General features: G+C 44.8%; 1 protein-coding gene across 1 annotated transcript; it reads right to left on the reverse strand.

Annotated features, from left to right (window-relative positions):
• Window positions 1–1,711: 1,711 nt before the first annotated feature.
• On the reverse strand, window positions 1,712–115,477 carry DCHS1 (dachsous cadherin-related 1). The gene is made up of 21 exons (XM_089671636.1): window positions 114,928–115,477; window positions 109,590–111,346; window positions 57,491–57,667; window positions 48,047–48,278; window positions 39,288–39,524; window positions 37,661–38,641; window positions 37,337–37,524; window positions 37,045–37,141; window positions 35,773–35,930; window positions 34,850–35,690; window positions 32,313–32,552; window positions 30,143–30,268; window positions 29,842–30,051; window positions 28,810–29,679; window positions 26,725–26,838; window positions 26,352–26,563; window positions 23,309–23,463; window positions 22,920–23,050; window positions 21,845–22,131; window positions 16,316–16,457; window positions 1,712–8,413 (listed from the first exon to the last, which is right to left on the reverse strand). The coding sequence occupies exons 2-21, from the start codon at window positions 111,300–111,302 to the stop codon at window positions 5,820–5,822; spliced, it is 9,705 nt and encodes a 3,234-aa protein (XP_089527762.1). The 5' UTR covers window positions 111,303–111,346; window positions 114,928–115,477; the 3' UTR covers window positions 1,712–5,819.
• Between the last annotated feature and the right edge of the window lie 28,702 nt (window positions 115,478–144,179).

Consider the following 144,179-nt stretch of genomic DNA (forward strand, 5'->3'; position numbering starts at 1 on the left):
ATTGGCTTGGCACAACATGTACTGTATGTATCTTTCTTTTCTTTTATGATGCATTTGGTAAAATAAATTATATATTTACCTAAATTATAAATCTATCCTTACTAGGTTTTTAGTTTTACTATTTTTTATTTATTTATTTAAAAGATATTTTTACATAATTTTTTTGTGCGGACAAGGGGGTGGGGGGTTTCTTTGGAGAGACATCAGTCCCTCTCTCTGCAACCTGATCTGCACTGTAATGAATGAACTAGGAGTCTGTATAGTGACTCCTATTCATTCACAAACTGATATATAATAAACTCGCTATTGATCACTTTGTTCATTCAGGAAAGAAAACCCTGCTCCATCCTGATCGCAATTATTATTATTATTATACAGGATTTATATAGCGCCAACAGTTTGCGCAGCGCTTTACAAAATGAAGGTAGAATTACAGTTACAATACAATTTGGTACAAGAGGAAACAAAGGGCCCGGCTCTTACAATCTAGGAGGATCTGTCACCAACAGATCTCCTGAGTCGGGTGGGGAGAAAGCTGGCTATCTGATGGGGGTTCCCGGGGGGGGGGGGGAAGAAGTATTTAACACTTCAATTGCCGGTGGGAGTGGCAGTGGTAGGAAGTCAACAATTGCATGGGATTCATGAGGATCCATGCTGGAGAAGAGGGAAGCTGATGGGGGAGGATAAGAATTAGTGCTTGGGGGGGATTGGTGGTGGAGGCACGGACAGTGAGGGGGGGGGACATGTGACAGCTAGAGAGGCGGTGGCTGCATCACTGGGGGGGGTCATTTTAGGTGCATAGCTCTAATCAGTGGCAGCTAACCAGAGCTATTGCCTTGTTCAGCAAAGTCTGCTGAACATTTCTGCTATAAGTTCATGCTCACTGAAATGACCATGAGCTTATATTAGAGGAGGAATGTAGGTCAATACAGAGTATGGACCTGGCCTGCTAGAAGCAGTGCTGTAGGTCCATACACCATACAGACCTGGCAGGGAAAGGGTTAAAACATTCATTGTCCAGGTGCATTCCCATGAAAGAACATAAGATAAGATGTACTTCTAGGCATATAGCCAACACTGACCTTGAAAGTTAAGCTAGTAGACATTGAATCCTATTGTTGAAGGCAATAGATGTGATTTATTCTTATCTCATAGCTCTACAGTACTGTAAGTCGTTGTAGGTTTTTCAGTAGATGAGAGACCATTCTTGCAAAGTCTGATTCTCTCCCCGTGCACAGTATGGGAATATATATATATATATTTATTTATAGTATACACAGATCGCTTCTAACTTTATCAGATGTTATAGCTAGGGGTCCTTACACTAATTTGTGGCATTCTTCACATTACTTGTTACACTTCAGAATGGATAAACCACCAATGCAATATATAACCTTCATCCAGTATGCCATATTTACGCATAATCTTCATCCAGTATGTCCAATTTATGTATAACCTTCATCCAGTATATCAGATGTGCTACTCCTCTCTTGCATTTCTACATTTTGTACTGCCTGGTACTTTGCCTTGCGTGAATTAATACCTGAATAAAGTCAGTAAGTTTTGCCCATGGTGATACTTGGATAGGATAAGGAGCTAACCAATCTCACCAGCTATGCAATTGTGGGATGATGTTTAGGTACAGGTTATTCAGAAGAGATAGATAAAGCGACTCTCCGCCTTACACAACAAAACATCTGAGGCACTCCACAGAAGTCAATTCTCATTTATTTTTATTACAAAGAGATTTTGTTTTTTTTCCACAAGTTAAAAAGGAATTCTGTATAAAACTTGGCACTTGTGAACTGGTAGCACGGAGGGAGACATCGGGTACATAGCAGAGCCCCCGTCGTGCCCAATATCCACCCTGTATACAATAATCCTCACAAACAACCCTTCCCCCCACCCCAACCCCAAAATAGGCTTTTTAAATACATAAAGAATTAAGCAAGAATGCTGGTTTTCTGGATTACAATAAATAAGGGTGTGTAATACACAGAGAAGAGACATCGTCCATGACAGTCAATATGGTACGGAGGATAAAGCCAATATATTGTAAAATTCAATGTTCTTGTGTTAGCGTGACCATACTGTCACCACCGGAGCATTGTAGGAAGGGCGACATGCTGGGGACCAACCCATCCTGATAAGATGAGATTCAGGGATCATAATGATGGATGCTCTGAAACTTTGGTGGGAGAACTGTGACAATAAGAGGTCATCGGTACCACAAGGTGCTCTGTGTGAATAAGACAGACAGGGAGTTACAGAAATTTCTCCAGTGGGAAATAATACTGACATTACTAATAATGTTAGTCAACATTACACCCTCTGTTTGGAAAATACTGACACTGGAAGTTCTTTCTCTTCAAAAGATAATACTGACATCGTTAAGAGCAATCAGCAGCGTCTTCGTACAAAGTGCCTGCAAGGACGATCTTCTACGCTACGGATAACATTAAGGAGTGGCTTCGGCTACAAGTGCATTGTGAGATTGACAGCTGTGTCTTCTAATGCTGGTTGACAGAGATGCCACTAAAAGTGCTTTGTGGAGGATATTTTACACCTTGAATGTGAACGGTTTCATAACGACATCACAGTGCTTTGTGGCTGTTATACATCTTCTATTGCTAACTGGCAAGGAAAAACTTTTACAGGTAAATGTTCGAGGGGGAAAAAGAAGTGCGGTATGGCAGGGCTACCTTTTAAGTGATGACCCTACATATGCATTATGGGGATGGTACTGGAGTCCTGTACATAGAGCCTGTGATATGAGGGAAGGTTCCCTCAACGTCACCTTGTGAGAAAAATGGAATGAGTATTTGCAGCTGAAGTTCATCTGGAGATGAGAAGAGTGCAAGGGTTAGGCTTGGGAAAAAGGTAAGCTTTGGGATTGGAGACAGACATGTTTGGTTTAGGGTGTTTATTGGGGTATGGATCAGAAATCGGCTTAGCTTAGGAACAAGAATAAATGTTAGGATAGAAGCAAAGGTAACTATCAGAATTGTACTTAGGGTAAACGTTTGAACTGGAATGAGGTGTATGGAAAGTTCTTAAGGAAATTGTTGAGCTGGGGTTACAGCCGGAGCTGGGATGGGTAAGTTTTAGCATGGCAGCAAGGATAGGTTTAACAGTTGGAGATATGGGAAACACTAGGACTAAGTATAGGTTTAGGATAAAGGTACCTGTTTGCATAAGTGTTAGGATAGTAACTACGGTTGGAGTTGGAGTTTAGATATATTCAATAAGGAGAAGAGATATAAATATCAATGCACAAAAACAAACATGGAGCTTCAGAGGAGACACGAAGGACAGACACATAACGCATGTGACTTCTTGGGGAAGTGTTGCCCCAATTACTACACACAAAATCATCACACTCCAAACCAGGAGATAAGTACCGTATAAGATAAAATAGAGGAGGTATACCTCCCCCTATCTTCCCCCTTACAGAACACTACAGGAAAAGAGTAGAGCAGTATAGGGGTATGTCTACCTCCCCATGACCATAAGGAACCCCTGTACCATATGGAATAATTCTACAGAAATACAGACATGACCACACATCACACATATCACAAAATCTCATGGGGGGACTTATTGCTGAATGTGAGGGACCATCTTTACCTGCCTCACTGAATTTAGGAGGTATAGAGGTTCTGGGACAAGATCTTTGGCCCTTTGATATATTCATTTTAGTGTTATTCCCTTTTTCAAAGGAGAACTAAAGTTAATAATACAGTACATTAAACACTGCTGTTCAGCTTATCAGTGAGTTGGAGCTGCCAGGAAAGTTTTGTAAAAAGTTCTGAATTCAGCTAGTAGAGCAAAGCTATTTCCATGACACCAGAACAATAAAGTCTAATAACAGTTGTCAGCTTGAAGCTCTGTAGGTAGCCGGAAGTGGTAACAAATATAAATATGAAATATTTCTATTATATGTTAATTCTATGATAATGTTCAAAAAAATTGACATTGGGTGTGATATGGCTGGAACCGCCAGGATAACTGAGTAGAGTAGGATATTGCAACTCAGCTATTGCCTGAGACAAACAGAAGATAGAGAACCATTGGAGAGTGGACAATAAAATTATAATTGACACACAGTAGACAATAGTCAATTTTATGGAAACTCAAGTTCCCGGTATAAAACAGCTTTGTACATCTAGTATAGCCAAGTGTTGGTTACATCAAAATCAGAGCACTTGGCTGACTGGGCCTTATTTAAGAGGCACTATCTGGTGATCGGCTGTAATGGGTTGTACCACGTTAGATAGTAGCCATAAAGGGAACGTAGGTATTGCCTTTATTTTCTTTTCCCTGCTATGATCATCTTGTATGGACATGGATTGTTTTATTTTAGAGAAACGTTCATGTCCTGCTCCATTTATAACCAACTAATATGCATTAGTTTAGGTTGCTTCAGTTCTCCTTTAAAAAAAAATTGGGGGCCTCATTCTTGAATACATTATGGTCACAGGTTAAATCAAACATTTTCTATATTTTCACATATTCCATGGCAAACTACATGACTGGATCATGTATTATGGGGCAGTCTTGCAGACCGAATCACGAGGTCTATGGTTAACATCCAATATTCCATGTCAATATACCTACTACGTACAAAACTAGATTGTGGCCTTAATGATTACCTTTCTGACAAGGTCACCTCTTCTTTACTTTCCTTTCTAAAAAATCCAAATGTTCTGTGATTAACTTCCTACATAGACCACCTGTTCCTAATTATCTTACAACCAGGTCAAGTGTTCCATGATTAGCTGACTTGGTCACATGTTCCTAACTAAGTCATCAATGTGTTGGCTACTGTCTATTATATACTTTTTATGTTGTATGCCTCATGGCAGACTGAAGGTATTACAGATAGCTATCATGCACTGTAGTATAAATTGAATTTGTGCCAATTTTAGTTACATATTTCCCTTTTAGGGTCAGTTTTGTAATATGACACGTTTTATATAGGGAGGGTTCAGAACCTTTGTAACCCTCCATAACATGCTTTAATAACTGTATATAATTTTCTTCTAACATATAATTGACTATACCAACAATTGACCCAATAAAGACAACCTGCCTTCTCTCTCATCTAAACTTTCTTTCCATAAACATCATGCATATCATGATAACATGATGCCTGCTACATGGGGATGTTGTTAAATCGTCAGTCTTTATCAGCAGACATTCGTGAATCCGTTTGTTGGTTTGGTCACATGGGTCCTGCAGAAGAGCCCAGTCACATGATCCTGACATGGAAAGCTGCCTAGGAACATGATCCTGTACAGGAGCATGGTCTGGGGCACGTGATTCCCAAAAAGGGGCTTAGAAGTAGGCCTTAACCCTTTAGAGATTTCAGAAAGCTGGTGTGCAGGTCCTGCCTGGTATATAGGAAATGCTGTGGAAAAAAGTAGCTGCCGTACTGTGGGCAGGACTGCATGTAGATCACTTATTCAACTGAAAAATACATTAAAAGGAGCATTGTTCCCAAAATTGTCCATTTCTAATTGTCTCACTGGACTCTGCACCAATCATATAAGGCTACCTACCCCTGGTCAACAGAGGGGCAATTAAAGGAAGTCTCATAGAAGAAATACCCATTATTTCAGCCTCAGAAAACAGCTCTGGTCAGGGGGGGTGGTTTACCCAAACCCTCCTGAAAAATTGTCTTTTTTGGCTTCACAGCGGGTGTAGTTTATGGTTCTTAATGTTATTGCCTCTTAGAGACTTTCTTGCCATTTTCTGACAGGTTCATTCCAATTACTTTTCCTATGCGTGTCTTCATCCTCTATGTTCACCTGCGTCTATTAGATTCTTAGTTCTCCATCACCAGCAGGGTCAAGGTTGTGCTCTGTGCTAAGGACAGATGCCGAGGGGCCCTGGGAGATGCCAAATGGGGACACAACAGGAGAACGAGCTGCCAATGGAGACAGAGATGGGGAAAAGCTTGGCGGTATAGCTGAAGATAGAGAAGCTTCATTAATTATAGGAGAACGTCGAAGAGATGAGAAATTAGGGAAGGTTCTGGCCACAGCTGGTTTAGGAGGCACGGTCTTTGCACCTGGATGAGCCACAGATGTGATAAGGGGAGGAGGGTCAATGCGAGGTTGAGGAATGGCTTTGGGCTTTGGTTGAAAAGGTCTTCTCAGTGCCGACTCATCCTTTAGTCGAGCAATCTCCATGAAAACACTGGCCAGAGGCTGAAATTGTGGACACCAGTTAAGCAAGTAATCCCAGTTGTAGCTGCCACGCAATTCCTCATCACTAGCCACAATGGCTGTCAGAGAGCCTTCCACAGATGGCTTGCCATCTTCAGGGAAAGTGTAGTCCTTGTGGTGAGGCATGTTAAGTCCACATCCCACTCCCATGAAAGCACCTCCTCCCCCACCATCGTCACGATACTGACTGGAAGACTTTTTGTTCTTGAACCACTGTCCGCTGTCCATAGAGGGGTCACAGGAAATATCAGACAGTTGATCAGCATCTTGTTGGATGCCAGAATCTGGACCTCTTGCAGATATGTGTTCTTGCATAGAAGATGTAATGCTTGCCACACGTGGATACTCATTGATCATACGAATTTCATCATCTTCAGCAGCTTCAGCAGATCCACGTCCACTGGAATGTGAGGGGTCCAGAGACCCTCCTCTAGTGTAAGATCCATCTACAGTGGAAGAATCAATGGGGTAGCCTGGGAGAGTCTGGTGATAAATTCGATCTCCACTGCCAAGTGCTGATTTATCGTGTCCCATTCTTTGTAAAGTTCCGCCTTGTAAACTGTCCATTTGTGCATCACCTTCTTGGCCTTTCTTTTGAATTCCCCGAGACCTGCAGACCACTAGTATAATGGCAACTGCAGCCAGCACCACAACCACTGCCAATGAGGAAGCCACTGACACAATAAGGAGCAAATTCAGGTCAGGAGCCAAACCAAAAGATGTATGTGTAATGTCTACTGTAACCTGTGCTATGGCAACTCGAGAGGACGGCAAGGGACTGTGGGCATGAACATCCATTGTCATTTCCCTTGTCTCTCTCTTAGAACGTCCAGAACGATGCCTTTGACTGTCTACCTTCAAATAAATTTGCCCAGTGGTTTCATTGACTCCAAAGTATGGTGATGGTTTAGAAAAGGAGTAGAGAACTACCCCATCTGCCCCTTCATCTTCATCTGTAGCCTGGATGCGCCCAATAGTTTGACCTTTGGCAGCTCCTTCTGGCACCTCAAAATTGTAATATTGGGCTACAAATACAGGGTCATACTCATCCTCCCCAGTCACAAGTACTTGTACAGTGACTGTAGCAGAAAAATTACCAGCATCTGTTGCTTTTATTATCATGCTGAAGGCTTTACTGCGCTCATAGTCAAAACTCTGCCGAGAAAGTAGTTCCCCTGAGGTTCTGTTCACAGAGAATACGTCTTTTCCAGTCAGCATTCCAGGTTCTGCTGGTGGAAGTTCAATCACAGTGTACAGTAGATGGCCAAATATTCCTGTATCGAGGTCTATGGCATGAATGATTGTGAGCAGAGTGTTTGCTGGTTGGTTTTCTCTAATGCTGGTTGTCAGTATCTGTACTGGGAAGTAAGGTTTGTTATCATTGATATCGCGGACCTCCACAGTAACAGGAACAAGAGCAAAGTTGGCTGGTCCATTTTGGCCATCAAAAGCCAAGATTACAAGGGTGTGCATAGCCTGCCTTTCTCTGTCCAGTTGGCGGACTAGCCTTATTGCTCCAGTTGCCTCATTGATCTGGAAAAGGCGGCTCTCATCTCCGGATGTGATTCTATAATGCACCATACCATTGTCACCAGAATCTGAGTCCTGTGCCAAGACCCGAAGAACTTCAGAGCCGACAGGAGCAGCCTCACTGAGGAGAACACTATAATCCGGCCGTGGAAACACAGGAGGGTTGTCATTGACATCCAATATGGTGATTAGCACAGGAACAGAATGGCTACGTTGTGGGACACCTCGGTCAGATGCCCCCAAAGTCAAGTTATAGAAGTTAGTGGTCTCAAAATCTAAAGCATCAGTTAGGATGATTGAGCCAATGTGCTGAAAATGTCCATTCCACAAGCGCATTCCACTTTGCACCTGGAAAACGTTGCCAACATTTCCGCTCAAGATGGTGTAATCCAGTCCAGAATTTTCCAGACTCTGGTCAGCATCAGTGGCCTCTAGGATGAGGATCGTACTGCCCAGTGGAAGATCCTCAGGCACAGATGTGGTGTACTGCTGCTGTGGGAAGACTGGAGCATGGTCATTCACGTCCATCAAAATTATCTGCACAGTAACAACAGAAGCCAGACTTGGAGAGCCATTATCTCGAGCTTCAACTATGACATCCACTAGTGGCCCCTGTGTTTCCAGCTCCATGGCCTGAGTTGTGAAAAGCGTACCTGAAAGAAGGAAAAACATGTGGTTATCCATCAAGAAAACTGGTGGCCATAATGCAGCATTTTGTTGATTCAGTCTATTCTGTATGAATGAAAAACAATCGAACCGGGAGAGAGAATACCCTGATAACAATCCATTTTTCCCTTTCGACAAATTTAAAGTGGAAATTTAAGCAATATTGTCCTGATAGATCACTGGCAGCTTTTGCAGTATTTTCAATATGAAACCAAAATTAAGAACACAGGAACATGACCTCAAACTAACTGGAGGAAATTTCAAAACTAATCTCACATGTATTTAAGAATAATAAGCATTTTGTTTAAAATCATCCACGATCCCTTACTGCCAGCGTGTCTGCCGTTCAGCTGATGTGCCTGTCTTCCTTGGGTGCCGGGTGACGTCAAGGCTCCTCCCCTAATACATGTGAGTGTATATGGGCACACAATAAAGGTTTTTTATGTAAGGATAAGGCACTATGTTTATGTCTTCGTTATACTGAGGAATATTCTTGGGAGGAGATTAAGCGAGGAATTCCTGCGGTGGTGTGAATAAGAGAGGAGAGTCACGTTCCTGCAGCAATTGGGAGATACTCACCATTATTGTTATGACGCAATATATGATCCATAGTTCCAATAGGTGAACAAAAGCGAGTTTTGCCTTTTAGGAGGCAAAGGAGGTGAGCGCATATTGAGATCACAATAAGAAGTCACTTGGATTTAAGATTTGTTCACTTTTGAATTTTCCACGTTTGGACTGATCACTTTTGTAGTAGATTTCAATGGTCACTTATTATTTGGATATAATTTGTTTCACGTTAACACAAAGGACTATATCACTAATGTATATTTTTTGAAAGACTATTGTTTTATTATATGATATAATATTTTTAGGAGCGCGGCACTATTGTTTGGAAAAAAAAGAAAAGAAAAGAAATGGGCAGACTCGGTGGACCACTCGGTCTTTTTCTGCCGTCATTTTTCTACATTTTTGTAAAATCCAGTAATATGCTGTCTCACCCAGATCTGCACATGCTCAGTTGCTCTCTTTTTTCGTCACAATGCCGAAAATTTAGAGGCAGATCTGCTGACAGCCTAAAAATTTACTGCTGCTCAGGAGCTCTAGCTTTCAACAAAATGGCAGCCTCCAGCAAGAAGAAACAAGAACAATGCTGTAGGCAATTTACAGCACACACTAATTTTAGTAGCATAGTTATGAATGTGGAATGTATGTTCCTTGCTAAAGAACATTATTTTTCTCTTGCGTTCATTGACGGACAGAGTAGCTTCTTCTTTAACCTTAACGAAGCAGGGTTTTATAGCCCCACCTACAGGAGTAGGACACTAGGCAGAAAAAAGATTTGGCACCTCCTATGGGCAATCCTCTCTGCTATAGGTCTCCAGTCTTTTCTGCTTAGTGTCTTAGGAGGACGTGACTTGTGGTCCCACAACTTTTCCTTTTTCTTTTTTTTATGGACTTTTGTGTTCCTGCAGAGATCTTCTATCAACAATCGAGCTAGGCAACAGACTGGATAATCTAGATCCAGTGGTCACCCCAGTCTGACCAGCGAGCGCACACAGACCGCCAGCTCCACGCATTGTCAGCCGGGAATGTCCCACAGACCAGGGTGGCCAGTGAGTTAAATGCTTCGCGGAGACACATATGACCGGGTGCTTTTAGTCTGTGTCACAGTGTACCCTGGCCAACAGCCCCCCCACTTCGATTGAGAGGAAGATCTGTCAAGGGAGCTTCACCCGCATGCTACGCTGGATTGGTAAGTAGTGCCTCCACCCCTCCTGTCCAGGACGCTGTGCAGGGCATGGATGCTCCCTGGGGTGGTAGGTCCTGTGGGGTCCCCTCTCACCCAACACATCCCTCCCCCTTTCATGCACCAGCGCCCTGGAACAGGCATGGGCTTATCCCAGGTACCTCATTCCTGGCTGGACCCTGGTAGTGCAGGCTTCCTCTCCTTCCCTCTGTGGTCTGGGACTCATTTGGGGCTGTGGTGGGAGGTGTCCATTATGGTTTGCAGGCCTGCCTGGATTGGGGGGTGTGGGGTGTGCTACATGTGGCTGGAATGGCCAGCGGCCATGTTATTGTAGCTGCGGTGGTCATTTTCTTGGAGGTTTTTGGCCTCCGACCTTTAGTGCCAGACACGTGGGTTTTTTTCTGGAGATTTTTGGCCACCAACCATTTTTTGGGGGATCTGAGTGTCTATCAAGCAATGGAGGCTGGCTGGGAGAGGTCCTTGATGTCCATTCTCCCATAGCCCGTAGCGGGGATTCCCTCAGGCACTTCAGACTTGTGGAGGCAAGGCTCAACACACACACTGTGCGGGACAGATGGCGGGACACGTAGGCACCTTGGCAGCTCCTGGCGGTGGTAGTGAGTCCTCACTGGGGGTTTCTCTCACCCTCTCCTTTCTTTCTACTGGGTTAGTCTTCTGTACTGGAAATGTCTGGGTCCCCTTCTTGCGGCAGTGTCTAGCTGGTGGGACTGGTCCCATGGAAGCTCAGGAGCATGCTGCACCTCCGGGCCCCCTCTGGAGGCCCTGGGTCTCTCAGTCCCCCTAGACGTTCGTGTCCTGTGTGGAGGCGGCAGGTGGCCGCAAGGTGAGCAAGAAGCGCCCCCTGCCATCGCCCTCGTCCTTGGACAATTCTGACACTGAACCAGATCCCGCTGCTGTGGATTCTGCATTTACCTGATCCTGAGGATTCATCCTCTGCTTCCTCGGATGAGGAGGACGGGTCATCTGCCTCCGTTGCCGCAAAGGAGAAGACATTGGTAGCGGCACCTATTGATTCGGTGCGTGAAACGATAAAGATTGAGGACCCTGTGGGGTTAGCTGATGTGATACCTGTTCCTTTTGGTATGCACAAGCCAGCTCAGGCTACTAAGGTTTTTCCTTACCCTAAATATTTTGGCAGATTTGTTTATAAGGATTGGAGTAGGCCAAATCATTATTTTCTGTGCTTCCCAAATGCTTCACAGTGCATTATCCCTTTGAGGAGGCCCTGCTGAAGAAGTGGACATCTCTGCCGGTGGATGATCCTCCCATTTCCAGGTTTAACAAGACCACATTGATTCCTGTGGAGGAATTCCCCTTATTTAAGGACCCTGGGGACCGCAGGGCAGAGGCTGTGGCCCATTTGATGTTCACTGTCACCGGATCTGCCTTTGTTGGCCAATGTTGGCTACGGCCTTGGTCTCCCAGACACTGACGAAATAGGCCAAGGCTCTACGACAAGGTTTGACTTCTAGTCAATTTCCCCAAGCGTATGAGGAGCTGGAAGACCAGTTGGTCCAGGGCTTAAAGTATACTTGTGACGCCGCCCTTAATGCAGCTCCCTTTCTTTCCAAACTGTCCGTCTCGGGCGTTGTACGCCGGCGGGTCCTTTCGCTCAAGACCTTCAAGAAGGCTCTGGCGAACCTGCCCTTTCTGGGAGACCGACTTTTTGGTGCTACCCTGGATGACATCAGGAACCTTACTGGGGCAAGAGTACATTCCTCCCTCAGGCCAAGAAAGGGAAGGAACCTCGTCGAAAATTGGGGCCAAATTTTTGCCCCTCCGGCTCTGCAGCCAAGGGTTTCTGGTCCTTTAAGGCCCCTGCAGATGGCACCAAACGTCCCTGGCTCCAGAAGTTCTCCAAGCCTGCGGATAAGTCGCCTTCAGCATGAAGGATTTCCCCCACCCACTTCCAGGGCAGGGGGGAGTCTTTGCAGGTTTCTGGGCTTGTGGACCTCCCTCATTCATGACAAGTGGGTCCACGAGATCATTCTTTCACTATACAAGATAGAGTTTCATCCCCTTCCACCGGACTACACTCCGTGTAGTGGTCAGAGTACCCAATTCGGAGTGTTTTTGTGGCTTCTACTCCAGCCTGTGCACTGTTTCCAAGGTGGACAGGGTTTGCCTAATCCTGGACCTCAAGGCCCTGAATGTCTTCATGCAGGTTCACAAGTTCAAGATGAAATCTATTTGCTCAGTGGTGGCCTCTCTCTGCCAGGGAGATTTCCTGGCCTCCTTGGACATCAAGGGCACTCGTTTTGACATCGGGGATGCGCATTATCAATTCGTGGCGTTGCCCTTTGGTCTGGACTCCACACCTCATGTGTTTACCAAAGTCCAAGCCCCGGTCCTGGCCTTATTGAGACAACGGGGGATTGCAGTGATTGGCTACCTGGGCGATTTGATCCTGCATACAGAGACTCACTCCTCGCTATTAGTGTGGAGATCACCATGCGTTCTGTACGGGACTACAGGTGGATCCTGAACCTCAGAAAGTCGTTTTAGACTCCGTCCAGGCGCATAGGGGCTGATTCTCGATTCGGAGCAGGCCAAGGTGTTCCTTCCATCTGAGAAATTGTTGAAGCTCCAGTTGCCGGTTTGGCAACTCCTGCCTTGCGGCCCTCTCTGCGCCTTTGAATGCAGGTGTTAGGCTTGATAGTGACTACCTTCAAAGCGGTTCCATATGCCCAGTTTCATATGAGAATACTACAGAGGGCAATCTTATCGAACAGGGCTTCCGCTTTCTCTGACCTTTGGATTCACCTGGAATGGTCGGAGAGGGCCACCCTTTTTTGGTGGATGAGCTCCCCAGCTCTGCAGAATGGAAAATTTTTCCTCCCCATTCCCTGGACTGTGGTCACAACAAATGCCAGCCTGTTGGGCTGGGGAGGAGTCCTAGGAGCGGACTCTGCTCAGGGTCGATGGACTCCGGGGGAAGCTCACTTAACCATCAATATCCTGGAGCTTCGGGCAATCAGGTTGTCACTGATGCATTCGACAGACTGTCAGGTCTGCCGACCAGGATTCAGTCGGACAATATCCGTGGCAGTGGCGTATGTCAATCATAAGGGGGGCAAAAGAATTGCAGCAGCGGTGCTGGAGGCATCTCACATGCTGCAATGGGTGGAGAGGTTAGTTCTGGCTCTGTCCACCGTACACTTTCCAGGCGTCGAAAACTGGCAAGTGGATTATCTCATCCGTCAGATGCTGGATCAGGGCGAGTGGTTCCTACATCCTGAAGTGTTCCATCAGCTCTGCAATCACTGGGGGACTCCAGACCTGGAACTTCTGGCTTCTCGTCTCAATCGGAAGGTTCCACGGTTCGTGGCACAATTGTTGGATTGTTGGCAGATGCAGAGGATGAGCTGGTGGCGACATGGGATCAGTACACTATCATCTACGCCTTTCCACCCCTTTCGGTCTATTCCTTGTCTACTACGCAAGATAGAGGCCAAATGGATCCCAGTCATCCTCCTTGCTCTGGACTGGCCTCATTGTCGACGTGATGCGATTGGTGGCAGATACTCCCTGGAAGCTGCTTCTTCAGTGCCAGTCTTCCACCCTGCTTTACTGTTGCTGGCTTTGACAGTGTGGCTATTGAAGTCAGGTTCTGAAGGACAGGGGGTTGTCTGGCTCAGTGATTCTGACTATGTTGAAAGCCCATAAGTCTACAACCCGGAAAATTTATCATCACACCTGGAGAGCCTATATTGGTTGGTGTGAAACCTTGGGGTTCCATCCGCGTTCCTTCGTGGTGGCTTGGGTGTTGGCCTTCCTCCAACAGGGTGAAGATCAAAGCTTGCATTGAATACAGTCAAGGGTCAAATCTCTGCTCTGGCTATTTTCTTTCAGCGGCCGTTAGATACGGATTCTTTGGTCTGTACTTTCATTCAGGGGGTTCATCACGTGGTCCCTCCTGTGCGCTACCCTTTGTAACAGTGGGATTTGAATTTGGTGCTGTTGGCTCTTCAAAGGTCTCCATTTGAAACCATTTGGGAAATCCCCTTGCTTACGCTTTCGCAAAAGGTTGCCTTCCTTGTCGCTATAACAGGGTGTCGGAGTTGGCTGCTTTGTCCTGTAAGCCGCCTTATATGGTTTTACACGGTTTTACACAAGGACAAGGTGGTGATTCGGCTTTCCCCTTCCTTTCTCCCTAAAGAGGTGGCTCTGCATTCCCTGGATGTGGTCTGAGCAATTCCTGTGTACTTGTCTGTAACTGCTGCCTTTTGGAGGTCAGACTCTCTCTTCGTCCTGGATGGTCCTGGTGGCATCTTCTGCCACTATTTCTCGTTGGATTTGGCAGACAATTGTTGAGGCATATGCTGTTAAGGGCAAGAGCCTCTCTTCCCGGTTCGGCGCACTCCACTAGGGTGGTTAGCGCCTCCTGGGCATTCTGACATCAGGCGTCTGTTTCTCAGGTTTGCAAGGCGGCGACCTGGTTGTCTGTGCACATGTTTACGTAGTTTTATAAAGTTGATGTGTTGGCATCCTCTGATACTAGTTTTGGCCACAAAGTGTTGCAGGCAGATGTTTAGGACTCCTAGGCCTCCCCTTTTGGGGTCATTCGGACTGTTGGCTTGTTTCCCTGGGGTTTCTTTCTTTTTGCATTGTATGGTTGCCCTCCCCTCATTCTGGCACTTCTTAGGGACATTCTTGCTTTGTTAAGATTAAAGAAGAAGCCACTGTGTCTGTCAATGAACGTAAGAGAAAATGGGATTTTTTTGTACCCACCGTAAATTCCCTTTCTCTGAGTTCATCAACGGACACAGCCAATCAGTGATCATATGATCGGGACCCGTACGACGATCAGTGTTCCACTGTGTCCGAAGGACACAGCGGCACTGGATCGCGGTGCTGCACGCTCCCAGGGAGCGCGCACAGTCCAAAATGGCAGGCGCCATTTATGAACGGCAACCCGCCCCTGGACTACCACCGTCTGGCCGTTCATATACAGCGGCCGGACAGCAAGTGGTTAAAGAAGAAGCCGCTGTGTCCATTAATGAACTCAGATAAAGGGATTTTACGATGGGTACAAAAAAATCCAGTTTTTATCACGTTAGGGGTAAAGTTCCACTTTAATGCACATGACGTTTTAAAGAATGAACATCTCTGAAATTATGTTTATATAAATGCACCACTTTGCCTTCTAGTCATGCGATGTCCACACAACTCTTTTAAAGTTCATAGTGAACAGAGCAGAACTTGTAGTGATAACAATAAGTCCTACTAAGTGACATATCGGCATGTCACATATCGGTGTCTGTACAGTGACATATCGGCACTTCCTCAAACTCAATCTTTCCAAAACTTCCTCAAACTCAATCTTTCCAAAACTGAGCTCTTAGTATTCCCTCCAGCCCGTGCCCCCTCCACTGACTTCTCCATCAAGATCAATAACACAATCATCAGTCCCTCCCCTCATGCCAGGGTAGTAGGTGTAATCCTAGACTCCCATCTGTCCTTTCAGCTCCAAATCCAATCACTGTCCAAATCTTGTAGACTTCTCCTCCACAACATCTCCAAGATATGCCCGTTCCTAACCTCGGAAACCACTAAGCAACTTATTCCCTCCCTTGTTATCTCTCGCCTTGACTATTGTAACTCCCTCCTCATTGGCCTACCTAATCACAGGCTATCCCCTCTTCAGTCTATCATGAATGCTGCTGCCAGACTCATCCACCATACTAACCGTTCTGTATCTGCCACCCCTCTCTGCCAATCCCTCCACTGGCTTCCACTCAGTGTCCTCCACCCCTCTCTGCCAATCCTTCCACTGGCTTCCACTCAGTGTCCTCCACCCCTCTCTGCCAATCCCTCCACTGGCTTCCTGTTGCCCAACAGATAAAATTCAAAACACTAACAATAACGTATAAAGCCATTTATAACTCTGCCCCAAATTACATCACCGAACTTGTCTCTAAATATCACCCATACCGTACTCTCTGCTCCTTGCAAGACCTCCTACTCTCTAGCTCCCTTGTCTCCTCCCATGCTTGTCTCCAGGACTTCTCCAGAGCTTCCCCATCCTCTGGAACTCTCTACCCCAATTTATCAGACTATCGCCTACTCTGCTCACTTTTAGGCGATCTCTGAAATAGTCATGATAATGAGAACTTACCATTCTCTGGATGGATGTAGAATGCTCCACTTCCGGCTGACAGCACTGTGTAGGTGACTCTGCTGTTCTCCCCGGAGTCCCGATCTGTGGCTGAGATGGTGATAAGCGGAGTCCAGGCCTTCGTATGTTCTGTGATGGCCACCTAAGAGAACAAGACACATGCAGTCATTACAACAGCAATGTCAAAACATCAGCACTAGAGGGAGTGCTTTAACACACCACTCCACTGATGAGCCATGTAATAACTGCACCAAGGGATTTGTGTTACAGATTGGCAAAATAATTGCTTTTCATTTCTGCGTAGAGATGAACAGTGTAATTTCCTTTATAAACTTACTACTTCCCAGTTTTGCTCACTGAGCTGCTTGGACAAAATTTGCTTAAAGTGGGGCAGCACAGTGGCTAAATGGTTAGCACTTCTGCCTGGCAGTACTCGGGTCATTGGTTCGAATCCCAACCATGGCACCACCTGCCTGGAGTTTGCATGTTCTCCCTGTGCTTGCGTGGGTTTCCTCCGGGTACTCCAGTTTCCTCCCACACTCCAAAGACATGCTGGTAAGTGAATTGGCTCCTGTCTAAATTGGCCCTAGTATGTATGAATGTGAGTTAGGGACCTTAGATTGTACACCCCTTGAGGGTTAGGGACTGATGTGAATGTACAATATATATATAAAGCGCTGCGTAAATTGATGGCGCTATATAGGTACCTTAAATAAATAAAGTGGTATGAAACCCAGAAGCAAACATTTGTTATATTGGAGCTTACCAATTCTTAGATGTGATGGCTGCATTAGGTAACTTTTTTAAGCTTTCTTTCTCTTATCTTCACCTAGTAATCTAGCCAGTAGGTGTGTTGTTTTTCAACAGAACAAACTCTCTTCGAGATGTAGCAGTTAGAGGGTTGAGACAAAGCATTTACCACTGACAGGGGTGATTCTATTTATTTATGTAAAACCTTTATCAAAAAAGGAAAAAAACTGTTGGTCGTAACTGCCTAAAAAGTGTGAGCTGGAGTTTGGCTTCAATTTGTTAGTGTATCTAAATCTACTAGTCCGTCTAACATTTCCCTCCCCCCAGACTGACAATGCTGTTGTCTAAAGGTGCCCCCTGTACTTCATCATCCAGAGTGGGGATGCCCTAATAGAGGAGGTGTGTTACTGGCCAGATCACCAGGTGAAAACAGAGGGAAAAATAGTCTAAAAAAGAAAACTAATCCAGACACCTCATCTAATGATTGGAAAGCTACACTTTATAACATTTTTGGTTATGGATTTAATGTTGCTTTAAACAAAATTTACTACTTCTATGTTTATGGGATATATTTAGGAGAGTACAATTTATGTCTTTTTTTTTTTACCTTTTTTGTACGTATTTGATATTTGTGAGCTATTTTATGCAATGTGTAATTTTTTTCACTTGTCATTATTGAATATGTGAAACAATGACTAAATGGGGATTTTGTGGCACAAGAACAAGTCCAAGACAGATGACCCCCAGAAATCATTTAAAGCATTCAACCCACCAAAAAGAAAAACATTAAAGCTGAAGTTTAATCTGCTTAAATATGCCCTTCCCTAGTTCCTTCCTCCCCCTCATCAACATTATTAATTATTTTTTTTAAATACAGCCCTTCTGATTTTATTTCACATACCTCTCTATGCAATGCAGTCAGATCATGACTGGTGGGAGCGGCTGGCAGGGTACTGTACATAGCTGCCTGAAAACATCACAGCACCCTGTCTCATTACTCCTCTCAAGACTTGTCAGCTATGATACTGTAAGCCGTGTACCGGGGTGGGCTCCCCAGGATACAGTGAAGTCACGGACAAGGAAAGCAAACCCAACACCAGCTTTTGCCACAACAGATTTTTACTTAGATGTGGCAAATAAACACAACCACAAATGTTGGGAACATACAATAAATTTACATACACCCAGCCCAAAGGCTGAGACCCTTGTGCTGCACAGCACGGCGCCTTCTGATGGATGAAGGTAGAAAGTGTAGTAATTTACCTACTGGCGGGCACAACTAAGCTGCCACACCGTACCCGTTATTACCCTAAAAGAGCAGGAATCAGTGTATGGGTGTACGGTATTGGCTAGCCTGCGGTGCAGCACAACAGCTTACAATCTTACACAAATCTACAGTATTCCCCCTCCCATAACTGGTCCTGTAGCACGTGCCTGAGTATTCCTTCTGAGCAAAAACGCCAGTCTGGCTTGAGTTTGTGGGATTTTATCAGCTCTCCAATGTGAAATGTCGCTTTAAGTTATGAAGTCCTTCCAATGATCAGTAATAACACTTGTGGCCTGACACAAACAGAGACCCTAACTAACTTTAGGCTGGTCTCAGTCTCTAGGCGCCAACACTGATATAAGGTGCGTGCACGATATTACCGACCCGGGTCTGCTTTGCATCCGCTGGTGACACTGAACAGAACAAATGTCTCTCCAACGGTATCGCAGTGTATGTTGCTTTGTTCCTCTGCTCTCATCAGCATTCCTGGCAGCAATCTTCCTTTCTCTGAACAGGATCAGGGTCTTGGACACGATCAGCTTCACTTAGCTGCAGCTCTGGTTATTGAGGGATGCTCTCACACCTGGATGCCATCAGATTCTCTGCTCACCCGGCTCCTTCATTCACCATCCTCCAAACATGGCTCCTCTCTCTCACCTCTTCCTGTTCTCTAAACTCTGAGTGAAAACCATACCTCTTCATGAATATAGAAATATCTATGCAGTCTGAGGCTGTGTTAGGAAAACAGTGACATCTTGTGGCTAAACCGCAAAATGTCAGTCCAGAACATTTAATTTACTCCACACAAACAGTGTTCAAACAATGAGAGCTGTTTCCCCATCTCACAATACCAGCAATGGGTTGAAACTTGGAAAGAGTTACACAAATATTAAAATGCCTTGATGGCTGGGTGTCAGTCTGGAGGAGTGGACATTTCATAGACAGGCTGTATTCACATGCAAACCACCCTAGGTAATGCCCACTTGTTATACTGAACCTCCAAGATTGAAAGAACTGAAATCCAGTTAATGAAAGGGGCGGGCCAGAGACAATTAGGCTGGGGGAAAGGGCTTAGATCACGGATGTCAAGCTGGCGGCCCTCCAGCTATTGCCAAACTACAAGTCCCATGAGGCATTGCAAGATTGACAGTTACAAGCATGGCTCCCAAAGGCAGAGGCATGATGGGACTTAGTTTTGCAACAGTTGGAGGGCCACCAGTTTGACATCCCTGGATTAGATGATGCTATCTGACTTGCTGCAGCTTCCATGCACACTGGAAGATGCTGAGCTGTTGGATTAGGGAAGAGAGAGTGAACTGCCCATGCACGTCTTTAGAATCCTTTAAAATCAGGAAGCTTGCTAGCTCCTGTGATGCTGTGGAGAAGCATATGTGTGTTCCATTAAGGAGAAGGCCTACAGGTAAGTGTGTTACATTAAGGAGAAGGTCTATAGATATGTTTGTAGTGGCCTCCTTGGCAGCTAGGAGGAGCTTGATTTTAATTTGTAGATTAGGGCAGAGAAGCAGCTCAGGTGTAATAGTCAGAGTGTGGTCAAATTGTGGTTACAACTGAGAGGCTCTTCAGACCAGCACTCTGGGACTTCTCCCTGTTCTAGGATTTTGTAGAAGATTCTAGAAACGGAGGAGGTGAGGAGTGGCTTGTCTGCACTCTCAAGAGATCCTGGTCAATCCCCAACAGGAGGCTTGACGTGGGGCCAGGACAGCCCTTAAAAGTGGTTTGAGCCTGCTCAGAGGCAGGGAAAGTTCTGGTGGAAGATGGAGAAGTGAGCCTGGAGAGCAGGAGCCTGGGAAGAAGCCAAGATGGGAAGGGGCTCACCTACAGGCAGGGAAGCTTGGAATGAGGTAAGCTTGGGACTTCACTAGCCCCCAGTGTGAGAACCACCTGTACAGCAGGGAAAAAGCAGCCCAGCAGAAGGCCTGAAAGCAGCCACCGACCCAGCAGCTCATCGGGGGAGGACTGAGTGAATGGACCTACAATCCCTGGGCCGGTGAGGGGTAAGGAGCACTCTGGTAAGAAACTGGATCGGATGCTACCTGGGACTGTCTTACCCTTAAAGTGACAGGCACTGGATCCCCTGCCCAGGGATTCACTCAGAACAGCTGGATAGAGTAGTGTCTAGGGTTTTGGGTGGTACTACATGAGATGCTGGCTAGCTTGCCAGAAAATCTTTTGTCTGTGGACTTGTACATAGTTGCTAAGGAGTTGTCCTCAAGCTGCAGTTCCTTTGTGCATCCCATACACCCCGTACCCTATCCAGGTTTATATTCCCCTAATAGAATCCAAAAAACAAACTCAAGGACTACTTACTGTCTCCTGGGTGCAGGTCTGAATCAAGGATGCATTTTGCCTGGCTATGCAGGACTACAGGTGGACCCAAAGCTTGGCAACTTCTAAGGGAGTAGTGCTAAATGTGTGTTGCATTAAGAATAAGGTCTACAGATATGTGTGATCTATTAAGGAGAAGGCCTACAGGTATGTGTGTTCCATTAAGGAGGACCTACATTTATGTGTGTTCCATTAAAGAGAAGTTCTATAGGTGTGTGCGTTCCATTAAGGAGAAGGCCTACAGGTACATTTGTTCTATTAAGGAAAAGGCTTACAGGTACATGTATTGCATTTAGGAAAAGGCTTACAGGTATGTGTGTTGCGTTAAAGAGAAGGCCTACAGGTATGTGTGATGAACTGTGTTTTTGCACAATGTATTCTGAACTGCCAAGACCCCTTGTTTGCATGGACCAGTTTTCATAAAATATGAAGGTAGCCTTTAAGCCCCTTCCATACCTGAACAATTTGTCACATGTACTGTATTTAGGCATGAATATGAAAATGCTCAACATCAAAAATGCCATTCTTTTGTATTTGTCTCAGTCGCTCACAGTTCTAAATGGTACATGAGCTCGTTTTGAAGCTGTGCCCCACATTTTTGGCTTCATAGACTTTAATAGAAGCACCTGTAAACAATCAACACAATCGTTTTCACACATTTTTGCATTTGGACAATTGTTCTCCTCTGCTCTCCTCTTACCCAGATGACCCAGCTAAAATGAAGAAGCATTATACTGGATGTGAAAGCATTTATCTCTGTGGGTACACCCCGGTCTTTACAACCTCAGAGATAAGCATTGCAGGAGCAAGAGGCCAAAGTCCTGAGAGGACAGAGGGAAGCAGGTATACCCAGATTGGGGATCCTACTCAGTCACAGCAAGACAGCCACAGTAAGGCTCTGTCTGTAAGACTCTGTATGCATACCTTTCATTCATTCAAACAAGCCCGCTTCAAAAAATTCTTGCCTATGCTTCAAAATAACCTAAGAAACACTCAGCACAGGTGTGAATGGGGCAATTCTTGCCTTCAGCACACATGTGAGACCTAAATTGGAGGCCACGTTGTGACTGTTCAGGGGAGACCCTGATTAAGAGTCACCAAAATAGATGTCACGAGGAACGGTCAGGGGCCCATTTTATGGGGGTCATAGATTTTGTGACATCTACCTGGTACAGGCTCTGACGGAACTCTGGAGCATTATCGTTGACATCCTGCAGCAGGAGGCGAAGGTCTGCCCGGCTCTGGTGTTTTCCATCAGAAGTTTGAATGCTTAAAGTGTAAGATGTCCTCTCTTCATAGTCCAGTGGTTCTGTCAGCCATATGTGGCCACTATAGCGAAAGATGCTGAAGGCGCCTCCTGGGAACCCATCCACGGATAGCACGTACCATAATGGTGGCCCCGAGTCCACATCGTTTGCTGTCACCTGGGCAACCTCAGAGCCAATTACAGCATCTGGAATGCAAAGAAAATGGAGATAAGCCGATATATATTAATGGATAAAGTGATTCTGAACAGCTTTAACTATCAAAAGGTCTACCTTACTGCACAGCTTACACTAGTGACCCTGATATTCACTGATGGGATATTGAAGTTTTCTGTGTCACATGTCTGCTCGCAGGTCTGATTCAGAATCATCACATTACTGGTGTCCTCCATGTGTTCTTACCCCTCCTGTACTAGTATAATATAAAGCTATTTTTTATTAAGGTTTGGATAGTAGTTACTTTGTTGTTTATGTGTTTTAGGGGATATTCCACTTTGCGTCTTGGAGACACAATAGGAAGCGAGGGAAAACTCCTGTTAGACATTTGACTCCAGAACAGATGACCCCACTGGAAGATGTACCCACCAGGGGTGGACTGACCATTTGGAAACTCGGGAACTGCCCGAGGGCCCGGGGTCAGTAGGGGGCTCCATGAGATGCCCCTGGTACCTTTTTCATAGGCTTTTTTGAGTTTGGGCAAGGACACAGGGGCCCCATGATCCCCTATTGCCCGGGGGCCCCATGAGTTGTCAGTCCGCCCCTGGTACCCACTATTCCTGCTCTAGTGACAAATGTAGTTGGCTCTTGGCGAAACGCTCATGTGTGACTTCATGGTCCAAATAACCCAGTTTCCAGTTATGTGAACAGTTCTGACACAAACATCTGCCCCCATATACACAAGCCCTTAGGCTGCTGAGTTTCTGCATATTCTGGCCAGCATGAAATAATATTATTCTGGTGTTAATTGTACACCTACCTTCAGAAACACTCAGCTCCATCTGAATGGGGATGGTAGGACTGTTATCATTTACATCCATTACCACCAGGGTGAGGGTTGCCGACCCAGTCAGTGAAGGAGACCCCCGATCTGTCGCTGTCACCAACAACCTGAAATACAAAATAAAAAAGATGTGCTGATTGGACATACTCTAGTATGTGACATCTTCGGAACAGGAGCTACAAAGATCTTATGTAAATTGCCAGTTAGTGGAAGCAAAAGCAATGGAACATGGAGGGATTGCAGGACATTCAGTGTATACAGGGAAGATGTCAACATATAGAAAGAGTAGAGGAAGAGTTGAGGAAGAAAATAAACCAGAATATGGAGAGAAAAGAGACAGAAGACTGTATTAAGGCCATACTCACCGTGCCTCGGACCAGATCTCCCGGTCTAAAATGGCAGCTGTTGTGATGATACCTGTCTGGGCATCAATTCGAAATAGATCCTTCATGGGCTGTGATGGCCCAAAAGCGTAAATGACCTGACCATTCATGCCTTGGTCTGGATCTTCAGCGAGAACCTGGAGGACAAAAGAATACTCTTGTCACCCGTGTAGAAGCTGACAGTTACCTTATTCTGACCTCTAGAGCTCTGATCCCTAACTTTTGATTGGACAATCAACATCTGCCTTGACGCATTTCATGGTGATTTGGTTGAGGTGATTGTGCCACTAGAAATAAATGCTGGGGTATGATCCCTAGCTGATCTTCTTGGATGAAACACCTTTAAATTGTTACTTTACCCACAACAGGAAAATCAGTTTGTAGATGCAGTAAAGCATGCTTGTTATACTGTGGAACCTAAGGGGGTAATCTTCTGCATTGTGAAAAAAGGCTGTTTGATCCTGACTTTTCTGATCCTCTCCTTTTTCCAGCGTCCCCCTCTTAACTCCTGATAAGACATATCATGTGGTGTCACTCTGCACATGCTCAGTTTGGTGTGTATTGTTAGAGAGGTTTTTTTTCTTGAGAAAGTGCATGTGATCAGCACAGGACCAATCAGCGCTGTCCAGACAGAGGTCAGGGGTTCTGCATCCTCCAAGAGCAAAATGAAAACTCCTCCTACAAGCTTTACCATGTGCTCTGCTGGACACTGATAGAAGTCACAAGACTGATTTAACTACTGATGAGAAAAGGTATTTAGCAGTTTATATTTACTAAAATAATTGCACTTCCATATTCTGTGTACTGTGGGAGAGCAGATATAGTGAATGCAGGTTCCTGGGTTTAGTAACATTACTTTAACATTACAGAACAAGTCCAGCTACTACTAATTATACCTTGAACTGGATATATGAGAACCTTCACAGACTTATTCAGGAGGTTTATATAAAAATGTACTATTTGCCAATCTGAGGATCAGTTTTTTACTGGATGTCAGTGGATGCCAGTATCAGTAACGGTGCCGATACCGAGTACTTGCTCAAGTACTCGTACTCATGCAAATGCTCCTGATACTCGAAACTGATATCTTTGCAGTGGATTGAACCCATACAAAATGAATGGGCTCAAATCGCACTGCAAAGAATTGCATGCGATTTGAACAGGAATGTGGTGCCATTCCTGTCTGAATTGCATGTGGTTTCCCCCACAGATTCTGTGTGAACCCAAGATTTTCATTGTGACTTTGAGCCTGAGTTCGCACAGGAGTGGTGCAGGGAACCTCCCTGAATGAAGGGTTCCAGCAGCTCCAGCTCCCGATCTCACTGTGGATATCCTCGTGCCTCTCCCATGGCTCTCTTCCCCCAGTCTCTAGCGGCTCTCTCCCCACAGCCTTCAGCAGTTCCAGCCATCCACTGCACAGTGGGGGATTGGCAATCTGGTACAGTGGAACTGGGTGGATAGGAAAAGGTTCTAGTGGATGGCTGGAACCGCTGTAGGCTGGGGTGGGGGGGAGAGCCACTGGAGACTGAGAGGAGAGAGCCATGGGAAAGGCAGGTGGAGCCCAAACTGTGGCCGCTGATGTCCACAGTGGGATCAGGAGCCAGAGCTGCTGAAACCCATCATGCAGGGAGGTGTCCTGCACCATTATTGTATGAACCCAGGCTCAAAGTCACTATAGTAAGCCTGGTTCACGCAGGAGCTATGCGGGAAACCGCATGCGACTCGGACAGAAATCGCAGCACATTCCTGTTTAAATCACATGCGCTTCTATGCAGTGCGATTTGAGCCCATTCATTTTCTATGGGCTCAAATCGCACCACAAAGGTATCGGTACTTGGTATTGGTGAGTACTTGACTGAAAGCATCGGTAATCGTACTCTCCGGTAACTAAACGGCATCATTGCATCCCTAGATGTCACCATTCGCCTAAGACAATGCTCCCTCTCAACTGACAGTTTCCACATCTGGAACTTTTAAAGGATAAGTTCACCTTTGGGATCATGTTACATGTTCCACCTGTTTTTAGGGTGGAACATGTAACATTGTATAGACTGTATAGCGAGCGCTACCTAAATGTAACGTGTTCAAATGAACTGTAAAAGCCGCTAGAACACCAAAAAGGTAACCAACAGACCTTTCCAAAAGACTAAAGAGATAAAAGGTGCAGCGCTAGGAAATGCCTGCTTTAAAGGGGGACCCCTGATGTCTGTGATTGCTTGATGAATCTTGGAACCCTATCATTACGGGGAAGCAGAGGACGATGTGGAATGCAGCCTGACCAGAATGCTGATGACCTAGAGATTTGATGAGAAAGGAAACTTCTTTCATGCGTATTTAATACGCACTTCTGGTGAGTGCGCATTCTATTTATCTAACAGTCTTCACCTCTGGATTGTATATTATCACCACAGACAGGATCCTGCAAGATTTATGTGATATATACCTTGTGATCTGGATGTTTTACTTTATTGTGATTATCAATTATATTGCACACTGTGCCTTTCATAACAGTTTTGTATATTGCTCATAACATTTCAGTTGTCATTTGCACTATATTTCCTAGCGCTGCACCTTTTATCTATGTAACATGTTCCCATAGCTGCCCACCTATCCCCCTTCTTCTGACAGATAGTACGGGGAGAAGTATCTGTAAAATTTGAAAACAGCATGGCCGTGTGGGGCTCCGCCCACACGGCCGTGTCATTCATTCATAGACGTCCATGAATGAATGAACTGCAAGTCCCGCCAGCCATAAGCGGCTGTGGGCTTGTAGTTTTCAATGACCTGCCACGGCACTGTGGAGCTGCCATGGCAGTTTATTGAAGCTTCCTGTCAGAATTATGACAGGTCTGCAGGAGACCTGCATGGCATCAAGAATCTACTGATCGCTGCTGCAATGCTTTCCAGACTTCTGTAGACAAAAATAATAAATGTACATTTGTTTTACTTCAAAAAAGTGTGCATTTATTATTTTTGTCTAAAAGGTGAATTTATCCTTTAAAAAAATGTTGGGTTATAGGATTACCTGTATGATGCGGCTCCCATCAGCCTGGGCCTCCCAGATATGAACTGTGTATTGCGGGAGCTGAAAGCGTGGTGCGTTGTCATTGGCATCCTGCAGCAGGACATTCACAGCAGTGAAGGCATAATATTGGGTCGTCTCTGCCTGAACCACCAACTTGTGCCGTGGGCTGGATTCATAGTCCAACAGTGTTGGCTGCAGTACCGTAATCTGCCCTGTGGGGGAATTCAGAGTTAGTTATTTAAAGTCCAGCTGATAAATGGTATATTTTAAATATAAAATGTTCAGCACAGTTTTCCAATGCACATTTCCTTCTGTTCTGTTTCCTTAAAAACGTGAAGCTTTGCTTTTATAGAGAGTCCAGTGGTAAAGGTACCTGTGTTTGGGTTGATGTTAAAGGCACCATACTCATTTCCGCTGAGGAAGCTGTAGGTGATCTTCCCAGAAGAGCCTCCGTTGTGTGCCGCTCTCACCGCTCCAACCACATAGCCTGCAGAGGAGGAGAAACATATGGACAGTGCAAAAAAAGTAGGTGTAAACACAATCACTAAAATCTCACATAAGCTTTAACCTGTTAATGTAGGCCTTTACAATATTTTAACCCTTGCCTTGAAGGCCCTTTTTTAGGTGCATCCTGTAGTGTGACAATGCTCTGTACTTGTCTCTCCATTGTGCTCCTGCATTGTCACCCTGTCTAATGGGCTTTTGGTGGAAACTACAAATGGCTGCTTTGACACACATCACATAAGTATGTTCCACTGTTATTAGGAAAACCACCATGCAGCCATTGCTAAACTGCACGTAGTCAGGGAGTGAGTGCAAAGAGGGACTGGCAGCACCAGGGGCGGACTGACCATTTGGAAACTCAGGCACTGCCCGGGGTCAATAGGGGGCCCCATGAGATGCCCCTGGTACCTTTTTCATAGGCTTTTTTGAGTTTGGGCAAGGACACAGGGGCCCCATGAGTTGTCAGTCTGCCCCTGGGCAGCACTGAGATGAACAAAAGATGAAAACAGGTATTTTAACAAAATGTATGGCGATTCTTTTGATACACGGAGCCTTAGGAAACTAGAAGTCATTCAGTTACCAGTTATATGAATGCAGGAGTTTTTGTACCCTTTCAGAAAGTGCACCACACCTGTAGGTTATAATAGAAGTCTATGGCAAAGCACAGCTAACATAGAAAAGTGACAGATTCACTGTGTTGCACCCACGGTGCAGGTAAACCGCAGCACATCAGTGTGAAAGCAGTTTTATAGGGGGCTCAGAACAGTAAGGGTTCATTTACATTAGCAGTTTGAGGGGTGGTAAAATTCCATAGTTAAGATGTGTTTTTACCACTCCTGCCCCAACTGCACCCCCTTTAGCTGCAGTGGCCAGGGGTGTACACATGTTGTAGCCACAGCAGGAGTTATATGCCCTGTCATGGTTGGTGGGTGTAGCACCTGCCAAGCATGACCCATTCAAGTGAATGAGGCCGCTCTGCTTGTGCAGTACAGCAAACAAGGGGTTAAAGCAAGGAGCATTGTGCTGCTTTCTCACCACCTGCTTTAACACCTTGCCCTTTCTCTTGCACTTGCAGAGTGGTCCCATTTACTTGAATGGGTTGCAATTGGCAGGTGGTAGCACCCACCAAAAGCAACAGGAGGTTTAATTCCTGCTAGGGCCTATGTACACTTTTGGTTGCTGCCCCAACAGCCAAAGCAGGTAGGTGTCAGTAAAACTGCGGTTAAATTGGAGGGTTTTACCACCATCCCAACTTTATGTGTGAACAGTTCTCTAAGGGTGCCGCGGCCGATTGCAACTAAGGACTCATTCACAAGTGCAACAGGCACTGCTGCTCCTCTGAAAAGCGATTTGAGTATGTTTGACAGATGGTGAGGAGGAAACATTTATACCCATGATTGCCGTGCAATACATTGCGTGATTGCGACATGGTAGTACGGCAATTAAACAGTTTATATCAGGTGTCAGAAGACGACACTGGGCGCCAATGTGCCTGGTGATCTTTGACTTCTATGTTTTTCAGGTAGATCTCCACCTCTTTGAGGCTACCTACCTCTGTGCTAGTGTGAACCAAATGTAGGAACAAAGCAGCAATGTAGGAAAAAGGGATGCTGTTATATCAGACAGAGGGAGGTTAATTATAATACCTCTCAGGGGCAGAGAGCACACCACAGAGCATAAAAGTGATGGTATACCACAGAACGGGCCAGCTATTATATCAGAGGGACAGATGGAGGCTGTTGGACTCTTACAACACCCTTTTACATCTTTGATTTAATTAATCTGAATTATCTCAGCATTTCACCTATATGGATGGCTCATTGACCATTATCTAAGACAGAAGGCTTTCCTGTATTAATGGTTCTATAATGAGTTTGTGGGAGCTATGTGCTAATTGACTAATTATTGTACACACAATATTGAAGTCATAGGTCCAGTATGGCCCCACTCTCACCTTGCTGGCTGTTTTCTGACAAGCTGATGTCGGTGGAATCTTTCGGGAAACGAGGTCCTCGGGCTGCTTCCTCCCGTAGATGAATGATCAGCACAGCTGTAGTTGAAAGTGGAGGTTCTCCCAGATCTGAGGCTTGTACAAAGACTGTGCGATCTTTTGGACTCATCCCCTCCAGTGTCTCCAGCAAACGCACCTCCCCAGTGTAAGGGTCCACTGAAAACCCACCTTTTGTTGACTGTGGAGCCAACCTGTAGAGGATGGAAGCATTGGCACCTGCATCCTTGTCTTCTGCTCTCATTGCAGTCAGTGTCCTCTTGATGGGAGTGTTACGGGACAAGTTTAGGAGAAATGGGCTTCGCTGAAATGCTGGGGCATTGTCATTCACATCTCGGACTATAACTGTCACTGAAGCCTCTGCGCTACGTGGCCCTGAGGGATCTGAATCCATAACCCACGCTATGAATGTGTAAGCAGCTCGGCGTTCACGGTCAAGCTGAACTGCGGTTGTGATCTGTCCAGTTAATGGATCGACATGGAAGGCTCCCTGAGTACCATTAGATAGATGGTATGTTGTTTGACCATTGGGGCCATGGTCAGGGTCAATGGCTGTCAACTTCAGAACTAAACTGCCCACAGGGGCATCTTCTGAGATCTCTGCGTTGTAGGAGGCTGCTGAGAAGGTTGGAGTATTGTCATTAAGATCCAACACAGACACGGTGACAACTGTAGAAGCACTGAGAGATGGATTGCCACCATCTTGAACTAATACAGTCAGGCGGTAATCTGATACAGATTCTCGGTCCAAAGCCCGTGATGTAGAAAGGGCTCCAGATTTGGAGTCTAAATTAAAGTCAGTGGATGGATCACCATCTAATGAGAAGAAGAAGAGAAACACTAAGTATGACAGTAGGGTGTCCTCCAACACATCACTCTTCATAAAATCTTCCATTTACATAATTATAGCTCTACTTTTCCCTTTTTTTTACCCTTGGGTGATCTGTAAAAATGGAAGGAAACTTTAAAGCAACTCACCGATAAGCCGGTACTGGAGGCGTCCATTACTGCCGGCATCAGGGTCCCAGGCACGGAGAATACACAAGGTTGTGGGATCCTGATTTTCGGGTACTTCCAAGAACACATTGTCAATCTCAAATTTCGGAGCATTGTCATTCTCATCATGAAGGGTGATGTGCACCCTGGCCTCTGACACTCGCGGAGGGGAGCCTCCATCCTGCGCATAAACTGTAACACAGAGAGTATGACACACTTAGCAGTTATATAGACAATATGTCAGACTTGGGGGAAGAGGAATCATATACAACTAAACATTCACCTGTTAGCTTGTACACCTCCTTCATCTCTCGATCAAATTCCCGCTTGGTGGTCAGAATTCCAGTTTTTGGGTCAAGAGAAAAATCCTCCCCGGTCACCCCTCCATATGTGATCTTTCCACCAGGACCTGTGGAAACAAGAGACATATGAAGGTGTTATCACCTGAGTTAATATCACCTCCATATTGTGGAAACACCATACAAGATAAATTTATATAAAAAGTGGGGATTTTATTTAACAAATTCAATTTATAGGAAGATTCTCTAAAGAAGTGAGCCATCCCAAAGTTGTGGACTATTGGTTAGTGAGGTATTACATATCTAAATAACTAGGGATTGATCTGCACACCTGCGGTGCCCATTATGAGGGACTCCCACCATTCCTGTGTGGAGTTACTAGGTTTGTACACCTGCTGTGCTCATTATGAGGGCTTCCCACCATCCCTGTGCAGAGTTCCCGAGTCTGTATGCCTGTTGTGCCCTTCTTGGGAGTTCCCACCATCCCTGCAAAGCGTTCCGCATGTTTACATTTGCTGTGTCCATTATGTGGGGGTTCCTGCCATCCCTGTGCAGAGTTCCTAGGTCTGTACACCTGCTGTGCTCATTATGAGGGGTTCCCACCATCCCTGTGCAGAGTTCATGGGTCTCTACACCTGCTGTACCAGTATGAGGGGCTTCCACCATTCATGCACTGAGATCCGGGGACTCTAGACCTGCTGTATTGATTATGAGGGGCTTCCACTATCCATGCACTGAGTTCTCAGTTCTGCACACCCACTGTGCCCATTATGAGGCATTCTCACCATCCTTATGCTGAGTTCCTGACTCTGTACAACTGCTGTGCCCATAATGAGGGGCTTACACCATCCCTGCACTGAGATCCAGGGATTCTAGACCTGCTGTGTCCATTATTAGGAGTTTCCACTTTCCCTGTACTGAGTTCCCTGGTCTGCACAAGGACCAGTGGTGTTGGGAATTACTCATAATGGATCCATCAGGTGTACAGACCCAGGAACTCAGTTCAGGGATGGTGACAGAAGAAGCCATCAAGTGTTTAACTGTCCAGCATTTATCAGGAGATGGAATATTGGTTTTGGGTGGAATGACCATTAACCTGATGTTAGCACAAGAACATTACCACATGCATTACAAGAATAGTCTACCTTTCTAGTCATGTTTCTTGTCACATCCATATTTAGGGTATGACACAAAGCATGGTCACATTCATCAGTCTCCCAGACTTCACCCCTCCACACTTAAAGAGGATCTGTAAATGGAAGACTACCCACAAACTCATCAATCTTAATGTAATGCAAGTTCAGTGACAGTGTTTACCTCTTTCAGCCCCACAACCAAAGACCTGTACCTCCATACAGACCTGGAGCTGGGGCAAATAGTCTGCAGGAACCTGTGCATTGCACCCGAAATGCACTGAGAACGGTTGCAATGCTCTGCCAACGCCTATATAAAAATATTAATTAATGCACATTTTCTTTCATTAGTATGGGGTGCATTTATTCTTTTTTTATTTCAGGTACTTATATAGCGCCGTCAATTTACATAGCGCTATACATATATATTATACATTCACATCAGTCCCTAGCCCTCAAGGGGTGTACAATCTAAGGTCCCGAACTCACATTCATACATACACATACTAGGGACCATTTAGACAGGAGACAATTAACCTACCAGCATGTCTTTGGAGTGTGGGAGGAAACCGGAGTACCCAGAGGAAACCCACGCAGGCACAGGGAAAACATGCAAACGCCAGGCAGGTGGTGCCGTGGCTGGGATTTGAACCAACGACCCGAGTACTGCCAGGCGGAAGTGCTAACCATTTAGCCACTGTGCTTCTTTTATTCATTTTTTTTTCAAATTTAATAATCTAGTGTGTGCATGCCAGGTAAAAAGTACTGCCGTGCAAACGAAGCAAACACAGCCTCAGAATATACTATCCAGGGGTAGACTGACCATTTGGAAACTCGGCACTGCCCAAGGGCCCGGGGTCAGTAGGGGGCCCCACGAGATGCCCCTGGTACCTTTCTCATAGGCTTTTTTGAGTTTGGGCAAGGACACAGGGGCCCCATGATCCCCTATTGCCCGAGGGCCCCATGAGTCGTCAGTCCGCCTGATACAATCCTTTCTTCTAGCACAGTTGCCTTCACTCACCAAGATCTCTGTCTACAGCCCGCAATCTCATCACACTTGTGCCGGCGGATTGGTTCTCCAGCACCTTCCCTTCGTACTGGGTTTTCTCAAAGGTGGGTGTTTCATCATTTACATCAAGAATGGAGATGGAAAGCGTCTGCGTGCTGGACAGACGAGGCGAGCCATGATCTGTTGCCACTAAGGTTAGGTTATATACGGGTGTCTCCTCACGGTCTAGAGCTCTCACCACAGACAGGGCACCTAATCGGAAAGACATCAATGGTACAAACAGTTAGTAGAACAAACCAGCAAACATTTTGGTTAGTCATTCCTTATATTGTAAGCACAGCAAACCCAATGAGGGTGCTGAACCACAAGCTACTATAAGCCACTTGCATACTTAGGGTCTGGCCGGGTACCTGAGGCCTACCAGAGAAAATCAGAGTGGGGGTCCACTCCATCGGCCTGCAGTACAAATAATAGGTGTGTCTTACTGTGAATGGCATGGAAATATTAATTGTAAATATATTGTATATAGGAGAGCGCTGGTGATGACTATAGAGCAGCTAGCACGCAAGGTATAGGTAATAATCCCCACAAGTATATGTAGAAAAAAGGTGCAGCACTAAAATCACAATAAAAAATTAAATGTATCAAGTGGAACACATAAATATATAAAACTTGTGAATATAATGGACAGCAAGCAGTAAGGCAACTATGTCCGTGAGCAGAAGTGGTGATAGGTGCACTACAAGTGCAACTAAAATAATCAATAACTAGTAATATTACTGATATTCGTGGTGGCACATTGGTAATTCATGCAACATTAAAATTATAAGTCCATAAAAGAAACTCAGTTCAAACAGTGTCCATAGATTCATAAAGTGCAGCAATCTAAAGTGCAGGACGTGAACGTAAAATTAATCACACGGGCATCCACCACCTCGGTCAGATGTACACTCAGCAGAAGGTTAATGATAACAGGTATATAGGTATATCACATCTGGAGGTGAAGAGGCAGCCAGAGGGGTTGAACGAGCTGCTCCATCAGAGGCATAGGTGGAAGAGGAACCTTTGTCTCCCCTATCTCCCCTAGGACAAGGGTTTCTCTTCCACCTATGATGGAGCAGTTTGTTCAACCCCCTGACTGCCTCTTCACCTCCAGATGTGATATATGGTCAGTGTAACACCCCTGTGAGAACTCGAACAGTATTAATCGAAGCTGCCATAATTGTTCCAGAGATATGACCTTCTTTTACAGTGAAATTGAACATGTGCTATAATGCCCTGCTGTAAAGCCTAACAAAGGTTGGAGAATGGTGTCTTCTTTCGAGGGCTTATCTGGCCAGCATGCCCAAGGGCAGATTCTAGTATACTGCCACTAATACTCAATTAGTCTGATTCTCAGAGCAACTATTATCTGTTTAGTAGAAGAGTCCACCAATATTCATAAAGCCCTTTCCATAAAAAAGAGACCATCAAATATCTGAAGCCAGTAAACAAAATATAGGGGCTGCCATTGTTCAGGCCCTAGTGAAAATGCTGGCCGTTATGATGCCTTGAGCCTTTATCTAGAAACTCATCCTAGGTTAATGACTCAAGATACTCTGCATCTTTAAAACCCTTCTCCTCCTTTGCTTCCTTGCTCTTCTTTTCTGTGTAAGCTCCCTGCAGTTGTCACTGGAGGTGACACAGTGACATGCTCTTCCATACTTGGAAGTACTGGGTATTTTATTCACTTTCAGAGCTGTGAGGGAACAAAGGAAGGATCAGTATATGCAGCTAGGAAGGTCACATTAAAGCACACCTATTACCCTACATGTAAGGGTCAGCATCATAGCCAACAGTGACTAGTGCCTGTATTACTCTCAGGAAAGGATTAATTAACGACTATCAGAAACTTGTAATAAAGAGCAGATAATAGTGTTAAGAACACTCAATGTTGAAGGAAAACCAAACTGTTCCTAAGCCTTGACATAACACCAAAGCCTGTAAACAAACAGATAATGCAGTACACAGAAACATCAACTGTTAAGCAGGACCACTATTTCAAACCTCAAAACATCAACTTTTTACAGTTACCTAAAAATAGAACTGTGGCCAGGCTATAGATATTTTCATATTTTCATATTGTAAAGCAGTAAATAAGTTTAAAACATCTCTTCAGTGACCTCTGTATCTGTAGATAGTGTGGATCCACCTTCTTGCAGTAGTAATGAGCTTGGGTTTGGTCCGAACCCAATTTCGGCCAACCCAGAAGTAAGCTGTCATTGCTTTCCCAATCAGCTGTTGGTGGAGGATTCCATGTGGCCATGTTAGGCCAATTGGCATTGACAGGTGCCTTCTGGGATCAGCCAGACCAGACCCAAATCCAAGCTCATCTCTATCCATTAGTGGCCTGGCAGCCTGTTAGCCTTCTAACCTCTAGTGTAAACACAGAGCAGGTGAGTTCTGAGTCCAGACTTGAACGACATCACGGTTTCTCTTTTTGAGAAGCAGTGACTCTACAAAAGTTATTGAGAGCTTTGCTTAGTAAAATTTGTTTAGTGATATCTTACCTGTGTGTGGATGTACCTGAAACCGACCATCCTCATTTCCTCCAGCTATCTGATAACCAACTCTCCCATTCTCTCCTAGGTCTGGATCTTGTGCCACCAGGAAAAGAGCTGTGGATCCAACAGGCAGGTCTTCAGATAACCACACTGTAGCTGGTGTGAGAAACCGTGGAGTGTGGTCATTGCGATCGCTGAGAAAAATTCTGGCAGTGACGGAAGTTGACCGACGCTGACTGGCATTCACTGCCCGATCTGTAGCTTCCACCATGAGTAGGTAAGAAGACACTTTTTCACGATCTAATGGCTTTGCTACACTCAATACTCCAGTCTCTGCATCCAGTCGAAAAGCAGATTCAGCAGCTTCTGGCTCCTGTCGCATCAAGGAATAACGCACCTGGCTATTGGGGCCTGGACCATCGTGATCAATAGCTTGGAAGGTGAAGATGGAGGAACCAACCTGTGCATCCTCTGGAATCACCAATGTCAATGGGTCCTCTGGAAACATTGGTGAGTGATCATTTTTGTCCTGGACTTCAATTTCTACTTGCACTACCCTTGGGGGCAGATACATTCCAGAAACTTCACGGGCTTCCTCAATGCTTACTCGGAGGCTGTGACGAGGCTGACTCTCAAAGTCTAGTTCTTTTACAAGAAATATGTTGCCAGTTCGACCATCAACCATGAAGTTTCCATGTTGGTCATCTAATAAAGTGTAGATCGCAGAACCATGGGGAGTTTTAGGGGAAACAGCACCCAGAAGAGATCCAGGTGGTAGTCCTTCCATTGGCGTCAGGACTAGTATGCTGGGGTTGGGTTTGGTAGGGTAACGAGTAGATGGCACCACCTAAAAATGTAAGTGTAACTATAGTTAGTTAGTAGTTATTATATTTTTTTAGCATTTGGATATTTATATGTTGGTATAGTACCTGAATACGGACAGTTGCTTCTGAGCTTTTAGCTGGAGATCCAGAGTCTCTAGCCTGGACAGTCATTGTGTAGTGGGATCGCTCTGCATGATGTAAAACTGTTGATGTGCGCATTTCTCCTGTGTGTGGGTGAAGGGTGAACCGCTCCGCCCATGGACCTTAGAAGTGATAAACAAGATACACTTTACTTGATGCATATATTATAGAATCCCAACCCAAGACTATGAGCGTTGGGGTCATGTCAGATCCTGAACATTTTGGAGATATACTATTCTATAGTAAGTAGCCCATGATGTCCCTATGTCAGTGGTCATTGGGGGCACTAAAAGACTTTCTATTGATGTCAATGGGAATATTAAAAAGACCCCTCTTCCTGAGAACTGGTGTCAACAGGTATCATAACCCCCACTCCTGGGCAGTAGTATTTGGACGTAAATTGTAAACTTCATGTCCCGTGATGTACTTTGCTGTGACAATAATGGCTGGGACTATACAGGCACTAATGGGCAGGGGATCATGCTTAGTAGTGCCTGTAATTGACTGCTGAGTCCAATATTCATCAGTTGCTGCCACTCTTAACAAGAGATAACCTAGTGTGCAATGACAAAGCTCTGAATGCAGGGCCTTCTTATTGCAGGGGTTTGTCTATGGCAGCCAGTGGGACGTAGTTTGGGGACTGTTGCTCTTTTATGTGTTTTCTTATTTCTAGTAATAGTCAGGTAAACTTTTCTCTCTTATATTATGCCCTCGCACAGAGCACAGAAAATTCCTATGTCTAGTGTGCTTTTAGTTATGAGGAGACTGAGGTAGGGCTTGAGCTTAAGATAAAAAAAAAGACATTTAAAGACTTTATTTTGTTTGCATCCTCACTAATATAACAGTTTCAAAAGAAAGGTAAAATTGAGTTTTAAAGGTCAGTTCACCCAGAGCTGTTATTTGACTTTTGGGTGGATGCAATATATCCACTACCTTGCTACATATTGGCTTGTGATATTTCTGCACTTGCCAATGGGGTCTTTGCATCTGACATGCTAGCTGTGCCTTCTGCCAGGACCCCTTTTTAGGGGTTATCACCCTGTTGGAGTTGTTGGAGAGTTCCAGCTACTTGGCAGAACTGATACAGTTTGGCACTTCAAAGTATACTCGTGCTACAGGGAGAACAAGCCTGTGGAATCCTGTAAAGATAATTAGAACTGTACTGACCCCCCAACATCTACTGGACTGGCCACCACAGTGGAAGGTCTTTTGTTTGTAGTAGAGATAAGTAAGTACCTGACAAGCTGTAGATGACCGTTCCGTTCTCCCCCTCATCTGGATCTTTTGCCAAGATGGATGCCGCAAACATACCTGAACTTTTGCCCTCCATTATCTACAGAAAGAGAAGACAAAGGGCATAATACTCTGGTCAAGAGAGAAGATACACTATGCAGCATCAATTTCTTTGTGACTTTCTATAAACATGTTGCCCCTCCTAACGCTATAGTTTCCCTGATATCATGGTACCCACCAACAAAATGTCCCCCCATTACCAAAGTCCCTCGTTATCATGTCTTCCACTGGTCACCTGTATTGGTGTCTCCCTTCCAGATATGGGGTACAAAAATTCAGGATGGTTGTCATTCTCATCTAACACAGAGACATGGATGGTTCCAGTCACACTGCGCGGAGGAGCTCCTCCATCCTGGGCAATGACCAGTAGCTGGTAGGTGGCCTGGTGCTCCCGGTCAAGACTCCTTCTTACAGACAATTCTCCTGTACAGACAGAAGGCAAGACATACAAAAAATGTTTGAGAATAGATATTTGGGAGGAAGATGATGTTGATGGCTGCAGGATATGTTTGGATTTTTTAAGTAACCACAGAATGTTACTTACTTAATGACCACTTACCGGTATGTGGGTGTATACTGAAGTCAGTTTCTTGTGCTGGAAGTCTGTAAGTAATACGTCCATTCTGACCAGCATCTCTGTCTGTAGCACTGACCCTTCCCACAATTTCCCCTGAGGGCCGATTCTCAAGAATACTCATGAAGTACCTCTCCTCACTAAGGCGAGGAGCATTGTCATTTTCATCAGTCACTCGAACACGCACGGTGCAAGTGGCAGTGCGGATGCCAGATCCCCCAGATGCCAAGACTGCCAGGACGTAAACTTCCCGACTTTCTCGATCCAGGGCCCCTCGTACATACAGCCACCCAGTCTCTGGCTCAACACTGAACCCCACGGCATCAGCATCTGGTCTCAGCCTATAACGTAAAGGGTTCTCCCCTCCACCTGGAAGCAAAGCTTGCACCTGCACCAGCCGGCTCATTGGAGGACTACCTTCTCGGACCTCCACACGATAATCAGAGGCTCCACAGGCAGGCTCAGATTCCTGTTCCAGCACAAGAACAGTGACTTCCAACTCAGAAGACAGCTGTGGGAATCCACCATCAAGGGCAAGAACACGCAGCTCATAACTTTCTTGTGTCAGGGGCCCAGTGGTCTGGATCTGTCCTGAACTGTCAGTACTAAATGGTCCCTGTGACACAATCTGATAATGGATCTGTCCATTGGCTCCTATATCCGGGTCTATTGCTTTAGCAGTAAATATAATGGATCCAGTAGGTGGAGAGCCTTGGAGTCTCAAGGTATGTGAGGACAAAGCGAAGAGAGGTGGGTTGTCATTGACATCCGTGATCTTCAAGTTAATCCGGGTACGGGTATAGGCTGGAGGAGACCCACTACGAGCTTGAACTTCAAGAGTAAGTTCGGCATCTTGTTCTCGGTCAAGGGGTCGATGTGTGGACAATATTCCAGAACGAGGGTCCAGAGAGAAAAGGCCACGAGGGTCACCAAAGGCTAGGGAGTACAGTATCACACTTGAGACACCTAGGAAAAGTGAAAAAGAGTCACTTAGTGTGTTTAATGTGAAAGAGTCTGTATGCAAACTTTTATGGAAATAATGCACTCAAAAGAAGGGGGCAATATCTTGCCACCTTATAAGCATTTTTCTGTGGTGGTTGAATATCACAACATATGTGTATATAACAGTGAGGCCTATGTATGTGGGTGACACTTGGATTGGGTCTTTGTAGCTATCCGGTATGAAGACAACTGTTGTAGCTTGGCCAACCTGGTGAGGTCTGCGTTATTTTGAGAATAAAAAGTATTATTCCATACTCAGTACTCCGGGTATATGGAATATTTTCAAAAAGCTTTCTTTAAGCGTCATTCTAACTTCTTTATTGACTCCAATAACATCAGTGTTCAAATCTTTTGCATTGACCTCATGCAATGTATACTTGGCATAATTTTTTATACATTTACCAAAGTTTAGTTTCCAGGAATAGATAAATGAATTGGAAAAATGCTTTAGCCTACCAAGGGAGGAAAGACATTGCAGATTCAATGTTAATGAAATCCAATACTAATAAACCACTAGGTAGATTGTGGATAAAGCAGATGTACTGTATAAGGTCTTGTAGAAATCCTAAAACTGTGTAGATACAGCACAGTGTAGCAAAATAGAATATACCTGCTGGGTTGGTGGCCTTCACACTACCCACACTGGTTCCAGGAGGTGTATCCTCAGATACAGTGATGTCATACTGGGGCTGCAGAAATGTAGGCACGTGGGCAGCACTCGGAAGAATGCTGACATTTACCCGGGCATTCATTTCGGCTCTGACTCCACCTCCATCCTGGGCTCCCACTTCCACATGTAGGACAGATCCAGCCCGTGCAGACAGAGCACGAACCACAATAAGAGTACCTGAAAGAGAATCATAGTAAGAACCTATGCAGAGAGCATCACCCTAACTAGTTATAATGTAGTACCACTACCACGGACCATAGACATAGTGGTGGTTTTACTAAAGGCTTTTCACTTTACAAGGGAAATTGAACTCATTTTTTCCAGAGCTTAGTAATGTGGTGAAGCTGCACTTTGTAAAGAATACCAAATCAGGTGCAAAAAGAAACAACAGCATTTTTGCTTGCACATGATTGGATAATGGAAATTACCTGAGCTTTACCACATTCACTAAGCTTTGAGAAAATTAGTGCAATTGCACTTACAAAGTGCACAGTCTATTTGCCTTTAGTATATCCACCCCAAAGTGTACTAACACCACCATAGACCACAGACAGTGTACTACCACCACCATGTATCACATTCAGTGTACTACAACTCCTTAGATAATTGATAGTGTACTATCTTCACTATGTATCATAGACAGTGTACAACCATCACCATAGATAATAGACAAAGGGTACTACCACCACTATAGATCACAAACAGTGTACTATTACCACTATGGATGATAGACAGTGTTCTACCTCTGCCATACATCATATATAGTGCACTTCCACAATCATGGATAATAGACAGTTTATTACCACCACCATAGATCACAGACCGTGTACTACCACCACCATAGATCCCAGACAATGTTCTACCATCACCATAGATCACAGACAACATACTACCATCACCATAGATCACAGAAAAATGTCTACCTTCACCAAAGATCATAGACAGTGTACTACCACTACTATAGATCACAGACAGTGTTCTACCATCACTATAGATCATTGACAGTGTTCTACCATCACCATAGATCATTGACAGTGTTCTACCATCACCATAGATCATTGACAGTGTACCACCACCACCATAGACAGTGTACCACCACCATAGATCATAGACAGTGTACCACCACCACCACCATAGTTCATAGACAATGTGCCACCACTACCATAGATCATAGACAGTGTACTACTACTACTACCATAGATCATAAACAGTGTACCACCACCACCACAGATCATAGACCGTGTACCACCACCACCACCACCATACTATAGATCATAGACAGTGTATCACCACCACCACCATAGATTATAGACAGTATACCATCACCACCATAGATCATAGACAGTGTACCACCACGATCATAGACAGTATACCATCACCACCATAGATCATAGACAGTGTACTACCACTACCATAGATCATATACAGTGTACTACCACTTCTATAGATCTTATACAGTGTATCACCACCATCACCATAGATCATATACAGTGTACCACCACTACCATAGATCATAGACAGTGTACCACCACTACCATAGATAATAGATAGTGTACTACCACCACCATAGATCATAGAAAGTGTACCACCACCATCATAGACTATAGACAGTGTACCACCACCACCATAGATCATAGACAGTGCACCACCATGGATCATAGACAATATACCACCACTACCATATATCATAGACAGGGTACCACCACTACCATAGATAATGCACAGTGTACCACCACCACTATAAATCTTAGACAGTATACCACCTCCACCATAGATAATAGTGCACCACCATAGATAATAGACAGTGTACCACCACCAAGTTTTAAGAAGCACTTAGGTGTACCCACCATAGTTACTTTGTTAGTGATGTTGGCAAAAACAATTGTTCAGTCGTATTACCAGTTCTTATGTTCTCATATATACTGTTGATCCAGAGAAAGAAAAAAAGCAAAATACTGGTGAGCCAGATTTTCATTTTAATATCTAAACGGTTAAAGTCAATTGTGAACACATTGCCTGAAGTCAGTAATTTTTCTTATCATTCCTAATATCTCATAATTATAGCTGGATAGGCCATCTATAGTAAGGAAGCCATTCAATTCACTACTGCATATAGTCACAATACCATTACCCCTTAATAGGGAGTTCAACTACCTACCTAGTGTTCCGCGAGAAGTACCCAGGGGTTCCGCCGCAATTCACCATTGTGGTGGATGTATATCTGCCCAATGGTGAATGCAATGTGCCCTGACAGTAAATACTGTCAGGGCACATTGATACCCGATGCCTCCCCTGTAGTTCCGGTTGCTACCTGTGACATCACTGCAGAGGGCAGAAGGGGACAAGAGAGCTTGTGTAGTGTGTTTTCCTCCCTCATCAGCGGCTATTCATTGCAGAATGTTGTAGCAAGGTGAGCTTTGTGCAGCACACAGTACCTGTACTGCTACTAATCCTAACTGTACTCCACTGACCTCCACCAGCTCTCCTCCTCTGTCCATCCCAGGAACTTGACATCACCTGGGATGGATAAGAGAGGAGAGCTGGTGAGGATCAGTGCACCACATCCAGCATGTACCAGCAACTGCCCTGGGCAGCTCTGTGTGAGGAAGAAAGGTGGTCTGACCTGGTGACCCTCATGCTGTGCTCTGCCACTTTAACACCCTTGTCCCTGCCCTGGTGAGCCTTCTGTGCCCTGACCTGCTGAACCCCCTGTGCTTTGCCCTAGTGACCCCCCCTGTGCCCTGACCTGGTGACCCCCCTGTGCCCTGACCTAGTGATACCCCTGTGCCCAGCCCTGATGACACCCCTGTGCCCTGACCTGTGACTCCCTTGTGCCCTGACCTAGTGACTCCCCTGTGCTTTGCCCTGGTGACCCCCCCCCCGTGCCCTGCCCTGGCAACACCACTGTGCCCTGATCTGGTGACCCCCCTGTACCCTGCACTGGTGACACCCTCCCCCCCCCGTGCCCTGACCTAGTGACACCCCTGTGCCCTGACCTAGTGACTCACCTGTGCCCTGACCTGTGACTCCCTTGTGCCCTGACCTAGTGACCCCCCTGTGCCCTGACCTGGTGACCCACCTGTGCCCTGATATGTTGACCCCCCTGTGTTCTGACCTGGTGACCCCCCTGTGTTCTGATCTGGTGACCCCCCTGTACCTTGCACTGGTGACACCCCTGTGCCCTGACCTAGTGACTCACCTGTGCCCTGACCTTGTGATTCCTTGTGCCCTGACCTGGTGACCCCCCCCCTGTGCCCTGCTCTGGTGACTCCCCTGTGCCTTGACCTGGTGACTCACCTGTGCCCTGACCTGGTGACTCCCTTGTACCCTGACCTAGTGACTCCCCTGTGCTTTCCCTGGTGACCCCCCTGTGTTCTGATCTGGTGACCCCCTTGTGTTCTGATATGGTGACCCCCCCGTGTTCTGCCCTGGTGACCCCCCTGTGTCCTGCCCTGGTGACCCTCACCTGTGCTCTGACCTGGTGACTCCCTTGTGCCCTAACTTAGTGACCCCCCTGAGTTCTGCCCTGGAGACACCCCTATGCCCTGCCCTAGTGACTCCCTTGTGCCCTGACTTAGTGACTCCTTTATACTCTGCCCTAGAGACCCCTCTGAGTTCTGCCCCGGTGACACCCCTGTGCCCTGACCTGGTGACCCTCCTGTGCTCTGCCCTGGTAACACCCCTTTTTCAGTTTCATTTGAAATTCATGTCCCAATTTCGACTCAAAATTGAGCATATGTGCAGAAAAAAAGCCAGCCCAAATTTCACAGTAAGGAAGTAAGTTTTAATATTTATTCTATTATTTAATGCTATTTCTAAAAATAATCATTGTTATATCAACAGCTCGCTGATCACACTGATGTTCCTAGATTGTAAACTCCAAAGAGCAGGGCCCTCAATCCCCTCATGTTTTGCAGTGTATTGGTTATGTTCTGTCACATGTTCTGTCCCCCTTTGTAATGTACAGCGCTGAGCGAACTATCGGCACTTTATAAATACTGTATAATAATAATAATAATAATAATAATGTTCCATGAGCTGTAGATCTGAAAATGATTTCAGGGGTTCCCCGAGATCTCAGACAGGGGTTCCTCAAAGGCAAAAAGAAAGGTTGAGAAACATTGCTTTAGGCCAGCTGAATAAAAGTTGACCGCTGTAAGCACCCACACCAGCGTAATATGTTTTTTTTTCCAATGAAGTAACTCATTTTTGTTGGACAATTTGAACTGTCATAGGAAGTGGAAATAAATAAAAGTGGAAGTGGAAAATAAAAGGGGTCCACTGGTAGAATTACAGAGGAATAAACCTGCCACAGTGGGGAAAAAAAAAAAACGTCTGTGTGTAACGCTATTGGCATACTTCATTACACACGTCATTTTCGACTTTTCCACTATTTACGCTAGTTACGAAGCTCAGTCACGAAGCCACTAGAGGGAGCTGTGTATCTTACTTCCAGAAAGTGAATTGATTTCAGCGATTGTTCTGATTAGTAGACTGGCATTGCAAGAAGGACACAATCATGGAGCACTGCAAAGCAGGAAGCAGAGTCCGAGTATGTAATAAGTAAATATGATTGCTCCCAGGTACATACTGTAGCGCTACACCCAGGGGCGGACTGACGACTCATGGGGCCCCCGGCAATAGGGGATCATGGGGCCCCTTTGTCCTTGCCCAAACTCAAAAAAGCCTATGAAAAAGGTACCAGGGGCATCTCACGGGACCCCCTACTGACTCCAGGCACTTGGGCAGTGCCCGAGTGTCCAAATGGTCAGTCCGCCCCTGGCTACACCTTATTGAGGGCTGCTGTTTTTTAGGTACCCCTAATCTCTGCACAGCCAGGCAACAAACATTTTTCCACACTTGCATCCACAGTCAGTTAACAGTCCTTGAACTTGGTTTTTGTTATTTTATTAGGGGAAATTCTTTGGACGGGGATTATGGGATGCCCAGCTTAATTGAATTAAAGCACGGGAACAACTTCCTTCCTATTTACAGAAACAAATCCTGGACTGTTTTTTTCTTTGAAAGCCATCAGGCATTGTGGGTCAGTCTCAAAAGCCCCTTATGGGCTAGGGACTCTCAGCCCCTCTGAAAGTTAGCTCAGTTTGTTGTAACTACATACAGAGATGTCTCCTAGCTCCAGTAGAAACTGCTGCCATGTCCACAGCCTGCAGACAACACCAGCCCTCCTGGCTGCTCTGAAGATCTTCCAGGACAAGGATAAAGGGTTAAGCACAGCGCTGTCCTTTGAAAGCTTGCTACAGGTGGCAGTCTCTCCCCTTGTAAATCCCTGGGTGTGTTCTTCTTGCTCCCACTGCTCCCAGGCCATGATCCTGTTCATGCCGTACTGCTGAATGGACCTTCCTGAACCAGCCCAAGCCCAGCCTGAAGGCTAGCCCCCCCAAACCTAGGAGACCCCTCCCAGGCCACCAACAGTCTCCTCAGCACGCCATCTTCCACCCATCTTCCCAGCCGGGCCGACTATCCCATATTTATGGGCTGGTCCACCACTCTACCAGGGTCTCCAAACCTAGGGATTGGTTAGACTCTCATAAACATGCAGAATAGGTCTCCACCACTTCCGCCCACTGACTTCTGGAAGGTTCCCATGGTCCTCCAAAACCAGGTGGAGGCAATAGAGTTCCAACCTGTTAAGCCATCCAGCTTGACCTGCAGCAACCCATCCTTATCCACAGACTCAAACAGTTACCATGAGTCATACACAATAGATCTGCATACACTATTCTAGCAGCACACTAGAGGGTGATACAATATATAGTTACAAATTATTAATAGAGGCAAGCTCTCTAAAACAATAACCCTTTACAGACCAACTGCAATGGCCCATTACCTGGGTACTAAAGTGGGAGCAGGACAGGTTATGCGATTTCATGACCATGGTGATTGGCTGTCACAGTGGTCATATGATCGGTGTTCCATGTCAGCGAGCCTCATACAGGCTGGATTGATGTGAACTGAGTTTGTTTCTAAGATACTTATCTAGACCCCCCTCTTTGGAATATGTATGTGTCTTGACTACTATGCTATCTTTATGGTGATTTACTTGATGGTTCCCTATTGGGAAGTTGGTCCTTCTGTTTTAAGATTATGTACACAAGACCATTGGCTGTTTAAAGAATGTACCTGAATTTCCTACCCAAGAAGCAATGGCTTCACCTTGGTCTACTCATTTGCTCTTCTATTGGCAACATACACATACTATGAATTCCAGTCTATCCTACTGGCTGATATTATTCTATTAAAGTGATACTAAACCTAAAAATGTTTTTATGTTCCCTATGCTCCCTCTTTTCTGTGTGATGGGGAAGAGAGGGGAGAAAAGATCAGCGCTGTGCAAGGCTTCATTTCTTCTCCCCTCGCTTCCTCTTCATGTAGGGACCCAAATAGCAGCAGGAGCCATTGTATCTTGCCGCTGTCAATCAACTGCGGTGAAGAGGAAGTGGGCGGGTGGGGCTAAGTCCCACTGTGTGTGTCTATGGAGCATGGCTCCATAGACACACAGGTTGGGAGCGAGCATGCAGTGTTTGTCTCCATGGCAAACGGCTTGCTATGGGGACACACTTAAGAACAGGAGGAACCAGGATCTCCGGCAAGGGACCCGAGAAGAGGCCAGGGCCACTCTGCTCAATACCACTACACAGAGCAGGTGAGTATAACATGTTTGTTGTTTTAATTCATGTTACTCTTTATGTGACATTTTCTACAGTTACAACTCTATTATTCTTAATAAAAACTTTGAAATATAAAGAAGATTGTGAACAGGCAGGTAAGTTTTAGTGCAGAAGAGACATACACTATATTGCCAGAAGTATTGGAATGCCTGCCTACACTACATGAGTTTCAATGGCATCCCAGTCTTAGTCCGTAGGGTTCAATATTGAGTTGGCCCACCATTTGCAGCTATAACAACTTCATCTCTTCTGGGAAGGCCGTCCACAAGGTTTAGGAGGGTGTCTATTGGGACATTTGACCATTCTTCCAGAAGCACATTTGTGAGGTCAGGCACTGATGTCGAATTAGAAGGCCTGGCTCACAGTCACCGCTCTAATTCATCCCAAAAGAGTTCTATTGTGTTGAGGGCAGGACTCTGCAGGCCAGTCAGGTTCATCCACCCCAAACTCACTCATCCATGTCTTTATGGACCTTGCTCTGTGCACAGTCATGTTGGAGCAGGAAAGGGCCATCCCCAAACTGTTCCAACAAAGTTGGGAGCATGAAATTGTCCAAAATACCCAACCCCTGAAAAACAACCCCACAACATAATCCTCCCCTCCACCAAACTTTACACTTGGCACAATGCAGTCAGGCAAGTAGAGTTCTCCTGGCAACCGCCAATCTAAGATATGTCCATCGGATTGCCAGACAGAGAAGCGTGATTCATCAGTCCAGAGAACATATCTCCACTGCTCTAGAATCCAGTGGCGGCGTGCTTTTCACCACTGGGTCTGACGTTTGGCATTGAACTTGATGTAAGGCTTGGATGCAGCTGCCATGGAAATCCATTCCATGAAGCTCTCTTCACTCTATTATTGTGCTAATCTGAAGACCACACGAAGTTTGGAGGTATTTAGCTATTGACTCTGCAGACAATTGACGACTTCTGCGCTCTGTGCGCTTGAGCATGCGTTGACCACACTCTGTCATTTTACGTGGCCTACCACTTGGTGGCTGAGTTGCTGTTGTTCCCAGTTACTTACACTTTGTTATAATACCACTAACAGTTGACTGTGGAATATTTAGTACCAAGGAAATTTCACAGATGGATTTATTGCACAGGTGGCAACCTATCGCGGTACCACTCTTGAGTTTCTGAGAGTAACCCATTCTTTCACAAATGTTTGATTTTATACACCTGTGGCCATGGAGGTGATTGGAACTTGAATCCAATGATTTGGATGGGTGTCCCAATACTTTTGGCAATATAGTGTAGCATGTGATAAAGAGCTTGCCTGCTCACAATTTTCATTTTGTTAACTTGAGTTCCACTGCAAATACTAATTTTTTGTGAAGTTGCCTATTTCCAAACCTTCTTAGGCTGCACTATATAATGCACCATGCTTTGACCAAAGCCAGCGTTCATACCCAAGCAAAACATACTCCTGGTAATTTTGCACATGTATCAAGCTTAGGTGCTTGTTTCCTGGGCTCGGCAAGTAGAGGAGAGTAGTTGTAGAGGAGGAAAGAAGTTCTTCAAGTGCAAAAATGTATTTATCATGCCCCATCAAAGCCAATGAGGCCAAAAGCACCCAAACAGGGTAATAAAAAGCTAATGTTCTTTTTTGAGAGTAGGGTATAGAGTGTATGGCCACTAAGTGTACAAGTGTGACCTGGGACAATTATAAAGAATAGGATTCTACATGTTTAGCATAGTCAGGCTTGGGAAAACAAGCTGAAAAATGCTGAAGTGTGAAGGGGGATAACAGTAAACATATGGTGGTCATGTTATGTTCCTCCATCCCCCATAAGGACCACATATTATCGGAAACTTTGCCCAGTTTGTACATGCCAAGAATTTGCCTGGCAGTAAACACTGTTGCTTACTTTTCTGGTCTGTCAACATGTCAAAATTCTTTTAGAATCACGTAATTCCACAACTGTACCACGTCACAATATTTTTCACTATGATTTAAAAAATCTGTATTTTTACACAAATGTTTTGTAACAGCGACCCTTCTTACCTGTATCAGGTTCTATGCGTAGAAGTGGAGGGTTATTCCCTGATATGATATGGTAGGTAATGATGCCATGGATTCCTTCATCTTTATCGCGGGCAGTCACACTGAGTATGGGAGTGCCTGGTGGGCTCAGTGCGCTTATACTGCCTCCATATTCCAGAGGATAGAAGACTGGACGGTTATCATTCACATCTTCTACGGAAACCCTCACAAGACATCCAGAACTCAGACCACCCTGCAAGAAGCAAGAAGGATCTTAGATATATATATTCACTCCATCGATTGTACCTATACTATGTAGGGGGGGAACAAGTTACATTCTTTAACCCATTGCAGTCTGGCTGAGATGATACATGTGGCCCATTAATGTTCTATAGCATGGGGCCCCCAATGACACATGGGAGCCTTTACTCAGATGTCACTTTCTTGGGACACCCTGAGAGCAGCCCTACCCCTAAGCAGAACCTAGTTGCCTAACCAACCCACTACTGCTTTAAGAGCAACAAGCCCTGCTGTGACCCCAGTGTATAATAATAGGGTCGATCCAAGAGAAGCTCCCTTAAGGCTAGAATCAGCAAGCAGTCCAAACACAATGATATTCTGTAATAAATATTCAGATCAATGGTTACAACACAACACTTCAGCCTCCCAGAGGGCAGAGGCACATAGCAGTGGCAATACATCATGGAGAGTTTTCAGTAACAGAGTAGCAATAAAATGAGAAACACAGTCCAACCCATTACCTAGGCAAAGAGCAGGGTCCCTGCATCCCTCCCAGGGAAAATACCCTAGTGCCAATTGTAGAAGTCCTCTAGCTTCCCCTCTAAGGGGAAGCTACATGGCACTGGCACTTCAAGCCTACTTGATACTCAATGCACTGGCCTGCATACATGGAAAAAACTACTATGCTGTCCTACTACACAGGACCCCCTTGATACTGTCTCCTGAGGCCTCCTGCCTTCCAAATATATCCCCCAAGGTACCCTTCACCTAGCAGGGGCAGGGTTGGCAGATTACGCCATGAGCTGTACAATACAAACTATGGGGAAATCCAGTGGCCAACTAACATCTGCACAATGGCATAAGGTATACAATATATTTACATATATAGTGGGTAAAATAAGTATTGAACATGTAACAATGTTTCTCAGTGAAAATATTTCTAAAGATACTATTGACATGAAATCTTCACCACGTCAATAAAACCCATGCAGTTCATGCATACAAAGAAACCAAACCAAATAGGTTCAGAAATTAAGTTATGTGAAATAAATTCAAATGACACAGGGAAACTTCATGTACACATGAAGAAAGGGAGGTGCAAAGAGGCATGGAAAGCCAAAACATCAGCTGAAATGTATCAGTAATTAGAAAGCAATCCTGCCCCTTGTCAGTGCAAATAAATATCAGCTGGTTCAGTCTCAGCTGATGGCCTATAAAAAGGTGTCTCATTACCAAGGTGTCACACAAGAAACATCTCATGACGGGTAAAAGCAAAGAGCTCTCTCAAGACCTTCGGAACCTTATTGTTGCCAAACATACTGATGGCATTGGTTACAGAATGATTTCTAAACTTCTGAATGTTCCAGTGAGCACTGTTGGGGCCATAAGCCGGAAGTGGAAAGCACATAATTTAACCATAAACCGTCCACGACCAGGAGCTCCTTGCAAGATTTCTGACAGAGGAGTGAAAAGAATTATCATAAGAGTTGTTCAAGAGCCAAGGACCACTTGTGGAGAGCTTCAGAAACACTTGGAACTAGCAGGTGCAATTGTTTCAAAGAAAACAATAAGTAATGAACTCACCCGCCATGGCCTGTACAGTGAAGAACAGAAGTATTTGAACACCCTGCGATTTTGCACGTTCTCCCACTTAGAAATTATGGAGGGGTCTGAAATTCACATTGTAGGTACATCCCCACTCTGAGAGACAGAATTTTAAAAAAAAATCAGAAAATCACATTGTATGATTTTTTAAAGAATTTATTTGTCTTGCACTGCTGAACATAAGTATTTGAACACCTAAGAAAATCAGTGTTAATATTTGGTACAGAAGCCTTTGGTACAGAGGTCAAATGTTTCCTGTAGTTCTTGACCAGGTTTGCACTGCAACAGGGATTTTGGCCCACTCCTCCACACAGATCTCCTCTAGATCTATCAGGTTTCGGGGCTGTCGCTGAGCAACACGGAGTTTCAGCTCCCTCCAAAGATGTTCTATTGGATTTAGGTCTGGAGACTGGCTAGGCCACTCCAGAACCTTGATATGCTTCTTACGGAGCCACTCCTTGGTTATCCTGGCTGTGTGCTTCGGGTTGTTGTCATGTTGGAAGACCCAGCCACGACCCATCTTCATAGCTCTGAGTGAGGGAAGGAGGCTGTTGCTCAAAATCTCACAATAAATGGCCCCATTCATCCTCTCCTTAATACAGGGCAGTCGTCCTGTCCCTTTCGCAGAAAAGCACCCCCAAAGCATGATGTTACCACCCCCATGCTTCACAGTAGGGATGGTGTTCTTGGGATGCAACTCATCCTTCTTTTTCCTCCAAACACGACGAGTGAAGTTTAGACCAAAAAGTTCTACTTTGGTCTCATCTGACCACATATCTTTCTCCCATGCCTCCTCTGGATCATCCAGATGGTCATTGGCAAACTTCAGACGGGCCAGGACATGTGATGACTTGAGCAGGGGAACCTTCCGTGCATTGCATGATTTGAAACCATGACGGCGTAGTGTTCTACCGACAGTGACCTTTGAAACTGTGGTCCCAGCTCTCTTCATGTCATTGACCAGCTCCTCCCTTGTAGTTCTGGGCTGATTCCTCACCTCTCTTATCATCAGTGATACCCCACGAGGTGAGATCTTGCATGGAGCCCCAGTCCAAGGGAGACTGACAGTCGTCTTTAGCCTCTTCTATTTTCTAACAATTGCTCCAACAGTTGATCTATTTTCACCAAGCTGCTTGGCAATTTCCCCGTAGCCCTTTCCAGCCTTGTGGAGGTCCACAATTTTGTCTCTTGTGTCTTTTGACAGCTCTTTGGTCTTGCCCATGGTAGTAGTTGGCGTCTGACTGACTGTGGGGTGGACAGGTGTCTTTAAAGAGCTCAGACAGGTGCTACTAAGTTAGATTAATGAGTGGAGTAGAGGTGGACTTTTTAAAGGCACAGTAACAGGTCTTTGAGAGCCAGAATTCTTGCTGTTTCTTAGGTGTTCAAATAGTTATGTACAAGGCCTTCAAGGAAGATCCAGAATGTGTTGATGACGAACAACAATGAGGACGTCCTGTTCATCAAAAATGGAACAGAATGTGGATGCAGTGAGGTCTGTTCTCAACCATGACAAATGTCTCACTATCAGAATGATTGCAGAGGAAACAAGAATTACCAAGTCAATTGTTCATGAAATCATAACTCAGGATTTCAACACGAGAAATATGTGTGCAGATCTTATCACCTGATCAGAAGGAACACCGTCAACTCATTTGGCAAGACCTGTTAGCCGGTTAAAAGAACCTTATTTTTTAAAATGAGTGATTACAGGAGATGAATCCTGTTTGAGTATCATCCCAGGGCGAAGAAACAAAGTTCAGAATAGCACACAGCTACATCACCTCGCCCCAAGAAAGGTCAAATGAGCAAATCAAAAAGTCAAATCAATGGTAATTTATTTTCTTGATTCACATGGAATTGTCCATAGGGAATTTGTACCAACTGGTTAAACCATGAATCAAAGATTTTACCTGGAAGTTCTTGGTTGCTTGAGACAGAGTTTTTCGTGTGCATCCTGAGATCGGCTCACCTCGGCTCATCACGACAATGCATCGAGTCACAGTGCTTTGGCTGTCAGAGAGGTTTTGGCTAAAAAATATGTCATGGTGCTTCCCCATCCACCCTTTAGCCCCAACTTGTCTCCTTGCAACTTTTTCATATTCCCAAAGATGAAGAAGAGTTTGAAAGGACGCCATTTTGGTAGTGTGGATAACGCCGAAAGAGCCTTTACACAGGCTCTGAATGCCATCCCACTTGAATACTTCCAGGGATGCTATGAACAATGGAAAAATCGCTGATAGCATTGTGTACACTCACAAGGTGTGCACTTTGAAGGAGACAATGTTCAATTTTAAAATTTTTCAATAAAAGGATTTTTAAAATATCATTCTCATTACTTCCTGGACAGACCTTGTATATGTACTTTATATGTATAAATTTATTACACAAACAAATGCACAACACCCTATTCACATAGCATAGGCTATAACATCATTAGTGTACTTCGCTCAAGAATTTTCTGGAACTTTCTCTTAGCCAGTAAAATATCTACACCAGTGCCCTACACTCACACACTGCCCAATACTGTTTACAACAATGCTAGATTTTCTCTCTATCATCTTCCTAGTAAGACTGATGTGTCTCTGATCTTGGTCCAATGAAGGATGGGTCTTCTCTCTGAATCCAAGGTTGGATGTACATGGACCATAAATGAAAACCATGTGACTACTTCCAACAACAGTTTAACTACAGAGAGGTGCAGTAACTAGTGCTTCTAAAGGTGAGTTACTGCATCAAGGGAGCTTCCAACATTTCGGAAAATGTATTTGTAAGCAGTAGCCAATCGTTCCTACATTATGGAGACATGGAAACAAAGATTTTACTGCATGTGCATCTGCCAAATTTGGTCACAGCATGTCCCGTTGATCTGTCATTGTAGAATCTGCAGTTGTGTCGTCATTCATCATTCTCAGAGAGATACTGAAAAAACATTCAGTGCAGTGCCTCTTCCCCACAATCCTTATATCTTATTCCTAATCTCTTTATACTAGCATGCAATCTATATATAAAACATGTGAAATACAAAATAACCATATGACAAAATGATCTGCAAAACCATTCACCAATTAGCCATAACACTATGACTACTGACAGGTAAAGTGAATATCACTGGTTATTTCGTTACAATGGCTGAAGGTGGGTTGGATATTTTAGGCAGGAAGTAAACTGGTTGTCTCTGAAGCTGAAAGCAGAAAAAATGGGCAAACTTAAGGATTTGAGCGACTTTGACAAGAACCAAATTGTAATGGGTAGACAATTGGGTCACAACAACTCCAAAACTACAGTGCAATGGTCAGGACCAACCAAAAGTGGTCCAAATAAGGAAAACTAGCCAACTGGTGACGGGGTCATGTGTAGCCAAGACTCAATGATGCACATGGGGAGCGAAGGCTGGCCTGCGTGGTCCGATTAAATAGAAGAGCTACTGTAGTTCTAATTGCTGAAAAAACGTAATGCTGGTTCCAATAGAATGGTGTCAGAACACACAGTGAATTGCAATTTGTTGCATAAAGGGCTGCGTAGCCATAGACCACTCAGAGTGCCCATGCAGACCCGTGTCCACAACCAAAAGGACCTGCAATGGGCATATGAGCATCAGAACTGGTTTACAGAGCAATAGAAGAAGGTGGCCTAGACTGAGGTATTCAAGAATGGTTTGCAGAACACAACAATGGGTTTATGTTGCTGATTTCAAATTCTCCAGATCTCAAACCAATCCAGCATCTGTAGGATGTCTTTAAAAAACAAGTCTGATCCATGGACCTTGCCACGCACAGGGCTTAAAGGATCTGATACTTATGGCTTGGTGCCAGATACCACAGCATACCTTCAGAGGTCTGGTGGAGTCCATGGCTCAACAGGTTATGGTGGGTAATTATAATATTATGTCTGATCAGTGTATAGTGACAATACTCATCATGGTGATCATATTCACATCTCCATATATGATCCTGTGTGCTAACTCATAAGTGTCAAGTTTAGGCAAGTTATACTACAAACAGAGACATTAGATCTTCTATTATTGTTGTTCGGTGTTGTCAAAGATCATTCTACTGACATAATATAACTTTTTATTGATTATTGCTTTGATTATGCTGCTCGCAAATACCAAAAAAAGCCCCAAAAGAAAGGGAGTCTTCAGGCAAATTCAATCAAACAGAAGGCACACTATGCCAAACATCTGAGAGTGAATTTTGGTGTTTCAGACACTCCTCCTTCACCAGGGCTTGTGTATTGTATAATTTCTACGTTTGGCTGGACTTGATTGAATGAAAAGCAACAATCCAGTTCAGCCACACTGAGAGACTATACAGTACATATGCCCTGATGAAGGGGGCGTGTCTTAACCCCCAAAATGCGTTGGATGTCTTTCTACTTTTCATTAAATAAAACATTACTTTGGAGGCTTAAACCTTTGGTGGGAGCACCTTCTAGTTCCCGTAAAGCCCACATAAGTGTCCTTGTGTAATCTTAGAACATTTTTTCCCAAAGGGAACCAAACATTTAAAAGTGTCACTTCAAACAATACCCTTTGTGTCCAACCACACTTTTAGGCCCTGTGCTCATTGGGCTATATAGCTGTTGGTCACCCAGGACAGAGAGGTGCAGCATCCAGGACACCACTACAGCCTTCAGCCCCATCCAGCCACAGCCTGTCATCCTGCTGGAAGCTGCACTAGTTCTTCCAGGGAGCACTAAAACACCAGGAGGGGCGCACAGCTAGAAGGGTCCTAATTGGGCTAGAACTTAACCTTTTGCTGAGTGTAAGGTCATTCAACACTATACCCACTAATATGTTAAATCAGTGACATCAGTGGTCCCGGTTCACACACCTTTTTTCCAGAAATTGAATTCATAAGAGATGAACATAAGATTAGACCATAGTTTCTGTGTGCACTAGAATAATGATCTACCAGATAGGGACTGTGCTAAGGAGGCTGTTACCACCAGTCCTCTCAAAGTTCCTGGTCTTACTGACAGCTCCACCCAGTGTGCTTGCATCACACGTAACTCTGCCCTTACAGGTAAGTACCTATACAGGTGAAGAAGGTGTACAGACCAGGACCTCCTGATGTTACTGTTTTAACCCGTTAGTGTACAATGCCTTGAGAAAGTATTCATACCCCTTGAAATTTTCCACATTTTGTCATGTTACAACCAAAAACGTAAATGTATTTTATTGGGATTTTATGTGATTCACCAACACAAAGTGGCACATAATTGTGAAGTGGAAGGAAAATGATAAATGGTGTTCAAACTTGTTTACAAATAAATATGTGAAAAGTGTGTCGGCATTTGTATTCAGCCCCCCCGGAGTCAATACTTTGTAGAACCACCTTTCGCTGCAATTACAGCTGCGAGTCCTTTTGGGGATGTCTCTACCAGCTTTGCACATCTAGAGAGGGACATTTCTGCCCATTCTTCTTTTCAAAATAGCTCAAGCAATTTCAAGACACTGTATATAGAGCTGAATGACCTAACTCTGAATCTAAAGCCCATCTAAAAGAGTTGAAGCCCAATAAGAGTGCCCAGAGACACAAGGGGGGTCCATGTAAAACAAATGTGTTGTGCAAATGCCTCAGGCATTTGCACAGTCATCACATTAATCATTATTATCTGTCTAATATGTTTATTCCCCTATGATCTTCAGCTACATCCAGTGGCCATAATGTGGTATTTTCCTGAAATACCTCAATCAGGAAAATACCTCATTATGGCCACTAGATGGAGCTGATGGTCATTAGAAATAAACACATTAGACAGATTAGGTTGATTATTTGTAACAGCTGTGTGAATGCCTCAAACACATTTTTTTATAAATAGGCTCCAAAGGGTGTTTGGGAAGCAACTTGGACACATTTGATTGCCTGTGACAAAACATTATAAGGATCACAAAAGGACAGCTATCTGGACCTGGCACTTATGAGTTAGGGCTTGTTTACACTTGGCTGTTTTACCAATGCTTGCCAAACGCCCCTATAGCGTTTGGCAAGCGTTGGTCTGGTGTTTGCGGAACGTTTTTTAACGCTCCACAAACGCCGCATGCGCGGTTTAGCAGCGGTTGCTAGGCGTTTGCCGAGCGTTAAAAACACCCCACAAACGCCTATAATGCAGTTTGAATGGTGTTACCACTCCGCAAACTCCCCGCAACCGCACCGCAAATGCCAGCCGGGCATTTGCGGAACGGCACCATAGGCTAGAATATGAGGCTTCAACGCCTCCTGACTCGACCAGAGGCGTCTGTTTTGCCGAGACGTGACGCAAACGCTCCCGTTAGAACAGCACCATGTGCTGTAATGTGCAGAATTGGCAGAGGCGTTTGGGAAACGGTAAAAACGCTTCCCAAATGCCTCTCTGCTGCCTGCACACTACGCTAGTGTGAACATAGCCTTAATGCACTGAATTATATATGGAGATGTGATCACTGTGATGGACATTCTATAGATACAGTCTTATTGAAACTCTCTTTTTTTGTGGATCACTTGATTATGTGGTTATTCTGAATTTCCCACATTTTATATATAGATTGCAGAGTTTTATTGCTAATAAATAGGAGACTGGGTATACGATATAGGGATAGTGAGGGGAACACTGCAATGATGGTTTGGAGTATTTTCTGAATGAACTGTTCATTTAGGTGGCAGCATAGAGTGGGAAAGTAGTGAGAGTGTGGAAGAGTTGTTTATTGGTATTCTCAGGGAGATGTATGCCTGACAAGGATCGTTTACAAAAATTAGTTTCCAGTATTGATCCCAGAGTAGTAACTGATCATTAAATACCATTCCTCCCTAAAGGTAGTTATAGAAACATTTGTTGGTTTGATTTGCCAAAGTGTTACTCGATCCATTCCAAGCCCACACTTCAGTAGGACTAATAACTTTTCCTAACTTATCTAGTTCTTGGGACTAATTGACCTCTTCTCTGGATCTAGAAATTGGTGGTGGATATATAGTATGGATCTGAGCACTGATAGATTGATTATTTGGATCCTTGCATTTATGGATCTATACAGGTAGTCCCCGAGTTACAAACATCTGACTTACATACAACTCATACTAAAAGAAGTCTGGGATAGGCAAAAAAAAAAATCACCCATTAGTACACCTCCCTACACAAAACACTAAACAATTAATAACATTCTGAAAATCCCTACCATTTAGGAGAAAAGCCTAATTGAATTTTCATGATCTCATCTCTGTAATTCAAAAGATAACAGCATCTGCTCTGCCAAGGAGGAAGTGTAACAGCAGGAATTACACCATATCTTCTCTCTCTCTGCAGTAAAAGGAAACTACAGTTCCCATCAACCACATGGAATTGTAGTGAATGTGAATGGGTTCACTAGGCCTGTACATGTTGAATGTGTCTGAGAGTCTAACAGTTCTCGTCTGCCCACCACTGCAAGTGGGGCTGAATAACATTACTGGGAATATGAACATATTTTATAATCTGGTTAACTCATTGCCTGCATTCCAGAATTAATCTTTACTTTTGAAAAATGCCTTTTGATCCTTTCTCCTGTTATTACTCAGTATATCTACTTCGTCCCATACCCCATTCTCATTGCCTACGCGCCCCTCTTCTGTGCCCAGCTCCTCTTGTCTCCCCAGGCCCTCTCACCCCATCTGTAGCCGTCACGTGAAGCAGGAAGAATCTTTCTCCATCGTCTCGATCCAGAATGTCTGAAAGGCAGATTTCTCCACTGTTCGAGTGGATCTGAAACTGAGGTGGGGCAGCCAGGCTAAGAGAGTATGATACGGTTCCAAGAGTGCCACTATCTGCATCTGATGCGGAGACCTAGGAAAACAGAGACACAATGACTTTAATTTTCCCATAAAGGGCTCTGGGACAAATTACAGGCAATTACAAAAAAACAGTTCTTAAAATATTTTCACACCTCACAGGATGAACTTTTTTTGTCATGCATACCAAAAACCAGCAATTCTGTGCAGTAAGAATTGGCCTGCCAATTATATGACCCTCTAAATTTATTTAGCTTCCTTGGAAGTGCCAACATAAAAGTTCAGCTATTGTAAATTCTTCTTGGCTGCATTAACCCAAATGTATGTTATTACTAACTTACTAATGCAGCCTTTCTCAACCAGGGTTCCATGGGACCGAAGGATTCCTCTAGAGGTTGCTTAGGGTTCCTTGAGCAACGAACCATCTCTTTCGCTCAGATAAGTAACAAGTGAGACCAATAGTCTTTTGGTTATCTGTTAGGGGAGGATTCTTCCCACTGACTAACAATGTAAGGAGCATTCCTCTCATTGACGACCAATGTACGGACCATTCCTCCCACTGATCATCAATGTAAGAAGCATTCATCCCACTGGCCACCAATGTAAAGACCATATTTCCCACTGACCACCAGTGTAAGGGGCATTCTTCCCCTTAATCACCAATTTCAAGAGTATTCCTCTCACTGTCTATCAATGTAAGGAACATCCTTCCCACTGTCCACCAATGTACAAAGCATTCCTCCCACTGACCATCAATGTGAGAAACATTCTTCCCTTTGACCACCAATGTAAGGAGCACTCCCTCCTCACCAGCAATGTAAGATGCATTCACCCTATTCACTACCAATGTAAGGAGCACTCCCTCCTCACCAGCAATGTAAGATGCATTCACCCTATTGACCACCAATGTAAGGAGCATTCTTATCTCTGACCACCAATGTAAGGAACATTCTTCCCACTGGCCACCATTGTAAGACGCATTCTTACCTCTGACTACCAATGTAAGGAGCATTCTCCTCCAACCAGCAATGTAAGAAGCATTCTTTCCACTGACCACCAATGTAAGCAGCATTCTTTCTTCACCGCCAATATAAAGATTATTCTTCCAATTGACCACCATAGTAAGGGGCATTCCTCTTACTAACCACCAATGTAGGCAGCATTCTTCTCTCTGACCTCCAGTGTAAAGTAGCCATTCCCCCATTGACCTTTAATTAAGGAGGGTTCTTTTCCCATTGACCACAATCTATAGGGGTCTTTCTCCACTATTCACCAATGTAAGATGACCACCAATGTAATGGGGCAGTACAATGAGCACTAACATGAGGAGCCAATTTGACACTGACCATTGATGGTCTATTTTCACTGTCTATATTTCATTAATGGTCATTAATATTATTATTTGCTTAATTTAATTATTATTACTGGGTGTCAAACAGGGGCGGACTGACAACTCATGGGGCCCCTGGGCAATAGGGGATCATGGGGCCCCTGTGTCCTTGCCCAAACTCAAAAAAGCCTATGAAAAAGGTACCAGGGGCATCTCATGGGGTCCCATACTGACCCCGGATCCTCGGGCAGTGCCCAAGTTTCCAAATGGTCAGTCCACCCCTGGTGTCAAACATGCTAAGTATACCACATTCCTATTAAATCTCAACTCACTCTTCGCGCTAACGTGCTGTGACCTGTAGATATCGAAATTATTGGCAGGGTTTACCTGAGATCTGAAAGTTATTTCAGGGATTTCTCCATGCTAAAAAGGTTATGAAAGTCTGTACTATGTAAATATTTCATCAAGTCCTTGTTTTAAACCATTGTAGTTGGAAAATAAGAGGAAAAGTGGAGCATTGTGGTTAGGTAACATACATGCTGTAAAAGTGATTGGAGGAGTCTGTATGCAACACATATTTCTTTCAAACCATTAAACAACCAGGGAAAGTTGTGTTGAAAGGTTCTTTCACCAACTTTGCCTTGCTGTAAGAGCTGGAAAACAGCATGATTTGTTGTAGCAGTATCTGAGGGGTAGGATTCCTTATGTCATTTCAGACTTTGGGACTGTAGAGTGGGTGAAATGACAAATGAACACGAGCAGCTGTACACAGTTAACGTTCACAAAGTGTTAAAATGTTTTAAAGGGCCTCCAACAGTTTAAAGTGATAACAAACATGAGCACAGTGGGCACTTTCTATGCACATCCCATGCAATTATTGGGCTTTGCAATAGTAGGGTACGTTTGCCATTGTGCTGCCACATGGTAAAGTACACCTTTCAGTATTGTAATCTTTTTTTTATTTTTTAACTTTTGTTTATTGAGTTGTGCAATGTAAAAATAATACAGCATTTTACAACAGCAAGACTCACAAGTACAATCAACAGTCAAATATACCAGCGCAGGCAGCTAAACCTTATTTACACAAGAAAAAGAAACCAATCCCCTACCCCCCCAGAACCCTAGTGCAATACCTCTGGCAGTATACAGTCAGAATCATACAACCCATGGGTATAGGAGCAAGGAAATCAGTTAAAGTGCAATGGTGTTTTTCTCGGTACCTGTAGGGAAATGAGTCTGGAAATAGCAGAAGGGGAAAAAAAGGATAACGTACAACCTCATGTAGAGTCGTAGAAGAAAGGACATGCTCTGGCCTACCTACTAGGGGCTTTACCCCTGGAACATCCATTTACTTGGAGCACCGCATGTGAGCGTGGATGTTGCAGAGACTCAACTGTGCCATACTTTCTCGAACGTCTTAGGATAACCTCTGCTCTGATAGGTGGCTTTATACAAAGGCAGCACCTCCAATTGGTGAGGGGGCCTCTGCTGTTTCCAAAGAAACAAGATTGCCTTACGGGCATAAAAAAGGGTTTCAGTAAGAAAGTTTCTCTGTGCTCACAAAGGTGCCAACTCTGCAACTAACCAGACTGAGATGGTCCGTGAGATTTGCAATGCTGTACGTTTAACCAGGGCCCGGACCACCTCTCATTAGAAGTCCTGAATAATGGGCAAAGCAAGATTACATGGTCTAAATCTTCTGGTGAAGACTGATAATGCCAGCATTCCGCTAAGCCAGAAGCATAGATATGGTCCAATCTGGCTGGCATATAATGAATTCTATATAATATCTTAAATTGAATGTGGCGGTCTCTGGCCGATACCAGCTTGCAGAAGGGGTAATCTCACATATCATCCAAGTCATCATCCTGGAGGTCAACAATTACTGAGGTCCACTACCCGTGCCAGTTCTCAAGGGTCTTGAGTCTAACTGCAAATAGCTCTTTATAAACCCCGGAGAGTGCTTTTTTTAAGGGAATCAGAGCACCCCAACTTCAAGGCCCTAGGGGCCAGGGTGGTACTCTTAAAGAGCACCTGAACTCTGGGAGCTGTGCTTAAATAAAGGCAGTTAAAGGGCAAAGGACTATTCATCAGTGAAGCTCCCACATCCAGAGGGGCTGCTTAAAATGACCCATGTTCTGCCTTACTAGTACAGAGGCTGTCAGTCACAAGCACAATTCCATACACAGACAATACAAGCTCAGTCTAGGGGATGTCTTTTTAGAATTTACTGTTGAATAACTTGAAACAGTTAGAGGGATAAAGGGGGTTAAGGATACTCCAAAATTATATTAGAATCAATAGACCAGAATTTTTAACACATGAGGTGACTGCCACCAAGTTTCCACAGGTAGTTCCTCAGTGAAGAAGACAAAAATTTATTCTCCAGACTAGAACTTCAGGACAGTGCCATGCAGTAAAAATCCTTAACCATCTTCTTCAGTCCCTCAACCCGGCACCTTCTGAGACCCAAACTGCAATTCATCAGTACACACTAGCTGCCTCCCAGGGGTAGCAGCACCACAAGAACATTTAATTCTGGTCAGGCCTCCCAAACATTTATCACTTCCTCAGCCACCTTCTGGACACCCTTTCTAGGGATTGGCTGAGGCATGAAAAATATTCATAACTGAATATTCAATCCTCCCTGCCCTATATAATTGAACCTTCTCCCAGTAGCAGGTAGGAGAATCAAACACCCAGCCCAGGGAGACTGCAATCCCAGTAAAGTTGCTTCCAGCCTGACAAGGAGAAGATGACCTGTTAGTTTCTAGATGTGTCTTGAGGGTTTGGACATTGGACCTTTACATTGATGCTCAATAATGTCATGTACAGTTATTGTACAGGCTAAAGGAACACATTGAAAATGGGGGGGAGTATGTTTCCATCAGATTGGCAACTTTGGGATCCATGTTCTGTGTGTCAGTGGCTACCTTGGATATACTATTCTCTCTACTCAATAATACTTTGACTAAATGTCACACGTGTACTCTGTATGACCCAAGCTAAAATTTATTGTTGTATATTGGAAGTCCTTACAACCATCTAGTTTAGCTACTTCAGTTCCAGTTTGACCTAGATGGCCTCTTTCATGCCTCTTGACTTCAATGAGCTATGGTGATGGGATTATGTTACTAAGAATATGATAGCTAGTTGTAGTTAGCTCCTTTCAACTGGACTTGTTCGACAATGTAGAAGACATTTTGTACCCTATCCCAGCCACTTCTGTTCCAAAGAAGATGATGCTTTCACAACTTGCAGACCTCTAATCATGGCCTATGACAGTCAACATCTACTGTGACACCATGGTGATTGAATTAAGATGATTTGAGTTGCCCATGTGGGTATAAAGTTCCTGACACTCATTCAAACTGAGTAAAGTTCAGAAAACAGGGAATTCAATTGTGGATGCACACTGCTTGTAAACGAGCTAGGGTTACCTGGGTGTGGTCTAGAATCAAGCTCACATAACCCATAAAAGCGTCTTTTGAACTCAAAAGGTCACTTGGATGGGCAATAAAACATCTTTAAGATTGCAAAATAAGTGCATTTGAATGTACTTCAGCAAGTTAGGAAGAGTAATCAAATGAATTGTGTTTAATTGCAAAGTCCCTCTTTGCCATGAAAATGAACTTAATCCCGAAAAAAAACATTTCCACTGCATTTCAGCCCTGCCACAAAAGGACCAGCTGACATCATGTCAGTGATTCTCTTATTAACACAGATGTCAGTGTTGATGAGGACAAGGCTGAAGGTCACTCTGTCATGCTGATCGAGTTAGAACAACAGACTGGAAGCTTTAAAAGGGGTGGTGCTTGAAATCATTGTCCTTCCTCTGTTAACAATGGTTACCTGCAAGGAAACACATGCAGTCATCATTGCTTTTTACAAAAAGAGATTCACAAGCAAGCATATTGCTGCTACTAAGATTGCACCTAAATCAACCATTTATCGGATCATCAAGAACTTCAAGGAGAAAGGTTCAATTCTTGTGAAGAAGGCTTTAGGGCACCCAAGAAAGTCCAGCAAGCACCAGTACCATCTTCTAAAGTTAATTCAGTGTGAGATCAAGGCAACGCCATTGCAGAGTTTACTCAGGAATGGCAACAGGCAGGTGACAGTGCATCTGCACACAAAGTGAGGCAAAGACTTTTGGAGTATGGCCTGGTGTCAAGAAGGGCAGCAAGGAAGCTACTCCTCTCCAGGAAAAACATCAGGGACAGACTATTTAGCAAAAGGTACACAGGGACTGGACTGCTAAGGACTGGAGTAAAGTCATTTTCCCTTATGAATCCCCTTTCCAATTGTTTGGAGCATCTGGAAAAAACCTTGTCCGGAGAAGAAAAGGTGAGTGCTAACATCAGTCCTGTGCAATGCCAACAGTAAAGCATCCTGAGACAATTCATGTTTTGGGTTGCTTCTCAGCCAAGCGAATGGGCTCACTTATAATTTTGTCTAAGAACACAGCCATGAATAAAGAATGGTACAAAAACATCTTCCGAGAGCAACTCCTCCCAACCATCCAAGAACAGTTTGGTGATGAACAATGCCTTTTGCAGCATGATGGAGCACCTTGCCATAAGTCGAAAGTGGCTTGGGGAACAAAACATCAACATTTTGGGTCCTGGTAACTCCCCAGACCTTAATCCCAATAAGAACTTGTGGTAAATCCTCAAGAGACGGGTGAACCCCCCCCCCCTCCCAACACACACATAAATTCTGCCAAACTCCACACATTGATTATGCAAGAATGGGCTGCCATCAGTCAGGATCTGGCCCAGAAGTTGATTGACAGCATGCCAGGGTGAATTGCAGAGGTCTTGAAAAAGAAGGGTCAACACTGCAAATGTTGACTCTGTGCATAAACTTCATGTAATTGTCAATAAAAGCCTTTGACACTTCTGAAATGCTTGTAACTATACTTCAGTATACCAGAGTAACATCTGATGAAAAGATCTAAAAACACTGAAGCAGCAAACTGTGAAAATTTATATTTGTGTCATTCACAAAACTTTTGGTCAGGGCTGTACATCAAGGATAACTACCGTATTTTTTGCTCCATAAGACGCACCCCCCCCCCCCAAAAAAAAGTGGGGGGAAATGTCTGTGCATCTTATGGAGCGAATATTGACCAGGAGCCCCCCCCCCCCCCCCCCCCGTCGCCGCCCCTGTGTTAGAATACTGGGCTGGCTGCTCAGCCAGGAGTCCAAGTCAGCTTTGCAGCAGCGCCAGGCAGCGCCCAAATCAGCTGCACCTTAAGCCCATGCCGCCCTTAGATTGGGTCCCCGATCACTGCACTGCAGGGTACGCTAAAGACATTGTTGTATGCCCAGTCAGCAGGGAGGTGGCGGGGCCAGGTCCAGGAGCTCCACTGACACTGCCCCATGCAGCCTGTATGCTCGAAAGGGAACTGCTAGTAGAAGCTGAGATGTGAGTGGAAGCCTTGCCCTCAGAGAGGATGCTGAGCCCGGCTGGCCAAGTATGTCCTCCCCCCCATAGACTGCCTGTGGACTTCTATACCAAACTGTATATATGTGCATTGCTGAAAGGTCTCTGTTCATCTCCTGTACTGTGTCCGCAGTCTCTGGTCATCTCCTGTAGTACATCCGCAGTCTCTGGTCATCTCCTGTACTATGTCTGCAGTCTCTGGTCATCTCCTGTAGTACATCCGCAGTCTCTGGTCATCTCCTGTACTATGTCTGCAGTCTCTGGTCATCTCCTATACTATGTCTGCAGTCTCTGGTCATCTCCTGTACTATGTCCGCAGTCTCTGGTCATCTCCTGTACTGTGTCCGCAGTCTCTGGTCATCTCCTGTACTGTGTCCGCAGTCTCTGGTCATCTCCTGTAGTATATTCACAGTCTCTGGTCATCTCCTGTACTATGTCTGCAGTCTCTGGTCATCTCCTGTACTATGTCCACAGTCTCTGGTCATCTCCTGTACTATGTCCACAGTCTCTGGTCATCTCCTGTACTGTGTCCGCAGTCTCTGGTCATCTCCTGTACTGTGTCCGCAGTCTCTGGTCATCTCCTGTACTATGTCCGCAGTCTCTGTTCATCCCCTGTAGTACATCCGCAGTCTCTGGTCATCTCCTGTACTATGTCCACAGTCTCTGGTCATCTCCTGTACTATGTCCGCAGTCTCTGTTCATCCCCTGTAGTACATCCGCAGTCTCTGGTCATCTCCTGTACTATGTCTGCAGTCTCTGGTCATCTCCTGTAGTATATCCACAGTCTCTGGTCATCCCCTGTACTATGTCTGCAGTCTCTGGTCATCTCCTGTACTATGTCTGCAGTCTCTGGTCATCTCCTGTACTATGTCTGCAGTCTCTGGTCATCTCCTGTAGTATATTCACAGTCTCTGGTCATCTCCTGTACTATGTCTGCAGTCTCTGGTCATCTCCTGTACTGTGTCCACAGTCTCTGGTCATCTCCTGTACTATGTCCGCAGTCTCTGGTCATCTCCTGTACTATGTCTGCAGTCTCTGGTCATCTCCTGTACTATGTCTGCAGTCTCTGGTCATCTCCTGTAGTATATCCACTGTCTTTGGTCATCTCCTGTACTGTGTCCGCAGTCTCTGGTCATCCCTGTACTGTGTCCGCAGTCTCTGGTCATCTCCTGTACTATGTCCGCAGTCTCTGGTCATCTCATGTACTATGTCCGCCGTCCCTGGTCATCTCCTGTACTATGTCCGCAGTCTCTGGTCATCTCCTGTACTATGTCCGCCGTCCCTGGTCATCTCCTGTACTATGTCCGCAGTCTCTGGTCATCTCCTGTACTATGTCCGCAGTCTCTGGTCATCTCCTGTACTATGTCCGCAGTCTCTGGTCATCTCCTGTACTATGTCTGCAGTCTCTGGTCATCTCCTGTACTATGTCCGCAGTCTCTGGTTATCTTCTATAGTACATCCGCAGTCTCTGATCATCTCCTGCAGTACATCTGCAGTCTCTAGCCATTTCCTGTAGTATGTCTGCAGTCTCTGGTCATCTCCTGTAGTATATCCATAGTCTCTGATCATCTCTTGCAGTACATCTGCTATCTCTGGCCATCTCCTGTAGTACATCTGCAGTCTCTGGTCACCTCCTGTAGTATGTCCGCTGTCTCTGGTTATCTTCTATAGTACATCTGCAGCCTCTGGCCATCTCCTATAGTACATTTGCAGTCTCTGGTCATCTCCTGTACTGTGTCTGCTGTCTCTGGTTATCTTCTATAGTACATCCGCAGTCTCTGATCATCTCCTGCAGTACATCTGCAGTCTCTGGCCATCTCTTGTAGTATGTCTGCAGTCTCTGTTCATCTCCTGTAGTATTTCCACAGTCTCTGGTCATCTCCTGTAGTACATCCCCAGTCTCTGGTCATCTCCTGTAGTACATTTGCAGTCCCTGGTCATCTCCTGTAGTATGTCTGCAGTCTCTGGTTATCTTCTATAGTACATCCGCAGTCTCTGATCATCTCCTGCAGTACATCTGCAGTCTCTGGCCATTTCCTGTAGTATGTCTGCAGTCTCTGGTCATCTCCTGTAGTATGTCCGCAGTCTCTGGTTATCTTCTATAGTACATCTGCAGTCTCTGATCATCTCCTGCAGTACATCTGCAGTCTCTGGCCATCTCCTGTAGTATGTCTGCAGTCTCTGGTCATCTCCTGGTTCAGAATATTTTTTTTCTTGTTTTCCTCCTCTAAAACCTAGGTACGTCTTATGGTCAGATGCATCTTATGGAGCGAAAAATATGGTAAATGCTTTATAGATAATTTCTCTATTGCATCTTGATTTTTTGAACCTAGTCCTAGTATTTATATCTGGAATGTTTGCATCTCTACGAAGTGAGGTGTTTTCCCCTCTTAAACAAGGTTCTCATTGGAAGATTCACCCTCACTTCTTGATCTGGTTACAAAAGCAACATTTGGATTTTCTATAACTTTCTGTCTTATTGGCAGTGGGTTCTTACCCTTCTACACTCTGCTTGTTTGCATTAATTCAGTGTGTGGTGCATATCTGAGACATATGGAATGAGGGATGAAAACTTTGAGCCTGGGGGGGGGGGGTTAAACATTGACCTGGTTTAGTTAATCTAGGAATATCAGAAGGAAATGATTTGGTGGGTTTGGACCATAGTGGTGTGCGTGCCCTTTCAACCATGGTGAAATCGAATTGGGCCCATTGTTGCCCAAGGAGCGCTCTGCCCCCTCCCAAATGTCGCCTCTCATATTAATGGAGATAAACACAAAATATTTTGTGAGAAACCTGTTGGTAATGCTACATTAGATGAGAATATTTCTCCATTGGTCAAATGTCTCTAGCCTGGTGTCAAGTAAACGTATACCGCCCAGGCTCAGGTGACCTAGTGGAAAATCGCACAGCTACTCCCTTGTGTCTCCTGTAAAATATATTGCTTAGTCTTTTTGCTCTGTGGAAATATACATTGCTTGGTGGAAAATCAGATATCTATACAGACACGTCTGCTTCTCCTGCTGGGTCTGTCATCTCTTCATCATTAACTGGAACCCATGGAGGAACTCAGAACATATCAGGAAGGCCTAGGCAATCAGCTTCCTGTTCTGCTTTGACCATCTCTGCTGGAGAGCTATGACGGAGGAGACTGCTGGCAGCCACAGACCCGTGCTGTGTCTCAGTGGGAGAGCTCCGGTCACTTATGCTGGGATTTCATCTAATAATCCAGCTGCATATATAACGTCAGCCTGTTTTTCTGAGTCTGGGCTCTCGGCCTTTTATGTCCTGGTCTGCTGGGTCTGGGCTGTCAGCCTCCTCTGTCCTGTTCTGCTGAATCTGCACTCCTGACCTGTTTTTCTGGGTCTGGGGTCCCAGCCCGCTCTGCCTTTATGCTGCTGAATCTGGGCTCCTGACCTGTTTTGCTGGTCAGGGATCCCAGTTTGCTCTGTTGTATTCTGCTGTGACTGCCGGATAAGAGCTCTTGAGCTCTTCGGATCTGGGCCTGTTTTGCTGGGTCCTAGCTCTTGGCCTGCTCTGCTGAGTCTGGGCTACAGACTTGCTATGTCCTGTTCTGCTGGGTCAGGGCTCCTGAGCTGTTCTGCTGAGTCTGGGCCCCCTGCTTATTCTCTCTCTGTGAACTCTTGTCCTGATCTGTTCTGATTTGTTGAATCCTGGCTGTGAGCCCTTGGCTTGCTCTGTTCTTTTTCACCGAGTCTGAACTGCTGGCCTGCTCTGTCCTGTTTTGTCAGGTCTGGGTCTTGTCCTATTTTGCTGAATGCAAGCTCTCGGCCTGCTCCGCTGAGTCTGGGCTCCAGGCTTGCTATGTTCTGCTGTGTCTGGGCTCTTGACCTGTTCTGCTCTGTCTGGTTTGTTGGCCTGTTCTGCTGGGTCTGGACTCCCAGCCTGCTCTGTCCGGACTCCCAGCCTGCTCTGTCCTGTATTGTCAGGTCTGGACCTTCTCCTATTTTGCTGAATGCAAGCTCTCGGCCTGCTCCGCTGAGTGTGGGCTCCAGGCTTGCTATGTTCTGCTGTGTCTGGGCTCTTGACCTGTTTTGCTGTGTCTGGTTTGTTGGCCTGTTCTGCTGGGTCTGGACTCCCAGCCTGCTCTGTCCTGTTTCATTGAGTATGAACTCTTGGTCTGCCCTTTCCTATTGTGTCAGATTTGGGATCTGTCCTGTTGTGCTGTATCTAAGCTCTTGGCTTGCTCTGTTCTTTTTCGCTGAGTCTCAACTCTTGGCGTGTTCTGTCCTGCTTTTTTTGGGTCTGAGCTATGTCCTGTTGTGCTGAATGTAAGTTCTCAGCCTGCTCCATTTTGCTTTGCTGTGTTTTAGCTCTCAACCTGTTCTGCCCTGTTCTTCTGAGTTTGAACTTGTGGCTTATTTTGTTCTGCTGGATAAGGGCTCCTTATTTTTAGATGGGTCTTGGTTCTGGGCCTGCTCTGCTGAGTCTTAGCTCTTGGCAACTTCTGCTGGATCTCAGTTCTGGGCATGCTCTGTCCTATTGAGTCTGGGTTCCTGACTTACTACATCCATTTCTGTTGAGTCTGAGCCCTTGGCCTGTTCTGTTAGGTTTAAACTCTAAACATGTCCTGTCATATTCTTCTGGGTCTGCTTCCAGCTTGCTCTGGCTTGTCCTCCTGGGTCAGGCCCCTTGGCCTGTTCTGTCCTTTTGCTGGGTCTCGACTCTCCTCCCATCCTGTTCTGCTCATTCTGGATGCCTATCCTGCACTGTCCTGTTTTGATTTGTTTGGGCACCTGATCTGTTCGGTCCTTATCTACTGGGTCTGGGCTTTCAGTCTATCCTGCTGGGTGTGAGCTCTAGGCCTGTTCTGCCCCTCTGTTAGTTCTGAACTCTAGGTCTATTCTGTCCTGTTCTGGTCAGTCTGGATTCCTAGCCTGCACTGCTGTGATCTGCTTGGTTTAGACTCCCAGTCTGTTCTGTGCTGTGTTTTTTGCTGGTCTATTCTGCTGGTTCTGGGATGTGCACAACAAAAAAAATTTGTTCTGTTTAATTTCAGGTTTGTTAAGTTAATAATTTCATTATATTCGTTAGAATGATTCATTTTTGGAATTAGTTTCGTATTTTCAGATTCATTTCAAATATTATTTTCCAATCGATTCAAAATTTTAATTTCAGAAGATGGCTATATTTGTTCTATTTTATTCATTCTATTCTTTTATTTTCTATTCTATTCTATTCTTTTATTTTCTATTCCATTCTTTTCTTTTCTATTATTTTCTATTCTATTCTTTGCTATTGTATTCTGTTTTATATTCTGTTTTATTTTACTATTTTCTATTCTATTCCCTTATTTTCTATTCTGTTTTATTCTATTCTATCCTGTTTTATCCTAATTCTGTGCTTTTGTATTCTACTCTATTCTATTCCCTTATTTTCTATCCTAGTCTATTTTTTCTATTCTGTGCTATTCTTTTATTTTCTAGTCTCTTCTATTCTGTTTTATTCTATTCGGCAGCTTAAGTAGGATTCATTATATTGTTTCACTTTTATACCTTACTGTATTTATTGCAATATGTTTCCATTTAGAATGCAAATTGATTTTCTTAATTCAAATTCAGATAATTCGTTTTGTTTTAATTTATTTCGGATTCATTGTAATTTGTTACTATTGTGATGCGGAAATTTAGATACATCCGAATCTTCGAATAAGGAAAATTTCATCCAAATTTCATTTTGTAAAGAAAGGAATCGCACGTCTTGTTCTGGGCTCTAAGCCTTTTCTGTCCTATTTTTTTTGGGGGGAAGGGGGGTTAGGTATTTTGTTTACTGTTCTTTTGGGTCTGGACCTATTCTGTTTTGTTGAGTCCAGGTATGTTCTGTCCGTTGTTTTTGGATTTGGGCCTCATTTGTTCTTTAATAGGGAAATTGCCCTTCAATTACACTTGTGGACTACCCCAGGGGGGAATTTGCCCCTCTTCCCTTGTAACATTAACATGACATAAAAGCTGAATTGTTCATGCAAACCCTACGTGTCCCCAGCCACCTCAGGGGGTGCAGCGGCTATTAAACCGATTAACCCTTTCCCCGCTGGGTGGCAAGTGTGGCCCCATGCCTGTGAAACAGCAAGAATTAATCTCTCTGCTAAATAAATATTAACACATCAGTGTTCTGCCAGAGTATAATCCGCTGTCTGGCTATAAATCATATGACCACTGCGTCTTAACCCCATCCCTGCCAGACGCACAGTTAACCCCATCCTAGCACAGAGGATTCAGAATGAAGGGATGCATCATATCCATCACCTGACTGCGAACTAATCCTGATTAGCTTCATGAAATATCACATGAAACGGTTTATGCCGGAGAAGAGGAGGTTTCATGTACTGTATGTCTCCCTGTAGGAGAAAATAGCACATCTGCCGGCATTACCCAATCCTTCCAGGGGCGTTAAGGGAAAATGGGAGGGAAGAAACCACTTTTTATAAACAGGCCCAAGTAGTGAAAATGCAAAAGAAGAAATAAAACGTGATAAAAGCATAGGTTTTTTTTTTTTTTTTTAAATCTTGGCCCAAGCAGGGGTGCCTCTGATTGGATGATGGGGAATGCACCTGAAGCTGCCAAGATTGAAAGGTGGGCTGCTGTGTGTGCTAATAAATACGTGACACAATTACTATGCAAATCTCAACAGTGGTGGGTCCATAGATGGCCCTCTAGGGCAGCGGTTCCCAACCTGGGCTATGTGTACCCCCAGGGGTACTTGGTAATTCATTTAAAGATACTTGAAAATATTTTTTAATGGCAGAAAATAGCTGTGGCAATGAGGACTCATGGATCTAATTTTGTTCCTTTGGCCCACTGAATAAAAGGCTGTGGCTGGGGTAAGTGTGTGAGGAAGGTCCACAAAGGAACACCACCTCTGAACTCCCCAACAACCATGCTATAGTTCCGACTTCTCGCACCTCTGTCAGTCCCTGGTGGAGTGATATGCCCTCTGCCTCTCTTAAAGCAGAGGTTCACTCACTATGTAAAAAAAATAAAAGTCAGCAGCTACAAAAACTGTAGCTGCTGACTTTTAAAAAACAGCCACTCACCTGTTCCACGATCCCAGGGTGACCTGGCCACAACCCATTTCAATGGCCATCTCGTATTCCAGGTGCCGGCATCTTCAATGTGGGCACCCAGCTGTGACAGCTAGCGGCTTTACAGCCGGCTGCCCACTGCGCATGCGCGAGTAGCGCTGTGCTTCCTGAATGGCCCTGTCGTTTCCTATGACCTGTCACGTGTCCCACAAGACTACGGGGAGGGAGGGTAGGAGGACAATTTCCGCTTCTGATCGCCTAGGCAAATGCAGTGGAAGTGGGAGCGTGTACCTGTCAATTTTGGGTAAGTGCTCCCCAAAGGTGCCAATCCTTAATGGGGAGTGGGGGGACCAATCTTTAAAGTGGAACTTCCCCTTTTGGGTGGAACTTCGCTTTAAGAGTGGATTCTTCCTTCTGAAACCTGCCATGCAGAGGAAGTGGTGCAGGACAGGGACTGTAAGCCATGAGTCGCACTACAATTGGCCCGACCCGACCCTCCTACTCAAGGTAGCACCACTAGGCAGTCCATTACAATACCTCCGATAGATAGGGACTGCTCATGTGTTCAGCACTGATCACCTCCTCTAAACGTTCCATGGAGCACTGAAAGAGCTGTTGCAACCCTCTCTGGACTGCAACATACAGGTGGCCCAGAACCACATGATGGGGGAAAGCTTAGCCCTACAACCCACAGAGGCCCTATGACCCTAGAGTAGCCCCAAATCCAGAGCATGCAGTGTTACAGGATGCACCCCCAAACAGATAACACTGGACACACCACTGCAATATGGTACACCCCAAAGAGTCCCAGCCATCCATCCACCTGATACCAACATTTTTTTCCTACTATTGACATTAACACATCAGCATTTTCTGCTCCCACTTTACGTCCCTCCTACTTCACACAATTGGCCCCAATCCGTATTCTGCCCTCTGCCCTCTGCCCCACCCTCACTGAGACTTACACTTCACACAAATGGGCTGCCAAGGGGTACCTTGAAATTAAGGTTGGGAACCACTGCTCTTGGGAGCAGAAACTGCTCACTAATCGCACACTCTGTCAAAGCCCAGCTCCAGTTGTGGATACACATGAAAACCCCCCTATGGGACTTTAATGCGGCTACCATAACATTGCACATATACTCATAAGAAATGATTTTAAAACATCTGCTTTATTCCATAGACATACTTGTAAAAGGTACATAATCTTTAAAAACGTTGGCTCTGACAAATACTACAAAGTACTTCCTTCACAAAATAAGAAAGCTCCCATAGAAAGGGAGATTACACCGACGCGTTTCACTCATTCCATTTTTTATCTTCTTCAGGGGGCATAGATACAAGGAGAATTTAAAGGAATTAGACAGATATTAATCAGAGCAGGGGCGGACTGACCATTTGGACACTCGGACACTGCCCGAGGGCCCGGGGTCAGTAGGGGGCCCCGTGAGATGACCCTGGTACCTTTTTCATAGGCTTTTTTGAGTTTGGGCAAGGACACAGGGGCCCCATAATCCCCTATTGCCCGGGGGCCCCATGAGTTGTCAGTCCTCCCCTGAATCAGAGCAAATATAAGATAGTGGTGTCCAGGATGAGACTTCATATTCCGAAGCCTCAGCAGCATAGGCCATCAAGAAGAACAGGGGTGGTCAGATATCCATCTCATAGCTGACGGCAACTGAAGGACATCAAATCACCTCGTGTTGAAAACATGGTCAATGAGCACCATACACTGAAGTACTTCTTATTTTATGGTGAAGACATCACAGATCTCACAGAGCCACAGGTTTAAGGCAATTGTTTGGTTGGGGTGTAGAAATATAGGGATATCCCAAATCTCAGCAGACAATCCAGAATTTTTTATCAAACCATCAAGATCACATAAGGGACTACCTTCAAGATAGTTCGCTCCAGTTGTGGAGGGAGCTAGTGTTCAGTCCCACCTTTTTATTGATTTTTTTTTTCATTATTGTATTTAACTGATTTGGATTACTGTTATTCTGTTGTATGATGGCATCAAGTGGTGGTTTATGACCACTACAACTTGTTTTTTATGTGATTTGGTTTCTTCCTCTGTCCTCCTCTCATGTTTAGTGCTAGTTAGTTCAGTCCTAGCTAGTCCCTGCCTATTTTTTCCATGTTATCTCAGTCGCAGTTAGTTCTTAGCAAAGTTAGGGCTTAGCAAAGTCACCAACTTCTTACACTTAAAGCAGAGATTTGCTCCCTCAACATTGACTATTTTTATTCCTTATGCTGCTAGCATTAGAAAATAGGAAAGTATATCATATTTACTTTTTTCTATCATTTATTCACCTTAGGCAAATGATGTCATTTCAGAAGGGGAAGAGGGGCTTCCTCAGCTAAGCACACTCTCCTGCCTGCATGCCTCAACTAAGGGCAGATGGACTCCGAGAAGGAAATACTATATGTATATATATTTATCTGCCCTTAGTTAAGATGGCCACAGTCAGAAATCCAGGGGGGGGGGGGGGGGGTTCAAAGCGATTTCTAATCAAACTAAAGCATGGTGACATAGGTGGGTAGGGGAGTTTGCTTTGAATATTGAAATAGTTTAATAGTGTTTTTGGTTTGTGGTGCTCAGATGCAGTGTAGTTCTGCTTTAAAAAGACTGGAAAAACATCTTAAACTGCTACAGTTAAACTATATTAGATTCAACTTCTGTGTCTTACTGAGGAGTTACGCTGCCTGCGGATGGTGCCAAATCAGCAGGTGACTGTACTGTCCAGACAGACTGGGTCAATGTATAAAGCGGTATTTGAAACAGAACAGCAAGAAAGGTTATAACACCTGCCAATTTTCTGTCATTTATCTTTTGTTGCATGTTTCTTACTGACTAGGTGATTCAATTTCCATGTCTTGTTCTGGTGACAGCAGGACAGGAAATGAGAGGATGTCTTTTCAGTGCAGAAATAACTTAACACTACTCAACTTACTAAGCTGCTCAAAACTAAAACTAAAACCCGCATAGGTGAAGTTGGACTTTAAAATTGTCGGCTGTGACAGACACTGATGCATTTTATGCAGGCTGAACATGAACAATACTTATACTATGCTGAATTCAGCAAAATTGCATCAGAATATAACGCTGACAAATACTGTATATTATCGGTGATGTACCTCTACATGCCGCATGGTGCCGACAAAACAACTGGGTGTTCTGCTTTACCAACAGATCACAATCTATGACCTTTATGGGGCGTAAAATATACATTACATGCCATAATCAGAATAGACACACCGTACGTACACAAATTACACACACTGTGTACAAGTTACATACACCTTATATAAACTACACACACAACATACACTATATTGCCAAACGTGTTGGCCCCGCCCTCCAAATCATGTGATTCAGGTGTTCCAATCACCTCCATGGACACAGGTGTATAAATCAAGCCCCTAAGAATGCAGACTGCTTCTACAGACATTGGTGGAAGAATGGGTCGCTCTCAGGAGCTCAGTGACTCCAAGCGTGGTCCCGTGATAGGTGGCCACCTGTGCAATAAGTCCATTCGTGACATTTCCTGGCTACTAAATATTCCACCCTCAACTGTTAGTGGGATTATAACAAAGTGGAAGCAACTGGGAACAACAGCAACTGAGCCACCAAGTGATAGGCCACGTCACATGACAGGGCGGGGTCAGCGCATGCTGAAGCGCACAGTGTGCAGAAATCACCAACTGCAGAGTCAATAGCTAAAGACCTCCAAACTTGGTGTGGCCTTCAGATTAGTACAACAACAGTGTGTAGAGAACTTCATCGAAGGGGTTTCCATGGCCGAGCAGCTGCATCCAAGCCTTACATCACCAAGTGCAATGCAAAGCGTCAGATGCAGTGGTGTAAAGCACACCGCCACTGGACTCTAGAGCAGTGGAGACATGTTCTCTGGAGTGACCAATCATGCTTCTCTGTCTGGCAAGCCGATGGACGTGTCTGGTTTTGGTGGTTGCCAGGAGAACGGTACTTGCCAGACTGCTTTGTGCCAAGTGTAAAGTTAGGTGGAGGGGGGATTGTGGTGTGGGGTTGTTTTTCAGGGCTTAGGCTTGGCCTCCTAGTTTCAGTGAAGGGAACTCTTAAAGCATCAGCATGCCAAGACATTTTGGACAATTTCATGCTCCCAGCTTTGTGGGAAGAGTTTGGGGATGGCCCTTTCCTGTTCCAACATGACTGCACACCAGTGCACAAAGCAAGGTCCATAAAGACATGGAGGAGACAGTTTGGGGTGGAGGAACTTGACTGTCCTGCACAGAGTCCTGACCTCAACCCCATAGAACACCTTTGGGATGAATCAGAGCGGAGACTGTGATCCAGGCCTCCTCCCCCGACATCAGTGCCTGACCTCACAAATGTGCTTCTGGAAGAATGGTCCAACCTCCCCATAGACACCCTCCTAAACCTTGTGGACGGCCTTCCTAGAAGAGTTGAAGCTGTTATAGCTGCAAAAGGGTGGGGCCAACTCAATATTGAACCCTATGGACTAAGACTGGGAGGACATTAGAGTTCATGTGCATGGAAAGGCAGGAGACCAATACTTTTGCCAATATAATATACAATAAATGCAAACGCTGTACAGAGACAGTGCACCACATACATAAATGTATACATGAAACAATCAAAATACAAACAAACTACAAACACCTTATATAAAAATTACACATATCTTATATAAACTACAAACACTTTACACAAATTAAAGGCACTGTACACAAACTACACACACCTTATACAGACTACACACACTGTACACAAACTACACACCCCTTACATGCACGCGCTACACAAACTACACACACACCTTATATAAGCAACATACACCGTACACAAACTACACACACCTTGTATACATTACACACACCTATATAAAAACTACACACAAATGCTACACAAATTACACACAAATTACACATACCTTACATAAACTGCACACTATATACAAGCTACACACACCATATATATTTTACACAGACATATATAAAAAAAATACACACAAATGCTACCCATACTACACCCACTGTACACAAACTACACACACCTTAAATACATTACACAAACCTACATAAAACACAAACACCACACCTTATACAGACTACACACACTGCACACAAACACAGTGTTTATATAAAACCTACACACAAACGCTGCACATATTACACACACCTTATAAAAAGTACACTCACTGTACACAAACTACACACACCTTATATAAGCTACACACACCTTATATAAGCTACACAAACTACAACCACCTTATACAGACTACACACACTGTACATAAACACAGTATTTATATAAAAACTACACAAAAACACTACACATACTACACACACCTTATATAAACTACACACACTACACAAACTGCACACAACGTATATACAGTACAAACACCTATATAAAACACGTGTAGCAGGAGATATTAATCCTGTCTCATGGCTGTGATCTGCTGACTGGCCTCTCCTTTGTAACCTGACACTTGCCCTGACACAGACAAAGCAGTGAGGGATTTCAGCCCCCCCTTCTCCTCTCAGACTGTAAGAGAGAGAGAGCCAATTATGAGAGCCATTAAAGGAGCCAATGACAAGGACTTTTTCAAGCAGGAAGTGCAGCTGCAAAGCATTGTGGACGATGGAGTTTTGAACAGAAACGGCCTTATAGGCTAATATGGAGATAGAATTAAAAAAGAACCACGAAAGCCATCATGCTTAGGGAGAGCAGAGGGAAGGGGCCATCTTGGGTTTTCTCCTGAGGGAGAGGGGGATTGCATGTGGCAGGAGAGAGATTGGACCTGGCAAAGAAGTGCTGATGGGCAGTGCACTGCATGTTTGGTGATCTGCATCAGACAAAGGAACATCCAAACTGAGAGAAGTGGTCTACAGTACAGTGCCTACGCTGACAGTGTGAAGTGCTCATCGTGAGGTGACCAGAGGAACCTGTCATTTTCAGGACGATCGTTTGGGCCTTTGTCACAGGATCTGGTGAGAGGGATTTCTCCCACTGTCAGATGACAGGAACATTGCACACATACAGAGACATCATACCTTGCTCATATTCACCAGGCACTGGGTTGTGTAGATGGCCCTGCTGAACAGACACCGTGTTCACTTTGCTATACAAATACTGCCACAGGATTACAATTACACTTTAAGTGTTTAAGGAGTTTAAGTGCACCAACGAAAGTGGCTAGCTGAAGATCCCAACATTCATCCAGTTACAAAGAGACTAAAGTTACTGGTGCCATACAAGCACGCGCATGCGTAGTCAGGCCTCTATATTGCATGGTGTGTGAGGGAATAGCTATTAAACATCAGTTGTGTACAGTGTTTTCCTATTGGGGTCATGGTGTCGGGGGTTAGAAGGGAGAAGTCTGACACAACAGAGAGTCATTCTTCTGCTCTCCTTCTGCTTGGACATCATGGGGCTAAATTTATGAAGAGGAGTTAAATCCACTTTGGGGTTGCCATTTAAGTGTTTGCCTCTGCTCTTGGGGTTATTCATGGTTGGAATCCCCTGAAAGCAGCCCGAGTGTAAAAGTGAGTTATATTGCTTTCCGTCACAGTATTTGTTGTTCTCTTGATTCTCCTAACATATACCTGTTGTTAATGTTTATTATTTCCCATAGAGGTCTACAGTAAAGCTGATCTCTGTGTTTTATTATAAAGTGTGTGCTTTTCATTGGTCCTTGCACTTACACTATTGCCAGGTGTGCCAGTGTGGGCTGAGACAGTTCTTGGGGTTGAAAGGAAGAGTGGCGGAGTGAACAAACTTAAGCAGCCCCTTCGGGGGTATCGCTACATGTGGGGGCTCGTCCGGGATACTTGCTGCTCAATTACCCAACAACCACTCAAGCAGTGCCCTATTCCAACTCCTAAGATGGACGTCGCAGCTGCGACCAAGTGGTGCAGCATGGAAAATGCTTGCCCAGAACGGAGTGTAGTGATCGAGTTCCCCAGAGAAAAGGGGACCGAAGAACAGATTACCAAGATAGTGAATGCACTACCCACAGAGGGGAAGAAAACGTGCGTGATAGATGTGATACCCGCCTCAGACACCACCCTGGCATATGCCCTGCTAGAGTGGAAGAAGGGGATCCCTGACAGTTTCCAAGGAGCCAATATCCAAATAGAGGATGGGACAAGGCTCCAGTTACTTCAGTTGAACACCCCAGGGCCTAGTTGTGCAAAACCTGAGAGGGAAGAATCCCTGTCCCAGACACCTCTAGCCACCATAGGCCCGGAATTCCTCACTGCATTGGGGGACTTCATGTTAAAATGCCAAAAAGACCCCTCTCCATACACAGGGATGTATCGGAAGCTCCGATTCTTCTCGGGTAGGCAACCAATACCTACCGGGGAGGATGGCTTTGAAGAGTGGCTAGACCAAGCCATGCAAGCACTAAGTGAATGGGACATTCCTGAGGCCCACAAGAAACAGAGGATTACGGAGAGCCTAAGGGGCCCTGCATTGGAGGCCATTCGCAACCTAAAACTTAGCAAACAGGATTGCACTGCTCAGGGCTATCTAGATATTTTACAAGATGTATTTGGGCGTACTGAAAAGGCTTCAGACCTCATCTATCAGCTAGAGCATACCTACCAAAATGAAGGGGAGAAACTCTCCAGTTACATGGGACGTCTAGACAAAATAATACACCAAATTCTGCTAAAAAGGGGAATAGGCCCTGAAAGAGTAGATGAGGTTCGGGCGCAACAAGTCCTACGGGGAGCCAGGCCCCTAGACCCCATTGCCATTCTATTACGAACTCGGCGAGATGGTGGCCTCCTGAACTATCCAGACTTGATCCGGACTGTGAGAGAGGAGGAAGCCATGTTGGATGACAAAGAGAGACAGTCAGACTCTGTTGTAGGGGTCCGGGTAGTCAATGTGGGAGGTGACACCCCTGAAGTTGAACTCCTTAAGACTCAGGTGTCCCAACTAATGGAGATGGTGACCTTGCTAATGGCGGGACCGTCGGGTTTAGTGAGAGAGACGAGAGCAGTTTCTGAGAACCTGTCAGGAGTTGCCCCAATGCAAGCAACTAGTCCTACCATTCAAATGACCTGCTTTAATTGTGGAGGGACCGGACATGTAAGGAGAGTCTGTCCGAGCCCCAGGAAGCCTGAAGCTAAGCGCCAAAAGCCGGCGGAAAACTTCAGAGGGCCCTGGTGAAGGAGCAACCCAGGGACCCCACCACCGCAGCTAGCTCCACTCAACTAAGTAGAAGGGGGGCGAGGAGAAAATCTGGTCCTATCCAGAAGGACCCCACCATCCCTTACAAACAGCCTAGGGAAGATGCCACTTCACCTCAGGGAGTCAGTGCACACCTCAAACCTGGGAGTCAACCACGGCTTAGGCCGAGTCAAAACTCCCCCAGGAGGGGAGTAAGGATAAGAACTGCAGAACAGAAGAAGACGGCTACCTGTTCACCAGTCCCTGAGAATTTAGTGGGACCCTCCCCTGTCGTCCCGATTCAGGTAGAAGGGATTTATACCAGGGCTCTTCTGGACACCGGAGCCCAAGTAACCCTTCTGTATCGAGATTTCTATGACAAGCATCTGAAGCATTTGCCCTTGCAGAAGCTGGAAGATCTGGAAATATGGGGCATAGGAACCCAGAAGTTTCCCTATGATGGTTACCTATCGGTCAGACTGGCTTTTGATCCTTCCATGACAGGGAAGGCTGAGGCTTTCGAGGCCTTGGCCATCGTCTGTCCCCGGCCGCCTGGGGCCAATAGGAGTCCCCTAATCATAGGGACCAACACCAATCTTGTCAGAAGGCTGTTGGCGCCATTGGTCGAAGAGCCCAATGATCAACCCACTTCTGTACATCCCATGCTGAGGCAAGCATATCAGCGCCTGGTACAAGAAAGGAGAACCCCAGCGGAAAGAATAGGGAAGATATGGCGCCTGGATCAACATGAGAAGGTGCTACAACCCGGAGAGGTGGTGTGTTTACAGGCATCAGTCAAATTGACCTGGAAGCAGCCAGGCCCCTTCATTGTCCTTGAGGCTGGTGGCTGTGAAGAGAACACAGGAGTGGAGATCCTCCCGGAGGTAGTGTCAACAAAAGCGCTACGGAGGAGCCACGGAAAGGTTTCGGTCAGTGTTCATAACCCAACTGCTGCCCCAGTGAAAATCCCAGCTCGGGTGCTGTTAGGACATGTGGATCCTGCAACTCCAATCTTGCCCACTGAGCTAGGGGGCGGAAGAGAGAAAGAAATCCCTGTCGATGCGTTTTACCCAAGGAACACCCCCCTTTCCCCGGAATGGAGAGAGAGAGCGAAGAATCAACTCCTAGGGTGGCGGGCTGCATTCTCCAGAAGTGAGTTCGATGTGGGGTGTGCAGAGAGTGCCCATCATCGGATCCGGCTTCGAGAAGACGCTCCATTCAGGGAAAGGGTTCGACGAGTTCCATTGGGAGATTTGGAAGACCTGCGTGAGCAATTGGCAGAGTTGAAGAGGACAGGCATCATCAGAGAGTCCCGAAGCCCATACGCCTCTCCGATAGTGGTGGTCCGGAAGAAGAACGGATCTTTAAGATTGTGCATCGACTACCGGACGCTAAACCGAAGAACTGTTCCTGATCAGTATACCACCCCCAGGATAGAGGATGCTTTGCAAAGCTTATCAGGGGCAAAGTGGTTCAGTGTGCTGGACCTGAAGAATGGGTATTACCAGATCCCCATGCACCCAGAAGACCGAGAAAAGACCGCGTTCATAACCCCAATAGGGTTCTTTGAATTTGACCGGATGCCTCAAGGCTTGTGCAACTCTCCAGCCACCTTTCAAAGGCTGATGGAGAAGACGGTGGGTGACATGAATTTAATTGAAGTACTGGTATACTTGGACGACATCATTGTGTTCGGGAAGACCCTAGAGGAACATGAGGAGAGATTGGAGAAGGTACTCAAGAGACTTCATGATGAGGGACTGAAGTTGTCTTTGGAGAAGTGCCAGTTTTACCAACCCTCGGTCAATTACCTGGGTCATATCGTATCTGCCGATGGAGTGGCCACTGACCCCAAGAAGCTGGAAGCTGTTACTTCGTGGCCGAGGCCCACAAATGTCACAGAGCTCAGATCTTTCCTGGGGTTTTGCTCCTATTATCGCAGATTCGTCCAGGGCTTCGCTCGGATAGCCCGTCCACTCAATGAACTGCTCAGAAACGAAGAAGACAATGATGATGCAGATCTTTCTAGACCTGCGAAGCCAGCAGTGGGACCCAGGAGGCCTAGGGAATCTATTCAAGGACAATGGACAACCCAGTGTGAAGAGGCCTTTGAACGGCTGAAAAAGAGTCTAACCACCGCTCCAATCCTGGCCTATGCAGACCCAGCCAAGCCGTACGAATTGCATGTGGATGCAAGTAGAGATGGGTTAGGGGGAGTCCTCTATCAAGAACAGAATGGATGCTTGCGACCTGTCGCCTATGTGAGTCGGGGTTTGGCGTCCGCTGAGAAGAACTACCCCACCCACAAGCTTGAATTCTTGGCCTTGAAGTGGGCAGTAGTGGACAAACTTCGAGATTACCTATATGGAGCAGAATTTGTGATAAAAACAGATAATAACCCCCTCACATACATTCTCACTACAGCTAAGCTGGATGCTACTGGCCACAGGTGGTTAGCTGCCTTATCGGAGTTCACTTTCAGCCTCAGTTATCGGCCAGGGATTGGGAATAGGGATGCAGATGCCTTATCCCGAAGACCTCACTGTTCCAAGGATTCCCCAGAAGAGTGGACTCAGGTGCCCTCTGAAGGGGTACGAGCCTTATGCCAAGGAGTGGAACACCGAACAAGAGGTGGGTCCAGGGCAGAAGACATTGGGATTTCAGCATCTGGCGTTCCCAGGTGTTATTGCAATGTCACCCAGGTTGGGGGTGAAGGCCTGCCCAAGCTTTCCAGGAAGGATCTGCGAAGAGATCAGTTGGAAGACCCCCTCTGCGGCCTAGTATTGAGGGCTTTAGAAAGCAAAAGCCCTGATTTGCTTCTTACATCGTCAAGGGAGGCCCGGCGGCTACATCATGAGTGGGATCGGCTACAGTTACGCCACGGAGTGGTCTACCGAAGGGGCCCCTCTGATGATCCTGAAGAGAAATGGCAGCTATTTTTGCCCGCAAAACACAGAGAAACGGTGCTGACTGCTCTCCATGATGACCATGGCCATCTGGGACCAGAAAGAACCTTTTGTTTGGTAAGAGACCGCTTCTACTGGCCCTGCATGCGGACAGAAGTTGAAAGTTACTGTCACTCCTGCATCCGATGTATTCAGAGGAAGACTCTGCCTCAACGAGCTGCCCCAATGGGCCACCTTCAAAGTCAGGGACCCATGGAGTTGGTGTGCATTGACTTCCTGTGCCTGGAGTCGGATCAGAGTGGACAGGGAAATATCCTGGTAGTGACTGACCATTTTACCAGGTATGCCCAGGCTTTTCCTGCTAGAGATCAGTTAGCATCAACTGTGGCAAAGATTTTAGTAGAAAGGTTCTTTGTGCATTACGGACTACCACAACGTATCCACTCAGACCAAGGGAGAGATTTCGAGAGCAATCTCATCAAGAGACTCTTGAGTCTACTAGGCATCCAAAAGTCGAGGACTACTCCATACCACCCTCAGGGAGATCCTCAGCCAGAGAGATTCAATCGTACCCTCCTGAATATGCTCGGGACTTTGACTTCAGTGCAAAAGCAACACTGGAGTAAGCATGTAGCAGCCATCGTACATGCCTACAATAGCACTGCCAACGACGCTACAGGATACTCTCCTTACCGGCTGATGTTCGGCCGGGAAGCTCGACTGCCAGTAGACTTGGCTTTTGGAACCTCTGTAGACCATACCTCTGCAGCTTCCCATAGAGGATATGTGGACCGCTTAAGGAAAAGCCTGAAGATTGCTTATGAGAAGGCTCAAGCCACCTCAGATGCCAGGGGACAGAGAAACAAAGAGAACTTTGATCTCAGAGTGCGAGTACAGGACTTACAATCTGGAGACAGAGTCTTACTGAGAAATCTGGGCATCCCTGGAAAACACAAGCTGGCGGATAGGTGGAGATCAGAGCCCTATGTCATCTGCAAACAATTGCCTGGATTGCCAGTTTACCAGATTCGACCGGAAAAGGGTGTTGGCCCACTCAAAACCTGGCACCGCAACCACCTTTTGCCTTTGTCAGATGCAGTCCGTCTACCATCACAATCTGATCCACAGTCTACCCCCTCAACTTCTCAGAGAACTAGACCTGTGACCAGGTCTCAACCCACACCACCTCCTGTAAATGAAGAGGACAGTGAGAGTGAGGAGGTAGGGACAGATTTGCTGTGGCCATCTGACATTTCCGAACCCACCACTCCTTGTTCCACTGGAGTGACTGACGTAGTTCCTCTTAGGCCAGAGGCTCCTGAATTTGTACCTCAGGCTCAACATACAGAAGATTTGCAAGAGCCTGAGCCTTCTCTACCCGAGTTAGAACCTGAAGACTCTGGGTCCATTGTTGCTGAGGGAGAAGACGTGGAGGAAGCTGAACTGGGAGAGACAGAGTGCGTCGAGCAAGAAGGAAGGGTTGATGAGTCAGTAGTGTCAGAACCAACATCGGAAGCAACGCCAGAACCATTGCTAGAGCCCAGAGAACAGAGAGAGCGTAGAGTTATTCAACCCCCAAAAAGACTGACATATGATGTGTTGGGTGAAAACTCTGAGGAAGTAGTACATGCTTCTAGAAGGAATCTCGTGACGCCTGGTTCTCCTACAGCAGTTTTGGTAGAGAACAGCCCCAACTCACCCCCTGGCACATCTGGCTGGGCCATTCCAATTAAGGTGGCTTGTAGGCGGGACAACCTTCCATCCTATGTTAACTGGTGGGAGGTTCCTCTGCCAAGATTTTATGAGAATGTAAATTGTTTGGTTTCCTGTGTGTACTAATTTGTTTTCTCCGCGTGTATATATCAAGCATGTACCAGGTCAAGGATTGTTACTGCCTTTGGAGGACCAAAGGTTCTTTGGTGGGGGGAGTGTGTAGCAGGAGATATTAATCCTGTCTCATGGCTGTGATCTGCTGACTGGCCTCTCCTTTGTAACCTGACACTTGCCCTGACACAGACAAAGCAGTGAGGGATTTCAGCCCCCCCTTCTCCTCTCAGACTGTAAGAGAGAGAGAGCCAATTATGAAACCATTAAAGGAGCCAATGACAAGGACTTTTTCAAGCAGGAAGTGCAGCTGCAAAGCATTGTGGACGATGGAGTTTTGAACAGAAACGGCCTTATAGGCTAATATGGAGATAGAATTAAAAAAGAACCACGAAAGCCATCATGCTTAGGGAGAGCAGAGGGAAGGGGCCATCTTGGGTTTTCTCCTGAGGGAGAGGGGGATTGCATGTGGCAGGAGAGAGATTGGACCTGGCAAAGAAGTGCTGATGGGCAGTGCACTGCATGTTTGGTGATCTGCATCAGACAAAGGAACATCCAAACTGAGAGAAGTGGTCTACAGTACAGTGCCTACGCTGACAGTGTGAAGTGCTCATCGTGAGGTGACCAGAGGAACCTGTCATTTTCAGGACGATCGTTTGGGCCTTTGTCACAGGATCTGGTGAGAGGGATTTCTCCCACTGTCAGATGACAGGAACATTGCACACATACAGAGACATCATACCTTGCTCATATTCACCAGGCACTGGGTTGTGTAGATGGCCCTGCTGAACAGACACCGTGTTCACTTTGCTATACAAATACTGCCACAGGATTACAATTACACTTTAAGTGTTTAAGGAGTTTAAGTGCACCAACGAAAGTGGCTAGCTGAAGATCCCAACATTCATCCAGTTACAAAGAGACTAAAGTTACTGGTGCCATACAAGCACGCGCATGCGTAGTCAGGCCTCTATATTGCATGGTGTGTGAGGGAATAGCTATTAAACATCAGTTGTGTACAGTGTTTTCCTATTGGGGTCATGGTGTCGGGGGTTAGAAGGGAGAAGTCTGACACAACAGAGAGTCATTCTTCTGCTCTCCTTCTGCTTGGACATCATGGGGCTAAATTTATGAAGAGGAGTTAAATCCACTTTGGGGTTGCCATTTAAGTGTTTGCCTCTGCTCTTGGGGTTATTCATGGTTGGAATCCCCTGAAAGCAGCCCGAGTGTAAAAGTGAGTTATATTGCTTTCCGTCACAGTATTTGTTGTTCTCTTGATTCTCCTAACATATACCTGTTGTTAATGTTTATTATTTCCCATAGAGGTCTACAGTAAAGCTGATCTCTGTGTTTTATTATAAAGTGTGTGCTTTTCATTGGTCCTTGCACTTACACTATTGCCAGGTGTGCCAGTGTGGGCTGAGACAGTTCTTGGGGTTGAAAGGAAGAGTGGCGGAGTGAACAAACTTAAGCAGCCCCTTCGGGGGTATCGCTACACACAAATGCTACACAAACTACACACACCTTATAAACACCACATACATTGTACACAAAGTACACACACTGCACAGAAACGCAGTATTTTTATAAAAACTATACACAAACGCTACACATACTACACACACTGTACACAAACTGCACACAACTTATATACAGTACAAACACCTATATAAAAACTACACACACACTACACAAAGTACACACACCTTATATAAACTATAGACACTGTACACAAACTGCACACATCCTACACACACACTATATATAAACTATATACAACATTCACATACTACAAATGACACACATAAACTGCACATCATTCACAAACTACACACATCTTACCCAGACTATAGTCCCAGTATTCAAACTACATACATTATACACAGACTATAGTCACAGTATACAATCTACACCCATTGTACACAAACTATACATGATAATCTGCACTCGCTGTACGTAAACTTCACATATTGTGCTGAAACTACGCGCAACCTACACACATCGTACACACTGCCAACACACATCGTACACGCTGCCTACACACATCGTACACGCTGCCTACACACATCGTACACGCTGCCTACACACATCGTACACGCTGCCTACACACATCGTACACGCTGCCTACACACATCGTACACGCTGCCTACACACATCGTACACGCTGCCTACACACATCGTACACGCTGCCTACACACATCGTACACGCTGCCTACACACATCGTACACACTGCCTACACACATCGTACACTCTGCCTACATACATCGTACACTCTGCCTACACACATCGCACACACTGCCTACACACATCGCACACACTGCCTACACACATCGCACACACTGCCTACACACATCGCACACACTGCCTACACACATCGTACACACTGCCTACACACATCGTACACACTGCCTACACACATCGCACACACTGCCTACACACATCGCACACACTGCCTACACACAATTTGCACACATTGTACACATACTGCACACACTATACACAGTCTGTGCATTGGTCTCACACACACAATACACCCTCCATGCACACACAGCCTTGCTCTGGGCTAGTGCCAGGCGGCTCGGCCTCCCTCCCCCACCGATAAGCCGTCTCTTGACAAATGGAAACCAGGTGTTTGCAGGAGGAGAGGGAGATGTGTGTGGAGAATTGTCCACAGGAGACCGGCAGCCAGGAAATGTGCGTTCCACTAGCCTGGCCAATGACCCCCTCCAACCCAGCCATCCAACCCAAAATCCCCAGCTGTGTACAGCCTGCGTCACCGAACAACACAGACTGAAAATACCCAGGACAACACCTCCGCCACATGGAGCGTATAATTATATATGACTGCGGACTGAAAACACAACACAGAACACAGCCGGTGTCACCGATCACTGTGAGCGATAGCAGAACACAAGCTACATCTACTGCTACCGCACATCGCATCCGCCATGATGCACATCTACTACATAACGTACATTAAAAACATGCCAAGCCACTGATATTTATTATTATTATTATAGGTATTTAACTAGCGCCAACAACTCACACAGCGCTTTACACATTGTACATTCTCATCAGTCCCTGTCCCCTAAGAGCTTACAATCTAAGGTGCCTACATACACTTACTAGGGCCAAACCGGACAGGAGCAAATCAACCTACCAGCAGGAGTGTTGGAGCAAACCATGCAAGCCCTGGGAGAACACAAAATTTCCACACAGAGAGCGTCCTTACCGGGATTTATCTAGGAGATCCGCCAACATTTAATGGATGTATATAATATACACACACAAATACATACACTATATAGCCAAAAGTCAATGCAACCACGAACATATAAGATTGGTATGCTTGAGCAAAAGATTGATAATAATTACAAGCAAGTACATATACATGGGGGGTGCTTGGTCTTTGCATTTTTGCGTGCATATACAAACATTCTAGAGTTATTTCAAGCGTTTTACATGTGTATGCATACTTTAGGCGTTTTTTTTAGCCAATGGAAATCACTAAGGGATCAGTTCTTGCAAGCTAAAATTTGCCAAAAAACAATTGAGTCCTGTCCGTGATACTTTTTTTATTTGCACTAACATACAATTTTGAGGACAAGCTTTCGGGGAATGTCCCCTTCTTCAAGTCCAAGGAGTGCTGCTTGGACCTGAAGAAGGGGACATACCCCGAAAGCTTGTCCTCAAAATTGTATGTTAGTGCAAATAAAAAAAGTATCACGGACAGTACGCAATTGTTTCTGTCGCAAATGCACTAATACGGCTACAATCACCTCAACCAAAAAACACTCAAATTGCACATTTTCAGATATTGACATTCAAGTCTATGGGGCCAAAAACACCAAATTCTGCTGCAAAAGTAGTCTTTTAGAGTCTTTTAGAGTGTCAAACATTGAGCTACAGTTGTGTGAGTGCTCATATGTGAAGAGCCACAATTACAATACGTGGGAATTTGGATGTTGAGCGTTTTGGAGCTTTGTGCTTTAACCTACAAAGCACTGAGATGTAAATGGAGCCTTAGCATAAGAGTAGCCATTTGGTTTAGAGGCACAATACATGTACTATAGGAGCAGAACTAGATGTTTTTGACCCTGTAGACTTTAAAACAAGGAGACATAAAAAGGCAAGTAAACACGTTCTTCAATCGCTTTTAGGCACCTCAATTAAAGTCTATGGAGCCAAAAATGCATGATTCTGCCCCAGGGAAGCTCATGTTCAATCAATGCAAAGCATAAGTATGAACTGGCCCATTGAGAGTAATGGGGTTCTTTATCTTGATCTTTAGCACAACAAAACCTTCAGGTGTGAACAGGAGCAACTGTAACAACAAGAAAGAACAGAAAGGGTACAAACAACCCCTTCCATCTAAACAATTCTTAAAAGAAGGATACATAATGCACTCACAATGATCAGATAGGTTAGTGCCTTCATAAAACCCTATGATCCAGGTTGTTTTTCCAACCACCGATGAGAACTGGGAACCCAGGATGTGGCATGCAGCAAACAGGCACAGTTGGGTACAGATCTTCCACAAGAACAGATATTAAGAGTCCATTCTAAATAATGCGTTGCATAACAGCCTAGAACAGGGGTTCTCAACCTTCCTAATGCCGCGACCCTTTAATACAGTTCCTCATGTTGTGGTGACCCCCAACCATAAAATTATTTACCCAGTAATTATAATTCATGAGTGTCGTTTTACCTCCAATACTGCTGCTTTCAACACAGTAGCTGCTTTCAACACAGTAGCTGCTTTCAACACAGTAGCTGCTTTCTACACAGTAGCTGCTTTTAACAGAGTAGCTGCTTTCAACCCAGCAGCTGCTTTCAACACAGCAGCTGTTTTCTACACAGCAGCTGCTTTCAACACAGTAGCTGCTTTCAACACAGTAGCTGCTTTCAACACAGTAGCTGCTTTCAACACAGTAGCTGCTTTCAACACAGTAGTTGCTTTCAACACAGCAGCTGCTTTCTACACAGTAGCTTCTTTTAACAGAGTAGCTGCTTTCAACACAGCAGCTGCTTTCTACACAGTAGCTGCTTTCAACACAGTAGCTGCTTTCAACACAGTAGCTGCTTTCAACACAGTAGTTGCTTTCAACACAGCAGCTGCTTTCTACACAGTAGCTTCTTTTAACAGAGTAGCTGCTTTCAACACAGCAGCTGCTTTCTACACAGTAGCTGCTCTTTACACATCGGAAATATGTGTTTTCTGATGGTCTTAGGGGACCCCTGTGAAAGGGTCGATCGACCCCCAAAGGGGTCGCGACCCACAGGTTGAGAACCACTGGCCTAGAAGATCTTTCTTATCATTGCCAGGGTTCACGCACAGCCTATGGGTATGAGCATGGCTGAGGACCTGCTCTGTGCTTGTAAACAATAGCATCCGTGTTGCTGAGCAGCAACCTCTCAGCCAGTGGCATCTACATCCTGGTGACATTAGTAGACAACCAGTTTTGAGGAGAAAGTCCTCCTTCTCAAGCCTAAGTATGTGGACACCTGACCATCACACCTGCTGTATGACCAAGCATATGTGGACACCCCTCCAGTAAAAGGTCCTGCTAAATACAACAGGATACAAAGACCTTTCAGACAATTGTGCTCCTCCAACCTTGTGGTAACAAGACCTTTCTGTTCCAGCATGACTTTGCCCCTGTAAACAAAGCCAGCTCCATATAGACATGGTTAGGTGTGGAGGAACTCAAGTGGCCTGAACAGAGCCTTGACTTCAACCCTACTGAACACCACGGGGATGACATGAAATGCCCATTGTGAGCCAGGTTGTCTCCCTCCAACATCAGTACCTAACCTCACAAATACTCTTTTGCTTGATTGTGCACAAATTCCTATAGACTCGCTCCAAAATGTTGTGGAAAGCCTTCTAAGAAGGGTGGAGGATGTTATAACTGCAAAGGGGGGCTTCATATTAATGGCTATGCTCTTTGAATGTGATGTCCAACAAGCTCATTTAGGTGTGATGATCGAATATCCACCAACTTTTGGCCTTGTGTATACTACTCACCCATAAGTCCTTAGTCTATTACTACTGCCCACCCTCCTCAAACAGTGATACTGAGTTATTCTAAGAGAAAAAAGGAAACCATGCAAATTGTATCCAAATTAGGAAAAAAAAAGAGCTGCAAACACAAAAAGAAGAAATCCTTTCAATATACAAATGTAGATTGCACTGTTCCACCTAAAATAAAAAACATCATATATAATATATATATTTCCAAAGAAATAGTACAATAAATAAACATTTACGAGAAAATTAATTGTGCAAATATATGATACAAATAGTGTCCATAAAAAGTCCAAAATAAATTATTAGTCCTGGAGACCATATAAGAATCACCTTAAATTGTGCCAAATATACTGTGTATCTTCTTTCCTCAGAAGGTGGTGTTAATAGTGCCAATTATCTCCACCATCACCAAACGTGGCATCACTTAGTTGTTTCATATATTTGCACAATTCATTTTTTCAAAATTGTTTATTTATATAACTATTTGTTTGTAAGTATATTTATATATCTGATGTTTTATATTTTAACCGCTAGCCTACAGGGCACTTATACCCCCTTCCTGCCCAGGCCAATTTTCAGCTTTCAGCGCTTTTGCAGTTTGAATGACAATTGAGCAGTCATGCAACACTGTACCCATATGAAATTTTTATCATTTTTTAGTGACAGATAGAGCTTTCTTTTGGTGGTATTTAATCACCTCTGGGTTTTTTATTTTTTCTTAAACAAACCAAAAACCACAGAAAATTTTGAAAAAAAATTTTTTTTTCTTAGTTTTTGCTATAAAATTTTGTAAATAAGTGATTTTTCTCCTTCACTGATGTGCGCTAATGAGGCTGCAGTGATGGGCACTGATAGGCTGCACTGATGGACATTGATAGGTGGCACTGATGAGGAGGCACTGGTAGGTGGCACTGATGGGCATTGACAGGGATCACTGATGGGCACTGAAAGGCAGCACTGATACATGGCACTGATAGGCAGCACTGACTGGCACTGATAGGCGGCACTGATGTACACTGATAGGCGGCACTGATGTGCACTGATAGGCAGCACTGATGCGCACTGATAGGCAGCACTGACTGGCACTGATAGGTGGTACTGATAGGTGGCACTGATTGGCATTGATAGGTGGCACTGACAGACACTGATGGGTGACACTGAAAGGCAGCTCAGATGGGCACTGATATGTGGCATTGATGTGCACTGGTAGGCACTTATATGTGGCATTGATGTGGCACTGATGGGCACTGGCACGATGCACTGATAAGCACTGACACAAGGCACTGATGGACACTGATAGGTGGCACTGCTGAGGCTACACTGATCATCAGGGCACACTGATCATCAGTGCCCTGATGATCAGTGTAGATTTCCCCTCCGAGGAATTACTGGCTCTCCTCTCCTCACGAGCTGTCAGTGTGACAGCTTGAGAGAAGAGAAATGCCTATAACCGGCATTTCCCTGTTTACATGTGATCAACTGTGATTGGACACAGCTGATCACATGACCGAGCCGACATCTTCGGCTCTTACCGTGGATCAGTGATCTGCTGTGTCCGGGGGACACAGCGCACCACCGATCACCGCGCTGCATGCTTCCTGAGCCGCACATGTGCGGTGAGAATGGGAGGACGTCATATGAAGTCCTCCCAGAACGAGAGAACCACCTTGCATCCATCATATTACTATATGGCGGGCGGGAGGTGGTTAAGCTCAACAAAGTGTACTCTAAATACTGAGTTGTTTGGCTGTTCTTAGGCCCCATTTACAGCTGAGTGCATGGTAGCCTGAAGCTCCAATAGGCTCACCATCCAAAATCCCATGTATTTCAATGGTAGCTGTTCACAATGAACACTCAGGCACCTGTAGCTCAATGATCGATGCTCTAAAAGCTACTTGAGCTGTTTTTGAGGCAGAATTGGGTGTTTTGGGCCCCATAAACTTGAATGGGAACATCTGAAAACGTGTGAATCAAGTGTTTTCTCACATTTTTTGGGGTGTTTTTTAGCCTGTAAGAACTGATCTCTGCCTGAAGTTTCAGTACACATAGAAAGTGTTTGAAATACACTTCTAAAATGCTCGTAAATGCGTAAAAACTCTGCTTAGGTCTGAATGCTGAGTACCATTGAACCACAATATTTATTATAAAGTAGACAGATGATGTGATAATTGTGGTTCGGCAGTCAGGTTGTCCGCCCTTGCACTTCTCCCAGACAATGTGGTAATTAGAGGTAATACAAACAGACCCCCCTCGCTAGTAGTCACTTCCCCATCGACCTTCCTCCTATAATGACTTCAAGGAATGTTTTCTTAGAAGGATTTCCGTATTTGTTCCTATTTAGTACATTCTTCTGTATTTTGGTATTTGTATTTGGAACACAAAAATGATTGCTGTCACCTGACCACATAATATCCAAGGATTTCCCCAGGAGCTCCACGACCTCTCTAACTCTTTGGAGAGCGCTGCAGTGCTCATAGGGCTCCATTCACAGGAGAACAGATTGGAAAGATACAGTATATATCCTCATTCTCATGTATTTATAAAGGGCAATTTCTCTGCTCATTTTTACTATTTAGAAGGTTAAAATAACCCAACAAATCTAATTATGTAAATGTATCCCTTCCTGTATTGATACGTTATATATTTATTTAGCTCCGATGTCAGCCTTTGCACCAGAAAAGCTTACAATCTAATGTCCCTCCACAGCCTCACACTATCATTATTGTAATACATTTATATAGCAGTGACATATTCTGTAGCGTTGTACAGAGAACACTGAGCCAATCATTTCAGTCTCTGCACCAGAGGAGCTTACAGTCTGTTGTCCCCCCACAGTCACATCAGTCTCTGTACCAGAGGAGCTTACACTCTAATGTCCCCTCCCCCACAGTCACATCAGTCTCTGTACCAGAGGAGCTTACACTCTAATGCCCCCCCCCCCCACAGTCACACACTATTATTATTATACATTTATATAGCTCTGACATATACCGCAGTGCTGTACAGAGAACACTGAGCCAGTCACATCAGTCTCTGTACCAGAGGAGCTTACACTCTAATGTCCCCTCCCCCACAGTCACATCAGTCTCTGTACCAGAGAAGCTTACACTCTAATGTCCCCTCCCCCCACAGTCACACACTATTATTATTATACATTTATATAGCTCTGACATATACCGCAGTGCTGTACAGAGATCACTGAGCCAGTCACATCAGTCTCTGTACCAGAGGAGCTTACACTCTAATGTCCCCCCACAGTCACATCAGTCTCTGTACCAGAGGAGCTTACATTCTAATGTCCCCCCACAGTCACATCAGTCTCTGTACCAGAGGAGCTTACACTCTAATGTCCCCCCACAGTCACACACTATTATTATACATTTATATATTTCTAACATATGCTGCAATGCTGTACAGACACATATCAGTCTTTGCACCATAATATTTAAAAAAACCCACAAAATGCCAAATTATACATTATTTTAAGGCTCTAGCACAGGGGTGGGCAAACTTTTTGACTTGAGGGCCGCAATGGGTTCATATATTGGACCCGGGGGCCGGACCAAGAGTAGATGAATGATGTGTATGTGTGAATTAATATAAATTAAATTAAAATTTGTAACATTAAATGTTTAGATTAATTTAAACACTACCATGCCATCCATAGTAAGTACAGTATAGTAATATTCCCCCATAGTAAGCATAGTAATTAATCCCCCATATAGTAATTCATCCCCCATAGTAGTTCATCCTCCATAGTAATTCATCCCCCATATAGTAATTCATCCCCCCTATAGTAATTCATCCCCCCTATAGTAATTCATCCCCCATATTAATTCATCCCCCATATAGTAATTCATCCCCCATAGTAATTCATCCCTCATATAGTATTTCATCCCCCATAGTAATTCATCCCCCCTATAGTAATTAATCCCCCCTATAGTAATTCATTCCCCATATTAATTCATCCCTCATATTAATTCATCCCTCATATAGTAATTCATCCCCCATAGTAATTCATCCCCCATATAGTAATTCATCCCCCATATAGTAATTCATCCCCCATAGTAATTCATCCCCCATAGTAATTCATCCCCCCTAGTAATTCATCCCCCATATAGTAATTCATCCCCCATAGTAATTCATCCCCCATAGTAATTCATCCCCCCTAGTAATTCATCCCCCATAGTAATTCATCCCCCATATAGTAATTCATCCCCCATATAGTAATTCATCCCCCATATAGTAATTCATCCCCCCTATAGTAATTCATTCCCCATATTAATTCATCCCCCATATTAATTCATCCCTCATATAGTATTTCATCCCCCATAGTACTATTCCCCCCCAAGTAGTAAGCCAAGTCCCCCCTGTGTCAATTTGCTTACCTTTGCTCCACGTGTTCCTCTCGCCGAGTTCCCGCGCCGTTCCGGTCTTCAGGGCGGACTGTGAGAGGAGCCTAACTCCCCTCACGTTCGTCACGCTGCCCCGCCTACACACATGCCCTGCCTACACACGCTCCGCGGGCCGGATTAAAAGGTCCGCCGGGCCGTAGTTTGCCCATTGCTGCTCTAGCACAATGTTTCTCAACCTTTTTTCAGTCAAGGCACCCTTTAAAATTATTGACAGTCCTGAGGCACCCCATTCAAAAATGTGAAAAACTATTCTAATAGTTTTATATAACGCAGCAACACCCACACATGTAGGACACCCAACATTAGAGGGGATTTATTCTTCCAAAGCAAATACACTTTTCTACACTGGTACTGGCTAGTATTCCAATGTTTCTCTTCTCCCTCACTGAGCTAATGTGACCCCAGCACTGATGGAGGGGGCAGGGGAGGGTCAAACTAGGATGGTGTGCAGGCAACTGGCATCCTCCTTATCAACTGATGATGTCATTGGTTGTCAGGACGCCGGCGGCTAGAAGGCCGGAATGGAGCACAATGAAAACCTGTGGCTTTCTGTAACTAAAAGGCGGGCTTGTTCCACCCGCTGGCTTGTATACAAATTTTTGGCAATTTTTAGACATTTTGCCAAGGCACCCCTGAGGAAACCTCAAGGCACCCCTGAAGAAGCCTCAAGGCACCCGTGGTTGAGAAAGGCTGCTCTAGAATATGTACATGAAGGTGCCGGTTATCTGCTATAAATGCAAAGCCTCCAGTGGATCACACAATCCACCAGTCCCCTGTCTGCACAGGAGTATATGCCTGTAGAAACCTAGAGCTGAAAAAAGTCTGGTGACTCCTCTCTGCACCCCCTTTTGTGTCTGTTGGTGGATTTACCCACAAGTGTTCAAACGCAGCCTGACAAAGCAAGACAAGAAACCAGAAAAAGAAATGACCTTTGGTGGCCGATCTTCAGGCACCTACAGACAACCCAGAATATTTGCCCAACTTGACTGTCTTATGCAACGTTCAAATATCAATAACTCCTCCCTGATGCCAAATGGTTGATTCTGCTTTCAACAGGACTGAGGATTCTTGAGAGGAGTACTGAGGCAGGGTGCTGTGAAGTTTTCAAAAACAGAACCCTACTGGCCCCTCCCATCAGATATGATCTGCCTGCTTTGCATAGAGAGGCACAGGGACCCAGCAATGGGTCTAAAATGAAATGGAAAGGTTTTATTCTAAAGATTTATTGGCTTGTTGATGAGGAGATTCTTCTCCTTCTCCACTCCATCTAAAATAAATAGCTTTGGCTGGGGTTGGGCTATAACCAAGCCCATTATACACAATACTGTCTTCCAGGACTTGTGTGTTCATTTTAGAAGCCATCATTCAATAAATAAAAAGTCAGATAATATTAATAGCGCATTCATTCTAATTCTGTCCATAAACCAACAAGCGGAGAAGGGAAGAAGAAGACATTCCTAATACAGCTGACCACCCCGGAGAAATATGTTCACACCCCACCGCCATCCTCGCCACCGCCACCCGAAGGAGGGTGCTGCTATTTGGGCGGTGATTGCTATTTTCTTTTTGCAGTTTTTGACGGAGCAAATGTAAGAGGCAAGATGACCTATTGGCAACATAAAGCAGATACTATATGAGTACAGAGAGTGGATCGAAGGGCCAAGGGAATCGAGCCATGTATCTGGTGGGATCACTAAAGCTCTGTCCACAGCTGGTGGTTATGGTGTGTTGCTGGTGGTTGAAGGTCTGTTGAACGCTTGAGACCTGGCTTGCACTTGTGGTTGGGAGGGGGGGGGGGGGTAGAAATAGGTGGCCACTGCTTCATCCTCTCCCTTAGGCTGGAAAGGCAGCCGGATGGGGCTGCACACATGCCATGGGTGCTATGCTTTGCTTCTCAGCTGCGGCAAAAATGACATCCCTTGTCGCCTTTGGTAGGCAGTCATTTGGCTGAACACGACCCATTCAAGTGAATAGGGCTGTCCTGCAACAGCATGCAATGCACGTGGTTGTGGTCATGGTGGTGAGGGCTTTCGAAGGTTGAAACAGGCAACGAGGAGGCAACATATCACCTCTCAGCTGCCTGGCAGATTCCTCTGAAAAGCAATCCACCACAGATCGCTTCTTAAGCTAGACATTCACTAGTATATTTTTGAACGGCCATGCGTATAAACATTCTTAACCACTTCCAGTCCGGACACTTTCACCCCCTTCCTGTCCAGGCCAATTTTCAGCTTTCAGTGCTATCACACTTTGAATGACAATTGCGCGGTCATGCAACACTGTACCCATATGCATTTTTGTAGCATTTTTTTGAAACGGATAAAGCTTTATTTTGGTGGTATTTATTCACCACTGGGATTTTTATTTTTTTTGCTATGTAAATTAAAAAGTCCAAAAACGTTGAAAACAAGTGTTTCTCTTATAAAATTTAGCAAATAAATATTATTTCATCATAAATCTTGGCCAAAATTTATTCTGTTATCTTTTTAGTAAAAAAAAAATAACCCAAATTGGTTTATAACCAAAAAATATAATTTCTAAACTTTGTTTTACATTTTTATTTTATTTTTTTATCATTTATGTTTTGTTTTTAGTTTTTACATACTGTCACCCTAGCAGTACAGTGTCGCCATGGTGACACTGTACTACTTGTGGGGGGAGATGAAATTATTTTTTTATTTACACTGATTGCTTTTACACCCATAAAGGCTGTAAAAGCAATCATTTCTCCTTCTCTCTGGCTGCATTCTTGCAGTCATTGAGAACTGTTGTGTGAGCTGTGATTGGTCACAGCTTGTCACATGGTACAAGGCTGTTGTGAGTAGCCTTGTACCATGTGACCTCTGTGATCATTCACAGATTTCACACATAATAAGCAATGATGTCAGAAGTGACATCTTGCTTACTACTCTGCATGTGATCACTGATTGGCCAATCAGTGATCACATGATCGGGACCTCCCACAGAGGTCCCGTACGATTGGTGTTCCACTCCGGGCACCGGTTCGCGGTGCTGCTGGCTGCCAGGGAGAGCGCACAAGCAGGGGGCGGGGAGGCCGTTTATAAACAGCCACCTAACCCTGCACTGCCGCCGTCCGATCGTTTATATACAACAGCCAGATGGGAAGTGGTTAAAAAAATTTCAGTACATTTCACAACTTGACAATGTTGAAGTAGCTCAAAGTTTCATTGGTTTGTGGTCATACCATACCACTCAATTTTGGAATTTACTGAACGAAAACCAAAGTGGTTGTAAACTTCAGAAATATGAACAAAGCATCGCTGTATGGTGTGTACTTGTCTCAATCCACAATACTAAGACCCCAGTCACACTGTTTGTGACTTGGCATGTGACTTGTATATCGCATGGCAAGTCACACCCTATTGTCCGCAATTACAGCAGTCATATCGGTGCGATTCCGACTTGGTCAGAGCCGCACTGATTTCTAAAGTAGTACATGCATGACTTCAGGTGTGACTTGCACAGACATCTATGTCTTGCAAGCAGGGGCGGACTGACAACTCATGGGGCCCCCGAGCAAATGGGGATCATGGGGCCCTTGTGTCCTCGCCCACATCCAAAAAAGCCAATGAAAGGTACCAGGGGCATCTCATGGGGCCCCCTACTGACCCCGAGCCCTCGGGCATTGCCCGAGTGCTCGAATGGTCAGTCCGCCCCTGCTTGCAAGTCGCACCTTAAGTCGGAATACCATCCAACTTTGAAATCGTTTGACTTCACTGGAACTCGCGCAATTTCAAAGTCGGATTGGTTTGACCCGGGTGTAAGTGTCATTCCTGTCTGCTGGCTCGTTCCTCTGCTATCAGCATGAGTCAATTCTGACGAGTTTTTCTAACACCAAGAGAAAAATAGTGACGGGGAGGGATCTCCAGCACAGTCTGTAATTGACAACCTCCGCTCTGTTTTTGTGTGCTGTGAGAAGGGGTAACTTCCGTAGTGTGTAACTTTATCTCCGCACCTCCTGTTTTCTGAATTCCCAGACAAGCTTTATAAATTCAGCACTTTGAATGGCTGTAGAGAAGAGAAGACATCTGATAAACAGGTACAACTTATGTAGGAGGATTGGTTTCATCTCTGTGTTTCACCTGAGGCCAGTCCCTTCACTGGGTATATGTAAGGATTTATAACCACTTTAACCAGTAGGCTGGCCTTATAAGGTTTGTTTTTTCTAGCCACATCCTGACCGCCCTATAGGAGATATACTGCTACAGGGTGGCAGGGGTGCACAAAATCACGTATACTTGATTTTGTACTTCCAGGTAGGGGGCGTGTGCCATACCTACGCCGCCACTCGCGGCCTCGGCTGTCAATCACCGGGTCCTGGCCGGTGATTACCCACCGGTACCCGATGATTACTGAGCATCTCCAACAGGGTGGAGGACTGCTTTGTTTACTAACAGTCCTCCTCCCTGTCAGCTTGGGCACACTGCTCTGCACAGCACAGCCATCCAGAGCAGTGTGATTATAGTGAAGCACCAACACACCGTCTCCCAGTAAAACACTCCCAGCACACAGTTAACCCTTTGATCGCTCCTCATGTTAACCCCTTCCTGCCCAGTGCCATTAGTACAGTGTCAGTGCCTTTTTTTAGCACTGATCACTGTATTGGTGTCACTGGGGATGTCAGTGACACCATGTCAGTTCCCCCCCCCCCCCCGGTGTCAGAATATACACCGCAGTCCCGCTATAAGTCACTGATCGCCGTCATTACTAGTAAACAAAATAAATACATAAATTCAAGTATGCAGTATATACCACCATTTGTAAACGCTATAACTTTCACATAAACCAATTAATTTACACGTATTGGGATTTTTTGTAGAAAAAAAATGTAGAATACATTTTGGTCTAAATTTATGACAAAATTTGAGTTTTTACATCTTTGTACTGGACATGTTTAATAGCAAAAAGTCAAAATTATTGTTTTTTTTTCCTCAAAATTGTCAGTCTATTTTTTTATAGCGCAAAAAATAAAAAATGCACAGGTGATCAAATACCACCGAAAAAAGCTCAGTTTGTGGGAAAAAGAGACGTAAATTTCATTTGGGTGCAGCGTTGCATGACCGCGCAATTGTCAGTTAAAGCAGTGCCGTAACAAAAAAAAATGGGCTGGTCAGGAAGGGGGGTAAATCTTCAGTAGGGCGAGGGGCTAGACATTTGCAAAATGAAAACATTTGTTTCATTTATTTAAATAATTTTGTTTAGCTAAAGTATAATTAGAGGTGAAACATGTTTTTTTAGTTTTGGATGGAGTGGAGAGGGATTAGAACCCCTGTCAGTTTTATTGCTGTCTGAGTCTCCTGTTTACCATTATCACCAAAAGTGAAAGTAAAACAAACCCCCAAATTTTGGGTTGTCCCCAGAAAAGTAATAGAGGGGAAATCTTCCAATGGGGACACTAGTTCTGGTGACCTGGGGGGCCCCAAGGAATTCCCCTTAATTTGTGGGGATTATCTCTCACTTCCTGTTTGGCTATGGGACGGGTAGTGAAGGTAAATCTCCCCAATGGGACACAGATGGCAAAAAAAAAACTGACAGGTGTTATAACCCTCTCCTGACCTATACAAAATGAAAAACAAGTGTTGCCTATAGTTCTACTTTAAATTTTTCATTTATTTGAATTCAAAATTGGCATTTGAATACAAATTTATTCTATTCAAAATTAAAATTTCAGAAGACAGTTATATTCTTTTTAATTTATACTATTCTATTTTTTCTATACTATTCTAATATTTTCTATTCTATTTTTTTCCCTTCTATTCTTTTCTATTCTATTCTAATCTCTTCTATTTAAATTCAAATTTATTCTATTTGGAGTTTAAATTTCAGAAGACAGTTATATTCTTTCTATTCTATTCTAAAATATTCTATTGTTTTTGCTATTCTTTTCTAATCTTTTTTATTATTTTCTATTCTATTCCATTCTATTCTTTTATATTATATTCTATTTTGTTTTTTATTCTATTCTATTCTTTTTGAAATTCAAATGTTCACACAGTCTTTGAAGGAAATCAGCAATATTTGAACTTGTTTTCAAATTCAAATCTGAATTTCAGACAAAATCTATTCTATTTTTTTTTTTCTGTTCTAATCTTTTATTTTCTATTCAGTCTTTTCTGTTCTATTTTGTTCTTTTCTAGTCTATTCTTTTCTAGTCTATTCCCTTCTTTGTATTCTATTTTATTTTGTATTCTGCTTTACTCTATTTTTTTTCTATTATTTTATTTTAAATTGTATTGTAATCTATTCCATTATTTTCTATTCTCTTTTATTCTGTTCTTTTATTTTATATTCTATTCTGTTGTGTTTTACGCTATTCTTTATATTATCTTTTCTATTCTATTCCTTCATTTTCTATTCTATTTTATTCTATTATTTTATTTTATATTCTATTCTGTTTAATTCTATTCTCTTTTTTTCCCAAATTTGAATTTTGGAAGATGGCTATAATTTAACACTAACACACACAGTTGAATTTGAATTCTAATTTCAGACTAAATGGATTTGTTACTATTGTAAATCGGAAATTTGGATACAGCTCAATCTCCGAATAACGAAAAATTTGTCCAAATTTTGTTTCAGAACAAATTGAACCGCACATGTCTAGTTTCTCCTTTGTTTAGCCAAGCAAGGTGCATGGAGGAATCCCTTCCTCCTCTCCTGGGACCCATCGCTGTCAGAATACATTGATCAATGCCTGCAGCCGCTGATTAACAAACATTTTCTATGTCCCTTCAGTGTGTTTCCACCACTGCTCAACAGACGTCAATTTGATAAACTTTTATTGAGCAGGAATGGCCACTCAGCAATCAAAATTCATCCAGGCCCTACTGACCCAGACAAATTTGGATCCGTTTATGGCTAGTACTCATTCGAGAAAAAAATGTCCATCCTTCTTCTTTAAATTTTTTCATCACTGCATTTGAAAATGGCCCCACCAATAATTAGAAAAATAAACAATTGTTTTTAAAACAAAAAATGTTTAACGGAATTCTGTTGGTGCATGGCCAGATTTTTAAGGGCAACAAGGGCTGCCGCATTTGTAAATCCTAACACTGACGTACAAAGCTGTCCACCATACTGCTCGTACTACATCACTGACCTAATATCCAAGTACCACCCAACACGCACACTCCGCTCCTCACAAGATCTCCTTCTCTCTAGTTCCCTGGTCTCCTCCTCCCATGCCCGCCTCCAGGACTTCTCCAGGGTGTCACCCATCCTCTGGTACTCCCTTCCCCAACCCATCAGATTATCACCTACTCTCCTCTCCTTTAGGCGCACCGTGAAAAACCATCTCTTCAGGGAAGCCTACCCCCTGCTAACTTGACCAACCTCCTCCACTCTTCCTACCACTCCATCCCCCACAGCTATCTCCTCCTGTGCCACCATCCCCTCCCTCCTAGATTGTAAGCTCGAAAGAGCAGGGCCCTCAATCCTCTCATGTTTTGCATTGTATTGGTATTGTTCTGTCACATGTTCTGTCCCCCTTTGTAATGTACAGCGCTGAGTGAACCATTGGCGCTTTATAAATACTGTATAATAATAATAATAATAATAATAAACGTGCCCTAAGGCACAGTGTACATACATTATCATTGAATGCGATGCAATTTGCGTTTTAAATAACTTCATCAAAGATGCAGCAAGCAGGACTTTTTGCCTAAATTACCACCTACCTTTTTCTATGGAGTCACTACCTTCCTGGATGGACCAGCGAAATGTCCTCCCATGCCCTATGCATGACAGATCTGAGGCTGCATTGGACTAACTGATGTAACAAGTCTTACTGAAATGCATTTGCACTACAGGTCCCAGGCTGTTTATTTGCTGCATTTTGCTTACAAATGAACAGCGCTGACTTAAAATGCAAACAGAACTATTTGAAGATAACACACATCTAGACAGTCCCGACAGGAAGCACCCAAGATAAAAAAAATCTAAACAAAATTATGACTTTTACAATTGGAATTCTGTGTTTAAATGTTGGATATCTGAATTTCAAAGTCAAAATTGTGAGATTAGCAGTCAGAATTCTATCATTAAAGTTAGAAATCTGATTTTCAAAGTCAAAATTCTGAGATTAAAATATTCTATTCACAGTATTCTTAGCTTTGTTCCCAGCATTCTGACTTTGAAACTTAGAATTCTGAGCTTTAATCTCAGCATTCTGACTTTGAAACTTAGAATTCTGAGTTTTAATCTCAGCATTCTGATTTTGAAATTTAGAATTCTGACTTTAAACCTCAGCATTTTGACTTTGATACTCAGAATTCTGATATTAAATCTCAGCATATTGATCTTGAAACTCAGGGTTCAGCCAGAGCCTTGGCTCACTCCTAGTAAGGGATATTTATTTATTTGAATACAGGTACTTATAGAGCGCCATCAATTTACGCAGCACTTTACATCTATATTGTACATTCACATCAGTCTCTGCCCTCAAAGAGCTTACAATCGTAAGGTCCCTAACCCATGTTCATACATACACATACTAGAGCCTACTAATGTACCAGCATGGCTTTGGGGTGTGGGAGGAAACCTACACAGGAACAGGGAGAACATACAAACTCCAGGCACGTAGTGGGGGTTGGGATTCAAACCAACAACCCTAGAGCTGCTAGGTGGAAGTGCTAACCACTTGGCCACTGTACTACCCATATAATGTTAATTATACTGCCTGACATTAGGATTTCAAAAACACCTAAACCCAAGCATATAATATCATAAAATCTTTTTTAAATTTAATTTCAAAATGAATGTTCAATATTTTTTAATCTCTCATTTAAAAAATTCCTAGTGTTATGAAGGTCTTTGTACATGCCTGTCCCTGTCTCCCAGTTGTTCTACGTTGTCACCCTGTTGCATGCTCTTCCTGCAGAGGCTATGTCCTGTAAGGAGCACCCAAGATAAACAAAATTCTGACTTTTAAAGTTAGAATTCTGTGTTTAAAAGTCAAATATCTGAATTTCAAATTCAAAATTGTGAGATTAGCAGTTAGAATTCTATCATTAACGTTAGAAATCTGATTTGGAAAGTCAAAATTCTGAGATTAAAATATTTTATTCACAGGATTCTTAGCATTATTCTCAGCATTCTGACTTTGAAACTTAGAATTCTGAGTTTTCATCTCAGCATTGCGATTTTGAAATTTAGAATTCTGAGTTTTAATCTTGGCATTCTGACTTTGAAAGTTAGAATTCTGAATTTTAATCTCAGCATTCTGACTTTGAAATGTAGAGCTCTGAGTTTTAATCTTAGCATTCTGACTTTGAAATTTAGAATTTAGAGTTTTAATCTCAGCATTCTGACTTTGAAATTTAGAATTCTAACTTTAAACCTCAGCATTTTGACTTTGATACTCAGAATTCTGATATTAAATCTCAGCATTTTGACTTTGAAACTCAGGGTTCAACCAGAACTTTGGCTCACTCCTAGTAAGGGATATCTATTTATTTTATTACAGGTACTTATACAGCACCGACAATTTATGCAGATCTTTACATCTGTATTGTACATTCACATCAGTCTCTGCCCTCAAAGAGCTTACAATCTAAGGTCCCTAACCCATGTTCATACATACACATACTAGAGCCTACTAACGTACCAGCATGTCTTTGGTGTGTGGGAGGAAACCCACACAGGAACAGGGAGAACATGCAAACTCCAGGCACGTAGTGGGGGTTGGGATTCAAACCAACAACCCTAGAGCTGCTAGGTGGAAGTGCTAACCACTTGGCCACTGTACTACCCATATAATGTTAATTATACTGCCTGACATTAGGCTTTCAAAAACACCTAAACCCAAGCATATAATATCATAAAATCTTTTATAAATTTCATTTCAAAATGAATGTTCAATATTTTTTAATCTCTTGTTTATGAAGGTCTTTGTACATGCCTGTCCCTGTCTCCCAGTTGTTCTATGTTGTCACCCTGTTGCATGCTCTTCCTGCAGAGGCTATAAGCAGCCATACCAGTGCTCACTCTGCAGACATGTTCTAATATTGTCACTATTGGGAAGCCCACCCAAAGAAAGCATGCACAGTTGGAGCAAGTTTATGTAGACAGGAAATGGCTAAAAGAGGACATAGGCGATCAGCAGCACTAAGGTATAAAGAAGGATGAAAATAAAATGGAAAGTGCATTAGTGCTTCCTTGAATGTTTGTTATAACTAATGTCCACCTTGTTGGACCTGTCACACTTTTTAACATTTGTTTTTAACTAAATATTCAGTAAACTTAATTTTAATTCAGTTGCCATCTCGTATGTCTTGTTTTGCTATTGAACACCTTTCTTTGATACCGTGTGATGACCAGTCCTATCTTCACTTTTATTGCATGACCCAGACATGAACATGTATCACTGATCCTATGGTTAGGAAAATATTTGACTGAACAAATAGCAATAGCTCCAGAAGCTTTTGGTTCTCAATCTTTAAACCTAGCAAGGGCTACAGGTATTCATACAGATTCTCCACAATTAGCCTTATTGAGCATAGGTGTAGGTGTCTCCCTAGCCCTGTAGGGTTCCTCAAGATGTTGTTCCTTGAGCTGTGGTTGATGGACCTCCCATTTGATAGTCAATGGGACCAACGCTACTTGGCAAAGCCAGCTGCATGACTCCAATGATATTTTTAGCTGCCCATAAGGATGGCATTCTGACCACCACTATAAGTGGAACAGTCTTCCCTCCGACCACCACTATAAGGGGAGCATTCTTCCACTGACCGCCAATATAAAAGGCATTTTTCCCACTGAAACACAATCAGTTTTTGCAGGGGTTCCCCATGACCTAAAAGTTATTTTATTGGTAAAAGGTTGAGAAAGGCTGGTGTAGAACTTTATCCCATTACTTATAGAACTAAACTGGATCACTGGTTGTTTGCTGGTAAACTAACCAATACTTGACATTGGACATCTTTAAATGGCTCCAACCTATCCTAAGTAATCTATAGAGTTAATTCACAGTAACTTTAGGAAACATTGATAGCTTATAAACACAATGCGTAGGAAAATGTCCACTGCCAATAGGATCCTTGGCTCCAATACCCTAAGGCACACCTCTTGATTTGAGCATACTCTTATTGGCATGAATATTGGTTCCAATTTAACTCCAAAGGTACTCCCAACCTTTATATTTTCCAGTTTCTTCTCTCTTTCATGTTTTCTGTTTTCACAAAGCTAATGCCATTATTGGACTGAGTTTGGGGCCTATGAGCATAGCACTGGAGCTCTTCCAGTAGGGTCCCCCCATTCTTTGCATGTGAATTTTGATTGCCATGTTTATTTGAGATGTATGCATTATGTTGACATCTGTACAATGCAAAAATATACTACATGGAACAGGTCTATGTATCTGCTCTATCAAAACACCAATTTCTGTGCCCATGTTCTCAATTCTTTAACTCATGAAACCAGTAAAAATAAGAGAAAGTAACTTTAGCAGCAGGACCCAGCAGGATCTTTGCCAGGCGGTGGGCACAGTTTACAGATGCTTTACTACTGTTCCATTCCAGGTAGGAACAGTGCAGTTCAGTTCTATTCTTGGTAAGCTTCCCAAAAGGTTGGGTTGACGAAAAAGACATCTCTTTCCAACAGAAAAATGCAAACACATCAAATTGTTAGAACCCTAAATCTGCTGTCGTTCAAACAGCAAAGCTCCAGTTTGCTACTCACTGCGAAAATGTCCTTACTAGCCCCATGAAGGCGTGAGGATACTCTCCAGATCAACATTTGTTTTACATTTTGTACACTTAAAGCATAACTCCACTTTTGTTGAGAAAAAAACTTTCCCCTGTGGGTGATCTATGTACATTGCAGGGATTTTAACAAACTTTGTTGCACATACCTACCTTGTGTTATTCTGAAAGAATAGCTGTTTGTTTGTCTGTGTCCATGTGCAGAGTGAATCTGTATGGGTATGGGAGTGGTTTCGGAATTATCAGTAAGCTGCTGCTCCAGCATGGCTCTAATGAGGAAAGTGGCAGGATCTGCATCCCTGTGGCTGTGTTTTCCCTTTGGGAGTATCTCACCAAAAATGAAATTTTTGTTGCAGGGGATTCCAAAAATCTGATGTTTATCTTAGTGCAGACTTCTGGGAAAACCAGTAAGCCAATCACACAAGCAGGAAATGACATTTTTCAGGGGCGTTCTGTACAGCATCTGTGTGCAGAATACCTACCGCTTGCCATATTGCATTTTACAGAAAATTACAGCGCTGCAGATTGAAAAACGAAGAGGCATTTTTAATAACATTCAATTACAATATGACTTCTGTTGCAGTTCTATATGCTAAATTGTTTGTTTTTTTATTTGTTACATTTTTTTCCCACGAAAGTGGAGTTACCTTTTAAGCCAGCCATACAGTTGTGACCAAAATTATTCAACCCCCAATGCTGTAAAGGGGTTTAGGGACTATAGTGTACATTTGGAATTGTATTCAGAATCAAATCCTACAAGGACGTTGTAACTACCCAAATGCAACTAAAATGACATCAATTGTTTATGTAATACAGTAGTAAATGGTTCTTATGTGGTTTCTTCATTGCCACAATTATTCAACCCCTTAAAGACTACCACTCTGAAGAACAGAGGTTCATACAGGTGCTTTCCATCAGGTATTGAAAACACCTGTGGATGTCACCGAGCAGCAATCAAGCATAATAAGCACCAATTAGGCAGCTTTAAAATGACTGTGATACTCAGCTCCTTCTAGACATTTACTGGTGTGGTTACAAACATGGTGAAGGCAAGAGAATGGTCCAGGAAGACAAGAGAAGAGGTGATTTCTCTTCACAGGAAGGGCAATGGCTATAAGAAGATTGCAAAGATGTTAAACATACCAAGAGACACCTTAGGAAGCATCATTCGCAAATTCAAGGCAAAGGGCACTGTTGAAACGCTACCTGGTCGTGGCAGAAAGAAGATGCTGACTTCGACTGCTGTGCGCTACCTGAAGCGTAGAGTGGAGAGAAGTCCCCGTGTGACTGCTGAGGAACTGAGAAAAGATTTGTCAGATGTGGGTACAGAAGTTTCAGCCCAGACAATAAGACGCACACTGCGTAATGAAGGCCTCCGTGCCAGAACTCCCAGGCGTACCCCCTTGCTGTCTCCAAAGAATAAGAAGAGTCGACTGCAGTATGCCAAAAGCCATGTGGACAAACCACAAAAGTTGTGGGATAGTGTTCTGTGGACTGATGAAACAAAATTAGAACTGTTTGGGCCCATGGATCAACGCTATGTTTGGAGGAGGAAGAACAAGGCCTATGATGAAAAGAACACCTTGCCTACTGTGAAGCATGGTGGAGGGTCAATCATGCTTTGGGGCTGTTTTGCTTCTGCAGGTACAGGGAAGCTTCAGCGTGTGCAAGGTACCATGAATTCTCTTCAGTACCAGGAGATATTGGATGGAAACGTGATGCAGTCCGTCACACACCTGAGGCTTGGGAGACGTTGGACCTTTCAACAGGACAATGATCCCAAGCATACCTCCAAGTCCACTAGAGCATGGTTGCAGAGGAAAGGCTGGAACATTTTGGAGTGGCCATCGCAGTCACCAGACTTAAATCCGATTGAGAACCTCTGGTGGGACTTAAAGAAAGCAGTTGCAGTGCGCAAGCCTAAGAATGTGACTGAACTGGAGGCCTTTGCCCATGAAGAATGGGCGAAGATACCCGTAGATCGCTGCAAGACACTTGTGTCAAGCTATGCTTCACGTTTAAAAGCTGTTATAACTGTAAAAGGATGCTGTACTAAGTACTAAGATTGAATGTCACTTGGGGGTTGAATAAAACTGATAATGCTGTGAGCACAGAAAAGACATTTGTGGTTATTTCATTATAACTGTTATGTTATATTTGTCTGACCTACAAGTGCCTCTTTAATGTAAATGTAAGCAAGATGACTGAATGATCAAAAGCAATGTCAAACTGGCCAAAACACTCAATTTCAGTGGGGGTTGAATAATTTTGGTCACAACTGTATATGGATCGAATCAACTGGTCAAGATTCGATCCATCTATGGGCAGGCTGGTTGTACTGGAGTCGATCCATCTACAACCAGCCCGTTGGATTTTTTTGCATGTGATTACTGCTGGCAGATAAAGCAACCAGCAGTAATAATTGTGTTCGACCGGCAGGGAAGGTACTACACAATAGCGCTGCAAGAGAGATTCCCCCATCAACACAGTCAATTGAACAATTTTCTTTCATGCAAACTGTGGTTGCAGGAGTGAAAATTGCATTATCTATATCTTTCCTTAGAATCACATCCAACCTTATTAGAAACATATCTACCGAGCTGGCTGGAACCAGCTCTTGTGGAAGATTATTCCATGCTTTCACAGCTCTTATTGCAAAGAACCCTTTCTGTATGCTGGGGTTGAAATGCACCTGTCTCTACAAAAAGCAAACTAAACGTTCCTTTTTCTTTTCAAGATAGTATTACAGTACTGGTACTGTACATTCAGTAGAGCTGGTTGCTGTGAATTGCGATACTATATACAGGCTTTTTATGTATGCTATTCAGTGCTGCCTCTAATTTAGGATGCTTTTTGTGGACTCTGTTACACTTTAAACATCTCTTCAACGACCTGCAATTGAACAACTTTTCACATCCAACCAGTAGTTTAAAATAAAGGAAAGTGATGATCCCCGATTTGGGAGATTTCCGTTTGCAAGTATCATGGAAGCCTTATAACCTCCATAGAATGGCTTCTCAACACATATTTACTGTATAGCTTATATGCATCAAAAATGGTGCCATTTGAGCTTACCTTTAGGAAGCAGCTTCCCCGAGCAGTGCTCTCGCTTAGGGTGGCGTTATATACTGCATTAGCGAAGACAGGCTCATTATCATTCACATCCAATAATTGGACTTTAACAATAGCAGTGGAGGTTAGAGCTGGTTTGCCGCGATCTGAGGCCACCACTGTCATAGTTGGCTGTGGGTCCCGCTCATAATCCAGTGGGGCTGTTGTAGTTATGACTCCGGTTTCTGGGTGGATGTGGAACCAAGGTGTGTCCAGAAGGCTGTATCTCACTTCTCCATTATCTCCCTGATCTTTATCTCGAGCTGTGACTTGCAAGAGGAAGCTTCCGGGATGGACTGCTTCTGGCACACTGTGGCTATACTCTTGCCGATCAAACACTGGAGGATTATCGTTGACGTCTGTTACCTCAAGGACAAAAGAGGATTCTGCCCTCAGTGGTGGAGTTCCTGAATCTGTGGCGAGAACCCGAAGCTTGTAGGAATCTCGTTCTTCACGGTCCAGCAACTTGTCCACGCAGATGAGGTAGATGATGCTGTCTTTTGTTGTCAAAGCAAACTTGCCCTCTCCACCTTCCAGGGTCACATCCACATCAGGATGCTCTCCATAGTCCGGATCTGAAACAGAGATACGAGCCACGTACTGCCCTGGCGTAGCCCCCTCAGATACTCGGGGGGCCCCATCCTCACTCAAGAAGATGATAGTCATACTGGGTTGGTTATCATTAGAATCCCGTACCTGAATGGAAACAAAAGCTGTTCCCACTTCTGGCTGTGCTGCCCCATCCCGGGCCTGAACAACCAGTTCATGGGCTTTCCGTGTCTCGTAATCCAAGGGTTTGCTGAGCTGTATGAGTCCAGAGTATGGATTGATGGTGAAGAAACCCTCGGGGTCACTTTGCCTGCGGTTTATCTCATATGTCACCTCTCCGTTCTGGCCCAGGTCAGCATCCGTGGCATAGACTTGCAGGACACTGGATCCAGGTGAGAGGCTTTCAGAAATCAGAGCCTGGTAACGGCTTTGGTTGAACAGTGGGGCATGATCATTGATGTCCAAGATAGATACGTCAAGCTTGATTTGCGAACTCCGGCTTGGAGAGCCACCATCGTAAGCTTCCAAGATCAAAGTATAGGCAGAACAGTTTTCCCGATCCAGATTAGCGTTCACCACTAGATCTACAGATAGCACGCCGCTGGACATGCTCCGGGTTTCCAGCCGGAAGGCTTGCATAGGATCTCCACTTTGAATGAGGTAGCCCTGAGTGCTCAACACTCCACTATCCAGATCTATGGCCGGTTCCAGTGGGTATCGAGTGCCGCGTGGTGTGTGCTCAGGAATACTCAGCTCGATACGGTCCTTAGCAAAAGTAGGAGAGTGGTCATTGATATCATCCACATGGATGTGCACCTCTACCGTGACCCCCTCAGGGGTGACTGCTATGAAGCTGTAGAGGTTACGCTTTTCCCTGTCCAAGACTCGAGCTGTCTTGATTATGCCAGTAAGTTCATCTATGTCTAAGTCACTGGTGACTCCGCTTCCCTCCTGATCTGATATGAAGAACATGTGCCCTGTGGTCCCTGGTGGAAGGCCTGCACTGATATCACCGATAATGGTCCCAGCTGGTTGCTCCTCATCAATGTGTAGTTCTAGCACGCCAAGCGAGGAGAAGGATGGGGAACATGCCCAAATAAGCAGCAGGAGAAGCCTGGGAAGCAGCATCTTTTGTATGTCTGCTTCAAGGTCAGAGAAGATAATGGCCCATTCTGCAGAATAGAAAAAGAAATTAGAAGTCAGTGGGGGAACATGATATATGAAACTGCGAATAAAGGAACAGGGACTGCTTGATTATCTAATGCATCTAAAAAGCTCCTCCAGCCCTGCTGCCATCACCCTGTAGTTGGAGGGGAATACTTTTTATACCATGATTTCTATGACTGAATGACCCTGTGATGGATTATGCCATCATGGTGATTCCTATGACCGTATCACCTCACAAAAGAAATGATAGCATCTCTGTGTCATCCACCAGTGGCAGGGACCGTATTTCCTTCCCAAAGTCAATTACTTTTTTATCCATCCTGTGTGAGGAAGTGATGGATGTCCAAAACCTATCTTGATCCCCATCAGACAAGTTTTTTTTGTGGACCAGGGAAATATGTGGCAATTTAGGAACACTGGTCCATGTCCTGTGCAGATCTGGAGAGCACCCACTGTCCCTTGTTAGGACCGGTTGCCAGAACTGTTCTCTGGAAATGTTTTAAGAATTCCAGCAAGAAGTTTTGGTCTCAGACTGAAATGAGAATCATCTCTTGCCAACTTCAATATTAATAACAGCCAGAGAGGGGATGGCGCAGTGTGGAAATAATACACCGAAATAGACACAATACAGCTCTTGTACACAGAATCCCCCTCTTCCCCATCCTTCCCCAAACTTCACACTGTCGAACAAACTTTTCCAAACAATTAAAATGCAGCATAGCGAGTGCTGAGAGGGAACACCACTGCAACTTCCCCCTCCATACAAAGGACAATATAATACTTTATATATAGGTCAGTGATACACTAAATATACAGAAACTCATATACTGGATCATGTAACACGCAGGCAGGGATCATATATCACATATAATACAAAGAAGGATAGAATGCATAAAGCACACAGGGAATATGCCACATATAACACTTGGAGGATATAACACATAAAGATCAATTCACAAATCTTAAGCCCATTGATAAGGATCTCGATTTTAGCTACATGACTGTAATTTCTCCTTCTTATTGCATGGAGCTGAAAATACCTGTCAGTTTATTAATTTCATTGGCTGCAACTGAAAATAACTGTCAATTTGTAACAAAAAAGCACACAATTATTCGGGTAGTTTTGGTTCGTGGACTGAGTCTATAGAAGGAACTTTTATTTATAGCACTCGGGATACAATACGTTATAACACAACTCACAGGGAATAGAATGCAAATGTAATACATGGGAGGAGTCTGGCAAAAGGGTTTAGTATCTGGTCATTTCAGGGCCAGCAGAGGGACAATATGGAGGAGGAAGTTCCAAGGACAGGCCACGTTTTTGCCCAGGTGTGACCTCCACCAGGTTATTCAGTAAACTTTTATTTCATGTTGTGCTGGCCCATCTCACCAAGCATCTACCATTATAAAGGGCAGTTCAAACATTGACCTCTGATCCTTGAACAGTGGGTCACCTGAGCCCAGGTGGTGACTCTGAAGCTTTGCCCGTTTCCACCAGCTTCCCCCAAACTTCCTTTTCTACAAGATGGGAAAATTAAACAGGAAAACTTCCCCCCCCAGGGACCCGGCCTGGTTCAGGGTCATCTAATTGCTGGAAATATCTCTGGAGAGGATTTGCAGTCGTGTGGCTGGGGACTCCTCTCGTGTGCCTGAGCTTCCCCTTCCCTGTCATGGGTGGTGGAGTGTGGAGTGTCAGCTCTGTGGGGGAACATGGTGGACAATCAGAGAGGGTATTGTGGCAGTGTGTAAGATTTTTACATGATGGCATTATTAGAGTGTCAGCTCTGCTGGGAACCATGGCGAGCAACCAGAATTAACACTGGAACAACTAATGAAGAGTGGGCAGTGTGTGATATTCTCATTATATGATGTCATTATTAGAGTGTCAGCTCTGCAGGGGAACATGGTGAACAATCAGAACTGACACTTGATAGCTAAGGAAGAGTGGGCAGTGTGACATATTATTATGTGATGTTATTATTAGAGTGTCAGTTCTGTGGGGGACCATGGTGAACAATCCGAACTGTCACATTTGACAGCTAACGAAGAGTGAGCAGTGTGTGATATTGTTGTTTAGAGTGTCAGCTCTGTGGGTCAGGATAGCAAGCTGATTCTGATTTTGTGCATTTTTGAAGTTACTCCTGGAGAACAGAGAGATTAAAAGTCTCAAACAGTATTGATAAAGTGTCAGCTGTTAGGGTGAGGAGTCTGTGTGCTGTGGATGGCGTCAACTTCGTCCACGAGAGTGTTGGATTTGATTGCCAGCTCTGGGGTCAAAATGGGGCTGGCTTCTCAGCTGCGGTGTACTGAAATCTAAAAATTGGGTCATTTACTGAACTTATAGATGCAGGGGTGGACTTACAGCTCATGGGACCCCCGGGCAATAGGGGATCATGGGGCCCCTGTGTCCTTGCCCACACTCAAAGCACACCCAAAAAAGCCTATAAAAGGTACCAGGGGCATTTCATGGGGCCCCCTACTGACCCTGGGCCCTCAGGCAGTGCCCGAGTGCTCGAATGGTCAGTCCGCCCCTGTATAGACATTATTACTGAAGTGTGAGCTCTAAGGACAAATATGATGATGTTCACCTGTCCTTAGTTGAGTGTCAGCTCTAAGGGTTACACTGTGCAGTGTATGGTGATATATGAAGATATCATTATTAAAGTGCCAGCTCTGAGGGTTACACTGTGCAGTGTATGCTATTAAGGAACAATATCATTATTAGAGTGTCAGCTCTGTAGTACAACACAGTGTGGATTATGTGATTTGATGTTGGTGTTTGGATTCCCTGTCAGAATGTGAGCTCTGCAAAACAGAAAGGGATTTGGTGTGTTCACAATTAAAGTGTTAGCTCTGTGGGGTAGAAAGGGGAAGACTGTGTGTTGAGTTTGGACCAATACTGTTATTAGATTGTCAGCTCTGTAGGGTAGTGAGAAGCGGACTGCATGTGATGTTTGGTATGATGGCATTTTTAAAGTGTTGGCTCTGTGGGTTAGAAAGGGGCAGATTGTATGTAGAGTTTGGACCAGTATAGTTCTTGGATTGCCAGCTCTATGGGGTAGAAAGAAGCAGACCGCATATGGTGTTTGGTTTGATGGCATTATTGAAGTGTCAGCTCTGTGGGGTAGAAAGGGATTGTTTGTGTGTAGAGCTTGGACCAATATCCTTTTTTGATTGTCAGCTCTATGGGGTAGAAAGAAGCAGACCGCATATGATGTTTGGTTTGATGGCATTATTGAAGTGTCAGCTCTGTGGGGTAGAAAGGGATTGTTTGTGTGTAGAGCTTGGACCAATATCCTTATTCAATTGTCAGCTCTGTGAGGTAGAAAGCAGCAGACTGCATCTGGCTTGGTTTGATGGCATTATTGAAGTGTCAGCTCTCTGGGGTAGAAAGGGTGGAATGTGTGTAGAGTTTGGACCAATATCATTATTGGATTGTCAGCTCTTTGGGGTAGTAAGCAGCGGACTGTGTCTTATGATTGGATTGATGGCATTTTTGAAGTGCCAGTTTTGCTGGACAACAAAAAAGGTAGGGATTGTCCGATTATTGACCTCAGTGAGGTACACAAACACACATCAGACTCACCGTTAGAGTGTAAGCTTTTGTGGCCGCTGTCTCGTGTTGGCCTTGCTGTCAGTCACACTTGGTTCTAATCCAGATTCCATCCCCGGAGACCTCGCGCCGTCTCTCCTAGGCCAGTGCCCAGCCGCCCGTCTCTTTCCTGTACCTGCCCTGTTGGCGTCTCCTCTCCGTGCAGTCTCGGTGCGCTCTGGAAGGCCCTTACATCTGGCGGTGGGATGTCTCTTCTCTCTCAGCGCTTTGTTCTCACCCCAAGTCTGTCTCTTTCATCCTCTTTGTGCACAGGGCGGTCCCTCCGCTCACTATTGTTCTGTCTGATGGATGTCTCTTTCGCGGAGTGCGCTCTCGCCGCTCGCCTTTTCTCTCCAGATGTGGCCGACTCTTTCGGAGGGGAGAGATCTCCAGTGGAAGGGGGTCTCTCAGGGGGTCTCTCCGACAGTCTCGCCGTCTCTGCCTGTCTCTCTGGCTGGGACAATGGATTGAGACAGCTGTGGATGGGAGAGAGAGTGCAGGGCTCAGAGGGAAGGAGAGAGGCTCTGAAACATGATTCTCCCCCCACCGCCTTCCCCAGCATCACCCCCCCTACACACCTCCTCCATCCTCTACCCCCCCCCTCCTCCTCCTCCTCCTCCTCCTGCATCCTTTCCTCCCCCCTCCTCTCTGCTGCTGCGCCCCCCCTCCCTCCTTGCTGCTCCTGCACTCTGTCTCATCTGCTAATTTATGCTGAATTCCAGGACCAGAGAGAGAGGGAGCATGGAGACTGGGGAGAGAGGGACCCCCACAGATGCTCAGCCCCTGTGAATTATAAATCGTACAACGAGAGTTACATTGTATCAATTGCCCCCTCCAAGTAGCGGAATCCCATCCTCGTCTTTATATGTAACATTTAACTGTATATGTACTCTGTGTGGGATATTCTTTACATGACATATGTATATATACTGTACACTCTTTGTGATTGTGCGTCACCTGCCTTCATACACCACTAGTATTGTGTAATGGTACTTACATTGTAACATATAGCAATCTTATATTCTTTTATATAGACATCTTAGATTGTACGCCCCTTGAGGGTTAGGGACTTTAGATTGTACGCCCCTTGAGGGTTAGGGACTTTAGATTGTACGCCCCTTGAGGGTTAGGGACTGATGGGAATGTACAATATATATATATATGCGTAAATTGATGGCGCTATATAAGTACCTGAAATAAATAAATAGACATACTGTACATAATAGAGAATATTTATACAGCGGTGAATATGACATTAACCGCAAGTGAATCATCCCAGTGCATCTGTGCTAAATGGCAGTGGTTGATTGATTCACCACCAGTGAATGTTTAGTGAAAGTCACTGTTTTATAAATGGTGGTCATCCACGCTTCACGCTTTATATATATATATATATATATATATATATATATATATATATATATGATAAATGTGTAATTTGATCAAACAATTGAATCTCCAAACATTCGAATAGCCATAACGTACCTTTCAATCGATTTAGACTCAATTTTGATGGGATTTGATCAAAAGAAGTCCACTGGCCAGGGCTGAATATTATCGATCATTTTGCATCGATCGGCAGCGTTGGGATGCTTTGTTGGTTAAGACGATCATATTGCGACCGATCAGGGGATTGCATGGTTTTTTAGCTATTGATGGAAATCCACTTCTCTGTGTGTGACATATAGATTGAATGTGTTCTCCACTGTACATCGGTGATTTTTATCGCAAGGCATTGATCGGAAAAGAAATCGAACAATGAAATTTGTATGACCAGCATTAGTGTATTGTACAAAGAATATATCTATACTATTATTATTATACAGGATTTATATAGTGCCTACAGTTTGCTCAGCACTTTACAATATAACAGGAGACAATACAGCAACAATACAGTTCAATACAAGAGGGAAAGGAGGGCCCTGATCCTTGGAGCTTACAATCTAGGAGGGATGTTTATGTATGAATGTGAGTTAGGGACCTTAGATTGTACACCCCTAGAAGGTTAGGGACTGATGTGAATATACAGTATATATACGTAAACCACTGCGTAAATTGACTGCGCTATATAAGTACCTGTAATAAATAAATAAATAAAATTTTATCTATCTATCTATCTGGGGCAGACTGGCAACTCATGGGGCCCCTGGGCAATAGGGGATCATGGAGCCCCTGTGTTCTCACCCACACTCAAAACACACCCAAAAAAGCCTATAAAAAGGTACCAGGGGCATCTCATGGGGCCCCCTACTGACCCCAGGCCCTCGGGCAATGCCCAACAGCCCGAATGGTCAGTCCGCCCCTGCTATCTATCTATCTATCTATCTATCTATCTATCTATCTATCTATCTATCTATATCTATCTAGACTCACCAGATCTGAACTGAAATTTGTGGTAATAATTGTGCTGCTCAGTGTTCTCCTGGCTGGAGAGGAAGCTGTACCTGATATCCTGCACTGTTAGGCTCTCCCTGCTTCCACCTCATTCATTCTGTGGATCTGTGCTTCCTCCACCTTTCCTGCTACTTCTTGAACCTTCTTGAACCCCCACTAGTCATCATGTCAGCAGTCATCAGGAGGAAGGTCAGACAGGAGGAAACAAATCCTGTTTCTGCCAAGATGGCTGCCCCCACATAGAGGCACAGTGCAGAAGAGGGCATGGGGCTTCAGCAATGGGAAAATGATCAGCTGTAGGGAGCCCATAGGCTATCCAGGTCTTTTCTCTGTGTGCTTTTTCAGACACAGCTTCAACAGTTCAGGGTTTGGACATTTTGGTATTAGCATCTTCATAACAAGCAGTAAATGAACTGTTAAACAAGCCCTCACTAACCTCTGTAGTTGCAAGCACTGTAGGGAAAGGACATGGCCCTAGCTATTCAAAGAGTCAGTTAAACTCAATGACACTTTTGTTTGTTTTAAAACAACTTTTTGGCAGCAAAAAAAAAAATGTGATATCCAGAAGCTGGATAGAAAGTTCAATGCAATATAAGACTTTTGATAATGAATTAGTACATTTATTTATAAATATTTCTGTAGAGCCAAACAAAAACCGAGACCATTGAGTATGAAGGTGGGTTGGAGTGGTTGGGTTGCAATAAAGGGACAGTAGGGAGCTGTCATGTGCATTCATGAGGACCCCTTTACAGTTTACTTACTTTGCTGGAGTGTAAGGCCTACTGCAGGTAAAATATGGGATGATGATTAAAGGAATGGAAGCGACTCAGGGCAAGTACTGCAGAGCGCTACATGAAAGTTGTTAATGGCATATTCCGCTTTTTGGAAAAAAATAATAAACACAACCATAATTATTAATAAAATAATGTGCATTTATTATTTTTTGCATTGGAACCTGCAAAACTTTGCAGCTGTGATCAGTGGATTGTAGGTGCAATGCATAGGCTCCTGCAGACTATTCCTCCAGTCTCAGGTCCGTACCGAGATGGTACAACAAGCAGTATTAAACCCAAAAGCACAATGCATATTTCTGTATGCCCGGACCACCCTATAGGCCTCAAAACTGCAGCATTAAGCCTGGGTTTACACTTGTGTGGTGCGGAACATCGCCTGTGATTCGCACAGGAACCGCACCGCATTCCTGTGTAAATCACATGCAAATTCTGTGCAGTGCGATTTGAGCCATACATTTTGTATGGCTCAAATCGCACTGCATCCACACCAAAAAGGTGCAGGACCTTTTTTTTGGTCCACACTAGAATCGAATCGCATGAGTTTTCACACACCCATGCAATCCGATTCTGCAAATCCCACTGCGTTTTACGGACCGATTTCGGGGAGATGTTAACTTAACATACACACCCGCAGTGGTTTGCATGAACGAGGCGCGATTATGATGTGCGGAATTCGCATAGAAACCGCTGCAAATTCTGCACCGCATCAGTGTGAATCCAGGGTAAACCGGTATTAGGCTAATTTCACATCTATGCAGGTTGCGATTGATGTGTATTTCTTGTGTTTTGCGTGTTTATGGATGCGTTTTTGATATGTTTTGTGCTTTTTTTTTGCTAATAGAAAACTATGACAGTTCTGTTCATGTAGTGGAAATGTGATGCGACTTTACACTCTCTGGTACTCAAGTAGCATCAAAGTTGTATCAAAGTTGCACTACATTATTATTATTATTATTATTATTATTATTATAATACAGTATTTATATAGTGCCAACAATTTACTCATCGCTGTACGTTATAATGGGAGACAATACACGAGACAGTACAGTAACAATACAATACAATACACGAGGGGTTCGAGGGCCCTGCTCCTTGGAGCTTACAATCTAGGAGGGAGGGGATAGTGGTACAGGAGGAAATAGCTGTGGGGGATGGAGTGGTAGGAAGAGTGGAGGAGATCGGCTGTTAGGTGAGGGCGGGGTAGGCTTCCCCGAAGAGATCGGTTTTCAGGGTGTGCCTAAAGGTGAGCAGGGTAGGTGACAGTCTGATGGATTGGGGTAGTGAGTTCCAGAGGATGGGGGAAGCCCTGGAGAAGTCCTGGAGACGGGCATGGGAGGAGGAGACCAGGGAACTGGAGAGTAGGAGGTCTTATGAGGAGCAGAGAGTATGTTTTGGGTGGTATTTGGGTATTAGGTCGGTGATGTAGTTTGGGGCAGTGTTATGAACGGCTTTGTACATCAGTGTTAATAATTTGAATTTTAAGTGTTGGGCAATTGGAAGCCAGTGGAGGGATTGGCAGAGGGGGGTGGTGGATGCGGAGTGGCTAGTAAGGTGGATCAGTCTGGCTGCAGTATTCAGGATAGACTGAAGCAGGGATAGCCTGTGGTGAGGTAGGCCGGCGAGGAGGGAGTTACAGTAGTCAAGTCGTGATATAATAAGGGAGTGAATGAGTTGCTTAGTAGTTTCTGGAGTTCGGAACGGGTGTATTTTGGAGATGTTGCAGAGGTGGAGTCTACATGAATTTGTCAGTGATAGGACCTGGGGCTGGAAAGACAGATTGGAGTCTAGAATGACACCACGTACTCTGGCTTGCGGGGTGGGGCTAATGGTGGCATTGTTGGTCGTGATGGAGAGGTCAGGGGGGGCGCGGGCTGGGGGGAAAACTAGTACTACATGAACAGAACTGTGACCCAGAAGCAAAAAAAATGGGTGCCATTCAGGTAAGAGGTGAAATCAACAGTACAAAAAATGGCCACTGCCCCAGTCTACAACTGGCTTAAGCAGCAAGGAGCACATGGAAGGACAACGCATGTCAAGAAAAAGAAGGTAACCAGCTCAACTTACTAGGCACTGGGTACCTTCTTTTTCTTGACATGCGTTGTCCTTCCATGTGCTCCTTGCTGCTTAAGCCAGTTATACACTGGGGCAGTGGCCATTTTTCGTACTGTTGAGTTGTTGGTGAGGGGTGCACTAGGACACCCTGGCTGCCATTGTGCTACATGCTTGGTGTTCAGTGCGCTCCTGTGCCTTTAAGAGGGGGGGCTCCCTCAGGCTCACCTGCCCTTGATATATCCATTAAATACATTTGCCTCTACTATGGGGGCTCTCAAAATTTGTAGAGTTAGGACCACAGAATGTCGGGGTGCCGTGCCGTGGCTCTCGTATGTATTTGCAAATGTGTGCTAACTAAACCCCTGTTTTTAACGCATGTTGTTAGACAGGTTAATTTGGTTTTGGTAAGCTGGCTGGCAAGTTGATCTGGGTACCTTCTTTTTCTTGACAATAGGTGAAATCAAAGCTAGACCTCTAGGACAGGAGTTCGTCCAGGCTCCAAGCTGAAGAATGTCTAGAGAAGTCCGTAAGACCCATGTGGAAGAGTGAAGCCTCAGCCTGGGATCCAGACAGGTCACACTATCAACGCGTTTCACTTCACCCCTTGGAGCTTAATCAAGGGGAAGCTCCGAGGGGCAAAGCGAAACATAGGCCTGGCCAGAGCACGGGCTGAGGCTGCCCATCACTCTTCCACACGGGTCTGCTATCTGACGTGAAATGTACGGACTTCTACTCTTGACATGAACAGAACTGTCATACTTTTTTATTAGCAAGAAAAAAAAATGCAAAACGCATAAAAAACGCAACACTTGCATTTTTGGTGAGCATCCATTGGAGCCTATTACACGCAAAACACAATCTGCTGCGGGGAAAAAAGGTCCTAGACTCTTTCCAAAAAAACCCACTGGCTCAAAATGCACAGATGTGAACTAGATCCATAGGAAATCATGTTAAACTGACTGTAGTGCATTACTGCACACCGGAAAATGCACCTGGGGTAAAACCCAATAGTAAACATTTATTATATTGTGGATTACCAATTTCTAGATATGACGGCTACATTAGTTTTATTTTTTAAGCTTTTGTTTTAATATTTTCATTTGGTAATTCAGCCAGTAAATCTGTTTTTCAAAAGACAAAGCTCTCTTCCAGATGTATCATTTACAGGGATGAGACAAACCATTTACAGCTGGCAGGGGTGCTTACAATGATCAGCTTTTATTTATTTATGTAAAACCTTTATCCCTAAAAGTATAAAGAAAGACTGTTTGCTGTGACTGCTTATAAATTATTAGCTGGAGTTAGGCTTCAATTTGTCAGTGTAGCAAAATCTGATGGTATATCTAACACTTGGGTGGGACCAGGGGCGGACTGACAACTCATGGGGCCCCTGGGCAATAGGGGATCATGGGGCCCCTGTGTCCTTGCCTACACCCAAAAAAGCCTATGAAAAAGCCAAGGAAATGTACCAGGGGCATCTCATGGGGCCCCCTACTGACCCCGGGGCCTCGGGCAGTGCCTGAGCGCTCGAATGGTCAGTCCGCCCCTGGCCGGGACTTTTCCGCATTTTCACCTTTGTCCCGTTGTCCCCGTGTACAGGGGCTTTGTCCCGCATTACTCTATCTATTCTTTATATACTAACTTACAGCTGAGCAGGACCTGCAGCTGTGTGAATTGTCAAGGATTGGCGGGCAAGCCAGCAGGGCTTGCAGCCTCAATGAGAGAGAGCGCGCAGCTGTCAACTCCAACCTGTGATGTTGGGGATGGGCGGGGCCAAAATGCGTTTCAGGCAGGGGCGGACTGACCATTTGGAAACTCGGGCACTGCCCGAGGGCCCGGGGTCAGTACGGGGACCCATGAGATGCCCCTGGTACCTTTTCCATAAGCTTTTTTGAGTTTGGGCTAGGACACAGGGGCCCCATGATCCCCTGTTGCCCGGGGGCCCCATGAGTTGTCAGTCCGCCCCTGGTTTCAGGGGTTCAGCCCCCTTTGTCAAGCAAGCACTGCATAGACAAGCAGCTGGCATTTATACATTGTTGGCCAGGGAAGACGGTGACAAGGGGCAGGACCAATTGGAACTACTGCATGTGTACCTGCAGCCGTGTATTATAAACCTGAATTATACACCACTGTGGGTGCACATGCAGCAGTTCCGATTGGTCCTGCCTCTTGCCACCTCTTTCCCGATTGGCTCTGTATAAATTCCGGCTGTTTCCCTATGAACAGGTTGTATTTAAAAGGGGGCGGAGACCCTGAAATGCATTTCGCCCCCCTCCCATCCCCAACATTACAGGTTGGACTTGACAGCAGCACTCTCTCCCATTGCAGCCATATTTCCACCGACTTGTTCGCCAATCCCTGGCTGTGCTGGATGTTTACACTGTTGCAGTTCCTGCTTGGCTGCATTCATTTATTATCCATCTGATGCCGGCATTCCTGCCTCGGCTCCTGTATGATGTTATTCAAGATTTTTGAATGTAAGTGTATGTTTAATTGGTGTCTTTGCAGTGTAACTAACTTCTGAACCTTGCACTCTGTACGTAACTCATCCCTGAATCCTGCACTCTGTACGTAACGCATCCCTGAATCCTGCACTCTGTACGTAACGCATCCCTGAATCCTGCACTCTGTACGTAACGCATCCCTGAATCCTGCACTCTGTACGTAACGCATCCCTGAATCCTGCACTCTGTACGTAACGCATCCCTGAATCCTGCACTCTGTACGTAACGCATCCCTGAATCCTGCACTCTGTATGTAACTCATCCCTGAATCCTGCACTCTGTACGTAACTCATCCCTGAATCCTGCACTCTGTACGTAACTCATCCCTGAATCCTGCACTCTGTACGTAACGCATCCCTGAATCCTGCACTCTGTACGTAACGCATCCCTGAATCCTGCACTCTGTACGTAACTCATCCCTGAATCCTGCGCACTGTACGTAACTCATCCCTGAATCCTGCGCTCTGTACGTAACTCATCCCTGAATCCTGCGCTCTGTACGTAACGCATCCCTGAATCCTGCACTCTGTATGTAACGCATCCCTGAATCCTGTGCTCTGTACGTAACTCATCCCTGAATCCTGCACTCTGTATGTAAGGCATCCCTGAATCCTGCACTCTGTACGTAACTCATCCCTGAATCCTGCGCTCTGTACGTAACTCATCCCTGAATCCTGCGCTCTGTACGTAACTCATCCCTGAATCCTGCGCTCTGTACGTAACTCATCCCTGAATCCTGCGCTCTGTACGTAACTCATCCCTGAATCCTGCACTCTGTACGTAACGCATCCCTGAATCCTGCACTCTGTACGTATCTCATCCCTGAATCCTGCGCTCTGTACGTATCTCATCCCTGAATCCTGAACTCTGTACGTAACTCATCCCTGAATCCTGCACTCTGTACGTAACGCATCCATGAATCCTGCACTCTGTACGTAACGCATCCCTGAATACTGCACTCTGTACGTAACTCATCCCTGAATCCTGCGCTCTGTATGTAACTCATCCCTGAATCCTGTGCTCTGTACGTAACTCATCCCTGAATCCTGCACTCTGTACGTAACTCATCCCTGAATCCTGCACTCTGTATGTAACTCATCCCTGAATCCTGCACTCTGTACGTAACGCATCCCTGAATACTGCACTCTGTACGTAACTCATCCCTGAATCCTGCACTCTATGTAACACATCCCTGAATCTTGCACTCTGTATGAAATGCACTTCTGAATCCTGCACTCTGTATGAAATGCACTCCAGAAACCTGCATAGGTGTGAACCTAGCCTTAAAGTGGTATTAAAATAAAAAATGCAATATATTGCAGCTTACCAATCATTGGATGTGGTGGCTGCATTAGTTTTCTTTTTAAAAAAAGTAACTCCACTTTTGTTGAGAAAAAAAACATTCCTCTCTGGGTAATCTATGTACAATGCAGGGATTTTAACAAACTTTGTTGCAGATTGCTACCTTCTTATTCTGAAGAAATAGCTGTTTGTCTGTGTCCATGTGCAGAGTGAATCTAATGGGAGTCATTTTATGATTTTAAATCAGCTGCTACACCTGAAGGGCTCTAATGAGGAAACTGGCAGGGTCTGCATCCCTTTAGATGTATCTCACGAAAAATGACATCTTTGTTGTAGGGGATGCTCAAAATCTGACTTGTAACATAGTGCAGACTTCTGGGAAAATCAGTGAACCAATCACACAAGAAGGAAATGACATTTCTGGGGGGACATTCTGTACATCATCTGTGTACAGAACTCCTCCAGTTTGCCATATTGTATTTTACAGAAAATTACCGTGCTGCACATTGAAAAGGAAAGCATATTTTCAATAACATTCAATTATAATATGACTTGAGTATCAATTGTAAAGTAATATCTTTTTTTTATTATTATTTGCTGTTTTTTCCCCACAAAGTGGAGTTACCCTTTAAGCTTTTTTCCCCCTTTGTTTTCACCTGCTGATCTGGTCAGTTACACACCTTCTGTATTAGAGTACCCCCACTCTGGATGAAGGAACACAGGGGACACCTTTGGACAGCAGCACTGCCAGTCTGGGGGGGGAGGGGAGTGTTAGATGTACCGTTTCCGCCACCCCCCTCTGCCAATCCCTCCACTGGCTTCCGATTGCGCAACGGATCAAATTCAAAATCCTAACACTGACATACAAAGCCGTCCACCATACTGCCCCGAACTACATCACTGACCTAATATCCAAGTACCACCCAACACGCACACTCCGCTCCTCACAAGACCTCCTTCTCTCTAGTTCCCTGGTCTCCTCCTCCCATGCCCGCCTCCAGGACTTCTCCAGGGTGTCACCCATCCTCTGGAACTCCCTGCCCCAACCCATCAGATTATAACCTACTCTCCTCTCCTTTAGGCGCACCCTGAAAACCCATCTCTTCAGGGAAGCCTACCCCACCCCCTGCTAACTTGCTGACCTCCTCCACTCTTCCTACCACTCCATCCCCCACAGCTATCTCCTCCTGTGCCACCATCCCCTCCCTCCTAGATTGTAAGCTCGAAAGAGCAGGGCCCTCGATCCCCTCATGTTTTGCATTGTATTGGTATTGTTCTGTCACATGTTCTGTCCCCCTTTGTAATGTACAGCGCTGAGCGAACGGTTGGCGCTTTATAAATACTGTATAATAATAATAAAATAATACTAGCAGATTAAATACACTAACAAATTGAAGCCAAACTCCAGCTCACAATGTATAATCAAATACAGTAAAAGTTTTTTATTCTTTTTTGGAAAAAGGTTTTATATAAATAAAAGCTGATTATTACAAGCATCTCTGCCAGTGTTAAATGGTTTGTCTCATCCCTGTAACATACATTCTCCTGGATAGCTTGTTCTTTTTAATAACAAATGGCAGACTTACTGGCCAGATCACCAGGAGAAAATAGAAGAAAAAAGGCCTAAAAAAGAAAACGAATGCAGCCATCACATCTAAGAATTGGAAAGCTACAATATAATAAATGTTTGCTTTTGGGTTTAATACTGCTCCGTATCTCGGTATGGACCTGAGACAGGAGGAATAGTCTGCAGGAGCCTAAGACAATGCACTGATCACAGCTGCAAAGCTTTGTAGACTCCAATGAAAAATATAATACACACACTTTTTTTATTATTATTAATTATGGTGCATTTTTTTTTTTTTCCCCAAAAAAGTGGAATATGCCATTAACAATGCAATATAATAAATGTCTGCTTTGGGGTTTAATACCACTTTAATGCTACAGTTTTAATAGGGTGGTCCGGGCAGAAATATGCATTGTGCTTCATTCGTATATTCACAAAGAAAAAATTCAGAGCCTAAAACTTCCTTTTTTTTTTTTTCTATTAGAGAGGTGAGGAAGATCTCAGGACTGCAGTAGAACTCATGAATAAAAATTGTTGTGGGGCTGCTTCAGGAGGATGGCCCCAATGTCTATCATTCTGTGAGTTTTATATTAATTAGGAAGCAGATGGTTTCACCCACATGAACATTTTATATGAGTCATATATTCAAATTCATATTTGCAGCCAGAGGTGAGGAGGAGAGGAGAAGATAGTGGCTGCCATACTCATGGCTCTTGGCTGCATTGGGGTGCACTGGCTGGCTCTTCTGATTGCGAATGTGAATGTGACTACAGAAAAAGGTTCAACATACTGAGAATTTTTTTGTGATTAACCAAACATTTTTTTTTTTTAATGGACACATGTCTCATCACCTGCCATCATTAGTGACTTCAACAACTCCAGAGCTTACAATCTAGGAGGGAGGGGATGGTGGCACAGGAGGAGATAGCTGTGGGGGATGGAGTGGTAGGAAGAGTGGAGGAGGTCGGCAGGTTAGCAGGGGGTGGGGTAGGCTTTCCTGAAGAGATGGGTTTTCAGGGTGCGCCTAAAGGAGAGGAGAGTAGGTGATAATCTGATGGGTTGGGGCAGGGAGTTCCAGAGGATGGGTGACACCCTGGAGAAGTCCTGGAGGCGGGCATGGGAGGAGGAGACCAGGGAACTAGAGAGAAGGAGGTCTTGTGAGGAGCGGAGTGTGTGTGTTGGGTGGTACTTGGATATTAGGTCGGTGATGTAGTTCGGGGCAGTATTATGGACAGCTTTGTACGTCAGTGTTAGGATTTTGAATTTGATCCGTTGCACAATCGGAAGCCAGTGGAGGGATTGGCAGAGGGGGGTGGTGGAGACAGAGCGGTTGGAAAGGTGAATGAGTCTGGCAGCCGTATTCAGGATGGACTGAAGTGGGGATAGCCTGTGGCGAGGCAGGCCAGTGAGGAGGGAGTTGCAGTAGTTGAGTTGTGATATGATGAGGGAGTGGATGAGCTGTTTAGTGGTTTCTGGGGTTAGGAATGGGCGTATTTTGGCGATGTTGCGGAGGCGGAGTCTGCACGAGTTTGTTAAAGATTGGACTTGGGGCTGGAAGGATAGGTTGGAGTCCAGAATGACACCAAGTACTCTGGCCTGCGGGGCGGGTCTGATAGTGGCGTTGTTGGATGTGATGGAGAAGTCATTGGGGGGTGGTGTGCGTGCTGGGGGGGAAGACTAGGAGCTCGGTTTTGGAGAGGTTCAGAGGAGAGGTACATAGCCGCCCCAGGAGGCACTCTGTACATGCTAAGTTTGGTGTGTATTACTAGAGAGGTTTTTTTTTGGGGGGGGGGAGGGTGCATGCGATCAGCACAGGGTCAGTCTGTTCAGACAGAGGGTCAGGGGTCATGCAGCTTCATAGGACAGTCAAGGGGGAATGAAAACTCCTCCAACAAGATTTAACCAGTGCTCTGCTAGACACTGATAGAAGTCACAAGACTGCTATAACTGCTGATGAGAAAAGGTATTTAGCAGTTTATATTTACTAAAACAAAAAACATTTCCATGTTCTGTGTGCTGTGGGAGACCAGATATAGTAAATGCAGGGTCCTGGGTATAGTAGCACTTTAAAGCCAGAATCCACACAGGAGCCTGGACCAGCATCTGGCTCAGCCTCTCAGCGAGCCGGTGAAAGCCTGAGCCTGCCGCTCCCACCCCCTCCACAGCCCAGTGCTCCAGTGAGCGCTGGGAGGAAGGGGTAGAACAGAACAGTCACCAGCTCTCTGCTTAGGAGGCACTGAGAACTGAGCGATCAGCGGTCTTTGATCGCTCAGTTCTCAGTCTTAAAGCTGGCGGGGAACAGATGCAGCATCAGACAGATGCTGCATCCACCTTGGTAAGTATGATTTCTAGGGGGAAAAAAAAACTAAACTTCTCTTTTAAGGAAAATTTAAAAAAAAAACATCATTTTTGCTTGCACATGATTGGATGATGGAAGTCAGCAGAGCTGCTCATTTACTAAGCTCTGGAGCAACTGCTCTTGCAGAGTGCATCTGCAGTTTGCAAAGTGCACAGTCTATTTGCCTTTAGTAAGTCAATCCCCCTCATGCCAGCCATAAGAGAGATGGTGGCAGCTGTAAGGCTCGTGCGCATGTGCATACATAGATTTTCAGACATGGGAGCCTAACTGAGCATGTCCACCATTGATATCGGAACCTAGTGGCCTGTTCATACCCGGGCCCTGCATAGAATCACTCTTCAAAGAGACGCACTGGTGTAAAGCAGTCAATGCATTGCTCTCAGTTATGCCTGAGGACTACAGAATCCAGTCCATGATATAGAGAAGTAGAAAGGAGGAGGGAAGAAGGTATTCTGTAGTCCTGTCCTAGGGTGACTACTCTGTTCCTGCATAGACACAGTACTGTGAGTGAGCATTGTCACCCTAGAACAGGAAGTGTCTTACAGGCAGGATCACCAGATGAAAATCAAGGAAAAAAGCCCACAAAAAGAAAACTAAAGCAACAGCTACCTCTAGGGACTGGTTTGCTGCAATATGTTACATTTGTGTTCTTGAGATTGAACACACTTTATTTTCTTTGCAATTAACTAGTAGACTACGGGGTTAATGTACTAAAACTAGAGAGTGCAAAATCTGCTGCAGCTGTGCATAGCAGGCAATCAGCTTTTCGTGCTTGCTATACACAGTTAGAAAATCGCTTGAAAAAAGCATTTTATACGCTCAATTGAAATGTTAGTGGGCCGATTTCGATTAGCGAAATGCAAAGTTTTATGGCAAAAAAAGGAACCGTCATGTTGGATTTTTTTAGCAAAAACAATCAAAAATAGTTGAAAAAAATTGACAGCACATGCGTGTGTTAAAATGTAACCCCGGAAGTAAAAGCAACGAAAAGAAAGATCTTTTAACTGCTTGCCGTCCGCCCTATAGCAGAAATACTGCAACAGGGGGGCATGGGTGCACAAAATCACATATATATATACGTGATTTTGCAGTTCCGGGCATGGCGACGCCATTCGTGGCCTTGGCTGTCAGTCATCAGGTCCCAGCCGGTGATTACTCACCTGCATCCGGTGATCACCTAGTAATACCGACGGGGGGAGAGAACTGTATGTAAGCAACAGTACTCTCCCCTGTTAGCTCCAGCACACTGCTTTGCATGGCTCTGCATAGCACAGCCATACACAGCAGTGTGCTTACAGTGAAGCACACACACATAATGTGAAACAGCACACAGTTAACCCTTTGATCACCCAAGATGTTAAGTCCCTCCTGCCCAGTGCCATTAGTACAGTGTCAGTGTATTTTTATTAGCACTGATCACTATATTAGTGTCATTGGGGATGTCAGTGGCAGTTAGTCAGTTCCCGCCCAGTGTCAGAATGCCTGCCGCAGTCCCACTATATAAGTCAGAATGCCCGCCGCAGTCCCGCTATATAAGTCAGAATGCCCGCCGCAGTCCCACTATATAAGTTAGAATGCCCGCCGCAGTCCCGCTATATAAGTTAGAATGCCCGCCGAGGTCCCGCTATATAAGTTAGAATGCCTGCCGAGGTCCCGCTATATAAGTTAGAATGCCTGCCGAGGTCCCGCTATATAAGTTAGAATGCCCGCCGAGGTCCCGCTATATAAGTTAGAATGCCCGCCGCAGTCCCGCTATATAAGTTAGAATGCCCGCCGCAGTCCTGCTATATAAGTCAGAATGCCCACCGCAGTCCCGCTATATAAGTTAGAATGCCCGCCGAGGTCCCGCTATATAAGTTAGAATGCCCGCCGCAGTCCCGCTATATAAGTCAGAATGCCCGCCGCAGTCCCGCTATATAAGTCAGAATGCCCGCCGCAGTCCCGCTATATAAGTCAGAATGCCCACCGCAGTCCCGCTATATAGGTCAGAATGCCCACCGCAGTCCCGCTATATAGGTCAGAATGCCCACCGCAGTCCCGCTATATAGGTCAGAATGCTGCCGCAGTCCTGCTATATAAGTCAGAATGCCCGCCGCAGTCCTGCTATATAAGTCAGAATGCCCGCCGCAGTCCTGCTATATAAGTCAGAATGCCCGCCGCGGTCCTGCTATATAAGTCAGAATGCCCACCGCGGTCCCGCTATATAAGTTAGAATGCCCGCCGAGGTCCCGCTATATAAGTTAGAATGCCCGCCGCAGTCCCGCTATATAAGTTAGAATGCCCGCCGAGGTCCCGCTATATAAGTTAGAATGCCCGCCGAGGTCCCGCTATATAAGTTAGAATGCCCGCCGCGGTCCCGCTATATAAGTTAGAATGCCCGCCGCAGTCCCGCTATATAAGTCAGAATGCCCGCCGAGGTCCCGCTATATAAGTCAGAATGCCCGCCGCAGTCCCGCTATTTAAGTCAGAATGCATGCCGCAGTCCCGCTATATAGGTCAGAATGCCGCCGCAGTCCCCCTATATAAGTCAGAATGCCGCCGCAGTCCCGCTATATAAGTCAGAATTCCCGCCGCAGTCCCGCTATATAAGTCAGAATGCCCGCCGCAGTCCCGCTATTTAAGTCAGAATGCCCGCCGCAGTCCCGCTATATAGGTCAGAATGCCGCCGCAGTCCCCCTATATAAGTCAGAATGCCGCCGCAGTCCCGCTATATAAGTCAGAATGCCCGCCGCAGTCCCGCTATATAAGTTAGAATGCCCGCCGCAGTCCCGCTATATAGGTCAGAATGCCGCCGCAGTCCCGCTATATAAGTCAGAATGCCCGCCGCAGTCCTGCTATATAAGTCAGAATGCCCGCCGCAGTCCTGCTATATAAGTCAGAATGCCCGCCGCAGTCCCGCTATATAGGTCAGAATGCCCGCCGCAGTCCCGCTATATAAGTCAGAATGCCCGCCGCAGTCCCGCTATATAGGTCAGAATGCCCGCCGCAGTCCCGCTATATAGGTCAGAATGCCCGCCGCAGTCCCCCTATATAAGTCAGAATGCCGCCGCAGTCCCGCTATATAAGTCAGAATGCCCGCCGCAGTCCCGCTATATAGGTCAGAATGCCGCCGCAGTCCTGCTATATAAGTTGCTGATCACCGCCATCACTATAAAAAAAGAAATTCGAGTATCTATACCACCATTTTGTAAATGCTATAACTTTCAAAGAAACCAATTAATTTACACGTATTGGGATTTTTTTTAGCAAACACATTTAAAATAACATAGAACCTTATTGCAAAAAAAAAGGCCTGATCAGGAAGGGGGGGGGGGGGGGGTAAATCCTCTGGAGTGCAAATGGTTGGTGAGTGGGAGGGTTAACAAGGGTCAAAAAAGATTTACGCCATTTCCACCGATCAATGGAAAATGTACATTTTATGTTGTTAACGATTGATGATATGTCAGCGGGGAAATATTTCCATACAATGACAGTGTTGTCACATGCACGTTTGACAGATCTTTATTATTATTATTGTTTATTTCAGGTCCTTATATAGCGCCATCAATTTACACAGCACTTTACATATATATTGTACATTCACATCAGTCCCTGACCCTCAAGGGGCGTACCATCTAAGGTCCCTAACTCACATTCATACATACACATACTAGGGACCATTTAGACAGGAGCCAATTAACCTCCCAGCATGTCTTTGGAGTGTGGGAGGAAACCGGAGTACCTGGAGGAAACCCACACAGGCACAGGGAGAACATGCAATCTCCAGGCAGGTGGTGCAGTGGCTGGGATCCGAACCAACGACCCGAGTACTGCCAGCCAGAAGTGCTAACCACTAAGCCACTGTGCTTTATAAAACCGACCGTTTTTTTCAAATGATTTTCTAATCATGTATGGTCAGCATAACCTCAGCTAATTGGTTTCTACGCCCCAGATTTTGCAAGCTCCAGCTTTAGTAAACCAACCCCAATGTATGTGCCCAGTGTCAAGCAGCTGCAGAAAGAAGAGATACAATCTATATGAAAATGAGTCCTCCTATATTAGAAAAGTGTCCTCCTCCCAGCCTACCATCCGCTGGTCACAGACAGTTCTTATTACCGCTACAAAAATAGGTTTAAAAGCGTCAAATGTCAGCACATTGTAGAGGAATTCCCCCGGGAACTTCATGGTGGAATCGGGAGAGAAAATGACACAGATTTTCATTACGGCTCAATAAGAGGAACCACTATGAGGCTTGGTTCACACCTATGCAGTTTGCATTTGATCCGTTTCTGCTGTGCTTTGTGTGGTGCATTTTTACAGTTACATAGTTAGTCTGGCTGAAAAAAGACAAAAGTCCATCCAGTTCAACCATAGAAAAAAAAAGTTATAATATAATATTTTTCCACATGTGTTTTTTGCCGCATTGTGCGTTTTTTTTTTTTTCCAACTTGTTGCTGGACAGATTAAAATGCATCAAGAACGCATCAAAAACGCACTGAATGCTTTTCAGTGTCTCCATTGAAGTCTATAGAGCCAAAAACGCAACGTTTTGCATTTAAAAAAAGTCCCGGAGTCCGGGTTCACACTGATGTGGTGTGAAATTTGCACCGGTTTTTCTGCGATTTCCACACCGCATCATAATTGTACCCGTTCATACGAACCACTGCGGGTGTGTATTTTAAGTTAACGACATCCCAAAATCAGTTTGCAAAACGCAGTGCGATATGCAGAAGCGGATCACGTGTTTTTCTGTGGGATATTCACTCCTTATTATTTAATTGTTTGTGTATGTATTTTTGCTTTATTTTTTACTTGATTTTTCATCCTTAATTTTTATATTTTATTTTTTATTCTTTCTCTGTTTTCTTTTTTCCATTTTTCCCTTTTTCCTTTTCTTTTTCATTCCTTTTTTTGTTTGTCGATATTATTCTTTTTTGATACAATGGTTTTATATGTCTTGTCACAATGTATCAGTAGGTGTATCCTCAGGATTCAGGAGTGCTGATTAAGACAGGTGTTCTTTATTAACCTCCCTAGCGGTCTGATTATGTCAGTATTTCTGTACTCAAAGCGGTACATTTTTTTGCATGGAAATATGTATTTCTGTCCGAACAAGAGTCTAGTAAACATCCCGGGTAGGACAAAACTTGAAACACAAAATAATAATATAATAAATAAAAAAAATAATATAATAATAATAAATGTAATTCAATAATATAATCAAACTAAAAACACTGAAATGTGAAATATAGCGCCAAGTTTGCACATCGCTGAGCAAAGTCGCAGAATCGTTTTCAGTGTCTGATGATGAATTTCCCCCACGAATCATTATCACTCAATTCTGCAAGTGGTTCTGATTTACTATCGCTGTTCTCTAGCCGGTCTAAAAACGCTTTTGACCTAAAGGGACACTTTTTGGACCCCATGGACGTTTCTCAGTTTCCAGGCAGAAAGAACAGTAATAATGCAGACAGGGCGCCGGACAAAGCACTCGGGACAAAATGTATGTGAAATGGTTTGAAACAGGAATGTTATACTATGTGATTTTAGTGTATTTAGTGAATGTCACTTTTTTTTACATTTTTAAATTTCCCGCCAGTTCCGTCCCCCGTACGTCCCGACGTCGCAGGGAACGGAACCCCGGAAGACAGATGCCGGCATTGGCCGGAGGAGATTACAGGGGACACTGCAGGGGGGACATTGCGAGAGTGCAGGACAAGGTAAGAGAAGAAGGGATCCTGGAGCAGCGCTGCAGTGTATTCCTGAGTGTAGCTCGGGGTTACCACTTGTGGTGCTGAAACTTTACCCCGAGCTACACTCAGTAATACCTCCAGGGAGGTTAATTGTTTGTGTATGTATTTTTGCTTTATTTTTTACTTGATTTTTCATCCCTAATTTTTATATTTTATTTTTTATTCTCTTTCTCTGTTTTCTCTTTTTTTCCGTTTTTATTTTCCATTCCTTTTTAAGACAGGTGTTCTTTATTAATTAATGTCTATATAGGACTGCATTCTTGATGTTTTTCTTTGTTATGATTAAGCACGAGATCGTATGAAACGCATTAACAAGTCCTGTATACATGTCCTGGTGTTTTATGTGTCCTATGGATCAATAAATATTTACTATACTTGTGTGCAGTTAATCCTTCTTCCTATTGCAGAAGCGGATCACACCCATCTGATCCGATTCTGGTGCGGACAAAAAAAAGGGTCCTGCGCTTTTTTGGTGTGGATGCGGTGCGATTTGAGCTGTACAAAATGTATGCCCCAAATTGTTCCGTGCAGAAATCGCATGTGATTTGCACAGGAATGCAGTACGGTTCCTGTGTGAATCGTATGCGATGTGCCGGACCGCATTAGTGTGAACCCGGGCTGACCCTTTCCAGAAAACGCACCGGGTGAAAACACAGAGATGTGAACCTGTCCCATAGGAAATCATGTTAAATGGACCGTTGTGCATTTCTGGAAAATGCATAGGTGTGAACCTAGACTGAGGGAGGACTACACATCCCCCATCACAATGAGGAGGACAGAAATCTTCCATCACTACTGGGAGATGTACATAGAAACAGGGTTTTTTTTTCAGCGGGAACATGGGAGAACACAGTTCTGGCACCTTCAGCCAGGGGCGGACTGACAACTCATGGGGCCCCTGGGCAATAGAGGATCATGGGGCCCCTGTGTCCTTGCCCAAACTCAAAAAAGCCTATGCAAAAGGTACCAGGGGCATCTCATAGGGCCCCCTATTGACCCTGGGCCCTCGGGCAGTGCCCGAGTTTCCAAATGGTCAGTCTGTCCCTGCTTTCAGCATCCAATGTACAGTTGTGCTCAAAAGTTTGCATACCCTGGCAGAAATTGTGAAATTTTGGCATTGATATTGAAAATATGACTGATCATGCCAAAAAATGCTCTTTTATTGAAGGATGATGATTATATGAAGCCATTTATTATCAAATAGTTGTTTGGCTCCTTTTTCAATCATAATGATAACAGAAATCACCCGAATGGCCCGGATCAGGAGAGTAGAAGAAAGCCAGGAGGAGGTGTGGGCTGCGCTCTCTCTCTCCTCTACGCCTCCTTCTCCTCCCACTGCAGTGCTCCTACATCAGGACTGTGCAGGGTTTCCTCACCTGTTCCCATCTCCTCCCAGCAAGTTGGAGTTGGGGGCATTTAATGAAACCCTGAGGGTCAAAGATTTGTGCTGGGAGGGGCGCTGACATATAATGCTCATACATTTTAGAAGTTGGGGGTGCAGTTTGGCATCTTCACCCTTGGCACTAGATGACATTGTCCCAGCGCTGGGTATTTCTATGCATTTTTCTCAGATAGGTGCTGGAATGCCCCCTTTTTCCCCCCCTTTTCCATTGTCTCTGCTTCTACCCAGCACCAAGCACCGTGTCTTGGTTCCACCCCTTACCAACCTCCCAGTACCGCCCATTTTAGAGAATACAGAAACAAGTTTCATTTTGTGGTGTTATGTAGTTTGCGTAGAATTTTTGTAATGATGACAAGAGAAGCAGTAATATAAATCTTCTGCAGCCAACAACAGTAACCCCCCAGCAACAATAGATCCCAACAATAGACTCCCAGCAACAATAGATCCCAACAATGGACTACCTGTAACAAAATATTCTCCCCCAGCAACAATAGACCCCTGGAAGCAGCAACAGATATCCCCACAGCCTGCATCAATAGACCCTCCAGCAGCCATGAACAATAGACCCCTCTCTCGACAGTAGATCCTTCCCAGTAACAACTGACCCCTCAGCAACATAAGACCCACTCCCAAAAACAATATATCCCCCACCAGCAACAATAGACTTCCCTGAAATAGTAAATCCCCTCAAACTACAATAGATCCCCAGCAGCCAGCATCAATAGACTCTCCAGAAGTCGCCAACAATAGACCTCTCCCTCAACAGTAGATCCCTCCCAGGAACAATTGACCCCCAGCAACATAAGACCCACCCCCAGCAACAATATAACTCCCACCAGCAACAAAAGACCTGCCGGCAAACATAGAGCCCTCCAGCAACAATAGCTTCTCCAGCAGCCAACATCAATATACTCTGCAACACACCCCAGCACCCCTTGCCAGTACATACAGTTGTGCTCAAAAGTTTCCCTCCCCTGGCAGAAATTGTGAAATTTTGGCATTGATATTGAAAATATGAGTGATCATGCCAAAAAATGCTCTTTTATTGAAGGATGATGATCATATGAAGCCATTTATTATCAAATAGTTGTTTGGCTCCTTTTTAAATCATAATGATAACAGAAATCCCCCAAATGGCCATGAACAGAAGTCTCCGCCCCCGGATCAGAAGTCTCCACCCCCTGGAATGTTTTGCCTTGGTACAGACACACAAGGTGACACACACGGGTTACAATGCCAATTAGAGGTTAATGTCCCACATCTGTGGCATTTTAAATTGTAATTAGTGTCAGTGTATAAATAGTCAATGAGTTTGTTAGCTCTTACTGGAAGCACTGACTAGGCTAGATACTGAGCCATGGGGATCAGAAAAGAACTGTCAAAAGTCCTGCATAACAAGGCAATGGAACTTTATAAAGATGGAAAAGGACATAACAAGATGCCTTGAATATGCCAATCAGTACTGTTAAATCACCTATTAAGAAGTGGAAAGTTCGGGGATCTCTTGATACCAAGCCAAGGTCAGGTAGACCAAGAAAGATTGCAGCCACAACTGCCAGAAGAATTGTTCGGGATTCAAAGAGAAACCCACAGGCAACCTCAAAAGAAATCCAGGCTGCTCTGGAAAAAGATGGTGTGGTTGTTTTTAAGGAGTGCAATACGGTGATACTTGAACAAAAATGAGCTGTTTGGTCGAAATGCCAAAAAGAAGCTTTTACTGCACCAATGCCACAAAAAAGCCCGGTTACAATATGCCTGACAACACCTTGACATGCCTAACCGGGCCTTTTTGTGTCATTGGTGCAGTAAAGGCTTCTTACTGGCAACTCCACCATGAAGCTTATTTTTGTTCAAGTGTCATCATATTGTGCTCCTTCAAAACAACCACACTGTCTGTTTCCAGAGCAGCCAGGATTTTTCTTGTGGTTGCCTATGGGTTTCCCTTTGTATCCCAAACAATTCTTCTCTCAGTTATGGCTGCAATCTTTCTTGGCTTGGTATCAAGAGATCTCCGAACTTTCCACTTCTTAATAGGTGATTTAACAGTACTACTCCTCTACTCTCCTGATTCCGCTTGTCAATTCCAGTGCAAAACTGCCAGGAGTAAAGATGCTGTTTCCAGCAGCAGGAACTCTATGCAGTGCCCCCCCCCCCCCCCAGCACATGATACCACAGTGCCCAGGGCAGCTGTCCCTCCTGCCCCCCCCCCCCCCCTTGTCTTGGCCCTGAAAATACTAACTCATCCTCTGATGGGGAAGTCATCCTGTAATGGCTTCACTGTGCATTATTGTATGATGAGAGATCTGACCACACAGAGCTGGTGACTGGTGTTCTCTGTACTGCGCTATGATCAATGTCAGAGCTATATAAATGTATATTAATAGTGTCTGACTGTGGGGGAGGGGACATTAGAGCGTAAGCTCCTCTGGTACAGAGACTGATGTGACTGTGGGGGGGGGACATTAGAGTGTAAGCTCCTCTGGTACAGAGACTGATGTGACTGTGGGGGGGACATTAGAGTGTAAGCTCCTCTGGTACAGAGACTGATGTGACTGGCTCAGTGGTCTCTGTACAGCACTGCGGTATATGTCAGAGCTATATAAATGTATAATAATAATAGTGTGTGACTGTGGGGGGGACATTAGAGTGTCAGCTCCTCTGGTACAGAGACTGATGTGACTGTGGGGGGGACATTAGAGTGTAAGCTCCTCTGGTACAGAGACTGATGTGACTGTGGGGGGGACATTAGAGTGTAAGCTCCTCTGGTACAGAGACTGATGTGACTGGCTCAGTGTTCTCTGTACAGCACTGCGGTATATGTCAGAGCTATATAAATGTAATATAATAATAGAAGGGACATAGAGTAAATAAAAATAAAACACGGCCCGGTCTGGCCAGACCCCAGAATGCTCTGTATTGGAATTACAGATGTGAAGCCAGTGTCACAGATGTTTCCCGTTAGTGATGTGGGCTGGGATCGGACGGTTTGATCTCACAGTAAGGTTGGGTGTCCCTGGTCGGTGCGCTCTGTGCTGTACGCCCCATACAAGTGTGTCGTTGTCCTCCTCTCAGAGGTTGTGTACCCTAGTATGGGGTGACCCTCCTTTCACACTATCACTGGCAGTGACCCCCCCCCCCCCCCTTGTGCACTTCACAGCTAACAACTATCGCAGACTTTCCTGTGAGCGCAGGAGGAGCAGTGCGGAGACATGGAGGAAGGGGTGTGCGGGTCAGACAAAGAGAAGGAGGAGACCAACCCAGAACCAAGGGGAGACCGAGGGGAGGGAGGACATTGCCATCATTTCTTCCATAGAACTTCACTGTCACCCCACTGCACCCCTCACACTGCACACCACTTGTACACCACACTGTTCACTGCACGCTACACATACACCGCACGCTATGTACACACCACACGGCACACTACACATACACCGCACGCTATGTACACACCACACTGCACGCTACACATACACCGCACGCTATGTACACACCACACTGCATGCTACACATACACTGCACGCTATGTACACACCACACTGCACGCTACACATACACCGCACGCTATGTACACACCACACTGCACGCTACACATACACCGCACACTATGTACGCTACACATACACTGCACGCTATGTACACACCACACTGCACGCTACACATACACCGCACGCTATGTACACACCACACTGCACGCTACACATACACCGCACACTATGTACACACCACACGGCACGCTACACATACACCGCACGCTATATACACACTGCACGCTACACATACACCGCACGCTATGTACACACCACACGGCACGCTACACATACACTGCACGCTATGTACACACCACACTGCACGCTACACATACACCGCACGCTATGTACACACCACACTGCACGCTACACATACACTGCACGCTATGTACACACCACACTGCACGCTACACATACACCGCACGCTATGTACACACCACACTGCACGCTACACATACACCGCACGCTATGTACACACCACACTGCACGCTACACATACACCGCACACTATGTACGCTACACATACACTGCACGCTATGTACACACCACACTGCACGCTACACATACACCGCACGCTATGTACACACCACACTGCACGCTACACATACACCGCACACTATGTACACACCACACGGCACGCTACACATACACCGCACGCTATATACACACTGCACGCTACACATACACCGCACGCTATGTACACACCACACGGCACGCTACACATACACTGCACGCTATGTACACACCACACTGCACGCTACACATACACCGCACGCTATGTACACACCACACTGCACGCTACACATACACTGCACGCTATGTACACACCACACTGCACGCTACACATACACCGCACGCTATGTACACACCACACTGCACGCTACACATACACCGCACACTATGTACACACCACACGGCACGCTACACATACACCGCACGCTATATACACACTGCACGCTACACATACACTGCACGCTATGTACACACCACGAGGGGAGGGAGGACATTGCCATCATTTCTTCCATAGAACTTCACTGTCACCCCACTGCACCCCTCACACTGCACACCACTTGTACACCACACTGTTCACTGCACGCTACACATACACCGCACGCTATGTGCACACCACACTGCACGCTACACATACACCGCACGCTATGTACACACCACACTGCACGCTACACATACACCGCACGCTATGTACACACCACACTGCACGCTACACATACACTGCACGCTATGTACACACCACACTGCACGCTACACATACACCGCACGCTATGTACACACCACACTGCACGCTACACATACACCGCACACTATGTACACACCACACGGCACGCTACACATACACCGCACGCTATATACACACTGCACGCTACACATACACCGCACGCTATGTACACACCACACGGCACGCTACACATACACTGCACGCTATGTACACACCACACTGCACGCTACACATACACTGCACGCTATGTACACACCACACTGCACGCTACACATACACCGCACGCTATATACACACTGCACGCTACACATACACCGCACGCTATATACACACTGCACGCTACACATACACCGCACGCTATGTACACACCACACGGCACGCTACACATACACTGAACGCTATGTACACACCACACTGCACGCTACACATACACCGCACGCTATGTACACACCACACTGCACGCTACACATACACCACACACTATGTACACACGGCACGCTACACATACACCGCACGCTATATACACACTGCACGCTACACATACACCGCACGCTATATACACACTGCACACTACACATACACCGCACGCTATGTACACACCACACGGCACGCTACACATACACTGCACGCTATGTACACACCACACAGCACGCTACACATACACCACACGCTATATACACACCACACTGCACGCTACACATACACCGCACGCTATATACACACCACACAGCACTCTACACATACACCGCACGCTATGTACACACGGCACGCTACACATACACCGCACGCTATGTACACACCACACTGCACGCTACACATACACCGCACGCTATATACACACCACACGGCACGCTACACATACACCGCACGCTATGTACACACCACACGGCACGCTACACATACACCGCACGCTATATACACACCACACGGCACGCTACACATACACCGCACGCTATGTACACACCACACTGCACGCTACACATACACCGCACGCTATGTACACACCACACGGCACGCTACACATACACATATATTGCACACTACAGATACACCATGGACCCCGCACACACTCTGCTACATTGCACTGCACACTCCATATACAAATAGAAAATGCCTCTGTCAGCATCTATCCATAGTGTGGGAAATGTTCACTGATCAGTGTTGCACACCAAAGTTTGCACTGCACTTTTCTGTACATCCGACCCCAGAAATGTACACTGTATATGTGGGACAGATTTAGCCTGCGGCTCACACTTCCCATCCACAATGTATACATCTGACTTCTACACACATTCACATTAGAGACTTCCAATCACACACACAGCCTCCTGGGCGCCCTCCTCGGTTGTGTTCTCATCATTCATGTTCTTCCTCCGGATCCATTGTCGGAATTCAGTCATTTGGTCAGGAAAGGGACAGAAATAACCCTTCCTGTTCTCAGCAGAATTCACTTTACACTGCGTGCAGAAATAAACAGGTGGAGGCACCAGAGACTGACCCCCCCAATCCCCTCCATGTATATGACAGTGAAACATTCTCCCCTCCTCCATCCATTGTCACAGGTCAGCAGGGCGGTCACTCACCTGTCACTCATCTTCACTTTCACACAGTGTTTTCCCCCAGGGAGAATGTGTTAAAGGGGCACTCTGCAGTTGTTTAAACGCTAGAGTGCACATAACCATTGGGACGTGCTTGTGGTAGGATACATGCGTTTTCATGCTCTGAACTGTGTTGCTTTAACCAGCTTATTCACAATGGACTGTAATACATCGCAATGCATGCCGTGTTTTGTGTGCATTCTAGAGGTGCAGTCTTAACCAGGGGCGGACTGAAAACTCATGGGGCCCACGGGCAATAGGGAATCATGGGGCCCCTGTGTCCTTGCCCAAACTCAAAAAAGCCTATGAAAAAGGTACCAGGGGCATCTCATGGGGCCCCCTACTAACCCCGGGCCCTCGGGCAGTGCCCGAGTTTCCAAATGGTCAGTCCGCTCCTGGTCTTAAATGAATGGCACCACATTATCACATGCATGTTGCATTACTGTGCATTGCGGTAATCCATGTAGTTTTCTGTATCTTACACAACACATTGATCCTATATCAATCCCATTTATAAGCTTCAACCAGTGTAACAATTTTTCAATCTTTTCAAATCTGCAACTTTTGAGATAATATTTAGATGGTTATCATGTTACAATTATTCCTGGTGATCCTGTCATGAAGGTTGTTGTTCACCCACTTCTTTTTATAGGGTGACAACTGTCTCCAATTTGTGCTCCTTTGTTGTCACCTTGTCACTTACACCCCTGATGGTGACAGCCAAGCTCCTGTGTTGTCACCCTGTCATTGAAACTCTGATGATGACAACTGAGCTCCTGTGTTGTCACCCTGTCATTGAAACTCTGATGATGACAACTGAGCTCCTGTGTTGTCACCCTGTCACTGACCCTTGAAGACGACAACTGAGCTCCTGTGTTGGCACCCTTTCACTGAACCCGATTGTGACAGCTGAGCTCCTGTGTTGTCACCCTGTCACTGAACCCTTGAAGATGACAACTGAGCTTCTTTGTTGTTACCCTGTCACTGAACCCTTGAAGACGACAACTGTGCTCCTGTGTTGGCACCCTGTCACTGAACCCCTGATTGTGACAGCTGAGCTCCTGTGTTGTCACCCTGTCACTGAACCCTTGAAGACGACAACTGAGCTCCTGTGTTCTCACCCTGTCACTGAATCCATGATGATGACAACTGTGCTCTTGTTCTGTCACCCTGTTACTACACCCCATGATGGTGACAACTGAGCTCATTTGTTGTTACCCTGTCACTGCACCCCTGATGATGAAAACTGAGCTCCTGTGTTGTCACCCTGTCACTGCACCCCTCATGATGAAAACTGAGCTCCTGTGTTGTCACCCTGTTACATGCACCCTTGATGGTGACAACTGAACTTGTGTATTGTCACCCTGTCACATACACCCTTGTTGGCAACAACAGAGCTCCTGTGATGTCACCCTGTCACATACACCCTTGTTGGCAACAACAGAGCTCCTGTGATGTCACCCTGTCACATACACCCTTGTTGGCACCAACTGAGCTCCAGTGTTGTCACCATGTGACAAGCATCTCAACATAGCATCCTTAGCAGTTTCCTTTGGTCTACTGCACCAAAGGTTTTCTCTTCCAACACATTTTTCATATGAACAGAGAAGCTGAACACTGGGACTAACGGTATGATTTATGTAAAGGAAAAAAAAAACCTCCCATTTAGCACTCATTTAAAAAGATTTCAGCAAGTTCAATGGAAAGATCCTTTCTCTGTATTTACAGGACAGAAGAAGGTACAAATCCTCTGTAAATGTAACTAAAATATTGGCAACAAATCCTATTTTCCTCTACAGACTTAGATGAGTCCAGTGGTCTGTGTGTGGTCATCTGCTGATGTACCCCCTGTGGTCAGGAGGAGGATGTTGCACCATGTCCTCTGACACTGGTCACTATCCCCCCCACTATTGTACTGAGGTGGTAATTATTAGTCCATTTGCCATTTTGGCAGATTCCCCTCATTGTCAGGAGCACACAATGGAAACAATCAATATCTCATTCACCCAGAAGGCGTCCAAAATTACAATGCAAATTAATCACAATTAGACAAACCAAGGCAGCTGTGCAGAGCGTCCCACAGACTGCAGCAGACACACAATGAATAGACATGAGATACTGCTTGGATACAATGATTCATTCTCATCCCTCAGTTTAGGGGTGTGTGGGTTCACATCTCAGCAAACACACCCAGACATATGGGGTATATGAGTAGAGTGCACCCTTATAATCATGGAATGGGGTATATGAGGAGGGTGCCCCCTTATAATCATGGAATGGGGTATATGAGGAGGGTGCACCCTTATAATCCTGGTATGGGGTATATGAGGAGGGTGCCCCCTTATAATCATGGAATGGGGTATATGAGGAGGGTGCACCCTTATAATCCTGGTATGGGGTATATGAGGAGGGTGCACCCTTATAACCCTGGTATGGGGTATATGAGGAGGGTGCACCCTTATAATCCTGGTATGGGGTATATGAGGAGGGTGCACCCTTATAACCCTGGAATGGGGTATATGAGGAGCGTGCACCCTTATGATATTGGCATGGGGTATATGAGGAGGGTGCAGCCTTATAACCCTGGAATGGGGTATATTAGGAGGGTGCACCCTTATAACCCTGGTATGGGGTATATGAGGAGGGTGCACCTTTATAATCCTGGTATGGGGTATATTAGGAGGGTGCACCCTTATAACCCTGGTATGGGGTATATGAGGAGGGTACACCCTTATAATCCTGGTGTGGGGTATATGAGGAGGGTGCACCCTTATAACA

Source organism: Staurois parvus, unplaced genomic scaffold (genome assembly GCF_062004578.1).
Source record: "Staurois parvus isolate SC_StPar_1 unplaced genomic scaffold, SC_StPar_1.0 ptg000109l, whole genome shotgun sequence".
Taxonomy (NCBI): Eukaryota; Metazoa; Chordata; class Amphibia; order Anura; family Ranidae; genus Staurois; species Staurois parvus.

Coding starts and splice junctions, on each gene's coding strand:
- DCHS1 (XM_089671636.1), bottom strand. CDS start 111,302: ATGCTGCTTCCCAGGCTTCTCCTGCTGCTTATTTGGGCATGTTCCCCA. Junction 39,525..48,046: donor ACGCATAGAACCTGATACAG/GTAAGAAGGGTC, acceptor ATTCTCTTTCAG/GTACTCTTATTGTGGTTCGT. Junction 37,142..37,336: donor GAAGGGAGACACCAATACAG/GTGACCAGTGGA, acceptor CTCTTTCTGTAG/ATAATGGAGGGCAAAAGTTC.